This window comes from Schistocerca americana, chromosome 1 (genome assembly GCF_021461395.2).
Source record: "Schistocerca americana isolate TAMUIC-IGC-003095 chromosome 1, iqSchAmer2.1, whole genome shotgun sequence".
Lineage (NCBI taxonomy): Eukaryota > Metazoa > Arthropoda > Insecta > Orthoptera > Acrididae > Schistocerca > Schistocerca americana.
The window spans coordinates 1,047,106,853-1,047,251,031 of NC_060119.1; the positions used below are offsets into that span (position 1 = coordinate 1,047,106,853).

Below are 144,179 nucleotides of genomic sequence, written 5' to 3' on the forward strand. Positions count from 1 at the left end.
CGCCCACGCGCCGGCGGTCGCAAGACGTGGGCGTCGGAACCTGACGTAGCGTCGATGTGCTTGCTACGTCCGCCCTGGTCGCCAGTTCGTACTTCTTGCTGAGAGTCTTATTAATTACGTTCAGTGCCGGATCCCAAGCCTTGCTGAGATTGTAGCCACAATCTCGGTTGATAAGATCTTCCCTGGTGCGAATTTCGATAGCCTCCCTTATAACGCTGTCCCAATATTTAGAGGTCTGAGCCAGGATCTTGGTACGCTCATAATCCATCTCGTGTTTCTCGGACAAACAGTGCTCTGCTACCGCCGACTTATTTGGATATTTCAGTCGAGTGTGACTTTGATGTTCTCGGCAACGATCTTCGATGGTGCGTACTGTTTGTCCGATGTTCCTGACATGAGCATCGTCGGGAGACGTCGAAGGGCGTCCTGAAAGAGGGTCATCTTTAACTTCCGTCCGGCCATTTTTAAACCCTGTGAACAATTCGTAACACCAATTAAGGCTGAGGCACTCATCACCATAGTCTTCCTGCATCATTTGGTGTGTTTCTGTAAAGATTTTCTTGAGTTTCACGCAAAATTTAATGCAGACGCATTGCTCCTCTAACTCTGCCATGTCGAAATTCGCAAACTGTGCGACATAACGTTCTACTCAGTACAGCACTGAACAATAACTAACAGACATATATCAATGAAACATATGCGTGTGCAGAGATGTCAACCGACACACCATTGGCGGGAAATAGAAATGTTCCGGAATTTTTTGAACAGACCTTGTATATTGTCATTCTTGTTGACATGGATCTGACCCAAGTTAATTATCGATACATTTTAGAGTTTTACCAAACGAATGTAATATTCTTTGTATGTGTTATAGTAACCGTTCGACCTCATTTTCAGAAGTTAAACTATTGAACCGTCACCTAAGTATCTATGATTTCATTACGTGAAAAATACAAAGGTGCATGACAATACACAAGCGGCAAGACGCAGTCAATACCCTCGCTGCGCAGTGCCGATGGTACTGTTACCGACGACTGTGCCGCTAAAGCGGAGTTATTGAACGCAGTTTTCCGGAATTCCTTCACTAGGGAAGACGAATGGAATATTCCAGAATTTGAAACACGAACAGCTGCTAGCATGAGTTTCTTAGAAGTAGATACCTTAGGGGTCGCGAAGCAACTCAAATCGCTTGATACGGGCAAGTCTTCAGGTCCATATTGTATACCGATTAGGTTCTTTTCAGATTACGCTGATACAATAGCTCCCTACTTAGCAATCATATACAACCGCTCGCTAACCGATAGATCTGTACCTACAGACTGGAAAATTGCGCAATTCGCACCAGTGTTTAAGAAGGGTAGTAGGAGTAATCCATCGAACTACAGACCTATATCATTGACGTCGGTTTGCAGTAGGGTTCTGGAGCATATACTGTATTCAAACATTATGAATCACCTCGAAGGAAACGATCTATTGATACGTAATCAGCATGGTTTCAGAAAACATCGTTCTTGTGCAACGCAGCTAGCTCTTTATTCGCACAAAGTAATGGCCGCTATCGACAGGGGATCTCAAGTTGATTCCGTATTTCTAGATTTCCGGAAAGCTTTTGTCACCATTCCTCACAAGCGACTTCTAATCAAGCTGCGGGCCTATGGGGTATCGTCTCAGTTGTGCGACTGGATTCGTGATTTCCTGTCAGGAAGGTCTCAGTTCGCAGTAATAGACGGCAAATCATCGAGTAAAACTGAAGTGATATCAGGTGTTCCCCAGGGAAGCGTCCTGGGACTTCTGCTGTTCCTGATCTATATAAATGACCTGGGTGACAATCTGAGCAGTTCTCTTAGGTTGTTCGCAGATGATGCTGTAGTTTACCATCTAGTAAGGTCATCCGAAGAGCGGTATCAGTTGCAAAGCGATTTAGAAAAGATTGCTGTATGGTGTGGCAGGTGGCAGTTGACGCTAAATAACGAAAAGTGTGAGGTGATCCACATGAGGTCCAAAAGAAATCCGTTGGAATTCGATTATTCGATAAATAGTACAATTCTCAAGGCTGTCAATTCAACTAAGTACCTGGGTGTTAAAATTACGAACAACTTCAATTGGAAAAACCACATAGATAATATTGTGGGGAAGGGGGGCCAAAGGTTGCGTTTCATTGGCAGGACATTTAGAAGATGCAACAAGTCCACTAAAGAGACAGCTTACACTACACCCGTTCGTTCTCTGTTAGAATATTGCTGCGTGGTGTGGGTCCTTACCAGGTGGGATTGGCGGAGGACATCGAAAGGGTGCAAAAAAGGGCAGCTCGTTTTGTATTATCGCATAATAGGGGAGAGAGTGTGGCAGATATGATACGCGATTTGGGATGGAAGTCATTAAAGCAAAGATGCTTTCCGTCGCGGCGAGATCTACACTCCTGGAAATGGAAAAAAGAACACATTGACACCGGTGTGTCAGACCCACCATACTTGCTCCGGACACTGCGAGAGGGCTGTACAGGCAATGATCACACGCACGGCACAGCGGACACACCAGGAACCGCGGTGTTGGCCGTCGAATGGCGCTAGCTGCGCAGCATTTGTGCACCGCCGCCGTCAGTGTCAGCCAGTTTGCCGTGGCATACGGAGCTCCATCGCAGTCTTTAACACTGGTAGCATGCCGCGACAGCGTGGACGTGTACCGTATGTGCAGTTGACGGACTTTGAGCGAGGGCGTATAGTGGGCATGCGGGAGGCCGGGTGGACGTACCGCCGAATTGCTCAACACGTGGGGCGTGAGGTCTCCACAGTACATCGATGTTGTCGCCAGTGGTCGGCGGAAGGTGCACGTGCCCGTCGACCTGGGACCGGACCGCAGCGACGCACGGATACACGCCAAGACCGTAGGATCCTACGCAGTGCCGTAGGGGACCGCACCGCCACTTCCCAGCAAATTAGGGACACTGTTGCTCCTGGGGTATCGGCGAGGACCATTCGCAACCGTCTCCATGAAGCTGGGCTGCGGTCCCGCACACCGTTAGGCCGTCTTCCGCTCACGCCCCAACATCGTGCAGCCCGCCTCCAGTGGTGTCGCGACAGGCGTGAATGGAGGGACGAATGGAGACGTGTCGTCTTCAGCGATGAGAGTCGCTTCTGCCTTGGTGCCAATGATGGTCGTATGCGTGTTTGGCGCCGTGCAGGTGAGCGCCACAATCAGGACTGCATACGACTGAGGCACACAGGGCCAACACCCGGCACCATGGTGTGGGGAGCGATCTCCTATACTGGCCGTACACCACTGATGATCGTCGAGGGGACGCTGAATAGTGCACGGTACATCCAAACCGTCGTCGAACCCATCGTTCTACCATTCCTAGACCGGCAAGGGAACTTGCTGTTCCAACAGGACAATGCACGTCCGCATGTATCCCGTGCCACCCAACGTGCTCCAGAAGGTGTAAGTCAACTACCCTGGCCAGCAAGATCTCCGGATCTGTCCCCCATTGAGCATGTTTGGGACTGGATGAAGCGTCGTCTCACGCGGTCTGCACGTCCAGCACGAACGCTGGTCCAACTGAGGCGCCAGGTGTAAATGGCATGGCAAGCCGTTCCACAGGACTACATCCAGCATCTCTACGATCGCCTCCATGGGAGAATAGCAGCCTGCATTGCTGCGAAAGGTGGATATACACTGTACTAGTGCCGACATTGTGCGTGCTCTGTTGCCTGTGTCTATGTGCCTGTGGTTCTTTCAGTGTGATCATGTGATGTATCTGACCCCAGGAATGTGTCAATAAAGTTTCCCCTTCCTGGGACAATGAATTCACGGTGTTCTTATTTCAATTTCCAGGAGTGTATTTACGAAATTTCAGTCACCAACGTTCTCTTCCGGATGCGAAAATATTTGGTTGAGCCCAACCTACATAGGTAGGAATGATCATCAAAATAAAACAGAAAGGTTTAGGTGTTCGTTTTTCCCGCGCGCTGTTCGGGAGTGGAATGGTAGAGAGATAGTATGATTGTGGTTCGATGAACCCTCTGCCAAGCACTTAAATGTGAATTGCGGAGTAATCATGTAGATGTACGGAGTCCACCTTGAAGTCTGTAAGTTAGTTACAAAATCGGAAGAAGATGGCATGGTGCTGTATTCTTTCGCAGAAGGAATGTTCAAGACTCGATTTCTTAGGTAAATGTGAGAAGTGTTGAAAGATTTTCGTAGGCTTTCAAGCATATGCACAATGAAGCATCATATTTTTTCGTGCTATGTACACATTGTCAGTGGAAACATGGTTCTGTTGGAAACATGTTCACTGCGGTGTTCCGCAACATTTTTCGGACTACGTTTCTTGTCTCTGTCTCTGTCCGTACTGGCGGCAAACATTTCTCATAGTGTATTCGCATCGTCTGCGACGATACTTGCATTGTTTTCGTATCATCTGCTACCTTGCATCTAGAGACAAGCAACCAACAATATCCAGGACAACATAAAGTTTACGTTGGAGGTACAGACAGGTAACACCTTGCTGTTCCTTGACGTCCTCGTCCGTCGTAAAAGAAGTAGGTGTCTCAGTGACAGTGTCTACCGGAAACCCACCCACACAGACCGGTATCTGCACGCTAACAGCTATCACCATGGCTGACAGAAACGTTCTATTCTGAGGACCTTGATGAATCGAGCAGAAGCTGTCTCAATCGGTGAAAACCTGCCGAAAGAACGGAGCCACTTACGGAAAGTATTCAAGAAAGCGGCTACAACAATCGCTAGATTTCGCAAGCCATCTTTCCTAAAACAATGAAGCAGAAGAACCCTGAGGAGGACTCGATGAAGTTTGCGTTTTTGTCGTTTTATGGCTCAGTTACAGGAAAGATTAGCCAGCTCCTAAAGAGGCATAAAATCAATTCCGTCTTCTGAGCTCCAACAAAAACTGTAGCCAGTGAAAGACGATGAAGGTCTCAGAAAGATAGGAGGATGTAAAATACTGTTGGTGTGTATAATTTTGTGTCGGACAGACTTTGAGTACTATTGAACAGCGCTGTATAGAACACAAGAGATGCTGTCACCTTTGGTACCCTGATAAATCACTGGTAGCGGAGCATGACCTAGAAAACTGTCATCAGATTGCATTCTAAGAGACGGCTGTAATTACAAGGACTAATAGTTTCTGGGATAGTGTAATAAAAGAAGCGATCGAGATAAAAATTTGTGACAACACTGACAATGAAGACCGCGGCCAGCAGCTAAGCACAGTTTGAGACCTGGCCATCAGAAGGTTGAAGCGGGTGCGGCGGGGCTGCAACAAAAACATTACCTTATATGGCCCTGGAGCGAGCGCCAGTGACGTAACAGAAGCACCGTGGCTATATAAGGACGGTAAAGAGACCAAAAGACAGTCACCACTTGACAAAGGCCAAGGAGTACTCGGCCAAAAGCTCATGGGTTTTAAACCACTTTATGCAATTGGAAGCTCAAGATAATTTTATTGTGACCTTAGATAGCCAATGCCTGTGAATGAATTAAATTGTGCCCAGTTTGCAGGTACAGATTCAACAGCAATAACGCTCCATGATATTTCCTGTAACGCTTGATTGATATGGAATTTGAGATTAGGCAGCACAGTTTTCCAAAAATAGAAAAATCAAATCGAAAAGGAGATGTTCCATGTTGAAAGCAGCACTCTCAAAGAACTATTCAAGATCATGACTACAAGAAAGATTACATACAAAACACTTGCACATCCAGAGTTACAAAAATTCTCAAATGTGTTGGAATCAAATGGTTCAAATGGCTCTGAGCACTATGGGACTCAACTGCTGAGGTCATTAGTCCCCTAGAACTTAGAACTAGTTAAACCTAACTAACCTAAGGACATCACAAACATCCATGCCCGAGGCAGGATTCGAACCTGCGACCGTAGCGGTCTTGCGGTTCCAGACTGCAGCGCCTTTAACCGCACGGCCACTTCGGCCGGCCAGTTGGAATCAAACCAAATACTATTAATGGGCGATACTGAACATGTGAAGAGAAAGGTGGCACAAATGGTCACTGGATTATATGACTTGCGGAAGACCGCCGCCAATATGCTGAAAAACGTGAGTAGTAGGATAAAGCCAGCATGAGCACATTCCTTAGTGCAGGTTGCCTACATCAGGGGCAAGCATACATTCAAGGGGCAAACCTATTGTTATGCTCTATGTCAGCCCTTAACCTACTGTTCTCTTTTGAGTGACAGGTCCTGAACTATCCATCTACATCACCTTTGATATCAAATTGATAAAAAATAATTAAATTGTGGCAGCTGATTGATTTATTACCCTCTCCCTCTCTCTTTAACCTATTATTCTGCTAAGTGGTTTGCAAGCCCCTGGGAGTAATCCATCCCTCCGAGAAAGCCTCAACATTTCTCCCCCTCCTCCTCCCCCCTGACTGTGGGAACTCCCGTCACCAATACATGCACACTTTCAGGCCTGATTTACTCGAATAGCCCCCTCCTACTCTATCAATTTGATTGACTAGCTAATGAAATAGATAAATTAATTAACCCCTCCTCTCAGGGAAACCCCCAGCCCTTCCCCTCTCATCCATCACCTGGAAATTGACGAGAAAAATACTCAGTTGGTTTGCTATTTGGCAGGGAATCGGTTTTAGTGTATGGAATATTGTTTAAACGATTTCTAGTAGACAAAGCAAGGTGTACAATATTGTTTATTTAAACAATTTATTGGATACAAGGCGATGTACAGAATACAGTTCATCTATTTAAAGAATTTGGCGGAAAATCGATTGCAGTGTATGGAATACTGTTCAAACAATTTCCGGTAGACAAGGAAATGTGTGGAACATTGTTTATTTTAACAATTTATGGGATACAAGGCAGTGTTTGGAATATAGTTTATATATTTATTTGCCGGCCAGAGTGGCCGTGCGGTTCTAGGTACTACAGTCTGGAGCCGAACGACCGCTACGGTCGCAGGTTCGAATCCTGCCTCGGGCATGGATGTGCGTGATATCCTTAGGTTAGTTAGGTTTAATTAGTTCTAAGTTCTAGGCGACTGATGACCTCAGAAGTTAAGTTGCATAGTGCTCAGAGCCATTTGAACCATATATTTATTTACAGATTTTGTTGAGAAACTGACCACAGTGTATAGTATTCCGTTTATTTCAACAGTTTGACAGTGACAAGCCATTATGGAATATTTAATCGAGTGTGGCGCTTTTTATTCCGATTGTACAAGGAATATCATCAACATAGCACACTGCACTTAATGACACTGTTAAAAATATTTCAATCACAAAGCATGCACAATCTGCCACCCTCTGGGCTGCACAACGCACCAGCTGCTTCACTTATTCATGCGCACATAGACCCCGTGGTCACTGTCGACTGCCACATAGCCAGCCAACTCATGAATTGTGCAGAGTATTTGGTGGGAGTCGATCCTGCAACCACCCAGTTTCCAAACCCTACTGGAATTTTCCCCCCTTGCCTGAAGTGTAGCTGCCGGTCCAGAGTGGAGAGAGATGTTTGCATCGCGGCTCACCCTCGTAGACACAGCTAAAACGTTTCTCAATGTTATACTGACGTCACAGGTCGATCTATAGAAATCTGTTCCAATGCTTCCCAGAAAAGAACAGGGTGCATTGTTACTAGGTGTCCTAATGGGACATGCGATTTTCATGTAGCTGTGCATGCGTATACCTGCCCAGTGTGGATGAGACATCACCATGAAATGTTCACGTAGCGACTCACCATCGCAGATGCATCTAAATGGTTCTCACTGTTATACTGTCGTCACATGGTTATATAAATAAGAGCCACGTCTACCTCTCAGAAATCGTAAAATGCCATAGAAATAGTTGACTGTACCTTTTGTAGGAGCTTTTTATGATGTCTCAGCTTGTCCACATCGAAATTCTTGTCCTAACAGAACCTGTTTACCAAAATGATCCACAATAACGCCGAACGCATTTCACCTGATGTTCTTAACGTGGCACCTCGTCTGTCACGTGTTACCCCTTCCTGGGAATCGTTAAGTCCTGCATTCAATAAAGAACACTGAAACGCAAAGTTCTCACTGCTATGTATATGCTCCTATGTCCCACCACAAAGGATGTCTTGTGACTGAATGGAGCATTCTTGTCAGCTCTTACTGAATTTACCCGCCAAATTACTGATGCTGCCTGTGTGGAAGCATTGTCTACCTTTTTCTTTCTGCAGATGAGACTTTCAGAGGCAAATCTATTTTGTACAGAACGCCATATTGCACTGAGAGTTAAACTCTGCAAAAGTGGCCTACAAATCGTCAAATAAGGAAAGACACTGGCTCAATTACACTGCTCTGCCACTGAGGACGGAAGCTTGAAAATTAGAGCATGACATCGATCTCCAATGTGGTAATGTATCACTGCGTACCGAGTGGATGTAGTAAACATACAACTTGTATTCTGCACAATACAAAATCGCCCCATTTGCATCATGCATATAGCTATCGACCACCAGAAACTCGTACATATACCGCAAAGACAGACAGCACCATAAGTATACTCCTCGCAGCACTGGGTATTTTCCCACAAGAATGAACGGTCATCCACCTCAGCCAATGGTCACAAGACACCTGCTCCCGATGCATGACCAGAGCGCCTTCAGCAGGCTGAAGTCACTCTCTGAACTGCTGTACAAAGACATGCTCGCTTTCCATCACACAAAGCTGTTACTGTTTCTGGCCCCAACCTGCTTGGTTGCTTGCTTCCTGCACCAATCTCCATACTCTGGGAATGCTCAAATATATGTAATTTCATATGGTTTGCAGAATTTCATACCATTTATGGGGTACTTCTTGATATCAAACTCACAGCAATATCGCTTGCATAGCATTATCGCTCGCACAGTATAATTCCGAAGATACAGAATGGAAATTATCTCTCTAGAACCCTGAAACTTTACCAAGGTAGAGCATCCTGTAAAACAATGAATAACTAGAACCTTATCCCATCTGTGAAGACCTTTATGTGAGACCTCGAAAAAAATAGAGGAAATTGATACTTCCACTTGCGAATACCGATGTCAGTGATGTAACAGATTCCAATTCATTCTTATACACTCCTGGAAATGGAAAAAAGAACACATTGACACCGGTGTGTCAGACCCACCATACTTGCTCCGGACACTGCGAGAGGGCTGTACAAGCAATGATCACACGCACGGCACAGCGGACACACCAGGAACCGCGGTGTTGGCCGTCGAATGGCGCTAGCTGCGCAGCATTTGTGCACCGCTGCCGTCAGTGTCAGCCAGTTTGCCGTGGCATACGGAGCTCCATCGCAGTCTTTAACACTGGTAGCATGCCGCGACAGCGTGGACATGAACCGTATGTGCAGTTGACGGACTTTGAGCGAGGGCGTATAGTCGGCATGCGGGAGGCCGGGTGGACGTACCGCCGAATTGCTCAACACGTGGGGCGTGAGGTCTCCACAGTACATCGATGTTGTCGCCAGTGGTCGGCGGAAGGTGCACGTGCCCGTCGACCTGGGACCGGACCGCAGCGACGCACAGATGCATGCCAAGACCGTAGAATCCTACGCAGTGCCGTAGGGGACCACATCGCCACTTCCCAGCAAATTAGGGACACTGTTGCTCCTGGGGTATCGGCGAGGACCATTCGCAACCGTCTCCATGAAGCTGGGCTACGGTCCCGCACACCGTTAGGCCGTCTTCCGCTCACCCCCCAACATCGTGCAGCCCGCCTCCAGTGGTGTCGCGACAGGCGTGAATGGAGGGACGAATGGAGACGTGTCGTCTTCAGCGATGAGAGTCGCTTCTGCCTTGGTGCCAATGATGGTCGTATGCGTGTTTGTCGCCGTGCAGGTGAGCGCCACAATCAGGACTGCATACGACCGAGGCACACAGGGCCAACACCCGGCATCATGGTGTGGGGAGCGATCTCCTACACTGGCCGTACACCACTGGTGATCGTCGAGGGGACACTGAATAGTGCACGGTACATCCAAACCGTCATCGAACCCATCGTTCTACCATTCCTAGACCGGCAAGGGAACTTTCTGTTCCAACAGGACAATGCACGTCCGCATGTATCCCGTGCCACCCAACGTGCTCTAGAAGGTGTAAGTCAACTACCCTGGCCAGCAAGATCTCCAGATCTGTCCCCCATTGAGCATGTTTGGGACTGGATGAAGCGTCGTCTCACGCGGTCTGCACGTCCAGCACGAACGCTGGTCCAACTGAGGCGCCAGGTGGAAATGGCATGGCAAGCCGTTCCACAGGACTACATCCAGCATCTCTACGATCGTCTCCATGGGAGAATAGCAGCCTGCATTGCTGCGAAAGGTGGATATACACTGTACTAGTGCCGACATTGTGCATGCTCTGTTGCCTGTGTCTATGTGCCTGTGGTTCTGCCAGTGTGATCATGTGATGTATCTGACCCCAGGAATGTGTCAATAAAGTTTCCCCTTCCTGGGACAATGAATTCAGGGTGTTCTTATTTCAATTTCCAGGAGTGTATTTTACAAAGTCAACTACGACGTTTCTCATGTCTAGAGAACCAGCAAACGTGTCTTCCATGTTTCTTTCACCTGCTAGTTGCACACACACAATCACTGTTCCCTCAACTAAATAAAGGCACGAAATTTGCAGAAGCAGTCAACTGGACAATTTGTATGGAAGGGAATAACTGTCCAGCGCAAACACACGCCCATATTGAATCTTCTCAAATTTTCCCTTTACTATGAAAGCTATCCAACACATACTAGATATTAGTCTTGTATTCGGCTGTCTAGAGGACAACATAGTTAAGTCAACTCCATTCCTGCATCCCCAAGGGCCTCTCCATTCAGACAGCTCCCACCGTTAGTCTGAAACGTGAATTATTCCCACCAAGCATGTGTAGTCAGAATCGTCCTAGAATACTGGCCACATATATATTTTATCACTGTACTTACAATTAACTGTTATGAACGCAGTCTCAATTGGACGACATTCGACAATGAACAAAGTATTGGAAATACACCCTGCTGACGGCTGTGGATCTGGAAATAGAATATTTGTACCATTCTTATACAGCCGGCCGCGGTGGTCTCGCGGTTCTAGGCGCGTAGTCCGGAACCGTGCGACTGCTACGGTCGCAGGTTCGAATCCTGCCTCGGGCATGGGTGTGTGAGATGTCCTTAGGTTAGTTAGGTTTAAGTAGTTGTAAGTTCTCGGGGACTGATGACCACAGCAGTTAAGTCCCATAGTGCTCTGAGCTATTTGAACCACTTGAACCATTCTTATATCTTGAATACTTTTACTTTTCCTATCTCAGTATTCCACATTAAATCCATACCTTCCTTACGATTGAACATAGTAATTTCCTTTGCAAATGTCAGAACACAAACACATGCCTGATGCTGTGATATATTGCCATGTTGGAAATAGTTGCCACGCTCTAATATTCAAGCTTCCGTCCTCAGTGACAGAGCAGTGTAATTGAGCCAGTGTCTTTCCTTATTTGACGATTTGTAGGCCACTTTTGCAGAGTTTAACTCTCATTGCAATATGGCGTGCTGTACAAAATAGTTTTGCCTCTGAAAGTCTCATCTGCAGAAAGAAAAAGGTTGACAATGCTTCCACACAGGCAGCATAAGTAATTTGGCGGGCAAATTCAGTAAGAGCCGACAAGAATGCTCCATTCAGTCACAAGACATCCTTTGTGCTGGGACATAGGAGCATCTACATAGCAGTGAGAACCTTTGCATTTCAGAGTTCTTTGTTGAATGCAGGACTTAACGATTCCCAGGAAGGGGTAACACGTGATGGACGAGGTGCCGCATTAGGAACATCAGGAGAAATGCGTTCGGCGTTATAATGGGCCATTTTGGTAAACAGGTTCTGTTAGGACAAGAATTTCCATGCGGACAAGCTGAGACATCATGAAAGTTCCTACAAAAGCTACCGTTAACTATTTCTATGGCACTTTACGATTTCTGAGAGGTAGACTTGGCCCTTATTTACATAGCAATGTAACATCAGTATAACATTGAGAACCTTTTAGATGCACCTGCGATGCTGAGTCGCTATGTGTACATTTCGTGGCGATGTGTCAGCCATGCTGGGCAGGTATACGCGTGCACAGCTAGATGCAGATCGCATGTCCCATTAGGATCGCTAGTAACAATGCACCCTGTTCTATTCTGGGAAGCATTAGAACAGATTTATATAGCTCGACCTGTGACGTCAGTATAACATTGAGAACCTTTTTAGCTGTGTCTACGAGGGTGAGCCACTATGCAAACATCTCTCTCTGCTCTGGACTGGCAGGTACGCCTCAGCAATGGTGGTTAGGTGAACATGCGCACGTCCAGAAGGTGACATGGCTCTTATTTACATAGACATGTGGCGTCAGTATAAGACTCGAAGAATTCTAACTGTATACCCGAAAATAGATGCGACTTTCACCTCCTGGCTGTAGGTGGCAGTGGCCTGAGAGCCTCTGCGTTAGTCTCTCTGGCGGTGACTCGCGTCGACGGCGTTGGCGACGTTGGCGCGTGTGCACGTTGGAACCTTTGTTGGGGACTGTTTGCAGATATGTCCTGGTTGATGATACTTCAAAAGCGGTTTTTACGTTCAATGAGTGTTTATGCACTGCATTATTTTCGGCTCTTTAAGCGTTGTGGATAAGTTGGCAACGTGTTATACTGCATTATTTTGGTAGTTTACGAGTTGTTATCATGTCTGTATGCTGTGTACTGCATTATTTGGACAGTTTATAATTAGTGAGCCCGTCTGCAGGGCGTTTTACATGCCTTATTTTGACAATTTACGAGTTTTTTGTGTGTCTTTTGCATTATTTTGCGAGCAGGTCTGTAGGCATGCATTATTTCAGTAATTTACGAGCTGTTTCTATGTCTGTACATCAGTGTACTGCTTTCTTTCGACAGTTTCCAATTATTCAGCGTGTCTGCAAAGCGTTCTACAAGCATTATTTTAACAATTTACGAGTTGTTTTCGTATCTGCACATCTGTGTACTGCATTATTTCGGTGGTTTACGAGTAGTTTATATGTCTGTAGGCTATATATTGTGTCCCCATGCAAGTCAGAGGGATTGTTTTGTTCAGTGTAATAAACGAACTACGTGAAATCCATCACTAAATAAATTTTTCCAAAATAAATAAAGCACAATCCTCCCCATCCAGCAGCCCAGAACTGATTGAGTCCTTTTCCCTCCATTCCCCCCCTAGACCGCCATGGGACAACAGCCCCTCTGGTGGTAGTACTGTGTACTAGGTCATTTGGACTCCAGACTTCATGGTGAACAACTGGATGGAGCTACTGCCTCAGATTGTTTAAATAAAGACTGCATGCAAAATAAAGATTTTTGTCCATCCTACCCAGCTGCCCAGCACAGGCTGAGTCCTTTTTCCGCCAATTCCAAGGAAGAGGTGGCGGTCGGATGACTTACGTTAGTGGATGTAGCCCAAATGACCTTTTTCTGCCAAAATTTGTACTTCCCGCCAATTTCTGGGGGTGGGAGTTGGAGGGGAGGGGTGGGGGTTAGGTTAGTGGAGGTAGCCCAATTAACTTCTTTTCCCACCAAAATTTGAACTTCCCACCATGACATCATTGTGATGTTGCCACATCTCTCGACGCCTTCTTGGATCTGCCATCTTGAGTAAATTTGGCAACAATGGAGAGTGGCGCCGCATTGGGTTTGTTCTACTACTTATGTTAGTACCACCGGTGTTTCCGCAAGGAGGGGAGGTGGTGAGTGGTGTTTAATGCCCCGCTGAAAGCGAGGTCATTGGAGATGGACCATAAGCCCAGATTAGGGAAGGATGGAGAAGCACGGCGCCCATACCCTGTTGAAGGAACCATCCTAGCCTTTGCCTTAAGTGATTGAGGGAAACCACGGGAAGCCTGAATCACGGTGGCCGGATGTGAGTTTGAACGGTCATCCTCCTGAATCTGAGTCCAGTGAGTTAACCACTGTGCAACACCACTCAATGTTTTGGCGAGAGAGCTATGAGTTGTAGAACACTGTGCACATACCCAAATAGTATCAATAGCTGGCAGTAGACACTGCAGGCTGTGAGAACCAGAAAGGGTGCCTGATATGGTGTGGTGAGCATGGCGAGGGACCCGACAGGATGAGTGATTTAACGAGCTCACCAACACCATCACAGAAGCTATACATAAAAGACGCTAAGCCAAATCGTTACTACCTTATATACTTTATATATCAGCATGATGCCAGTTGATGAAGACAGAGATGTAGTTGTAGCTTCATGAATATACCTCATAGCAGCAAATAGTTTACCAATATTGATATACAGAAGTCATGAAGTGGAGGTAGACCTATGGTTTCGAAAGAGCCTTATGTGGTGATTCGTGTTAGGGGAGATGGCAGAGCCCATACTGGGAGCAGACTTTGTTAGCCATAAAAAGACTGAGATCGCTCTCAGCACTGCTCACAGGAAGAAGGAAAGAGAAGTTGTCACAGGTTTCCTATGCCGAACTGCTATAAATGCCACAGGCTTCACACACAGTTGGGTGGTGTAGAAGAGTAGTGGTAGTACCACAGCTCACATGTAAGGGCATCAAGCAACGTGGTGGATTATATTAGCACCGTACTGGGGAAACCAGTCTCATGGTGGCTGAGGTGGTTAGCCCAGGCCATTTTGTGGTGGCAAAAGCAGAGTTTGATGACACATTATGAATGAGCATGAAACGAAGGTCTGATAGCCCATGGGTGTTGTCAGAAAGAAAGGTGGCACATGAAGTCCCTGTGGTGATTGTTGTTGTTGTGGTCTTCAGTCCTGAGACTGGTTTGATGCAGCTCTCCATGCTACTCTATCCTGTGCAAGCTTCTTCATCTCCCAGTAAATGCCCATATTATCCCAGATTGCTATCTAGTACCAAATATCAACGCCTTTACTAATGTGCTGGCAGGAGCACCTGCTTTCGGAGTGGCTAACTGAAAAAAAGTGTGAAATCAGATACCGGTAGCGGAAAATGACATACCCAAGACCATAGTAATAATACCATTTGAATCGTTCAAGTACTTATAGGTGCTATCCACGCTGGAAAATACTGTGCAGGTGTAGCAGTATTTCATTGACGAAGTACTGGTGTGGACATTCTCGTCTTTTCAAAGTCTCTGGCATTTCGCAAAGAACTCCTCAAGGCCATGGATCATAAACTTCTATTGTAGACATCTACAAAGGACGGCAAGATACAGGTGCCCTTGACTGCACCACTAATAGGTAAGAATGCGACTGGCCAACAGTCACTGCAATGGACCCCAAAAATGCAGAGGATTATCGACCAAGTAGAGGCTAGTTTGAAAAAAGTTGATCTATTAGCACAACACATGCTCCTAGTAGTTGAAACCAGCCATCAAGCAATGAATGCAGCTTTCCACCGTTATGTAGACATTCAGCGGCAGCTTTTAGGCATTTTTTCAGGCAAGCTCACAGTGTCACAAGTCAAGTGGAGTATGCATGACAGTGAGCTGCTGGCGATTCATGAGGCAGTAAAATATTTCAGCTCATATGTGGAGGTTAAGGCATTCACAATTTACAGAGTACGCGAAAGAACTTGCCCCCCTTCTAACAGCCGTGTACCGCAAGTCTCTAGAGGAACGGAGGGTTCCAAATGATTGGAAAAGAGCACAGATAGTCCCAGTCTTCAAGAAGGGTCGTCGAGCAGATGCGCAAAACTATAGACCTATATCTCTTACGTCGATCTCTTGTAGAATTTTAGAACATGTTTTTTGCTCGCGTATCATGTCATTTCTGGAAACCCAGAATCTACTATGTAGGAATCAACATGGATTCCGGAAACAGCGATCGTGTGAGACCCAACTCGCCTTATTTGTTCATGAGACCCAGAAAATATTAGATACAGGCTCCCAGGTAGATGCTATTTTTCTTGACTTCCGGAAGGCGTTCGATACAGTTCCGCACTGTCGCCTGATAAGCAAAGTAAGAGCCTACGGAATATCAGACCAGCTGTGTGGCTGGATTGAGGAGTTTTTGGCAAACAGAACACAGCATGTTGTTATCAATGGAGAGACGTCTACAGACGTTAAAGTAGCCTCTGGCGTGCCACAGGGGAGTGTTATGGGACCATTGCTTTTCACAATATATATAAATGACTTAGTAGATAGTGTCGGAAGTTCCATGCGGCTTTTCGCGGATGATGCTGTAGTATACAGAGAAGTTGCTGCATTAGAAAATTGTAGCGAAATACAGGAAGATCTGCAGCGGATAGGCACTTGGTGCAGGGAGTGGCAACTGACCCTTAACATAGACAAATGTAATGTATTGTGAATACATAGAAAGAAGGATCCTTTATTGTATGATTATATGATAGCGGAACAAACACTGGTAGCAGTTACTTCTGTAAAATATCTGGGAGTATGCGTACGGAACGATTTGAAGTGGAATGATCATATAAAACTAATTGTTGGTAAGGCGGGTACCAGGTTGAGATTCATTGGGAGAGTGCTTAGAAAATGTAGTCCATCAACAAAGGAGGTGGCTTACAAAACACTCGTTCGACCTATACTTGAGTATTGCTCATCAGTGTGGGATCCGTACCAGGTCGGGTTGACGGAGGAGATAGAGAAGATCCAAAGAAGAGCGGCGCGTTTCGTCACTGGGTTATTTGGTAACCGTGATAGCGTTACGGAGATGTTTAATAAACTCAAGTGGCAGACTCTGCAAGAGAGGCGCTCTGCATCGCGGTGTAGCTTGCTCGCCAGGTTTCGAGAGGATGCGTTTCTGGATGAGGTATCGAATATATTGCTTCCCCCTACTTATACTTCCCGAGGAGATCACGAATGTAAAATTAGAGAGATTAGAGCGCGCACGGAGGCTTTCAGACAGTCGTTCTTCCCGCGAACCATACGCGACTGGAACAGGAAAGGGAGGTAATGACAGTGGCACGTAAGGTGCCCTCCGCCACACACCGTTGGGTGGCTTGCGGAGTATCAATGTAGATGTAGATGTAGATGTAGATGTACAGTGACCACAACCCTATATATAACCTTCACTTTCAAGAAGGATAAGGACAACTACTCCATCAGACAATCCCAGCAGTTAGAATTTATTGGCCAGTTCACTATAAATGTATGACACATTGTTGTTGTTGTTGTGGTCTTCAATCCTGAGACTGGTTTGATGCAGCTCTCCATGCTACTCTATCCTGTGCAAGCTTCTTCATCTCCCAGTACCTACTGCAACCTACATCCTTCTGAATCTGCTTAGTGTATTCATCTCTTGGTCTCTCTCTACGATTTTTACCCTCCACGCTGCCCTCCAATACTAAATTGGTGATCCCTTGATGCCTCAGAACATGTCCTACCAACCGATCCCTTCTTCTGGTCAAGTTGTGCCACAAACTTCTCTTCTCCCCAATCCTATTCAATACTTCCTCATTAGTTATGTGATCTACCCATCTAATCTTCAGCATTCTTCTGTAGCACCACATTTCGAAAGCTTCTATTCTCTTCTTGTCCAAACTATTTATCGTCCACGTTTCACTTCCATACGTGGCTACACTCCATACAAATACTTTCAGAAACGACTTCCTGACACTTAAATCTATACTCAATGTTAACAAATTTCTCTTCTTCAGAAACGCTTTCCTTGCCATTGCCAGTCTACATTTTATATCCTCTCTACTTCGACCATAATCAGTTATTTTGCTCCCCAAATAGCAAAACTCCTTTACTACTTTAAGTGTCTCATTTCCTAATCTAATTCCCTCAGCATCACTCGACTTAATTCGACTACATTCCATGACACATTAAGGGAGCTGAAAATGTCATATCCGATTTCTTATTGATAATGAGCAGTTGGCTGCCACGCAAGCTACAGATCCCTATCTAACAGAGTATCTACAGAGCAGCGCTACAGGGCAGCAGCTTAAACATGTATGGCTGGAAGGGTCAAAGATTAGTATCAGTTGTGATGTCTCGCAAAATAAAGCTAGTGTGGGACTCACAACCAAACTACGCCCCTCACTGTCTCAAAACATAGGGAACACAGTCTGTTTGCGCACAATGGACTCATTGTGATCATCTGTTCCCCTGTAATGCTGCAGACTGTTGCAGTATGTCCACCTTTGAACTGCCATACACTGGGCTGTACAGAGTTTAGAAAAGAGTGTATCATACAATACAAAGAGATTGGAACGGCAAGCGGCAGACTATCTGCCTGGGACAGGTAATGTCTGTGCATATGCTGGTGGCAGATGATGAATTAGGGCACTAGCAGCAGAGCAAAGTCCTTTATGCCGGAATGAACCAAGCAGCATACGTGCTGCAATAAACATGTCAATCAACCCTGGAGGAGAGTTTGGAAAGGACAATAACCCACACCAAAGCAGGCCGGAACATACAATATGCTACAAGTATTCATACGTTCCAAGATCTCCTCTCAGCTGTGAGGAGAGGGGGGCGAGAGGGAGGGTGAGTGAGAGTCGCCGCCAACAGGATAAGTTGCACACAAAATATTTTTGTGTCTTCTTTCGAGCGGAATAAGTGATAAACACTATACAAGTGTTTACTCCTTGAATGATTACTACTGTTTGTAAATAATTTCTTTGACAATTCATGACATTGCATTAAAAAAGAAATGAGGTTTTTTTGTGTAACATCTTGACGTCCTGTGGTCTACGTAATTTCGTAGAGAATACATAGGAGCGACACACTATAAACTCTTTGTGGTTAATTTAGATATATATCTAAAGACCCATCCACATGTAATGATCTGTCTGCACAAATATCTGTGCAGACAGAGTGTTAACTGGAGATTTGCGCCGATATGAGATGTGCAAACCTGGAAGTTGTAGTTGGAGGTTTGAACAAAATTTGTTGCTGACAGAGAAATCATTTGATCGAACTGAGGTGGCACTACCATGCAGATAACTTAACCAAAATTCTCAGTTCTCCTTGCTTTGCACTTAGAAATCTCAATTATTATCCTGACCTGCAAAAGGGATTGCTAGCATACTTTTACATTGTTCAGTGATACTCTACAATCTTGTGTGACAGAAGGGTGAAGAACTCTTCGAGCCATGTTCGGAACTCATTTTGATCCGGAGAGGAAGTTGCTTGAAATTTGTTCGATAGAGAGTGAGAAAAGTGAAAAACTGAGGGCGCAAGATCCGGTGAATAAGGCGTTATGGAATGACTTCCCAACCCAACTCCTGTATACCACAGTGTCTTTTATCAGTCGAGCAGAATACGGGTGTGCGTGTTCACAGAGTAACATCACTTCACGCAGTCTTCCTGCTCATTGATCTTTGACTGCATCTGCAAGACATCTCAGTCATTGACAATCAATGTCAGCAGTGATGGCTATACTACGGGGAAGCAATTGATAGTACATCACACCATCGTTGTTCTACCAGATGCATCTTTTATGAAAGCATGGATGTCTTTGCTTCGGGAGTTGCTGATTTGTTTGCGCTCAGCCATTCCTTTCTTTTTCTTATGTTGGAATAAAGACACCACTACTCGTCACCAGTAACGATACAGGATAGGGATGGTCAGTGTTGTTCATGAGATAATTAATGACAAGCAATCAGAGATGCTGATTTCGTGATTTTTGACTTAGTGCATGTGGTACTCACATAACCAATTTTTGAACTTACCTCACTGCATGCAAATGCTGCACGATGGTGGTGTGGTGACAGTTCATCACATTTGCCAGTTCTCGATTACAATGACGTGGATGATTGTGGACTAATATTTTTAAACGACCTTCATCAAACCCTGAAGGTCGTCCTGCACATGGAGAGTCAGTATTTTCGAAACAGTCCTCCTTCAAACGAGGAAACCATTTTCTTGCTATAATTTGTCCAGTGACATTATCCCCATATACGGCGCTAATGTTTTGATTACCCCTGCTGCTGTCATCCCTCTACTGAACTCGAGCAAAGAATATAACGGAAATGTTCTGATTTCCCCACTTGGCAGTCCATTTTCTAACGTCCATAGCTCCGCTCACTATCTCCAGCTAACAAAATGACAATATGTAAACTCAAATAGCCACAGTAAACTATAAATAAAAAATGACAATCGATAAATGAAGCCCCCAACCAGAGTAACAACATGCAAAACAAAAATACTACGAACTTGTGCACCAACCCAACAAAGACAAATGGAGCCAGAAAATTGTAATAAGCTGATAATGGAGGATATTGCTGCAGTGTCTACAGGGACATAGGGATTCTTGCAATTCTTTTACTTGTTAAAATGACAGTTGGTAACACACGTGAATTATGTGTGAATTGTTGAATTCACTGCCATGTAGTGGGAAGAGGTAGAAGGCACCATATTAAGACGCATCTAAGCTTCCCAAGTGATTTATTGTTTCCAACTACAGTGCACCATTCCCCTCGGTCTGCATCATCGGATCCCGCAATGCTGAGGACACCACTTTGCTGTCTGCAAAATAGCTTAGCGCGGAATGGCTGCCTCAGCGACCCGTGCAGCGACCCGCTGTGTGTTGGCCTTGTATGGGAGCAGAGTTGCGTCGACGTCAGCAGTTTCCGGCAGCCAATTCAGTGGTCTCTGCCCCTGCCACGTCAGCACCACTCTCTGGGAGCCATAGGCAGCCCACTGCACGCTTCTTTGCTGTCGTGGTTCAGATCACAGGCGAATACAAGCGCCTGCGATCCGACGTCCGAATCTGCGGCCCTCGCTTCTGGATGCCTCTGGCGTGTGTTGGAAGCCAATAAGTCTGCCGTGGTAGCGAGCCATGGCTTGGCCTGCCGCTGGCTGTCTGTGGACCCTTCGTTGGCCTCAGAGGGTCGAACCAGCGACCTGCCATGGACTAGAACGCTGGCACTCTATCTGCCACTGTGTGTAGCCGGTGGTGTGACACGCCCCGCCATCCAGGAGAGCTGCCACACTTGAATGCTTTGTCAGTGAACCGGCATCTATTTATATGCCACTGTGTGACTCTGTTTTGCTAAACGCGCCACTCTGCGCTATGTACTCATAACACTTAGGCTGGCCAGTAGTCCCGTTTTGCATGTGACTTGCGCCCTGCAAACCACCGCGTGTACTTTTTCCAGCGGTTATACTCCCCTGTGGCCTCTATTTTACTTCGCAACTGCTGGTGAGCATAACCCACTGTAAACAGACCTGTTCCTGGCTGTAACTTGAGCGCTCAGAAACATTGAACTAAAATTGACATTTCCTAACCCAAACAGTAGTGCCGCTATAGGCACAGTACTTGAAGTAAAATGTTCGAGATAGACAGTTAATCCCATTCTAGAGTTTAGAATGGCGCAAAAGTCTGTAAAAGGTTGTTGGTTGATTCAAGCAGCGAACTAAAAATCGCGGCTCAGAAGCAAACTAAACTACAGCTCAGTGGCCACACCTATTATTTCTAACACATGTCTAAAACTGTAAATTATTAGCCATAACTTGTCAGAATTGCTATATTACAGAATTGAGATGCTTTATTTATCTTCATGAAATCTCCTTCAGGACAACATAAATAGCATCACATTTGTTGGGTAAGACCTCACTCAATGGTTGTTTCGAAATTATAGTAGAAAATTCTAGCTCCTTGTTACCTCTTCCTGTTGAGAGGAATGCTCATGAAGAAAAAATTGCCCTGCCGATAAAACTATTTTTCCGTGTTATACGAGGTGTTATGAGCATCAAAAGATACTGTAATTATGTTAGGGACATTTAATAAATAATGCTAAATATTTTTTTTACTAAGATGTTTATTTTTTCAACATCACTTTACAGTCCTTCAGTATAATCTTCCCGCTTCTCTATGACTGAATCTCATTGTCTTGGAAACTCTATTATTCCATCCCGGACACCACTCCGTTGATCTGTCGATTGTCTAGGGTAATGGGTAATAGTGGTAGACAGTTCTTCCAGAGAAGGATAACGACGTCAACGTGTATCATTTTCAACTTCAAGAACAAGTCGAAGTCTGGTGGACTGATGTGCGGGCTGTAGGAAGGATGTGGTAACATTTCCTGTATGTATTCGCACAGTTTTTAGCCTACAACATGGCCGGTGATGTGTGGGCTGTAGGAAGGATGTGGCAACATTTCCTGTATGTATTCGCACAGTTTTTAGCCTACAACATTGCCGGTATACGAGCGAGCAAAAACCATCATTTGCTTGAGCTTTGATTGAGCAAATAGAAATCTTTTTGGACATAGACAATCTGAAACTCTCCACTCACTGGACTGTGATTTCAATTCTACTTCAGAGTCTCTAATCCATGTTTCACCAACAGTGACAATTCGACACAAGAATCCTTGAACTTCATAGCCGAATCGTTGTTCGAGCAATATTGCAATGTCCAGGTGTTTCTGCTTCTCTTCAGCAGTTCAAACAGTATGGGACCCATGTTGCAGAAATGTTTCTCTTATTCAAATCATTTGTCAGAACGAGGAGTACTGATGTTGGGGAATCCTCGTGTCTTCAGAGAGTTCCTCATAAGTCACACTGCGATCTTATTCAAGAGCAACTCCCATATGTTTCACACGTCGTTCATCTGTTGACGTTTTCGGCTTTCCAGGTCTTGATGATCCTGAAAACGATTAGGTCAACGTGAAACTATACTATGGACCACTGTAAACTGACCACAAACTTCACTTAACGCACTGTGGATTTCTATCGAGTTTTTCCCATGTAAAGTTTCGATCTTCATGTACATCCTCTGGTCTCCAACTGTCACAATTCCTGACGTCCCTGCAGGGTCCATTTCTATCCTTCGCCAGTTTTATGTTAGAATACACAGCGAAAAACAAAAACATTTGCCTCTTCCTCAAGCTCCCAACTACACTATGTGATCAAAAGTATACGGACACCTGGCTGAAAATGACGTAAAAGTTCGTGGCGCCCTCCATCGGTAATGCTGGAATTCAATATGGAACTGGCCCACCCTTAGCCTTGATGACAGCTTCCACTCTCGCAGGCCTACCTTCAATTAGGTGCTGGAAGGTTTCTTTGGGAATGGTAGCCCATTCTTCTACATCTACATCTATATTTGTACTCCATAAGCCACCCAGCGGTGTGTGGCGGAGGGCACATTACGTGCCACTGTCATTACCTCCCTTTCCTGTTCCAGTCATGTATGGTTCGTGGGAAGAACTACCGCCAGAAAGCCCCCGTGCGCGCTCGAATCTCTCTAATTTTACATTCGTGATCTCCTTAGGAGGTATAAGTAGGGGGAAGCAATATATTCGAGCTACACCGCGATACAGAGTGCCTCTCTTGCAGAGTCTGTCACTTGAGTTTGCTAAACATCTCCGTAACGCTATCATGCTTACCAAATAACCCTGTGACGAAACGCGCCGCTCTTCTTTGGATCTTCTCTATCTCCTCTGACAACCCGACCTGGTACGGATCCCACACTGATGAGCAATACTCAAGTATAGGTCGAGCGAGTGTTTTGTAAGCCACCTCCTTTGTTGATGGAATACATTTTCTAGGGACTCTTCCAATGAATCTCAACCTGGCACCCGCCTTACCAACAATTAATTTTATATGATCATTCCACTTCAAATCCTTCCGTATGCATACTCCCAGATATTTTACAGAAATAACTGGTACCAGTGTTTATTCTGCTATCATATAATCATACAATAAAGGATCCTTCTTTCTGTATATTCGCAATACATTACATTTGTCTATGTTAAGGGTCAGTTACCACTCCCTGCACCAAGTGCCTATCCACTGCAGATCTTACTGCATTTCGCTGCAATTTTCTAATGCTGCAACTTCTCTGCAAACTACTGCATCATCCACAAAAAGCCGCATGGAACTTCCGACACTATCTACTAGGTCATTTATATACACTCCTGGAAATTGAAATAAGAACACCGTGAATTCATTGTCTCAGGAAGGGAAAACTTTGTTGACACATTCCTGGGGTCAGATACATCACATGATCACACTGACAGAACCACAGGCACGTAGACACAGGCAACAGAGCATGCACAATGTCGGCACTAGTACAGTGTATATCCACCTTTCGCAGCAATGCAGGCTGCTATTCTCCCATGGAGACGATCGTAGAGATGCTGGATGTAGTCCTGTGGAACGGCTTGCCATGCCATTTCCACCTGGCGCCTCAGTTGGACCAGCGTTCGTGCTGGACGTGCAGACCGCGTGAGACGACGCTTCATCCAGTCCCAAACATGCTCAATGGGGGACAGATCCGGAGATCTTGCTGGCCAGGGTAGTTGACTTACACCTTCTAGAGCACGTTGGGTGGCACGGGATACATGCGGACGTGCATTGTCCTGTTGGAACAGCAAGTTCCCTTGCCGGTCTAGGAATGGTAGAACGATGGGCTCGATGACGGTTTGGATGTACCGTGCACTATTCAATGTCCCCTCGACGATCACCAGTGGTGTACGGCCAGTGTAGGAGATCGCTCCCCACACCACGATGCCGGGTGTTGGCCCTGTGTGCCTCGGTCGTATGCAGTCCTGATTGTGGCACTCACCTGCACGGCGCCAAACACGCATACGACCATCATTGGCACCAAGGCAGAAGCGACTCTCATCGCTGAAGACGACACGTCTCCATTCGTCCCTCCATTCACGCCTGTGGCGACACCACTGGAGGCGGGCTGCACGATGTTGGGGCGTGAGCGGAAGACGGCCTAACGGTGTGCGGGACCGTAGCCCAGCTTCATGGAGACGGTTGCGAATGGTCCTCGCCGATACCCCAGGAGCAACAGTGTCCCTAATTTGCTGGGAAGTGGCGGTGCGGTCCCCTACGGCACTGCGTAGGATCCTACGGTCTTGGCGTGCATCCGTGCGTCGCTGCGGTCCGGTCCCAGGTCGACGGGCACGTGCACCTTCCGCCGACCACTGGCGACAACATCGATGTACTGTGGAGACCTCACGCCCCACGTGTTGAGCAATTCGGCGGTACGTCCACCCGGCCTCCCGCATGCCCACTATACGCCCTCGCTCAAAGTCCGTCAACTGCACATACGGTTCACGTCCACGCTGTCGCGGCATGCTACCAGTGTTAAAGACTGCGATGGAGCTCCGTATGCCACGGCAAACTGGCTGACACTGACGGCGGTGGTGCACAAATGCTGCGCAGCTAGCGCCATTCGACGGCCAACACCGCGATTCCTGGTGTGTCCGCTGTGCCGTGCGTGTGATCATTGCTTGTACAGCCCTCTCGCAGTGTCCGGAGCAAGTATGGTGGGTCTGACACACCGGTGTCAATGTGTTCTTTTTTCCATTTCCGGGAGTGTATATTGTGAAAAGCAATGGTCCCATAACACTCCCCTGTGGTACACCAGAGGTTACTTTAACGTCTGTAGACGTTTCTCCATTGAGAACAACATGCTGTGTTCTGTTTGCTAAAAACTCTTCAGTCCAGCCACCCAGCTGTTCTGGTATTCTGTAGGCTGTTACTTTGTTTATCAGGCGACAGTGCGGAATTGTATCGAACGCCTTCCAGAAGTCAAGGAAAATGGCATCTACCTGGGAGCCTGTATCTAATATTTTCTGGGTCTCATGAACAAATAAAGCGAGTTGGGTCTCACACGATCGCTGTTTCCGGAATTCATGTTGATTCCTACAGAGTAGATTCTGGGTTTCCAGAAATGACATGATACGCAAGCAAAAAACATGTTCTAAAATTCTAAAACAGATCGATGTCAGAGATATAGGCCTATAGTTTTGCGCATCTGCTCGACGATCCTTCTTGAAAACTGGAACTACCTGTGCTCTTTTCCAATCATTTGGAACCTTCCATTCCTCTAGAGACTTGCGTTACACGGCTGTTAGAAGGGGGGCAAGTTCTTTCGCGTACTCTGTGTAGAATCGATATGGTATCCTGTCAGGTCCAGTGGACTTTCCTATGTTGAGTGATTTCAGTTGCTTTTCTATTCCTTGGACACTTATTTCGATGTCAGCCATTATTTCGTTCGTGCGAAGATTTAGAGAAGGAACTGCAGTGTGGTCTTCCTCTGTGAAACAGCTTTGGAAAAAGGTGTTTAGTATTTCAGCTTTACGCGTGTCATCCTCTGTTTCAATGCCATTATAATCCCAGAGTGTCTGGATATGCTGTTTCGATCCACTTACTGATTTAACATGAGACCAGAACTTCCTAGGATTTTACTTTCGAATTCACTGAATGCTTCACGCATAGCCCTCCTTACGCTAACTTTGACATCGTTTAGCTTCTTTTTGTCTGAGAGGTTTTGGCTGCGTTTAAATTTGCAGTGAAGCTCTCTTTGCTTTCGCAGTAGTTTCCTAACTTTGTTGTTGAACCACGGTGGGTTTTTCCCGTCCCTCACAGTATTACTCGGCACGTACCTGTCTAAAACGCATTTTATGATTGCCTTTTGAACATTGTCAGTGTTGGAACAGAAATTTTCGTTCTGATCTGTTAGGTAGTCTGAAATATTCCTCCTATTACTTTTGCTAAACAGATAAACCTTGCCCCCTTTTTTTATATTACGATTTACTTCCATATTCAGGGATGCTGCAACGGCCTTATGATCACTGATTCCCTGTTCTGCACTTACAGAGTCGAAAAGTTCGGGTCTGTTTGTTATCAGTAGGTCCAAGATTTTATCTCCACGAGTCGGTTCTCTGTTTAATTGCTCGAGGTAATTTTCGGATACTGGACTCAGTATAATGTCACTCGATGCTCTGTCCCTACCACCCTTCCTAAACATCAGAGTGTCCCAGTCTATATCTGGTATCACGGAGTCCTGCACTGAGGAGAGATATCGATGTCAGTCAGTGAGTCAAGGCACGAAGTTGGCGTTCCAAAACATCCCAAACGTGTTCTACAGGATTCAGGTCAGGACTCTGTGCTGGTCAGTCCATTACAGGGATGTTATTGTCGCATAACCACTCCGCCACCGGCCGTGCATTATGAACAGGTGGTCGATCGTGCTGAAAGATGCAATCGCCATCCCCTAATTGCTCTTCAACAGTGGGAAGCAAGAGGGTGCTTAAAACATCAATGTAGGCCTGTGCTGTGATAGTGTCACACAAAACAACAAGGGGTGCAAGCCCCCTCCATGAAAAACACGACCACACCATAACGCCACAACCTCCGAATTTTATTTTTACTGTTGGCGCTATGCACACTGGCGGATGATGTTCTCCAATCATTCGTCATACCCACATCCTGGCATCGCATCGCCACATTGTGTACCGTGATTCGTCACTCCATACAACGCTTTCCCACTGTTCAATCGACCAATGTTTACGCTCCTTACACCAAGCGAAGCGTCGTTCGGCATTTACTGGCGTGATGTGTGGCTTATGAGCAGCCTCTCTACCATGAAATCCAAATTTCCTCATCTCCCACTAACTGTTACAGTACTTGCAGTGGATCCCGATGCAGTTTGGAATTCCTGTGTGATGGTCTGGATAGATGCCTGCCTATCACACATTACGACCCTCTTCAACTGTCGGCAGACTCTGCCAGTCAACAGACAAGGTCGGCCTGTACGCTTTTGTGCTGTAAGTGTCCCTTCACGTTTCCACTTCACTACCACATAGGAAACAGTTGACCTAGGGATGTTTAGGAGTGTGGAAATCTCGCAGACATACGTATGATACACATGACACTCAATCACCTGACCACGTTCGAATTCCGTGAGTTCCGCGGAGCACCCCATTCTGCTCTCTCACGATGTCGAATGACTACTGAGGTCGCTGATATGGAGTACCTAAGCAGTAGGTGGCAGTAAAATGCACCTAATATGAAAAACGTATGTTTTTGGGGATGTCCAGGTACTTCTGATCACATAGTGCCTGTCCGACGAAATTTTCATTGTAGTTACTTCAGACAGTTCACAGTAACACCAAGCTGTGCATTATTTATGAAATGTCCTTCGTATGTTTCCAAATCCATCCGCAAACAACTATGCCAGTCCTTGGTTTGCCGGCCGCTGTGATCGAGCGGTTCTAGGCGCTTCAGTCCAGAACCGCCCATCTGCTACGGTCGCAGGTTCGAATCCTGCCTCGGCCATGGATGTGTGTGATGTCTTTAGGTTAGTTAGGTTTGAGTAGTTCTAAGTCTAGGGGACTGATGACCTCAGATGTTAAGTCACATAGTGCTTAGAGCCATTTGAACCATCTGAGTCGTTGGTTTTGCCCTCAAACTCGCGAAGTAAATTTATATGCGAAAACTGTCTACACTTATGCTGCCTCACACCATTTTGATCTATCTTTCTGTTTCCTGCACTTTTTTTCAACACAGGCAGCGAAAACAAGCGTAATGGTGTTTCCCCATGACCAGAGTTTCTGAACAAATGAAATGAAATTTGATGTTCTGACAACCTAGTCGTTTGCCGCTGAAGTTTCTTTTCTAGGCTGACAGATGGCGGGCGAGCAATAGATTGAAACTTGTGTCATGTTAAGACACCATATTTGAAGCGATTTAGACATTTGCGCAGACAGATCGTTGCATATGGGCAACAACATTCTGAAATTTGTGCTTCATTTTAACTTTCATAGAAACCGAGTGAAACTGTACAATTTTTAAAGGACTGGTATTGTGTTCAGAAGAAGCAGGTTGTAAATCCCCATTCGCGTATTCTGGTTTAGACGTTCCATAGTTCCTTTGAATCACATCAGCCCCATGCCAATTTGGTGTCAACAAGTCAAACCTGTTTTCCTAAAGTGTCTTTGTCCAGCTTAGCTAATGCTCCATCTATGAGGAACTGGATGTAAACGAAGAGCAAAACTCTATTTTTTGGTTACGTAGAAGAGTATTTATTTTATGATACGTCTACAATATGCTATATAAGTCAGTGAACTTCATGAGATGCCAAATAGTACGTCTACATCACTTCAAATTGTTGTAACTGAACAGACCTTCCACTACTTCCCTAATGTATGAAAACGTATTAAGACAATGTAGCGAGCGTAATTAATTTATGATATTTTGCTGTGTTTGATTATACCGAATATCTATACTTTTATACACCACATCCATACTAATCTTTGGTAGTAAGCAGCGGAGACGTACCAAAGATCGCCACACCCTTGAACCGCCATCTTTATACGTGTGAGGTGTCAGTCAACGTGACGTGATACGGATAGTTGAAGTTGTGAAAGGGAGTGGTGTAGAGTGAAGATACCGCTGTTGGAAGACAGTTGATTAGTGGTGAGTGTTGTGTGTTTGCATTCCTAAATAGTTAAACTGTTTCGAAGGTGAAGGTCTATTTGTTGTACTATACTAGCAGGTTATATCCGTCAATTTTGTGCACCAAGGAATTCACAGAAAGGAATTTTAACGTGATAAATAGTTTGCGAAAGGTAGGCCATGCATTGAAGGCAGGGCATCAGGTATCGCGATTTGTTACGGTGGTGGTATGAATTTCTAAAACCCTGACAAGAATATCACAGCGTGCAACTTTTAAGAGTAGCCCTGTCACATGACAGGTCTGCAGACAAGTTTTTAAAGCGCTAAAGAAATGTGCGTGTAAATGTAGTGGTGGTGCTATTTAGTTTTTATGTTGTTTACCACCAAATGTTTCAAACATCACGAATATTTGTCCTGGAATAGTGCTTTCGCTGCAATATTAGAGGCTCCATCGCTACTTTTTTTTTCCTTTCCTCTCTGAATTTTACTTTGTGAGATGTTGAATAAATCGTTAACGTTGTTGTTGCAGAGTACCAGCAATTATTGTTTGTGTGTGTTTCCGTAATTGTAGTTTGTTTAAGCATTCACCAAGAGACACTTTTTCAGTGCCTTGACATTTATTTTTGTTAACGATATAGGGAAGTATGTCACGTATGTCAAGTATAATGAGAATTAACATTTTTCCACAGGATCTTTCTTTCACCTGCAGACACATCGAGCCAGTAAAAATGCCGAAATCAGTGAGTACCGTTTTTGAAATGTAATGTGATACAAGAATTATAGCACTATTTCATGATGTAATGTTTAATAAAAATATTAAAGGATTATATGGATGCGAAGTTATTTTAATATAGGTAGTAAGTATTACACTTCCAGAATGAAAGGTCTTGAGGAAAGAAGACATTGACTCGGCACTTAACTCCCAAATGTTTTAATCAGATTCCAGTGTTGGTTACAATAATGCTACTTAAAATGTGGCCTCATGAAGCAAGAGAACCAAAACCCATGAGACATCATTTTAAAAGCTATAATTTTGGCATCATGACTGTTAAATTTTCATAGCAATAAGTAGTGATGCAGGCAGGTAGCCACACTAGTTGCATAAAACATGCTTTGGGTGTTTAAAATTAATAAAGGAAATCTATCCGTTTGGTCTAGTTGTAAGTTAGGTAGTGACACATTAGAGTAATGCTTATTGATTTTATCAGATGCCAGCACCAACAGCATGGTTTACTGCACTAAAAGCATTTGGGGAGTGAAATGGGAAAGATGAGGCTTAGGGATAAATGATTTCTAAATTGTGAACAAAAATATTGTTACTTCTTTAAGTCATATTGGCAGAACTGGGATTGGCCAGTTTTGTAAAATGCTGTGCACCATTGGAAGTTAACATGACAGAACTACATCCACTGTTGAAAACTGAGGTACAGCACACAGTCAGGTGGCTTGCGGAGTATGGATGTAGATGTAAATTCTTCTGTGGGCGTTTCGTGTAGCCAGAGATCTCCTGAATATTTACCTAACTTTTAACTGTTGGCTAATTTTTGAAAAGTCATACAAAAGACAAATCAGTTAAGTAGTCTTGTACATATGATTGGCTGCATATTGTACTGTGAATAAAGTATGAGCACTGGAAGGGTTTGGGCCAGTACACAATTCTCACCATTTATGGCAGTGGATGCCAAGAGAGTAGCATTGATATGAAAAGGACTGATTCTTCCACAATCTCTGGCAAGGTGACTAGCAAGTCATCACAGTTGCTGAACTTTTTTAGGCTAACCATTGCAAAGAAGAGCTTCCTGCTAGAGTAAGTTGTTAGACCATGGGGCTCACAGTCAGTCTTATGTAGCATGTTGATTGCTGTGTGGGGAGGAGTACTGTTCTGGCAGTCTTCTAGAAAGCAAGAACATAATAAAGAATTGTGAGAGTGGTACACAACAGATTAGTATTTAGCTAACAATCCTAATATTTATGCAACTGGGAAATACATTATCAGATACATTTGTGCCCAACTTTCACAATTTTCACCTAGTCACCACCAAAGTGCTGGAAAATGGAAATACGGAAGCGTCCGATCCCACCCGTCTGCTTTGACCCATGACGTCACAAATGTGGCGGAAACAAACAAACACACACACACACTTTCCACAAGAAGCCTAATGACACTAATGGGACAAGCGCGGGAAATGGGGTGTTTTGGGTGGGGGGCAAACTAAATATAAACAAATTTAGACGCCTTGCGTACCTACAACGTGTAAGTGAAGACAGCCATGCATGAATACCGACCCACCTCCCCAGGGGTCGTAACCCCTGCAACCCATAGAAGATAAAGATGCTTCAGTAGCTGACTAGTGTTTTTTGTCTTTAAAAAAAAAAAAAAAAAAAAAAAATCTCACGGGATAGAACGAACAGATCAAAGATAAATATAATAAACTAAAACAGAAACTCGAGGAAACAGATAATTAAAATAAGTAATAAGTGTTTTTAAATTTTAAAAAAATCTTACGAGATAGAACGAACAGACCAGAAAAGTAAATAAAATAAGATAAAACGGAACTGGAGACAGCCACACTCAAACCAAACTCCGCGCCGTCATGACGTCACACACAACACCCTTAAGTCACGGGTCAAAGCCGACGCGTTGGACCGTACGCTTCTGTCGACCCTGGAAAATATCTACCAACTAAAATACCATAATCCTGCCTAGAGGATGTGGAACTTTAAAGGGTTTTTTAAGACTTTTTTTACCACTTTTATTTCACAAAGCTGGTTTCAGCTTATCACGGTTTGTGTACTATAGCTTTGCTGGTTGCCTGTCTTACATTTTTTGTAGTTTATGTAATATAGGCCTAAATTCTTAATGTCTGCCAAAATAGTTGATGTATGCAATATCTATTAAGTTTTCTGTCTTTACATTGCAGTTTGTTTTTATGATGGAGAAAGTGTTTTGCATGTGGCAAAGTATTGTAAGCTCTCGTATATTTCTTGGCTTTTCCAACTCTCAAGCAAGTTTATCACCTGTCAACACGTCACATAATTGCTCGCACACTTTTACTGTGCCAGAAGGTTTAAATTCAGTGCAATTTCAATGTAATACCACTCTCTGCAGAGTTTTGCTAAGGGTGGAAATTGTAGCTGCTGATCAGATTTTTGTCAGGTAATATTTGAATTAAGTCAAATTATGACATGTCCCGTAAATCTAAAGTTGCTCTGTTTCGTGGGCAGGTAACATGTCCGACAAAAATATGAAAACAAAGATAATTAGAAGAATACTGCCAATAAAAATCTGGACATCAATTTGACAGTAAATGTATGGGTTATTGGGTAGTTTGTACCAGATTTAGGTAAATGAGCTCAAGACTAAAGCATACATAGTTATTTGTGATATCCATAACTTGTTAATATTACTCTTTGTTCTCAAAAGTATTCAGTAAGTTATATCTTTTCTGATTGTATTGTAGTTGGTAGATATGTTCCAGCACTTTGGTGGTGATTAGGTGAAAATTGTGAAAGTTGGGCACAAATGTATATGATAATGTATTTCCCAGTTGCATAAATATTAGCATTGTTAGGTAAATGCCAATCTGTTGTCACAGGAAAAATCCAGTTACATAAATACCTAGGTAATAACTTCCAGTTGTAAAGTCATCCAGTCTCAAAGAAGTTTTATAGTTTTTAGTAGTACGGATGCTTCGTGCAATTAATGTTAACGTAGTTGTGAGGCTTGGCATTTTCCTGTGATATTTAAAATGAAAAGTATAAACATTGTTGTTAATGTGGTTCAGCATGCTCCCGAAATATGGGTATAATCTCAATTAGATGGTACGCTATACATTTAAAGCAAGTTGGAATTTAAGAGAAAGTGGTAATAATTTTATGAGGCTCAATGGCCTTGTGAAATTCCTTCAGTTAGAAGGTGCTTCAGTGATTTGTTTGCCCCTGACCTTTGCCAGTTGTCCAACTGGTGAAATGACACATACAGTAATCAGTGAAATGTGGTTACAAGGAAAGTTGTTGCTTTGGTGTCCCTAATTATGAAAAGAATAGTAACAGATTTAGACAGACTAAAATGAAACAGTGTAGGGCATTATTGGCCAGGAGACCATGTCTCAGGTTGAATGTCATGTGAAAGTCATTTTGACACCACTTCGGTGACTTGTGCATCAATGACGACACACCTAGTCTGAATGCATAAAATTACTCAGCTAGGAATTGATCCCGGGCCCCATGTGTGGCAGTCAGCCTTGCAGACTTGGAGTACTCAGTAAATTAGTAATATATGGGATGGGAAGTGTCTACACAAGCCTTTGAACCAAAGTACTGATGGCTAAAACAGTGAATAAAAGACATACACAATATTTGAAACTCTCAGCTCATCTATAAGGAGAAATTTAGTCAGTAAGGTGTGAAAGTGGATTGTGCAGAGATATTTAAATTAGTACTTTATTTCATTATTTGCATCTTCTAGCTTATGATTTGGGCATCCAAGTTTTCCTAATTCCATTTAGGGCAAAATGTTTCATTACGCTTTGCTTCTCAGTAGACAGTTCAGAGATTTCACTACCATACTTTTATAGACTTCACCATTATTGCTTTTGCAGTTGGTAGGCTGTGTGGATTGGTGTGGTTTCTGCAGAAGTTATATGAATAGAATGTCTTAAATTAGTGAAAAATGTAAAGCCATTATGAAAGCTAGAAAGAATGGTTTTGCATAGCAGGCAAGAAAAATTGATGCCAGCCTTGAATCCTTAATTCCGTTATCTGATTGGTGACTACAGGTATTTATTTCAGGATTGGAGGAACCCCTGGGTCTGCAAAGATGTGGTGGGACAAGGAAATAAACAATGTGTGGGAAGGTTTAAAAACCTGATGAATTAGAAGGGAAAAGTAACCAAGAAGATAATTACAATGAACATCATATGACAGTGATAGACTTTCAAAGAAGACTGAAAATAGCTGCTTGCAGAAGGTGGTGCAGTTCTTTTTGTGTGAATGCCTGCTAAAATTTAGACCTTATTTGTAGCACAGTTGTGCTCAAAACAAGCTCAGAATATTTCTCTGGGATCCTGTAGTACATGGGTGAACTGTTGTGGCTGTTAAGAATTTTTTTCACCACACACTCAAGCTCAAACAATAAAGCATGGGCCTCTATTGAATAACATGGCAACTGTGAACCCTTATTGAATTTTTGCTTGGTTATAAATTCGCATTGGTAGAACATAGTTTGCTGGTTTGGAATTCTGCTCTGTTCATAGCATTTGATGCCACATCATGTGAAGGCAGAGAACTTGTATATTCAAATAAAAATCTAAATTAAGACTGGAGGCCTTTTACAGCCATTGTCAGTGTTGATCAAACTTTTTGGGACTTCTCCAAATGTGGACATGATTATGTTGGCCTTTCAGGTGTGGCCAAATTGGTCACAGAAGGTTGAATCATATCTGAATGGATACACAAAACACCCAGAAACATTGGTGGTAAAAAGTTCATACTCCTGGTGTGAAGCCTATGCACAACATTTCTGATTATGTAGGAAAATAAAAATATGCTAAAACATTAAAGGCAACATTAAAGTATGGGTGTGAGCATAATTTGCTTTTGTACATTTATATCCTTACTATAATTGGTAAGGTTACTAATTTAGTAGGCAGCAGTGGGTGAAGGTAAGCAAGTACTATTGCTAGGACAAAGATTGTCAGCTTTGACATTACTTGGTAAGTATGGGAGTTATGAAAAACTCTTAACATTTCTAATAATGTTAGACCTAGGCAAAGATGTGGGGAGAAAAAAATTGAGTGTAGACCCTAATCACTATGATACCATGAAAATGACGGTGGTATCTACATAACTACTGTGCAAAGCACTGCATGGCAATTCAAACAGTTACAATGGTAAGAAAGGTGCCTTGAGATAATGTGGGAGATTACTGAATAGTGTAAGATTAATTTTAAGCCTTGAAACTAAACATTGTAATCTAGCAGAGTAGCTGGTGGAGGTATTGCTTTTGACAAAATATTATTTTTATTGCTTGAACCAGCCGGCCGCGTTGGTCTAGCGGTTCTAGGCGCTCAGTCCGGAACCGCGGGACTACTACGGTCGCAGGTTCGAATCCTGCCTCGGGCATGGATGTGTGTGATGTCCTTAGGTTAGTTAGGTTTAAGTAGTTCTAAGTTCTAGGGGACTGATGACCACAGATGTTAAGTCCCATAGTGCTCAGAACCATTTGAACCATTGCTTGAACCAGCATTTTGTGGCTAGTTCAGGCTGTAATTAATAAGTTCTTTTATAAAAGATCGGTCACCTGTTTCTGGCGTAACTTCAGTACACTGTGCTCCATCCTTTGTTGCACCTCCCAAGATTTTTTTTTGGGTGGGATAAAACAAGATTATCCTTGAGATCTTTGATTAAAGTAATGGGTTGGAGATTCTTGTTACACCTGAATGATTGACATTAAATGCATCATGCAAAAGTTTGAACAGGGAAAGTTTCCAATTGTGTATACTGAAAGACTTTCCTTTATGATATTTAAACTTCAGTTTTTCATTGTGTGATCCAGCTGCACAGAGAAGGGTGAGTTTGATTTTTAAAAAGTGAGGCTTTTTGTAAGAGTGCAGTTTTGTAGCATTTAGCCTTATGTGCATGGTGGCATCGCTTATTAAAACTGTTACAGGCTAGCCAGAGTAGTGAAGTTCAGTGGTAAAACAAGATGAAATAACATTTTGAATGTCCTTAACAGCCGTCACTTATTCTTTTAGCAGTTGCTAAGCCACAATTGATGCTGAGTTTCTTACAGAAAAATACTAGTCTTTCTGTGGGAATAAGGGTGCTGATGTCTGTATTGTTATAACATCATTTCTCTAATATTGTCATACAAAATACAGGTTCTGTCAGGCCTGTCATGTTGCACATAGATCAGTCTGAAAAATGTAAATATTTTGCAATGAAGTGTGTTGGCTTAGAGACAGCAAATGAATTTGAAGTATATGGAAGTACTTCCCTAGGGTCTGCCTGTATTTTAAATGACACATTCATTTATGGTGGTGAATGCTGTTACATTGTTGCCAACCAGTCCAGATATGTGGATCTTTAATTGCTGAAGTAGGTTGGTTATTAGCATGTTCTGTGGATTATAATTGTGGCTTCCTTGTTAGGAGATGGAGAGAGACTGTTTTACATTTACAGTACAGCTTGTCAGTGGTAAGTCATTATCCCTTCTTGTATTGTATTTAGGGATGTTACTATTTTCAAACTCTGTAGACAACAGTATAGGTGAAGGATAGATTGCTACACATTGTTAAAGATGACCCATTGAGTTACAGATAGGCACATTGAAAAGACTGTTGTACTTTGGATCTAACACACACACACACACACACACACACAAAACTTATTACACCCTTCTGCGCACCACTCATTTTTCAGACTGTGATACCAAGATCCATTACTGAATGGGAACTTCTCTGATTTTGGAGAGGAAAATGTCAATATTACCCACAACACAAAAGTTAGAGCTTAGAAATTTCACATCTGCAAAAGTCATTCAGTTTGTTCTCAGTACATACATCCGATAATTTAGAATACGGACCCAAAGTATTTACTGAGAGATGACCGCTTTGGGTCCCAGAGAAATGTAGGAACACTTAAGGCAGTACTTGACCACATGTCTTACCTTGAAATCTCGGTGGAAAACGGCAGATATGAACATAATTTGTAGATAAAGAAAACTTTTGACACTGTTGATGGGACTACACTTATTGAAATTTTGAAGACAGGGTTTTAATATAGGGATTGAAAGGTTTTTTATAACCTGTACATAAATCTGACTACTGCTCAACAGTTGAACTTGACACAGCAGCAGTGGTTGAAGTGAATGGGGCAGGGTTTTGCCTATCGCCAATTTTATTCAGTCTGTACATTCAGCCAACACTAAAGGAAACCATCTAGAAATTTGAACTGGGAGTTAAACTTGAGGGAAAAGAGATAAAAATTTGTGGTTTGCGAATGGCATTGAAATTGTCAGGCTGCAAAGGATTTGTAAGTGTAGTTGAATGGAATGGAAAGTCTTCAAAGACAAAAACAACCAAAGGCAATGAAGTGTAGTGGAATTACATGGTCCAGTCACATAAATGTACCTGCCAGTGTTGGACATCAACATGCAATGTCCACTCAGACAACAGGTGACAGCACTATCAGTGGAGAATATATAAAGCATGTTGGGGGGGGGGGGGGGGGGGCGGCGGCACAGTGAAGGCATTGTCATAATGTGGAAACATAAATTTATCTTGTGCCTGAAACATTGGTTTTCAGATAGAGACAGAAGCATTTCTATAATGGCTTAGTAAACTATTCACATGCCTAAAAGATTAAAGTATACTGTGCATGACAGAATGGTGCTGTGCAAAACAAGTGCTGAGGCAACTGTGATGCATCACAGGCCATAGACAAAAGGTGTGAAAGACGGTTCCAGAGAGGTGTATGAGCAAATAGACGTAACCCGATGGTGCAGATGAATCCACGGGGCTACCAGTAATGGCTCTCCTCAATGACTACTCAGCAAACATTGCTGCATATGGGCCTTAACAGCAGTTGCCTGGTTCATGCACACATACTTACTGTTGTTCATTGGTGACAAAGGCTGGAATTCGCACACTAATACTGCAACTGGATATCCACTGAGTGGCAACAGGTGGCCTTTTCAGATGAATCGTGTTTTATGCTCCAATGGACAGATGGCCATTGGTATGTATGGTGTGAAATGTTTGAAAGCAAACACCCTGCAACGATCGTCAGAATGGTCCGGGCTGGAAGACGGAGCATTATGACCTGGGAAACATTTTCATGGCCGTCTCTGTGTGACATTCATTGTGGAAGGTGTGACAGATCAACACAAGTAGGCATCTATCCTTATGGACCTTGTTTGCTCCTATATGCAGTTTATTTTTCCGTGGTATGATGGCATCTACCAGTGGGATAGTGCAGTATGCCACACTGCTCAGTGTCTGCTTGTAGTTAAAAAGCACTATGAGTAGTTTACTGTACTCCCTGGCTGACTGGGTTTAAATCCAGTCAGAATTCTGAAAGCCATATCAGTTGGGTTATTTGTGCCATAAATCCTCAACTCAGAAACATGGTACAGTCGGCCATTGCTCAGCATGGTTCCAAAACTCTGTTGATACCTTCCAGAACACTATTAACGCTCTTCCTGCCCATCTTGCAGAGGGCTGTGCTTATTCAGGCTTTTGACATGTGTATCAGGTGATGTTCAGGGAATTGAATTAGGAAACAATACACTAAGAGTGCAGCTATTTGGGCAGCACAGTAACTGATGGAGGATATACACTAACGTGACAAGTCACAGGATATCCTGTTGGATCTCCTTTTGCCAGTTGTAAGAAACTGGCTCGACATGGTATGGGCTCAAGTCAAGCCATGCTACATCTAGTGTTGGCGGTGCAGGTTTTTTTCCATGAACTGACCTTTTGATTATGTCCCATAATTAGTTAATGGGATTCATGTCTGGCAATGTGGGTGGCTAAAACATTTGCTCAAATTGTGCAGGATGTTCTTCAAACCAGTCACGAGCAATTTTAGCTGGTTGTATGATGGTTTGTCATCCATAAAAATTACATTGTTTGGGAACATGAAGTCAATGAATGGCTGTAAATGGTCTCAGTGTAGCTGAACATAAGCAGAGGACCCAGTCCATTCCATGTAAACAAAGCCCCACACCATTATGGAGCAAACACCACCTTGCATAGTGCCTTATTGACAACATGGGTCCATGGCTTTGTGGGATCTGCACCACACTCAAACCCAAACCCTACCATCAGCTATTACTGACTGAAAACAGGACTTGCCTGACCAGGCCACAGTTTTCTGGTCTTTTAGTGTGCAACTGATAAAGGTCACAAGCTTAAGAGGGCACTGCAGGTGATGTCAAGCTGTTAGCAAAGGCACTTATCAGTTGTCTGCTGCCATTGCCCATTAATGCCAAATTTCACTACACTGTCATAATGGATATGTTTGGCATATGTCCCATATTGATTTATGTGGTTATTTTGTGCAGTGCAGTGTTAGCATTGACTAATTTAAGCAAATGCTGCTACTCTTGGTCATTCAGTGAAGTGTCAGCAACTGCATTGTCCATAATGAGAGGTAATGCCTGAAATTTGGAATTCTTGACACACTCATGACACTGAGTCACGGAATGTTGAATTGTGTAACAAATTCTGAAATGAAATGGAATGTCCCCAGTGTCTAATTCAAACTACCATTCAGTGTTCAAAGTCTGTTACTTCCCATTGTGCAGCCTTGATAGTCAGAAATGTTTTCACATGAATCACTTGAGTACAAATGACAGCTTCATCAATGCACTGCCCTTCCATACCTTGTTGACTAGATACTGCTGCATCTGTATATGTGCATATTGCTATCCCATGACTTTTGCCACCTTAGTGTAGAATGCATACTGGCTATGGCATTGGTGAAAGAAATTTTACATCTTTACACCTCTCTCTCTCTCTCTCTCTCTCTCTCTCTCTCTCTCTCTCTCTCTCTGTCTGTCTGTGTGTGTGTGTGTGTGTGTGTGTGTGTGTGTGTGTGTGTGTGTGTGAGAGAGAGAGAGAGAGAGAGATTTGGACAAATTTCAAGTAAACCTGGTACACATACCACTTTAGTCTGTAAAGAAATGCAGTGGGAGTAGAAGTATCTACCTGTAAAAGGGGTGTGGTGAAAAGGAGTGTCCACAGTGTGCAAATACCCAAACTTTATTTATCCAGTGTTTGAGAATGAGTGTACGTAGGGACTTGCAAGTAATGTTACACACAATTTCAAACATTCACAACACTGGTCTTGCTGACAACTCCCACAAAGTGATGGAAGGATTGAAGTTCATCACCTACATTTTTGCTATTCATGCAGTAAAACTGCTGCATAAATAGGTTTTGGTTACTTATTTACTACTGTATTCATGCCACACTTTGCAGACAGTATTCACATGTATTACTGGATGTACCTGCTAAATATCATTTTATGAAACACAGTTCTGGCAGTGCAACATTATAAACATTGAGCTGCATAAAGATGAAACTGCAGAGCAAAATTTGCTAGAGATACAGGCACAGATAAACTTCTCCTAAACCCCTGGATAGCTTTCAGCCAAACTCGGTAGAAATTACTTAAGTCTGGAAATGAATACTATGGAGCTAAGAACCAACAGTCTTTCTGAGGGGGTGGGATAATTAGGGTAGAGAACAGGAAGGACGACATGGAGAGAAGGTGAGGGGCAAATGAGATAATAAAATTGGAATAAATACCTGGGCAACACAGCTTGCCTAATATAAATTTAAGTGCTAGGAAGTCTTCTCTGAAGATATTTGTCTGGAGTAGTCTTCTGGGAAGAGAATTGTGGAAGATAAACAGTTCAGACAAGAATAGAATACTTCTTTTGAAATGTTATAGAAGAATGCAAAAGATTAGATGGATAGAGCTAATAATTGACTTGGTGCTGCATTTAATCTCGGGGAAAAACAGATTTATGGTACAACTTGAATAAAACAGAGGATCACTTAGAAAACATGCAGAGGCATCAAGGAATAGTCCATATGATAATGGAAGAGTGGGAGGTAAAGATAGACCTTGACATCAGTGTAATCAGATTCAAATGGATGCAGGTTGCAGTAATTAATCAGAGATAAAGGTGCTTGTACAGGATAGACCAACTTGGAGAGTTGAATAAAAGTTCTTGAACTAAAGACCAAGATGACAATACTACGTAATATTGTCCTATTTTGGAGTTACCCTCATTATTTCTAATAATACAATGTAAATGTATTTTCAAAAGTTATCTAAGGAAATCTTCGGATTATAGGACAAGTAGAAGTTGGAAACAATACGGAAATCAAACTAGTTTGTGGGCTTGTGCTGAAAGTTTTTCCAGCAGGTAAATACTGAAATTCTGCAGCAGCAAAATGTTGAATGCAGTGTTCAAAGTTGTCGAATTTTGAATTTAAACTTCGTAACAAGGGCACTGCTGCTAAAGATTTTTCTGTAAGAAACGTTCATTAACACTTGTGTGGTTGAACATACTGTGAATACCAAGTGAAGCAGACGGTTTTTGATTTTTAGTCAGTGAATTGTAGAGTTAAAGAAAAACAGATCTCTTGTCAGTGACATATACGTGCCTGAAACATAAGTAAACAATTATGGAAAGACGTCCGGGACTCAGTACGTGAAAGAGGCAGAATACTTCACTCGTTCTTACTATGTATGAATCTCGGTATGTTACCTTCATTTACCATTCCTGTTGCGGTCTCGTTTCCTGTAACTACGAACATTTTGCAGTTTCAATTGTACGTACATTTGAAGTGCCTTAAAGTTATTTCTGGTATCGGATCAAGAATCCATTTCAGTTATAGGGTAAAAAATTGTCTCATTGCTGCCAAATGTACAGCATAGGACTCCCCACCTCGCATTTTTTGGAGCGAGGGCTTCGAGAAGGCGTAACAGGTGGTTGTCGCGCTTCAAAAACGATGAAGTCACGCCACAGCTATGTCGCTATTGGCCAACGTCGCTGGGGCAGTTTTCTATTGGTGGAGCGGACGAAGCAAGGTCAGTCTCTTCCCGCGCCTGTGCACCCGGTTGATGTTCGGGTGGAGTTCTTGCTCAGTTCTGGCCGAGCTTGTCTTCTGTGTGCACGTCTGAGTTCTAGAAAAACATGGTTGCCGGCGGAAAAGTGGTAAGCCATGTTTGCAGAAAGTTCATTTTTTCTCTCTCTCTCTCTCTCTCTCTCTCTCTCTCTCTCTCTCTCTCTCTCTCTCTCGTGTGTGTGTGTGTGTGTGTGTGTGTGTGTGTGTGTGTGTGTGTGTGTGTAGGGGAAAAGGGGGCGGGGCATCTCAAGTTTTTGCCGAACAATTAACAACGTCGTTGGTTTTCCTAGTTAGACTTGAGTTGCGAAGAATACCTTAAATAGTACAAAATAATTTCTCCTACTTTCATTGTTATCAGTCATTAGGCATCTACTACCAGATAGCGCGAAGCCTTCTCCGGACTACTGTATGCGTTATGAACGCTCTTTAGCTGTGCGTAACCATGTTGCACACAGTACGTGGGAGTTCCACAGTAATCAATTTTCTGGGCTCGTATCCTATTTCCGCAGTAAAAATTTACTGACAGCCTTTTAATTTTCCAGGTCCGTTACCTGGACGAAGAATTTAGACTTAAGTTTTGTTATAAGCTTCCATTGTTAAATACGAAATGGAGATGTTGCCCACATCATCGTGCACCAATTATGTAATTGGTCAGACTTGGGGATACGTTGGTGTCAAATACTGTAATTTTCTTTTCAGAACTTGTCATGTGTCGCTCTTCAATACCAGACATCGAAAACAGAGCTTTAAAATTTTGATTAACGGTAGGAAACACATCAGTTACTGTGTTCTGATTAGGACATAGTTCTTGAAAGGTTACTGTTTACTGGGGTTGTGGAAGTCTGTCTAGAGCATTAATTCTGTTCAAACATACAGTTCTGCTTGCTGAGAAGTAAGTTATTCCGATAAACCTTTGCAGCGTTATTTTCAAAGTTTCTTGGGAGCTAATTTCAGGGAATGCATGGCACTTTAAATCTCGTAACGTCATAGGAAAAGAACAGAAACTTCCCGCTAGATTCCTTGCTGTATACTTTTTTCGAAAACATACTTTCCCAGACGAACGAGGTTGACATGTGTTAAAAATAGGGGCAGATCGCGTGTGGGGTGTGCCATTATAGGCATAAAACTAACGTTAACCGTCATTCATTGGTAAAGTCATGTGGTTGAGTAATACTTCAGGATTCAAAGCATTATTCATCTTACGTAAAACGTGGTCGAGGTCGTCGTATGAGGTAACGAGGTCTAGGTTCAGACGCGACACATGACGTCATTAGGAACGGCGAGCTACGAGAGGAGCACAAAGAAACTCGACGTGATCCGAAGAATTCCAGCTGTTGCCAGGTGATGGCTGGAGCCGCTTGTTGCGTTACCAGAGAATAAAATTTTAAGGGACGTTATTCAGTTCGTGTCAAAATATTACTGTCGCAGTTGTTTCTTATTTGAACCTAATCCTGATGCAGGTCATGATCACAATCTCGATTGGTGGGCTTCACTTTGCAAGTGGTTCTGTGAGACTTAATTTTTGTGGTGTTGCTGCATAATTAAACTTGCACGTTACTGAACTTCAGTGCACTACTTCAGCGCTATCGTTTTCGTCTTGGTGGCACTCTTTTAAATAGGGGTAAATAGCCTTGGAGTGGAGCACTGTTCTGGATATTGGTGGGAATTTGAACCTGGTGGTTGCAGTGCGCAGTGTTTCCATTGACGTGAGACCCATTAACTGACGTGGACAGAATGAAGTACAATCCTCTACACTGGAAGGGAAACGGCAAATTTAATGCCAGTCATAAAAACAAGACCCTCACGGATCAGAAGTGTGCCAACTTATTCACTAGTTTCTCTTTAATTGCAACGTGACTGTTCCGAGAAGACTGGGATTTCGGAGTATAACAGAAGTGTACGTAGTATTATAACAGTAATCTGATTTTCGAAATATAGTGTATGCTGAAAGATCAGACGAGTAAATTGGATAACAGATGAGGTAGGACTGAATCAAACCAAGACGACACGAAATTTATGGAACAACTTCACTAAATGAAGGATTGGTTAAAAGATCACATGCTGAGGCAACACGGAATAGTCTGTTTGGTAACGAAAGTGTGGAACGTAAAAATTATAAAGATGCACCTAGACATGAATACTCCACAGGTTCAGATGGATGAAGAGAGCGTAATTAATCAAAGATGAAGATGCTTTACACAGAATATACCATCTTGGAGAGTTCAGTAAAACACTGTGGACTGAAACCAAGACAACAAAATTGTAGACACTGTAAAGGAGCAAAGGCTTGACTGCAGTAAGTAGATTCTGACGGTTCCACATGCAGCCAGTATGTAAAGGAGAGATTCACAGCGATGGTCTAGACTTTCTGAAACAAAATATATGGTCATGTAGGTTAAGATCTCAGGTATCGCAGCCGATCACACTGGTGGGCCCTCGTTTACGAGTAATTGAACAACAGTTTAGGAATTTTGCGTGCTGCATGGTAACGTTAAACAACAGTCTGGTTCCTATAGTGTATATGATAATAGCGTCACATGCAGGACTAGTCGTTTCGAATCTCGTCAGGGCCAGCAAGATTTTTCATTTTAAAGCTTTATCAAAATTACTTTCACCATTATTTTTATTCAGTTAATTGGTTTAAATGTAATTTATTTATATTCCTTTGTCACATTATTTTAATCGCCCTATGAACTTCATTTGTTTAAATTTTTTTACCGCTCTTTTTCCAGTCAGAATTTTTGTGAATATGAATGTAGCCATATTTATCTATTGTAATATTACATTATTCGAAAATTCCGATCTATCAATTACAAGACAAAATAATCTGTAGACCTTTCATTACCAGATGTTCAATTTTTTACATGGTAATTGTTGTACAAATATTTAAGACAACCGAAAAACCTATTGTACAATGGGCAAAATAACTCGGATGAAGATACAAATGAAAGAATGGTTTATAAGTAAAACGAAATTCGAGCAAAATGAGAAATACGTATAATGAACGCAATAACGTGGACGAAAGAACAGTGATAAAACAAAATTACTTCGTAATTAATATGCAAAATTAATTAAAAACGTACGAACAAAGATTTCAAGTAGAAACATAGCAAAAAAAGAAAGCAAATGAACTTGGTATTACTATTAAAGTTGTGACATAGGAATGGAAATAAATTATTTCATTTCAATCAATTTTTTGAATAAAATGATCAGACTTAAAAATAAAATAGTTTACTGCACCTGATCACTCGATCGCATGACCTACATGTGAAGCAATTATCCTATCCATTACACCACGGAACCAGACTGTATAGCCCAACTTTTTAATGTTGTTGAGAAGCACGCAAAATTCCGAATTTTTTCGTCAATTACTCGGAAACTAGGGCCACCAGGGTGAACGGGTGCAGTGTGCGATACGTGGTATCCTAACCTACATAATCATATAGACGGTTTCAAGTCGATCCTACCACCGCAGACCTCTCCTTAGTAAGACTGTAGTAGGGAGTAATAGTAGTAGTAATAGTATGGAATATTCCATCAAATTTACATGATTAAGAACTCTTTGCAAGCTCTAGAAGGGTAAAGTTGGTTTAGTATGTGTGATATCCAGCTGTATTTAAAGCAAGTTTCCTTATTGCTTCCAAGTATTGGACAGCGCCGAAAAGCTGCGACCAGTTAATATTAACATAAACTATTGCAAAGGGAGAAAGTCGTTTCGTTAACTGTTTCTTCAGTAACTGTATTGTTACTAACATTCTGTCTTCTGAGGTGCTAGTTTGCCCCCAACAGCCTTGGCTGAGCGAAACACAAAGGAAAACATGAAGGTATCCTGCGAAGATGAGAATTCTTGGAAGGGCATTTCGCATGTTTTTCTCAACGTTGTCAAGTGAAGGCCGACGGCTAGAAGGCATCCATCTGTGCCGCATTCGGATGAGTTAAACAGCCACTTAATATACTAGTCTTAACAAAACGTTTGTACTTCTCGTCGCAGGTGAAAATGTTAGTGCCGATTGTCGTGCATTGAAACAGCTGCCAAATCAGTTCCGTACGATATACAGATGTCTCTTATCTGCAGCAGTTCGGACTACAAGTCACGTCATAAAATGCCTTTGAGCTGAAGTTAATTCATGGACCAAAGATGGAGCCGCCTTACTGTTTGTCCGTGCGTCGTATGACTGCTTCCGCCTGACGTCCTTAAGCAGCTTGCGTAAGAACATAGCTTCGACGGTGTGGATAATTCCCCAGTGTCGAAAGAGATCCTCAACGTCCTTAGTCAGACTGCTTTGACTCTGAACCGAGTAAACTCTCTAGTTTTGCCGTGCGGCGAAAGCAGTTTTCGAAAGCGGTCGTTTTAACCACCGTCTTCCTAACTAATAATAATGCCACGGAACTAATTCTAAGAAAGAAGGTATGAAGATGGTGCTCAGGGATCACTGAGAAAAGGCAGTGCTAGAAAAAACTTCAGCGATTAATTGTGCGCCTCCGGGTGTCTTCATATGATTCTGTTCTGTACTGGGTTCAAGGACTCCAGCAAGAATAAAGTATTTATATATTTTTTGTGAAAGCCAAAACCGCTTGATTTTAAGACCTTTATTGCAATTACTAGTTTCGTTGACAATTTGAGACCAGTGTAAATACGAGGGTTGGAACGTCAATAGTGGCAACTATTTACAGCTCGTACGAAATAGATCCTCCCCCCATGGACCTTGCCGTTGGTGGGGAGGCTTGCGTGCCTCAACGATACAGATAGCCGTACCGTAGGTGCAACCACAACGGAGGGGTATCTGTTGAGAGGCCAGACAAACGTGTGGTTCCTGAAGAGGTGCAGCAGCCTTTTCAGTAGTTGCAGGGGCAACAGTCTGGATGATTGACTGATCTGGCCTTGTTACATTAACCAAAACAGCCTTGCTGTTGTGGTACTGCGAACGGCTGAAAGCAAAGGGGAAACTACAGCCGTAATTTTTCCCGAGGGCATGCAGCTTTACTGTATGGTTCAATGATGATGGCATCCTCTTGGGTAAAATATTCCGGAGGTAAAATAGTCCCCCATTCGGATCTCCGGGCGGGGACTACTCAAGAGGACGTCGTTATCAGGAGAAATAAAACTGGCATTCTACGGATCGGAGCGTGGAATGTCAGATCCCTTAATTGGGCAGGTAGATCAGTAAATTTAAAAAGGGAAATGGATAGGTTAAAGTTAGATATAGTGGGAATCAGTGAAGTTCGGTGGCAGGAGGAACAAGACTTCTGGTCAGGTGAATACAGGTTTATAAATACAAAATCAAATAGGGGTAATGCAGGAGTAGGTTTAATAATGAATAAAAAAATAGGAGTGCGGGTAAGCTACTACAATCAGCATAGTGAACGTATTACAGTGGCAAAGACACGAAGCCCATGCCTACTACAGCAGTACAAGTTTATATGCCAACTAGCTCTGCAGATGACGAAGAAATTGAAGAAATGTATGATGAGATAAAAGAAGTTATTCAGGTATTGAAGGGAGACGAAAATTTAAGTCATGGGTGACTGGAATTCGGCAGTAGGAAAATGGAGAGAAGGAAACATAGTAGGTGAATATGGATTGGGGCTAAGAAATGAAAGAGGAAGCCGTCTGTTAGAATTTTGCACAGAGCATAACTTAATAATAGCTAACACTTAGTTCAAGAATCATAAAAGAAGGTTGTATACATGGAAGAATCCTGGAGATACTACAAGGTATCAGATTATATAATGGTAAGACAGAGGTTTAGGAACCAGGTTTTAAATTGCAAGACATTTCCAGGAGCAGATGTGGACTCTGACCACGATCTATTGGTTATTAACTGTAGATTAAAACTGAAGAAATTGCAAAAAGGTGGGAATTTAAGGAGATGGGACCTGGACAAACTGACTAAACCAGAGGTTGTACAGAGTTTCAGGGACAGCATAAGGGAACAATTGAAATGAATGGGGGAAATAAATACAGTAGAAGAAGAATGGGTAGCTTTGAGGGATGAAGTAGTGAAGGCAGCAGAGGATCAAGTAGGTAAAAAGACGAAGGCTAGTAGAAACCATTGGGTAACAGAAATATTGAATTTAATTGATGAAAGGAGAAAACATAAAAATGCAGTAAATGAAGCAGGCAAAAAGGAATACAAACGTCTCAAAAACGAGATCGACAGGAAGTGCAAAATGGCTAAGCAGGGATGGCTAGAGGACAAATGTAAGGATGTAGAGGCTTGTCTCACTAGGGATAAGATAGATACTGCCTACAGGAAAATTAAAGAGACCTTTGGAGAAAAGAGAGCCACTTGTATGAATATCAAGAGCTCAGATGGAAACCCAGTTGTAAGCAAAGAGGGGAAAGCAGAAAGGTGGAAGGAGTATATAGAGGGTCTATACAAGGCCAATGTACTTGAGAACAATATTATGGAAATGGAATAGGATGTAGATGAAGATGAAATGGGAGATACGATACTGCGTGAAGAGTTTGACAGAGCACTGAAAAACCTGAGTCGAAACAAGGCCCCTGGAGTAGACAACATTCCATTAGAACTATTGACGGCCTTCGGAGAGCCAGTCCTGACAAAACTCTACCATCTGGTGAGCAAGATGTACGAGACATGCGAAATACCCTCAGACTTCAAGAAGAATATAATAATTCCAATCCCAAAGAAAGCAGGTGTTGACAGATGTGAAAATTACCGAACTATCAGTTTAATAAGCCACAGCTGCAAAATACTAACGCGAATTATTTACAGACGAATGGAAAAACTGGTAGAAGCCGACCTTGGGGAAGATCAGTTTGGATTCCGTAGAAATACTGGAACACGTGAGGCAATACTGACCTTACGACTTATCTTAGAAGAAAGATTAAGGAAAGGTAAACCTACGTTTCTAGTATTTGTAGACTTAGATGAAGCTTTTGACAATGTTGACTGGAATACTATCTTTCAAATTCTAAAGGTGGCAGGGGTAAAATACAGGAAGCGAAAGGCTATTTACAACTTGTACAGAAACCAGATGGCAGTTATGAGTCGAGGGGCATGAAAGGGAAGCAGTGGTTGGGAAGGGAGTGAGACAGGGTTGTAGTCTCTCCCCGATGTTATTCAGCCTGTATATTGACCAAGCAGTAAAGAAAACAAAAGTTCGGAGTAGGTATTAAAATCCAGGGAGAAGAAATAAAAACTTTGAGGTTCGCCGATGACATTGTAATTCTGTCAGAGACAGCAAAGGACTTGGAAGGGCAGTTGAACGGAATGGACAGTGTCTTGAAAGGAGGATATAAGATGAACATCAACAAAAGCAAAACGAGGATAATGGAATGTAGTCGAATTAGGTCGAGTGATGCTGAGGGAATTAGATTAGGAAATGAGACACTTAAAGAAGTAAAGGAGTTTTGCTATTTGGGGAGCAAAATAGCTGATGATGGTCGAAGTAGAGAGGATATAAAATGTAGACTGGCAATGGCAAGGAAAGCGTTTCTGAAGAACAGAAATTTGTTAACATCGATTATAGATTTACGTGTCAGGAAGTCATTTCTGAAAGTATTTGTATGGATTGTAGCCATGTATGGAAGTGTAACGTGGACTATAAATAGTTTGGACAAGAAGAGAGTAGAAGCTTTCGAAATGTGGTGCTACAGAAGAATGTTGAAGATCAGGTGGGTAAGTTAGTGGCACAAATTGACTAGAAGAAGGGATCGGTTGGTAGGACATGTTCTGAGGCATCAAGGGATCACCAATTTAGTATTGGAGGGCAGCGTGGAGGGTAAAAATCGTAGGGGGAGACCAAGAGATGAATACACTAAGCAGATTCAGAAGGATGTAGGTTGCAGTAGGTACTGAGAGATGGAGCTTGCACAGGATAGATTAGCATGAAGAGCTGCATCAAACCAGTCTCAGGACTGAAGACCACAACACACGAAATAGATACGTGTTTCTAAATTTTACTGATATTCCGAGTAGTCAACAGAATTGTGTATATCCCGTGGCTGCGATGTGGAAGTCGTAGGATACTCTTAGTAGTGCCAGTTGCGTAGACAGTTCGAGCGGCGCGGTCTATTGCCCGACGAATTTGCAGCAGTTCTGAAGCGAATGCCGTGAAGTGTTTCCTTCCGTTTAGAAATAGAGTTGAACACATGAGGGCTTACGTCAGGGGATTGCAGTAGGTGGTATAGCACTTAGCAGCCCCATCAGTCCAACAAATCAGTAACAGCTTGCACTGTACGTGCTTGATCATTGTCCTGAAAAATGGTCAGGTCCTGCACAAAGTGTCATCACTTCTGTTTCTGTGCTGTTCATTTTTGGAACACAACCTATGACCAGCTTAGAGACAGAAGTGAAGGTACTTTCTGCAGGACCTGACCGTCATGCTAAAGCACGTATTGTGCAAGCTGTTACTGATGTGTTGGACTGATGGGGCTGCTAAGTGCTGAACCACCTACTGCACTCCCCTGACGTAAACCCTCGTGACTTCAACTCGATTTCTAAACTGAAGTAAATACTTCACGGTATTCGCTTCAGAACCACTATAAATTCGTCTGGCAATAGACCGCGCCGCTCGAACTGTCTACGCAACTGGCACTGCTAAGAGTATCCTAAGACGTCTACATCGTTGGCAGCGGGCTATACACAATTCTAGTGACTACTTTGAAGGTCAGTAGAATTTTGAAACGTGTATCTATTTTGTACCAGCTGTAAATAAATAGTTGCCACTATTAAAGTTCCAACCTTCGTACATTACACTCCATACTTCATGCTCAATGTCGACACAGGTATGTGAACATTAACGCAAAGCGTTACGCCAAGCTGAAGATAACAGCACGATTTTGTCGAAACTAGTAATTGGAATAAGTCTTAAAATCGAGCGGTCTTGGCTTTCGCAAAATGCAGATCGCCCCAACAAAATGCGGAAGTTGATACTAGGCCTATATAAGGCTGAAGTACTGTTGGTGTCGCACCGCTATAGCAGGTGTTATTAGGTGAAACACATTCTCTCAGCGTTTTCCAGTTCTGGTGAATGAGATGGCTGACGAGATCTTAATAAACTTAGTGCCGGATCCCGAGCTTTGGTCAGATTGAAACGTCCTACCTTTATTTGGGTTTGCGATGTCATAATTTCGATGTACCCTACACTGCCGCAGAATTTTGGCGTTTGAACTCCGAAACTATCCCGGTATTTCATTCGATGAGTATAGTCAAGGCAATATTTGGCGACAGCTAGTTATCTTGGTCGTAAGTATCCCTCAAGCTAGGCATGCCACGTTGGCACGGAATAGAGGCACTGAGTGAGGCAAGTGGGAATAGATTGTCACGAATCGCTGGTGACATGCAATACGCAGTCACCGGAAGTGAGCGGACATCGAGTCGGGTGTTTAATGAGAACGAGTAACTGTCTGCTGAAAGTTAACGATATATACACGCAAGATAATGTGCGCAACAGATTGACATCATGGATGACTGAAGGCTAAATGTGAAAAAGACTGTTAAGGTGGATGAATGTTCCTACCTAGGAAGTGTAATGAGGAAGGAAAATGTAAGAATGACGTAATCGCAATAATTGTGAGAAGCAGGAGGTTTTTAAAGATACATTTGCTAACGTCCAGAACAGGAGATATTTCAAATCTTTAAAAAGTGATGTTAAAAGACTAGGTAAAAGTCTTTGATGGAGTAAGAAATGGGGGCTTCCTTCGAGAAACAATTACTAACAAAGAATTTCATGAAATAGGGAAAATAGTTTGGAGTCGTTGCTGAAAAGTAGTTGAAGGGGTGGGGGAAGAAAAGAATTGCAGCAGCAGGGCTAGGTAAATGTATGACGCAGATATTCGATGATTTGGAGTAAAACTGTTAAATTGAAAATGAGACATCGAGCGATATGAATAGAAAACGGCATTAGACCAAACTTCAGGTTGATGAGAGAAGCAACCATCTGGCAGTTGCGGCAACATGTAACGTACGAGTCTGTCCACGATGTACCAAGCGTTAGCAGCTTAAGGTTTGGACTGTGGTGTGAGTTACTCGTATCGCGCAAGTGGTGTACTGAAGCGTAGGCCTTCAGGAATTTATTAGTCATAAATCTTTGAAGCCTTTATCTCCTGGCAGTGTTCAGTTACGTCACAGATTAGTCCTCAACACGCTATATCTAAGAGATGAGGAATGCCGACGAACCTGTGAACACTGTTATAGGAATGCTGAAAGTGTATTGCAGAATCGAATTTCAAAATTCCATTCTACCTAGTTGCATCTTCAAAAGATGTCGCACTTTCAGTGCCTTGAAACCTTGCTACTGCGACGAAGTTTATGAACGTACACAGTTTAAACAGTATACCTATTATCCCCTGAAAGTTCAGATTAACTATCTACCATAGCTTTGCAGTATCACGGATGTCTGTAGTATAGCCCGGGAACACAGCCGATATGCTGGAAATAAGACGCGAAAGCTATTAAATTAGAGCGAGGTAAGAACAGATCGATAGGCCTTTGGTCCTGAATCATGTAGGGTGGGGTATGTTAAGATAATTTGGCAGCATTTTCAAGCAAACATGGTTTTATTAAAGCAAAATAACAATGTTGCAGCCATTTTTATTAACTACATACGAGTCACATTGTGTAAATATAACTCTTCTTATTATTGCTACTGTTAATAGTTGTACATAACCTTGAAGCATAAATGCCGGCCTCGGTGGTCTCGCGGTTCTAGGCGCGCAGTCCGGAACCGTGCGACTGCTACGGTCGTAGGTTCGAATCCTGCCTCGGGCATGGATGTGTGTGATGTCCTTAGGTTAGTTAGGTTTAAGTAGTTCTAAGTTCTAGGGGACTGATGACAACAGCTGTTAAGTCCCATAGTGCTCGGAGCCATTTTTTAAGCATAAATCGGAAGGTAATTTTGAAACAGGTAAGGCTATTTTGCAGTAGTGGTCAGTTCATTCACCGTACTGCATCAGTCATCTTAAGAACGTTAACAAGTCAACAACGTAAACAGCTTCCTTAGGTTGTTTTTGGCAGCTGTTGTGGTAAGGAATAAAGCAAGAAAAACCTTGTCCTTACTGAACCTGCTTTTTTCTTCGCATCAATTCTGTGTGAAGTACTGTGTTCCAATAATATTTGCTACAAATACACTCCTGGAAATTGAAATAAGAACACCGTGAATTCATTGTCCCAGGAAGGGGAAACTTTGACACATTCCTGGGGTCAGATACATCACATGATCACACTGACAGAACCACAGGCACATAGACACAGGCAACAGAGCATGCACAATGTCGGCACTAGTACAGTGTATATCCACCTTTCGCAGCAATGCAGGCTGCTATTCTCCCATGGAGACGATCGTAGAGATGCTGGATGTAGTCCTGTGGAACGGCTTGCCATGCCATTTCCACCTGGCGCCTCAGTTGGACCAGCGTTCGTGCTGGACGTGCAGACCGCGTGAGACGACGTGTCATCCAGTCCCAAACATGCTCAATGGGGGACAGATCCGGAGATCTTGCTGGCCAGGGTAGTTGACTTACACCTTCTAGAGCACGTTGGGTGGCACGGGATACATGCGGACGTGCATTGTCCTGTTGGAACAGAAAGTTCCCTTGCCGGTCTAGGAGTGGTAGAACGATGGGTTCGATGACGGTTTGGATGTACCGTGCACTATTCAGTGTCCCCTCGACGATCACCAGTGGTGTACGGCCAGTGTAGGAGATCGCTCCCCACACCATGATGCCGCGTGTTGGCCCTGTGCGCCTCGGTCGTATGCAGTCCTGATTGTGGCGCTCACCTGCACGGCGCCAAACACGCATTGGCACCAAGGCAGAAGCGACTCTCATCGCTGAAGACGACACGTCTCCATTCGTCCCTCCATTCACGCCTGTCGCGACACCCACTGGAGGCGGGCTGCACGATGTTGGGGCGTGAGCGGAAGACGGCCTAACGGTGTGCGGGACCGTAGCCCAGCTTCATGGAGACGGTTGCGAATGGTCCTCGCCGATACCCCAGGAGCAACAGTGTCCCTAATTTGCTGGGAAGTGGCGGTGCGGTCCCCTACGGCACTGCGTAGGATCCTACGGTCTTGGCGTGCATCCGTGCGTCGCTGCGGTCTGGTCCCAGGTCGACGGGCACGTGCACCTTCCGCCGACCACTGGCGACAACATCGATGTACTGTGGAGACCTCACGCCCCATGTGTTGAGCAATTCGGCGGTACGTCCACCCGGCCTCCCGCATGCCCACTATACGCCCTCGCTCAAAGTCCGTCAACTGCACATACGGTTCACGTCCACGCTGTCGCGGCATGCTACCAGTGTTAAAGACTGCGATGGAGCTCCGTATGCCACGGCAAACTGGCTGACACTGACGGCGGCGGTGCACAAATGCTGCGCAGCTAGCGCCATTCGACGGCCAACACCGCGGTTCCTGGTGTGTCCGCTGTGCCGTGCGTGTGATCATTGCTTGTACAGCCCTTTCGCAGTGTCCGGAGCAAGTATGGTGGGTCTGACACACCGGTGTCAATGTGTTCTTTTTTCCATTTCCAGGAGTGTATCTTGCAGAAAGGTGTGGAACTGACGTAAGAGCAACGTTGACAGTAGTCCAAATGAGTAAAATGAGGTAAGTCAGTGTCATGACGCTATGCGTTGACTTCCTAAGATCCCTGTCGTCACATTTCACAAAAAAATTATGTATCAGTATAGATCTCACAGTACTTTCTGTGTACAAATAAAATGTACATTGCTTGCGTATTCCACACCTAAAATGGATTCACAACTATAAAGGAAACATCCACCTTGAAATGTGCCACACGACAGTTAGAAACACGTTTCGTCGGCGCGTACTTGCGACTTCGGGGGAGCGCAGCTATAGTGTTAGTCGAGAATACATTATCATCCCATCTGTTGGCAAAATCATGAAACACTGCATTAAATGGGAACATCGCAGCTAATTTATAACAAAATGCTCCAAAATTACCTATACTGCAATATTACCTTACCCTGCTCTATACATGCCCCACCCTCCCCCCCATGGACCTTGCTGTTGGTGGGAAGGCTTGCGTGCGTCAGCGATACAGATAGCCGTACCGTAGGTGCAATCACGACGGAGGGGTATCTGTTGAGAGGCCAGACATACGCATGGTTCCTGAAGAAGAGCAGCAGCCTTTTCAGCAGTTGCAGGGGCAACAGTCTGGGTAATTGACTGATCTGGCCTAGTAACATCAACCAAAACGGCCTAGCTGTGCAGGTATTGCGAACGGATGAAAACAACGGGAAACTACAGCCGTAATTTTTCCCGAGGGCATGCAGCTCTACTGTGTGGTTTAATGATAGGTAAAATATTCCGGAGGTAAAAAAGTTCCCCATTCGGATCTCTGGGCGGTGTTGCTAAGAACGACGCTGTAATCAGGAGAAAGAAAACTGGCGGTCTACCGATCGAGCGTGGAATTTCAGATCCCTTAATCAGACATGTAGGTCAGAAAATTTAAGAAGGGACAGTTACAGTGGGAATTACTGAAGTTGGGTGGCAGAAGGAACGGGACCTCTGGTCAGGTGAATACAAGATTATAAATGCAAAATCAGATAGGGGTAATGCAGGAGTAGGATTAATCATGCATAAAAAATAGGAACGCAGATAATCTACTACGAACAGCATAGTGAAAGAATTATTGTAGCCAAGATAGACGCAAAGGCCACACCTACCACAGTGGTAAAGGTTTATATGCCAGCTAGCTCTGCGAAAAAAAAGATTGAAGAAATGTATGATGCTATAAAAGAAATTATTCAGATAGTTAAGGGAGACGAAAGTTTTTCATGGTGATTGGAACTCCATAGTAGGAAATGGGAGATGGACTGTGAAGGAAAAGAATGCAGGAGGGAGCTGCCTGCTAGAATTTTGCACAGAGCATAATTTAATTATAGCTAACACTTCATTCAAGAATTATGAAAGGAAGGTTGTGTACGTGGAAGAGACCTGGTCACCGGAAGGATTCAGGTTGATTATATAATGGTAACACAGATTTAAAAACCAGGTTTTAAATTGTAAGACATAACCAGGGGCAAATGTGGACTCTGACCACAATTAATTGGTTTATGAATTGTAGATTGAAACTGACAAAACTGCAGAAATCAAAGAATTTAAGGAGATGGTATTTGGATAAAGCAAAAGAACCAGAGGTTGTAGAGTTTCAGAAGGAGCATTAGGGAATGAGTGACAACAGGGGAAACGAACACAGTAGAAGAAGAATGAGTAGCTTTGATTTAATAGTGAAGGCAGCAGATGGTAAAGTAGGTAAAAAGACTGGGTCCAATAGACATCCTTTGTAGACACAAGATACATTGAATATAAAAATGCAGTAAATGAATCATGCAAAAGGGAATACAAACGTCTCAAAAATGAGACAGTAAGTGCAAAGTGGCTAAGCAGGAATGGCTAGAGGACAAATGTAAGGATTTAGAAGCATATAACACTAGGGGTAAGGTAGATGCCACCTACAAGAAAATTAGAGATCTTTGAAGAAACCAGCCTTATGAATGTCAAGAGCGCAGATGGAAAACCAGTCCTAAGCAAAGAAGGGATGGCAGAAAGGTGTAAGGAGTACATAGAGGGTCTATACTCGAGGGCAGCATTATGAACATGGAAGAGGACGTAGATGCAGATGAAATGGGAGATGTGATAATGCGTGAAGAATTTGACAGCACTGAAGGATCAAGTCGAAACAAGGCTCCAAGAATATACAACATTCTGTTAGAACTGACAGCCTTGGGAGAGCCAGCTGTGACAAAACTCCTATCTGCTGAGCAATACCCTAAGGCTTCAAGAATAAGATAGTAATGCCAGTTTCAAAGAAAGCATGTGCTGACAGATGTGAAAATTACTGAAGTATCAGTTTAATATATCACGCTTGCAAAATACTAATACGAATTCTTTACAGAAGAATGGAAAAACTGGTAGAAACCGATCCTGGAAAAGATCAGTTTGGATTCTTGAGAAATGTAGGAACACTCGAGGCAATACTGATCCTAAGACTTCTCATACAAGGTAGGTTATGGAAAGGTAAACCTATATTTATAGCATTTATAGACTTACAGGAAGCTTTTGACAGTGTTGACTGGAATACTTTCAAATTCTAGTTGTGGCAGGGGTAAAATACAGGGAGCGAAAGGCTACTTACAATTTGTAGATAAACCAGATGGCAGTTACAAGAATTGAGGGGCACGAAAGGGAAGCAGTTGTTGAGAAGGGAGTGAGATAGGGTTGTAGCCTATCCTCGAAGTTATTCAGTCTGTATATTGAGCAAGCATTTAAAAAGAGAAATTTGGAGTAGGAATTAGTCCAGGGAGAAGAAATAAAAACTTTAGGGTTTTCCGATGCAACTGTAATTCCGTCAAGAGAATTTGAACGGACTGGACATTGTCTTGAAAGGGGGCTATAAGATGAACATCAAGAAAAGCGAAACGAGGATAATGGAATGTGGTAGAATTAAATCCGGTGATGCCGAGGGAATTAGATTAGGAAATGACACTAAAAGTAGTAGGTGAGTTTCGCTATTTGGGCAGCAAAATAACTGATAATGGTCGAAGTGGAAAGAATATAAAATGTAGACTGTCGATGGCAAGAAAAACATTTCTGAAGAAGAGAAATTTAATATAGAGTATAGATCGACCAAACAGCGAGGTCATTGGTCCCATCAGATGAGCGAGGAAAATCGGCTCTGCCATTTCAAAGGAACCATCCCGACATTTGCCTGAAGCGACTTAAGGAAATCACGGAAAATCTAAATCAGGATGATTGGATGCCGGTTTGAACTGTCGTCCTCCCGAATGCGAGTCCAGTGCGCTAACCACTGCTCCACATCACTCGGTGATTAGATGGGTAGATCACGTAACTAAGGTGGTACTGAATAGAATTGGGGAGAAGAGGAATTTGTGGCACAACTTAACTAGGAGGGATCGGTTGGTAGGACACATTCTAAGACATCAAGGGATCGCCAATGTACTAATGGAGTGAAGCGTGGAGTGTGAAATTTGGAGAATGAGACAAATGAATACAGTAAGTAGATTCAGAAGGATGTAGATTGTACTCGGCGATGAAGCTTGCACAGGATAGAGTAGCATTGAGAGCTGCATCAAACCAGTTTTTGGACTGAAGACACTGAACTCTTAAAGGATGTCATAGAGAATTGTAAGTCCGTAAATGTAAACAACGTAAAGGTCTGAAGACTAAAAACGTGGATGTTAACTACAAACATGATCAGTTTGTATAATGTTCTTGATTTCCACTCCGAGACGTGAAGAGCTGATATTAATGCAATGTCCATTGCTGAGCCAACTGCTATTCGAACAGTGCAAATCATGGTGCACCTAAGTATCCCAGGATCATGGAGACAGATCACCAAATGTCGTCGCACAGTAGTAAAATTTAGTTCTGCAAGTTACTATCTCGCCCCCCACCCCACCCCAACGAGTTATTGGCACATGGTAATAAAGACGGTTACAGAGACTGGGAATTGAGATATTCTCGAAATGTCTTCATTACTTCCTAGTTTCATTTATTCTTCCACAATAGGTGGAACGTTAGTCTGGTTAGAATCTCTTGATTTTAGCTTTATCTTTTCGCGAGATATACTTTGGAGGATGTAATACATTTGTTGACTCTTCAAAGAACGTACGCTCACTGAAGTTCAACATTAAACACAACCGTGATGCAGAAGGCCTCTCTTCCAGTTCCTTCCACTGGTGTTTCTGGATCTGTGACGCTTTGGTGCTTAAAATTAAGCTGCAACGAAACGCGCCGCCCTTCGTTGAACCTTCTCCATTTTCTCTATCAGTCTTGGCTGGTTTGGATCCCTGACTGAGAAGCAATATTAAAGCATTGGACGAACGAGTGTTCTGTAGGCTGTCTCCTTAGTTGTTGGATTACATTTCCTGAGGATTCTTCGAATGAATCTCTGGCATATACCTTACTTGCGATTAATTTTATGTGGTCGTTCCATTTGAAGTTGACCCGTGTACACACACTCGCACAACCACGGGTCTTTCTATATATTAGCAGTACGTTACACTTATTTATGTTGAGGGTCAATCGGCGCTCCTTGCACTAAGCGTCGATCTTCTGCAGTACTTATTGCAGTTCGCTACAATTTCCTAGCGTGGGGACTTCAGTGTGTATAACACCACCGCCCGCAAAAGCCTCGTGGAACTTTAGAGGTTATCTACTAGGTTACACATTTTTTGAAAAGTGATGGTCCTGTAACACAGAAGTTACTTTTACATCTGAAGACTTCTTTCTGTTTAGAATGGCACGCTTTGTTCTGTTTGCTAGAAACTGTTCAATCCAGTCTCACAATTTGTCAGACATTTCGTACGCCTGTATTTTGTTAATTAGGCGGCAGTGCGGAACTGCATCTAATACGTCCTGGAAGTGAAGGAACTCGGGGTCTACCTGGACGCTTATATTTACTGCTTTCTGGGTCTCGTGGGCGAACAGAATGAGTTAGGTTTAACAAGATCGTTGTTTTCGGAACCTATGTTGGTTCCTACAGAAATTTTCGGTCAACATCTCCCAGAATTCTAAAACTGACCTACGTCAGGGGTATAGGCCTATAGTTATGTGGTCTGTTCGACGACCCTTCTTGAAAACGAGAAATACCTATGCTTTTTTATTTTATTTTTTTCGAATCATCAGGTACACGTCGCTCCTCCAAAGACATAAGATACACTGCGGCTAGAAAAGGGACAAGTTCTTCAGCATACTCAATGTAGAATCTTATTGATACCCCGTCAGGTCCCATTGGTCTCCCCTCCGTGCAGCGATTTCAGTTGCTTTTCCACCCTTTGATCACTTTCCGGTGTCAGCCCTTTTGTCTTGTCATTTGTGCAACGATTTAAGAGGCTCTACAGTGCGATATTCCTCTGTGAAAAAAGGACGCTTAGTAATTTCAGCCTCTTCGTCACCGTCCATTTCACTGCCATTTTAATCAGAAGGTCTGGATAGATGACTTCGATCCGTTCACTGATTTAACACAGACTTCGTAGGATTTTCTGTGAAGTACGTGGACAGAATTTGGCTTTCGAAATCGCTGAACACTTAGCACGTGGCTCTCCCAACGCTAATTTTGGTTTCGTATAACCTCTGCCTGTGAGACTTTGACTACGTTTAAATTAGCAGTGAAGCTATTTATTTGCTTTTGTAGCAGTTTCCTTAGATGCCTGTCGAACCATGGCGGGTGTTTCCTATCCCTTACAAGTTTGACACCAATCTGTCGAAAGATCATTGTACAATAATTTTGAACTTAAATTGATATTCAGCATTGTTAATGATCGATGAAATTTTCGTGCCGACCGCTCATGCAATCTGAAACTTTTCTTACCGCTCATGCTAAGCAGAAAGATGTTTCTGGCTTCGTTGGTATCCTTATTTTCAGCCGTATTTATTGTTGCTGTAACGGCCTTGTAATCAGTTATTCTGTATTCTATGTCAACTGAGGCGAAAAGTTTGGGTCTTTTATCACTAGCAAGTCTAAGATGTCATCTTCACGAGTCGCTTCTCTGATTATCTACTGAAGGTAATTTTCAGGTAATATACTTTAAACAATTTCACAAGGTTCCGTGCCCCCTACTACTAATCATTTGAGTCTGCCACTTCTATAGCTGGTAGTAGAAATCTCCACCTAGAAGTATGACTAGACAAGGAAATTTACGCCACTATTGCTTGTGAGGCAGGGGTGTATAAAAGCTTCCGATATGAATGTTTGGTGCACCTTTAACACCTGTCTTAACCAAAATTATTTCGAATTCAAAATCTGTACCGATTTCACCAGCCGAGTTAATGTTTTTGGTGGCTATAAACTTGCCTCTGCCACCAGTTCTCAAGCTATTTGCGATATACGTTCCAATATGAATTCAAATTTTGTTACTATTTACTACTGGTTTCAGCCAGCTTTGTCCCTAGTACAGTGTAGATATTGTTACTATTTTAAGGGCGTTCGTTCCGGTATTACAGTGAAGAGCCAAAGAGACTGTTACAGCTGCCTAATGCCGTGTAGGGCCCCCGCGAGCACGAGAAAGTGCCGCAACACAACATGCCATGAACTGGACTAATGTCTGAAGTAGTGCTAGAGGAACTGACAAATGAATTCTGCAAGGCTGTCCAAAAATCCGTAAAAGTACGCGGGGGCGGAGATCTGCTATCTCTTCTGAACAGCATGTTGCAAGGCATCCCAGATATGCTCAATGTTCAATTCTGGGGAGTTTGGTGGCCAGCGGAAGTGTTTAAACTCTGAAGAGTGTTCCTGGAGCCGCTCTGTAGCAATTCTGGACGTGTAGGTTGTCGCATTGTTCTGCTGAAATTGTCTAAGTCCGTCGGAATGCACAATGGACTTGAATGGATGTAGGTGATCACAGGATGCTTACGTACGTGTCACTTGTCATAGTAGTATCTGGACGAAACGGGGGTCTCATATCACTCCAACTGCACACGCCCCACACCATTACAGAGCCTCCATCAGATTGAACAGTCCCCTGCTGACATGCAGAGTCAAGGGATTCATGAAGTTATCTCAATACTCGTACACGTCCATCCGCCCCATACAATTTGAAACGAGACTCATACGACCAGACATGTTTCCAGTCACCAACAGCCCAATGTCGGTGTTGACGGCCCAGTCGAGGCGTAAAGCTTTGTGTCGTGCAGTCATCAAGGGTACACGAGTGGGCCTTCGGCTCCGAAAGCCCTTATCGATGATGTTTCGTCGAATGGTTCGCAGGCTGACGTTTGTTGATGACCCAACATTCAAATCTGCAGCAATTTGCAGAAGGGTTGCACTTCTGTCACGTTGAACGATTCTCTTCAGTCGTCGTTCGTCCCGTTCTTGCAGGATCTTTTTCCGGCCGCAGCGATGTCGTAGATTTGATGTTTTACCAGATTCCTGATGTTCACGGTAAACTCGTGAAATGGCCGTACGGAAAAATCCCCACATCGTCGGTACCGCGGAGATTGTGTGTCCCATAGCTCGTGCGCTGTCTATAAGACCACGTCCCAATTAGCTTAAATGTTGATAAACTGCCATTGTAGCAGCAGTAACCGATGTAACAGCTGCGCCAGACACTTGTCGTATATAGGCCGTTTCCGACCGCAGCGCTGTATTCTGCCTGTTTACTTACATATCTCTTATTTAAATACGCATGGCTGTACAAGTTTCTTGGCGCTTCAGTGTATTTCTAACTTTTTGTAAGGCTGTTTTAACACCGGAGTAAGAACTGAATAAGTTTCTGTATCTGTTGCATACAGAACGGGAATAAGATTTTTGTGGCTGTAATTCAGGCATTAGAAATATTGGCGTCTCCAAATGCCTTTAGTCTACATCTACATTCTGCAAGACATCGGTAAACTCATGGCATAGTGTATGTTCTGTTGTGCCAGTTATTAGGATTTCTTCCCGTTGCATTCACGTATGGTGCGCGGAAGAAATAATTATTTGAATGCCTCTGTGCGTGCTATAATTATACTGATCTTATCCTCACGTTCCCTATGTTAGCGATAGTAGGGGTTGTTACATTCCTAGTGTCCTCATTTAAAGCTGGTTCTTGAAACTTTGACTTTCTCGGTATAGTTTATTTACATCTTAGTCTTCCTGCCCAGTTCCTTCAGTATCTCTGACACTCCCATAGATCAAACAATCCTCTGACCATTCGTGCTGCCCTTTTGTCGATTCCAACAGTGACTCATTGATATTAGTCATAGGATACCTTTTTTCGTTTTGTGAAGTGCACAATTTTACATTTCTGAACATCTAAAGCTAGTTACCAATCGTTGCACCACTTCAAGATCTGACAGTATTTTTGCAGCTTCTTTCGGATAGTATTTCGTTACATATATCATTTGCAAAATGTCTGAGGTTACTATTGTCTGCATGGTCATTACTATAGAACATGAACAGTGTCTAGACACGCTTCCCTGGAGCACACTCGTAGTTACTTCTACAGCTGACGACTAATCTCCATCCAAGATAACATGGTGCGTCCTCCATACCAAAAGTCCTCAATCCTCAATCACAAACTTCACATGATGCCCATATGATAGGACTTCCGAAAATAAGCGTAGGTGTGGTACCGAGTCAAATGCTTTTCTGCATTTAAAGATACTGCATCTACATGACTACCTTGATCCAAAGCTTTCAGTACGTTCTGTGAGAAGTGAGTTGTTTCACAGAGGCGATGTTTTTGGAATCCATGCTGGTCGGCATTGAGGTGGTCTTATGTTAGATACCTCATTATGTTTGAGCGCAGGATATGGTTACAGATTCAACAAATCGATGTCAAGGTTACCGGCCGGTAGTTTCGTGGATCACTTTTACTACCATTTTTTGTAGACGGTTGTGACCTACGCTTTTTCCAAGAACTGGGCACGGTTTTTTTTTTTTTTTTTTTTTTTTTTTTTAGAGAGGATCTAAGATTATTGGTAGAAGAGGAACTAACTCAGCTGCAAATTCAGTATGGAAACTGACCGGTATTCAATCTTGCCCTGGAGCTTTGTTCAGTTTGCACGATTTCAGCTGTTTCTCAACACCACTAACACTTACTTCATATTTTCAGAGGTACGAGGATTAAACTATGGCCAATTCTCTTGGGGGTTTCGTTTGTAAAGGACCATTTGAAAACAGGGTTAAGCATTTCAGCTTTTGCTTTGCTACCTTCAATTTGTTCCTGTCCCATTCGTTAGGGACTGGACATTGACTTTGATGCCACTTCCAGTCTTTACATACGACCAGAATTTATTTGGGTTTTGTGAAAGATCTCTTGACACTATTCTGCTACGGTAGCCATTGGAGGCTTCACGCATTTACACTTTTTATGCAGTAATCTGTTTCTTAGACGTTTCTTGACAATGACTGTTTACTATTGAGGTTCCCTCCCATTATGAACGTTCTTCTGGATAAAAATCTACCCAGTGTACGGGCAATTTTTCTTGTAATCTTGAGTCTTAGGTTCCCTACATGCTCCTGCCCTGTGCTCAGAGTTTAAAAGTTCCTCATTGAGATATGACACCACTAATTTTTATCTACTTTACTGAACATGTAACACGTCTTTCTGCTTCTTGTAGCTCTAGTTTGTGCTTTGGTAACCATGGTTGCCATATCCACGTCATGGTCACTGACACCAGTTCCGGTTTGTACATCCTCAAGGTGGTCAGGTCTGTCTGTTGCCATTAGATCCAATATATTTCCATCATGAGTGGACTTCCTAAATATGGTTCAAAGAAGACATTTAGTAATGTTTCACAGGATGTCTTGTTACGCCCAGCATTAAGGAAATTAATTTTCGCAATTGATTGGACGATTAAAGCCTCAATCGATGATTACAGTATGATTGGCGAACTTACGTACAGGTGAACTGAGGTTTTCTGGCAAGTTTCCGGTTACACTTGGAGAAGAGTATGGCGGGCGATAGAAGGACCCAGTTGTCATTTTATGCTCACTACTTAAAATGAGTCTTACCCAAAAAATCTCACGAGCGGGTTCGATTTCTGTCTCAAGACTTGAGTGTCTTGTCTACTGCAACAAATACATCTTCTATATACCTGTGGCCTGTCCATTTGACACACACACACTCTATCATTGCTATCAACTTAAGGTTTTAACCAGTTGTCTGTACCTAGTATTATGAGCTCCACTGCTTTTCCAAAGTGCTTCAAACTCAGGCACTTCGTTGGTAATGCTTCGGCAGTCAGCAGTGAGGATGTTAAGTCACTTCTGTGAGGCATTTCTTTTTTTCTTACACTGATAGTTCTGCGTTTTCTACAGCTGTCATATGTATTGGATGTAGAATCACCTAATCGATAAAAAAACCTTGTGTATCGAGCGCTACATTCGTAACCCTAATGCGCAAGTTCAGGAAGTCGCAGCCTAGCTTGTTACAGAACCTTTGAAGTTTCTGGTTCAGTCCATCCACTCGACTCAGAACCAAAGGGCTACGGTGAGTTCTGTGGACAGAGATGCAACTTCTGAGCTTCTTCGAAACCCCATGCCAATTCTCAGTATTTTCTGCCAGTCACTGGAATGGCCCAGTTAGGACCTCAGAGCCCAGACGACAGGTAGCATTTGTTCAAATGTGCGGCACAATACCGGTTGGTTATTCCCTGGTCTCTCACTGGGTGCTGGAATAGCCTCTTTAAACATGCTGAATGAGGCTCACAGGCATACACACTGAGGACACCTGGTGCCCTTTGCTGTGCCTTGCTGCTATTGCTCTAAGGGGTACCATCATGCGCCATACTTTCGAACTGCCGTCTTGACACCGGACAAAACAGGTTTCCCCAGAAACGGTGAGGTGAGTCCCACTGGCTCAGGTTGTTTCAGTAAAAGGCAGCACCTCAGATTTGTTGGATAGGGTGATCAGTACAACACCCTGAGCCCTCCCTGTTCCACGCCCACCCTGTACAGGACGCCTAGATCTACCATTTACATGACACTCGCAGTCAAGTGGACAGGTAATGACAGAGGGTGTACTGTCTGCAGAGGAGACAGGATCCACAGGAGCAGGTGGTACCGGAGGTACCTCTATCAGTAATACGGGTACGCGGCACTAGATTTCTTCCAACACGCCGATTCGCAGCAGCTACCAATAGTTAGTAGTCAGGGCGACTTCCAGTGGCTTACGAACGCCAGCCAACTCATCCCGTATTAGAGAACAGCATTCGCAGTGGGGCTCATTGGTCGGAATGACAACCTGGTCTCCAGAAAATTTGATTTTCTTTAACCGTCAAGATGAACCATTGATGGATTTATTCATCCCAAATAGAATGAATGGTTTTTAATTGCGCTGTGACTATTGTTAAGGAAGATACCCTGTAGTTTTATTTGTAACTAAGAGATAGAAGTATCCATACTTCGATGTGTAATGGATGTGAAAGAACATGCTGCCAAATTTGTGTTTCTGAACTGTGGTCTACAAGCTGATATAGTCTGATCTTGTTTAAGAAATCTTTGTACCCTGGTCTGTCATTTGTCTGACCTCAGAAGGCTCACAATTTGTTGGTCTTGTCCTAGCATCGTGAAGGCCATGGATGGACCATAGTTTCCAAAAAAATATTCCGTGTCACCAACTGTCGAAGAACTCATTAGGTTCTTCTTGACAAGGGTTGCCCTTCGTGGTACTGATTTCTACTATCCCCATGACACAAAACGGGGTTCATAGGCGACGGTGGTGCGTTCCAGGAAACGGTCAATACACCCTGGCAGCGTTTAGCAAAAACCTAAATTTGAGACATATTGAAGTTACCCTGAGGAGCTAATATTGCTTATGCTGCTGTAAGTAAACATGTAATCCTAAATATACAGTACCTTGGTAGTAAACCGCAGACTAAAGTCGATGAACTGATACGACGAATAAAGAAATACCTACCGTAGAAGAAATTTGGAAAGGTGTCTCAAAATTTACTTTGTTGCTGCTTCCATGTAAGCAGCTGTTCCACGTGTTAAGTGAGCGATCGACTTTAGCTCAGCTGGGCAGTTCACCTGGCTTGTAAATTAGTAAAGACACGTGCTAAGGGTGCTCGTATGTTGGGTAGTTTTAGCAATGGTTGACCCCTTCTTTCTTCGGGTGATGCAGCATGCAACTGTTTATATGGCCGCGGTAATCAGGAGATATGTTTGGTATCTGTTGTGAATTCCAGTTGTAAAATTATTCAAATTCCAAAAGAACGCATTGAACTGAATTCATTACCTCGTGGTCTGATAGCGATGCTAGTATGCCGACTGATGTCAGACTATGTATTGCGCCCTAATGCTGGTACCAGCAGTTTGTAGTTGGATCCTACACCTAAGGCCCAGGTTTTAACTGGCCTCTAAAACGTCATTTGCACTGCATCCTAAGGCATATTTTCAGTGTGGGTTAGAGAGTCTCTTGTGGACGTCATAAAATCTTCCTTTCTTTCAAATTAACTTGGTGCAAAAGACTAATTTTTATTGAAATCTCCTAGCTATCGTTACGGGACCAAAAAGCCAGTGCTAAGATAAACAGAAACCTTTACAATCCGAAACTCGTTTTTCAGATTTTATTATGATTAACGTAATGTGGATGGGAATAAGAGATGCATATTGTCGTTAGACAGGAACATGAATTAGACATCAATTAGTAAATAGTTCTAAGATGTAAAGAAAGCAGATGCGCGCTACTTAAAGTACAAACGCTCAGTAAGACTTCCATCCTGACTGCAGCTTAATATTTTTGTTTTACGTTACATGGGTTAGATTTCTAAAGAGCACAGTAAATTAAACAAACATATGTGCTTCGAAACCAATAAACGTTAAGAGGGGAGGAATTTCTCAATGTTCAATGTTAATCAAAATTGCGCCAGAAATAACTGTTGGTTAAGTGATAAGTGTTTTTGAGAACTTCCTAGCGGTGTAGATGATTAGGTAAACTGGACGACGACACGAACTCAAATGAGTAACATTCCATTCATATGCAGCGCGTTGAATCGTTCGTCAGGCGTTCCCGGGTGACCCAATTGATAGAGCAAGCATGGGCGTAATTATCTCGGTCACTGATGGTGATACGTGCTAGTGGGCGTGTGCCACCGACACACCACACACACACACACACACACACACACACACACACACACACACACACACTTTTCAAGAAAGTCTTAACAGTGTACTTAGGGCGGTTCTGTCGTGTTGCGTCGATACTTTTATCAGGGCGGCTGGTTTGGAACATGCCAAGCTACAGAAACTCCTAGCAACTCGTCCCTAAAAATCCTGAAGTTTATCTTGCAACGAAATATTAAAGGCAGTTGCCAGATCGTTTAAAATGGGTTTCGACACAAACTTTGCAGCTTAAAGGCATTAGACTCTTTATCAATTGGTTTCTACCTGAATGTCGGAATTTGTAGGGATATACAAGGTTTACGTGAAGTCCGGGGACACTTTCAGTTATATACTGCACAAGAACCATACACTGTACAGATATCATACATATGTCACTTTGAAGAGAAGCCCTGAAAGTATATATAATCTCCACAGCGTAGTTTGGTAATTTGCCGATAGTCAGCGCTAGTCGCAAACATGGCGAGTTCAGGTATGGAGCGAACACTGTCACTGGATATTCCTACTTGGACATGTTGCAGGAATGGCTGATGCCTCAAATGCAGTCCGACTCTCCGTTCATCTTTCAGCAGGTTGAGGCTCCACCCCATTTTCATCGTGAAGTTCGTGGGTACCTGAACACGGATTTGCTGCATTGATGGATTGGTCGGGCTACAGAGGGGGACAGCCGTTTCATGAAATGGCCTCCCCGATCACCAGATCTCCCTCCGTGTGACTCTTTTCTGTGGGGACACATTAAAGATATGGTGTGTGTACCGCCTCTGCCACGTACTGTAGCAGATCTCCGGGAGAGAATACGGGAGGCGACTGCTACAGTCGACGATGCCATGCTGGGACGGATATGGCCAGAATTCGATTACCGTATTGACGTCTGCCAGTTCACTCATGGTTCGCATATCGAATGTTCGTAAAAAAACTTTGAGTTTCTCTTCAAAATTCAACATGTATGACATCTGTACAATGTTTAGTTCTTGTGCAATAAATAGTGTGTTCCTTGACTTCATGTACACCCTGTATAATGGAACGATCAGATAGACTCAGTCGTAGGTAAAACAGGTGGCAGACGTCGGTTAATTGATAGGATACTAGGAAAATGCAATCAATCTAGAAATGAGAAGGCTGCATATAGACTTGCTCGACCCTGGGAAACTTTTACGGAGATTCTGAAAAACCAACCGGTCGCTTGTTGATAGAAGCAAACGATCCCAACAAAACCTGCTTTCATAATTACAAGAAATATTGGGAACAAGGTAAGCGCACTCGAAAACTGTGCGAGGTGTAATTATTCTTATCGGCCCCCCCCCCCTCCTGAAGGGAGTGGAATGAGCCCCAAGTAACTGGTACAGTGGGAACTACCCTCTGCCATTCACTTCAGTTGTTGTAGACAAAGTGCTGAAGCAGACTAATGTCGTAAGGTGAGAGTGAGGACTACATATAATAGCCTAAGTAAATTTGGAACTACCATTGGAGGTAAAAATACTTGAAACATGTTTTAAGCTGATCCGTTGCTGTATTTCAGATGAACGTCCGCGTGACGACTATGGACGCGGAGCTGGAGTTCTCCATCCAGCACACGACGACTGGGAAACAGCTGTTTGACCAAGTTGTTAAAACGATTGGTCTGCGTGAGGTCTGGTTCTTCGGACTACAGTACACTGACAGCAAGGGGGACCTGACGTGGATAAAATTGTACAAGAAGGTAAGGTGTTCTCAAAAATAAATTTCGCATGTGTCCTTCGTACGTAGCCTGTTCCTATTGGAACAGTGAAATAATAGTTTTGGCGTTGTATGTAGTCATAAAATGGGAATTGCCATGCATGTTTCATATACTGCATGATGGATCTTATCTAACTGGAAACGTTCCGTATTCGTCTCTAGGTTACTAATGTAAAACTGTCATAAACGTACTGACCTAAAGATTTTTCAAAACTTGTCACGGATAATTTGGAAGATAGACAACAGCGGCGTAATACTTCGGAGACAATTTCCACAAATATTTTAAGGCAGCTGGGTATACCTTGTAAATACAGTACGCCCGATATAGTGTTATTAGAGGGTAATTACTGCTTTGTCACTGTTAACTCGGGAATTTTTTAGTCATGTAACCACTTCATTCTGACAGGCATGCGGTATCTGTCCATTTTGTTAAACTCTGGTTTGGGAAATATCTAGTTTTTTCTGAAAGTGCAACCAAATATTTCGTCTCCGTAACTCAGTTTACTCATAAGAGGACGCTCATATCAGGAGCGAACTTGATACAGCAGCTGTAGAAATTTGGAAAAATCTGCAGAATTACCGGATTGTGGTACATGTAAAACATGGTGTCTGCGAAAATTTGCTACAGCTGTGACCCCTCAATAAAGTTGAAGTACCTTTTACTATCTAATAAGCTGACTTGTTTACCTTATTCAACAATTTGTTCAAAGTTTCAGTAAAACTCAGGTAAGAAATGGAAATTTCGTTTGTTGCATATTCTTTTTAATATTATCGCAAATTATAGTATGCTACTTCATTTGGGAATTGCTACGCTGAGATAATAGTTTGATTGCATTGCTAAGTACGCTTCTACAGTTTTAGTGATGCTGGGAATGCGTTCTCTAAGAATTCCATCGATTCCTTCTGTAAGTCTTATCTCATCCGATAATTTAATTGCGCTGTTTAAAGTTCACTGCTTCGAGGGCGCGATAACTATGGACCATCAGTAGTAATGACTGAAAGTCTCTTAAGACTCGTGTCTTCAAGGTCGCTGCTTGTAAAGATTTTGACAAACCAGGGATGCCGATGTAGGTTTCATAATCAAAGCCCTATACTGATGTTAGATGATGTCTACCACAAAACTTCCATGTTAAATGACGAATTTGTAAAATGGCGTGAAAAGGAACATAAAAATGCATCAGTATCACATTTGTTAAACCTATAACAGCAATAAACATTACATGTCGCACAGCTTTCTCCACGGGCTGTAAAATATTTTTGAGAGGTTTTCTCTTTAGTCTGTTTTGTTGCTAACACCAAATCCCGTTTATTTCTTCCAGAATCTGACGATGTAGCAACTGCGACTTCTTTCTTTACCGATGTGTTCCATACTTTTAACGGACTTAGAAGGCGATCTGTCACACAACTGAGCAGTAATAGATCTTTCTGTTAGTTCGCATATTTTCTTCTTGAATCAAATTTAGTTTTTCTTTCGACTACCAACGAATTACGCTCGTTACTTCATACCTAGAAAGCATGAAATAAATGATATATGAAAGGCGTTAGTCCAAGCTTTGCTACAGTAGCCAGTTAGTTCAAAAATACTCTCCCCCCTCCCCTCCACCCCAATCCCTACCCCGACCCCATCTCGCCATGTCAGTGTTTGACAAGACGTGCTGGTGTCGTTATGAAAAGTATTCAGTGAAAGATTAATGACGAAAGAATTATTGATATTCTTACAAGTAGCCAAACCTGAGTTCTTCCGATAACGGAGCTCGATATTTTGTTTCCACTAATGATTCAAAGGCCGGACTATCGCTCTTGAAACATCGATTTTGTAAATATCGGTGAACGGGGAATACTCAGCCCCGTCTACTGTCGTGGTAGCCATCTGTTGGACTTTGATCCATAAATCGATATTGTGTACTGGTACTTTAGAATTGTTTGCATAAGAAAACTGTTTCCACATACACGTGTGTCATTGCCCAGCGTCGTCAGAGCAGAAGCCCGGTGGTTCCTCAGAAGGCTATCGTTCTGTAGTTCTTTTCGACCTGACGCAGCGACTCACCATACGTGGTACACTGAAAATTTGAGAGTAACGTCTTAGCTGTCTAATAACGTCGTTTCCTTTCAGCTGCAGGGAGAAGTCGATGGCAGTGTGAAGTAACTTCATTCGTTTGCGCTTGCTTGTGTGAGCAGTGACTCACGCTCGTTTTACAGCGCCCACGTTGGAGCAAACATAGTCCGCAGAACGGTTGAAGCTGAATGAGTTAATCTGAAATCTTGCCAAATTGACAAGCGCGTGGGGTAATTGCTTTGTATCCAACTATGCTCGGCGCACCACACTGATGAATGAGACCGATCCGTATTCATCGCTGACCCAATGGCAGCGTGGTTTAAGTTTTGGAGAGAATGAAAGTGGCAGCATCTGTTTGAAAGAGTCGTCGGAAGAAAATGTGCTAACCCTCAGTTGCGGAAAAGTTAATGATCACGTTCTTCTTTAGAGTGCAGCAGATGCTGATTACAAGTGGTTCCATTTGTACCTCTAAAAAAAACTGTCTGCTGTATAAATTTTGTTTTAAATGCTTCCTGTTCATGTATTTGAATTCTACCAACATATAACTTGCAATGAATGTCACTCGTCTGCCTCCTGTTAGCACGTTCTTCCATAGATGCCTTCATTTAAGGTGGGTATTTACGAATCGATAAGTGTCTCTAAAAGTCACCTAGTCTGTGTTCAGTGTAGAATAACACATTGAATGTCATGTAGCATGTGTGTAATCAATATTCCCACTGGTGCAGTGATGGTTACAACGGCATCACGAACAAGTGACTCACATATTGTTGTACAGAACGTAGGAACCCGCTTCTTATTAATCTCACAACATTGGATCTGATTGTAAAATCACAGAAAATTATGGAAAATACAGTTGTCTTTTAACAATTAAAGTGCGTGTCATCGTCTTTAGAAGTGCCAGCAACCATTCGATGCTTCGTTTGATAGTAACTTATCACTGTTTCATCGAAAGAGGCCTTCGTACCGACCAACAAGATAACCTTTCGATAGTGTTAGTCTGCAGTAAAATACCATTTGGTTATCTTTACCGAGATGATACAACGATGTTACTACTACTGGAAATTAATTTGAATGAGAGTACTAAAATACTGTCTCCATCGGGAGGTGTTAGCTTGAACAAGCAGTTGCCGTGCTTGATAGTTCATAAGAATAACAGTGCTTAGTTGCAGCTGGTTATATCGCCTGGTAGAAATACGCCACATGACTCGCTTGTCAAATGGCGTCCGGCAGACGGTAACAGCAGAGCACACCCTGGTTTCCTGTGGGGCTGACGTTTCGGCGCGAAAGAGCTCCGCCGGTCCGTCGGTGATGTCAGCGTCGTCTGAAGAGAAGCACTTGGCAGCGCCCTGTATCGGCAGCCGGAGCCGTTGAGTCACGTGAGCGTGGGAGTAGTTAGCATGACGTCACCGCAGTAAAGCTGCGGAGAAAAGTAAGCGCGCCCGTTACGCGCTAGGCGCTCAGCCGCACATCTGTTTCTCCTTTTTTTTGTGGCTGGGGCGGGTCTCACCACCTTGCCTTGTACTGGATTGTTGCTACATTGCGAGCGTTGCGCCCAAGTTGAAATAACAATGCTTGGACTTTGACTGAGAGGCATGAGCGAGGTCGCTCGTCGCACTATCATCACTTAGGGCAATAGGTAGCTAGTGTAATAACGTTTGCTCTGGATCCAGGTTGTAGTTGCGTGTAATGTAACGTAGGCTTCCATAGCAACTTAACTCACATGAACAATACCCTTGGGTTCATAGCCCATTGTTAGAATGACCCGATTCGAACACCGGAGTTTGGAATATCATCTTTATAATCATTTTTATAGTGTGTTGGCGTCTTTGATGGGACCCGCCAATTTCCGCACCTGTACTAACCTCTTAATCTGTGCCCTTGATTACGAGTCAACAGTGAAAATGTAACAGGGCTGAAATAAGTGTTTGTCAGCCATGCTGATAACGAAAGCAATAAATTCTTGAATTGGCTCTCGTTCCTAATTTAAAGGGGGTTACATTTAATTATATTTTATTAACATGCATTGTCAGCCCATTCTCTTATGGGTTTCGAAATACTACTGACAGACAGAATGAGGTTTGTCAATAATAGCTGTGTGTATTTTGTCATTTTTAGCCTGGCTCGTAGCAACAAGGGGAAGACGACACGAGGACTTTGGCTGTGAAACTGGGGCCCAGGACAAGCCCTGGGCTCCTCACATATGTTGCATATCTTGAGGCCTTATTTGTGGCTGAATCATGAAAGATTTTCCATTGTTTTTGCTATACTCATAATCTGGCAAGAACAATCAAACTGTGTGAATGATTGTAACTTTTGTATAACACCATTAACACATGGCATTTACAAGTAGTTTTCCTTGACATATCCTAATGTACCATGATACCAGTGCTTAATGGGTACAGACTGCCTGCTCCTGTCCCACCCGATTGTGATAGTGATGAGGGTGGTAGTGAAATTAGTGCTGCAGCATCACCTTCAAAAAACCCAGATATTTGAAAAATCCTGATTTTGTGTAATGATGAATGTGCAGAGATTCAGAAATGTGTGAACTTAATAACCTAGTGAGAGATCTGGAATTGCCAAAAGGTAAAGCTGATTTGTTGGCAAGAAGAGTATAACAGTGGAATTGTCTTGGTAAAATGGTAAATGTGACTGCCTTATGAGATTACTCCCTTTTTTAAAAAGGAGAAAGAACTCTGTATTTTCTGGTGATGTCCAGGGACTGTCAGTGGTGGGCATTGACAGTGTAAAAGTGAATAGTGTAAGATATTCATAGACACGTCCAACGTGTGTCTCAGACGTGTGCTACTGTGTAATGGCAGTGTGTTACCTTTGAGTCTGATTGGGTCCTTTCGTGAAAGAAATGTAATAACATGAAACAGTTGCTGTTGCAGTTGAACTGTTCAAAGTGTAAATGGTTAATTTCCAGGCATCTGATAGTATAAGACACATTACCTGAGCCGCTACGCAAAATGCTATGGCTTTGTGAGCCTCTGGTATAGCTGCCCAAAGCACTTCATTGTAAAAAGAGTGGCCAAAGTTTCAAATCACTGGAATCAGGACGCTCAAAGCACTTGTCAAATCTAAGAAAATAATTCTCCCTGCTCTTAATATAAAGTTTGTCCTAATAAAAAACTTAAACTCCATTGACAAAAGTGGAGAAGCATTTCTCTATCTGCACAAGAAATTTCCATTAAGTAGTGAGGTGGAAATAGTCTTCTTTGTGTCCCCAAATATGCAAGCTGTAAAAAAATGAGCATTTCTACACCATCCTGGCGTTGATGAAAAGTTAGCTTGGGATGCCTTTGTTCAATTGTCAACACATTTTCTAGGAAAGATGAGGGTAGAAAACAAAGGATCTTGTGGCAACTCTTCTGCAGTGCTACAGTAGACTAAGATGCAAGATGGCCTTAAATTTCCTAAATTCCCACTTAGATTTGTTTCCCGACAACTGGAGAATGCTTCCACCAGAAAATTTCGGACATTGAAATGAGATACCAGCTGATTTATGCTGGACACTAATCAGGGAGTCACCAGCAGAAAACTACAAATCCCAGGTGAAGTGGTTGCACCTTCAGTGATCTTCCTCTGAGGATGACACAAAGGTACATACATGTAGAAGCTTATATAGGCAATAATGTCAGGTTATCAAAAATTCATGAGCTAACCTTGCATTTTTTATTAGTACTTTTATCAGCACACCTGAAAAATAGCTGTTCCTACATCAGTAACAGAAAAAGAAAAATTTTGTTGGCTATTGTGATCAGTTGGGTATATTCATCAGAAAGACTGGTGTATTACAGATGAGATGTTACATCCCTCAGTTGAATAAGTAGTTTTTAAATTTTCGAAGTGAAATGATTAGGCTGAGACCAGATATTGTGGGAATTGGTGAAGATTGTTAGCAGGAACAACAGTACTTCGTCAGGTGAGTAAAGGATTCTAAACGCAAAATAATAGTAGTAATGCAAGAATATGTCAAATAATCAATAAGAAAATTGGAAGGCAGGTAAGTTATTTTGACATCCGCAACAATAAGTTTGTATGTCAACTAGCTCTGCAGAAGATTAACAGATTCAAGAAATTAAGATGAGAGAAATTGTTCAGATAGTTAACAGAAGAGAATCAGATTTTTTTGGGGGGGGGGGGGGGGTAGTGGAAAAGGAAGAGTAGGAAAAATAGATGAATATGGACTGGGGAAGGAATGAAAGAGGAAACTGCCTGGTAGAATTTTGCACAGAACACGATTTTAATCACTAACTTGTGGTTTAAGAATCACGAAAGGTTGTTTACGTGGAGATATATGTAGACACACTGTTAGACCAGGATGCCCTACAGCTTCAGAATGCCATTCATTAAGACTTATAGCTAAACAATTAAGTAAATAGTAAAGAAAAGGAAAAATCTTGATACCAAAAATTACTGAAAATGGAAATAAAGTAGTTTATAAAAAAGTAGAACCAATATTAGACTCCATGAAGAAGAGAAATGTACTCCATGGACAAATAAAAAGGGCAGATGAAAAAGAGTAACAAATTGTCAACTTTTTGACAGTAACCCAAAATCATTACTGGTGTGGAATAGAAGTTAAAGCAGACCTGAACAAATGGAAATAATAGAGGAAGAAATATTTGAAAGTTCAAAGCAATAGTTCAGGTGAAAGGTTCAAAGGGCTTCCTGGAGAAAACAAAGGAAGACAGGTGCAGTATGGACAGAATGGGAGAATGCAAAACTACTGGAAAGAGAGAAAGAAGACAAAATATTTCATGTAATCCTTAAGAGCCCAAACAATAAAAAAAGCAGACAGTACAATATAATTTTGCTGAATTCAATCACGTGATGCTGAGAGAATTACACTAGGAACGACACTAAAAGCAGTAGGTGAGTTTTGCTATTTGGTTAGTAGCATAACTGGTAGCCACAGTAGAAGATATAAAATACAGATTAGCAATGGCAAGAATAGCGTTTCTTAAAAAGATTTGATAACAACGAATGTAAATTTGTTATGAAGTCTTTCGGAAGGCATTTGTCTAGAGTGTAGCCTTGTATGAAAGTGAAAAGTGGACGATAAGTAGTCCAGACAAGAAGAGAATAGAAGCCTTGAAATGTGCTACGGGCGAATAGTGAAGACAGACAGATCGCGTAATTAATGAGGTTGTACTGAATATAATTCAGAAGAAAATAAGTTTGTGGGACAACTTGACTAAAAGAAGGTATCGGTTGATAGGATACATTTGAGATCAAGGGATCACCAGTTTTGTATTGCAAGGACGTATAGGAGGTAAAAATCGTAGAGCGATATCAGAAGATGAATACAGTAAGCAGATTCAGAAGGCTGTAGTTTGCAGCAGTTATTTGGAAGTGAAGAGGCTTGCCCAAGATACTTGCGTGGTGAGCTGCATGTAACCTGTCTTCGGAATGACCACCACCACTAGCAAAAACATAATATTCCAAACACTGTTGTGCCCTACAGCTTTTGCCATCCACGGCTCCCCTAGTACCATGGAAGTTATTCCCGGAAGTTTTTAACTCATATCCTAAAATCTCTAATTTTAGTCTGAATGTCAGACGAATTAAAAGTAAAGGCTGATTCGAGAACAGTAGTGCTTTACTAGGCTAGATCTTTCTGTAGACGGTACGATCTTCATCGAATCTAAGCATCGACTAACAGTTGTTTATTAATAAAGTTAACATTAGCGTGGAGTAAGTCATACTGTAAACTCCGTATTTTTGTATAAATGAAGCACTGTAATGAATGTCAGCCTTCGGGTTTTGTACTCACATTCATTGACACGCCTAGTCATATTCATTGTGAAGATGTAGGACGTACAAAATTACTTCCCGGTGAGGGCATTTTCGGCCTCAAGCTGGATCAAAGGAAATTCAACACTTATTTGCAGCTTGTGCGGAACCTATGTTACTGTGCCTATCTTAGGAGCGTAAGCGTGTTGCAGAACTAGAGTGCAAGTTTAGTCTTCACACAATATACTTGGATAAAAACAGCCGTTCGATAACCTTTTCGTGATCAACTTTGTCACCTTTGCGTAGAGAGAACGTAAAAGCTTCAGTGATCGCCACTCCAAGATTTCTCAATACTGTGCGTGTAGTCACTCGTGACTCATATGCGGTCACCGGGTGACTCCGCACCTGCAAGGTCGACAGGTTGGGTTAGCATTTCTCGAGTCCATAGACCGTCACTGGTGCCCCCGCCCACGATGCGTTCCTTGCCTCCGCCCGTACTAAAAATGAACATTTTTCTCAAAAACAAGATTTGTGACGCAATTGCTGGGGTGGGGTCTCTGGAAAGGGGTGCTATTCAAAAGATTACATTTCCACATAAACATTAAAGCTACGGATGCTAAAGTGTTGACTAACGCACCAGGAGTGTTGCTGTGTTGCTGTCACGTCATGACGATGTGGCTCACGAGCTGAAGGAAGTATATAATCAGGCCCCCGGATCACCAAGGTTGCCCATGCCTCATATAATTTGTCGCTTACCACCACCATTAACGATAACTCGCAACAGATGGAATAAAAATTCCTTGAATTACTCGCTACGATCTCGTTTAATACTCACATTGCCAACGACATTCGCAGCAGAGCGCCCAAGAAACTACTGATCGCCCATTGGCTGTCTGAGAATGCGCGGCGTTGATGAACAGAACAAGCCTAAATTGACCGCCATCGTTCGTGACTATAAAATACTTTCCGGTACTTTATTTTGTTCCTGTCCATCTTTGCTCAGCTGTTGAAGAATGAGTACATGCCGTAAATTTCAGCCACACTTTTATTTTTGTAGCTTCATGTTACACACTGTCAATCGACATGTCAGTCTGACTTGCTATTGAGATAATGTCCTCCACTCATGGTTACGCCAGTCAACATCAGGAACTCTACAAAACTTCCGTGTGATGGAGTAAGGTTCCAACTAGGTCCAGTAGGTAAATTTGAGTTAATACTAATAATTCTGTCTAAACCGCCGTTTTAATAATTTCCTTCGAAAATGTGTTACGATGCTAATTTAATCCTTTGGTTTGGGTAATGAACTCGTCGTTGGATCTTAAACTGACTTCTCCACCTGGATTGGTGTTGCTATCATACTGAGGCTGGAGATAGAAGGAACTCCTCGGCCAAAGGTGTTACAGATTAAATTCACAACCGCTTTTCATCTTGAATGTTTCAACTGCTTCTCGAGATTGAATAATTTTCAAATTTATCTGGTTGGGGTTTTCCATATAAAGATCAGATGTTTTCAGTACTTCTTTCAGTGCACGACCATGTGAACAACCGGCCTAAGTTTCCATGCCAAATTAGCCTTTGGGGACGGTGAATTTATGCTTATGTGGATGTTTCAAGTTGTAGTATAGTTAGTACACTTAATTACCTTGATACATGTAATGAATTCAGATATTTCCGCCACGTTAAATTACAGACCCATTTTTCAGTTTAAACTTAGCATGTTTCAGTAAAATTTGTTAATACGGTAGTAGCTTAGTATACTGGTTTTGAAGTGCTTAGTCCATATTACAGTGATAGAGCATACGTTTCCAAAAGCTGTGAACTATGCTGTTGACTCTGCTAAACTGCATTAGTGTGGTTCCCTTCACCAACTGCGAAGGCTTGTTGAGAAAAGGTTTTGAGTGTTTTAGTGGTGGAAGTCAAATATAGTAGATCTGGAGCGCAAAGTAAATGAATGCCGCGTTAATAAAATACAAATCTTGCACACAGTAGTAATGTTAATAAATGATAAACGCTATTAAAGCCACGGTGACGGAAAATTCAATGTGTGCTTCCGTTGGTTGAGACTTAGCTTGTCCGTTTGCTTGTGCAGCAAAATTCTACAGTTAACTGGCAGTGTTTAGCTGTCAGGACGTAACACCGCCGTGGATATAAAATTATAAATCGGGCAACGGGATGTTACAGAAATACACTGGGCGTGTGGCTGTGACGTCAGTCTCACGCCGGAACTTGCTCAGTCCAAACATTTCTCCATGACGCGCCATGCCAGAAGTAGAGGTTCTTCATCACATTGAGGATAGATAAGAGCTCAAGGCTGCGCAAAGAAAGACATAGATAACTAACGATTCTGTTAAAAAGACAAAAAGAACAAACCACTATGTTGTGTCGTTAGTCTTAAAACACGTAAATTTCGTTGACTGGATACATTTCTGACATTAAATGCATTGTTGGAAGTGGCATTCGCTGTCCATGTAAGACGCCCGTGGTTTAATTCTAATAGAGTATAGGACGACGCGGTTTCGTCCTGTATATTGCACACAGTCACATAATCAGAATTCTGAATATTGTGATTGCCTGGAAAATGAATGTTAGACCGCTTTTTAATCTTTTTACCATTAAAATAAATAAGGATGAATCGGAATTTTGTGGGTTTGCATAAGTTATATAGTTCAAATTTGGAACTATTATAGCCTAGTTACGTGAAAATATAGAAAACAGGAAATAGATCCAATCACTCAAAATATGTAAATTGGGACAGTTGTTTTATCCCACTATTTTTGACGAGATCGAATCTTGACACTGACTTGGAGTAATTTAAATTAACAATATTATTTTAAAGTCGTATGAAAGGGTGGTATTTTTCATAAGATTGAGTACTTAACGTATGTTGCTTTGTCTGTGGTTCAAACAGATAGCAACAAAAAGAGGCAATTTATATGTCGGTCGAAATTACTTCATCAGAAACCAGTGCGCCAAATTTCCAGTTACAAATGCCCTGAACGTCCTCTATAGATTGAAGAGTGCAGTATGAATCAAATATGCGTCTTGTCAGTTATTACTGTGAAATTTTAGTGTTTTGAATGTCAGGCTTTACAGAGTAAATTAGTGAAATGGTTTTGTCATAAAAGTTGAGTCTGTATCCTGTCAGTGTTTCCACAGACAGCCAAGGAAGATTGTTTTATGTGCACTGCCGCTGCTGGTAAGCATGGAACCGTGCAGTTGGGTACGAATAATTTTGTGTATCGGTTGTTTATCAGAATTTGAACAGAAAAAAATCCTTTCTATTAATAACATAACAAGCAACATACTTAACGAATCTTTGGTACCACATTGTGATGTGTGGAAAATAACTGAAGAATTTCGAATTTATTTTGCTGCTACCAAAGTGTACTGGCTCCTTAGAAAGCTTGACAAAAATTAAGTAAAACCTTCACTGCATTTTCGGGCTAGTGTAAACTGGAGCGACGCATCATTGCAGAGAGATAGGAAGCATAACCACGTGCCAGTGTGTCAAGAAAGATCGTTGTTGGCACCTATAGTGCATATATTGTCAGGAAGCACAAAGGGCGGTCGAAATCGCCTGGGAGTGAAAACTCAAGAATTCACCCCAGGGAGTACCAAGTCGGCGCTCGGAAGATCAGGTCAAAGCCGTATAGGAGACAGAAAAGATGTAACCCAGCAGCGGAAGGTTGCAGTGTGTGTGAAGAGATGTCCCTGTCCGGGAATGCAAGGAGTGCACTGGCCGAAGCCTGAGTGCACAATCGATGAGTAAGCCACTTAATTTCTGCTGAAAACTACTGCATAACTTTATTTTACGCATAAACATAAGTGACAGTCTTCTAAAGACTCGACTCACATTAACTGGCTCCTCTAAGTAATAATGCTGGAAATACCCATCTGTACTGGACACCACATGCAGTTTTGTCCAGGGGGGGCAGGAAACGCCGTTTAGGGGCGAGACAGCCGAAATATGACGGGTAACAATGCTGCCGCTGCTTTTGTTTCCGGCAATCCTAAACCAAAATTAGTTCTATAAATTTACGAATACTAGAGCTGTATTAGCTAGTCAGTCTAACTTTGGCGCCCCTAGACGTTAAAGTAGTGCTCGCACTCTGGCAGCTGATACGCTCCTGTCTCTGGGTAAAAGCTGACACTTTTGGAGAAAAAGTGTGGGACGTATTGTTTTTAATATTTTTGAGATAGTCACTTGAGCATTTCAATATACCGTTTTTTAAATCGGTTTCGACCAGTCTGGTCATCTTCAGACCGTCCGTCAGTAGATACAAAGAAGAAATAAAAAACACATCAGTATATTATGTGAAGTAATTATCTATATAACGAATCATACGCAGAAGCACATGCTGCAGGCGGTTCAAATTGCGTTGTCAACAATATTGAAGGCAATAATAGGTCTATATTCGCCAAAAAATATCTACTTCTGAAGATTTTGTAATTACAATCCTGAATGTGGTGTGATTTACCGAAACTTTAAAAGAAATTTAAAAGCTCTTTAAACAAGCATTTATAGCAAATGGGTGAGTTAGGGAGTCATTCATAGGCATATTGGTGACACACAACTTATATTACGTAGCAATAATTTAAATATACCAAGGGATTGTAAATGCTTCTGGGATTGCCACGTGAAATATCTCTAGTCTGAAACTTCCTGGCGGATTAAAACTGTGCCGGACAGGGATTCCAACCTGGGTCCATTGCCTTTGCCTTTGACGGGAAACTGCTCCACTCTCTCCCTCTCAGCTCTACTTCGGCCTGTACATATGCCTTACGTTTAAAATGTCATACGAGTTCACACACACACAACTTGCGGGATTAGTACTCCATAAAGTAAGTATATTGTAGAGAAATGACACTATATGGGGGAACTTTTTTGCAGCTTGGGAGGTACTGACGGAGGTAGGATAGTTTTGAAGGCAGGCCGTGAGTTAAACTCGGATAGCTCAGTCAGTAGAGCATTTACCAGAGGAAGGCAGAAGTCAAGAGTCCTGGTCTGACACAGTTTTAATCTGCCAGGAAGTTCCAAATCAGCGCGCATTCTTCTGCATAGTGATAATGTATTCAGGAAATAAGTGTTTGTCAGCTGTCTCCGGAAACTGATCAGACGTAGGGCTGCGGCTCTGTTGCTGTTGATAGGTGTTAAATCAGAACTAAGATTTTTCCGCATCCTTCTTAACTTGCTATAACGACGGCTGGCTGATTAGGTTGGAAAAAGCACTTTTAGTTGACTCCGATTGTTTCTGTGTCTTAGAGGTGCATGTTCAGATGCATTCTCGTTTTTACAGGAGCCATCAAACGTGTTGATACATGACCTTCCTGATTGTACCCAGTACCGTCATACGCTCGTGAAGCTGACTGACGGCAATCTGTAATAGTCGCCGGCTATCTGCCTCGAGGATAAGGCGGTATCTGATGGATAGTCACGCATTCTTCGCTCGGATAGTGAAATTTTCATTTCGATCGCAGTCAGTCAAGCATCTGCCGGAATTCCAGATAACAAATTTCACAAAAGGAACATCGGGCATTAGGCACCATTTGAGCCGTTGTTAGGTTGGCGTAAAACGTGAAGTATCTTCCAAATGCCTTGCCGGGGACGCTAGGGAGGCCGATGCGGCGCCAAGATAAACCGCCACGTCTCCTTATCTGCGGCTCGAACGTGCGAGCAGTCCTTGGCCCCGTGGCGCACGGGCTGGCGTGTCTGCTCGGCGAGCAAACACCTGCCGCCGGCAACGCCGCCTAGGCTGGCGCCAGCCGCCACGACGCTCCGCCGCCTTGTTTAGCACCTCTTTGAATTAAGCCGGCACTTCATTTCGATTGTGTGCGTAGACTTTCAGCGCAACTTTCAAAACTAAGTGGCGCAAAATACCTCAATCTATTAACGCTATACTCAGATTGGAAGCAAAATTTTGAATTAACTAAGTTAGGTAACCTCTACAAAAACACGCCCTGCCGCATAAATTGATAAGGAAGGCAAGGCTTTTTCATTGCAGCTAAAGCCTCGCACAAGTGACAAGTCTGTTCTCACTTGAACAAGTTTAAAGACTACTTTTAAATCAGCCAGCACACCTTCTGACGTTTACTTTCCATTTCTTATTCGGCGGTACCGAGCGGAAAGTACTGCAGAGTGTATTTGGAACTACATCACGATTGTGGTCAGTATGGTATGTATTAGTGTGGATTGGTCATGATGCTGGAACAGTGCGATGTTCACTTTGTTACGTAGGCTTTCGAACCCTGTTCACCGTGTGCATGTGCGATGACGAAATTCTGATGATTGGTTTGAGACGAAAACTTGCCTGTCCTAGTCTTCCATCCCTAAGCGAATAACTGACATATAGAAACATTCTTAAGGCACTTTAGTTCGGTTTTCGTGGCGCTATATTACCGTTAGCATTCCATAACTTTGATTCGTCAAAGTGCCTACTCTAACCGTACCAAGAAATTTGCGAGAAATATTTACAAGGTATTACTCGATAGCGCGTAATCTTTCGGTTACAAACCCGGAGAAAATTTGCTATTCACAATTGGGGAAACGCTATGATCCGTATTATTTGTTTGCCTTGGGCCTAAGTCATCCACGCTTATTCGCTCCTGGCGCCGGCAGCACACAGCTAAAGTGCTAGTTCTCCCTTAAAGCATTACAGTAATTGCTCTCACGCGTTCGCACCGGAGCATCTGCTGATTAGTCGTCTGCGACCGTTCTAGTGTAGGAGTTAAAAGTGAGAGTGGCCTTTTAAGAGATGTAGCTTAGAAGTAATTAATGTAATTTAGAATTTAATGGAGCTGTTAATAATGGTCACTCTTTAAATTTGACGCATGCTAGCCTGAGAACATGCTCTCCAGGATGTTTCGTAAGCTGACGAGGAGAGATTCTTATGACGATGATCCCGATTTGGTAAGAAATTGCAAATTGTAGTAAGATTATTAGATCAGTAGTGTCCTCTTCCTCAAATCTTTGCTTATGTTGAGAGAACTTACTGTAAACCCACTTACCTGTTGGAAGCAAGGTCAGCTAGTAACCACTCCTCTAGCGGTTCCACTGGCAGTGTTCCAAACACATTCATACATTTGTGGGTCAGGGTAAATAAATGACGTAGTTGTACTTTATTTTGCATTATTACTGACTTTGGTGGCACGATGTGGAGCTTTTACATACGTATTTTTGGCTGTCTTATTGCAATACACAAATATTTTCCAAATTGAATTACTTGGTTAACGCACTATATATGCGAATAGTTTCATACAAATTTTTTGGCCGCATTGCGATAGGGAATGTTACAAACGGATAGACATTCTGGCGGGAAACATCGAATGAAGGAAATGTCTTAATACCGGGAAACTTGTGGTTTCAGTTGCGCTGGTGCTCGGCGATGAGAACGAAATATATTTAGCAAATACTTCTGTAAACTCACAGGACACGCACTTTTAAAGTAATTTCTGCGGGTACTTGAACATATAAAATGATCGTACACGTTACTAATCTTCAGGAGTCATATAATAGTCTTTCCGAGCGCATTTTAGACTGTGATAATGCGTAAGTTGCTAGGTTGCCGCTCCTTAGAGCTGTAACTGTTTAGGTATAGCTGTCCTAATGTGTTAACCCAAAGATACAGATGCTGCTGTATTTCAGTGCACGTAATAAACCCTGTTTCCGTAGCTGTAGCTGTAATTCTGCACATAGAAGCAAAGCCTTCCAGACGTAAGCGGTGCTGTTTGTAGACGTGTGGTTTAGTTCAGCAATAACTTTGTACCCGTAGTAGCATAATAAATATCCCGAACATTAAAGTCTGTCAGTGACAGATATTTTCCAGTATATTATGCGTGCGAAACTAGAGTATTTCAAGAAACAGAAAATTTAGAAACATGGAAATGCCATCATATTGGCTGGTGACAAGTTAGAGATTTTGTCGAAGTTGTGGATTTTTTCGCCTTCCACTGACCGTGCAAAAGTGTGCTAATGCTACGTTAATCCGTTGGTAACGTGTGAGGAACCTCCGTGACGCAATGCTGTGCGTAGCGTCACCTCTATTTTAGAGTTTGCACGCATGCGGACAGAATCATCTTGCAGTCGGTGGTTGTGCTGGCAGTGTCGTAATGAAAGTCTCGTAAATATGCCATCCTTTGAGCGCGGTTGTCACACAGTCGTCGGCGTTGGTGACGTGTTCCGGCTGATTTTCCTTCTTGCTCATCTTTGTGAGCACGAGTCTTCGGGAGTGGGTGTTAGCAAGTTTTAACCAGCAGTAGGGTTGCTTCCTTAAATTCTCGGTGAATTAGTACGCAGGAAATCAGTTTGTTTATCGATTCTTTAAGTGGTAGCGTCACTAAACACCATATGCAAATTTAGACAGCATTTTGTTCGAAAATTAAAGTTCCGTAGAAGTTCTTTACACTCTGTGCTGTAAAGTTAAATTGCATAATAATACGCTTTGTGTTATTAGATGTCTTCGTTTTTTGGCGTAAACTGTACAGTGACTAAATGTTTCAGCTCTTTGAAACTAAGGCAAACATGAGTTCCCAACTGCTCGTCTTAATTTAACCGTTATGGTTTGGAATCCACGTTAAACTGCAGGTCCCCCAGTAACTAGCTGGGTCATTCACTTCTGAGGTAACCACTGTTGTTATAAACAGTAGTCGGATTGATGACCTTTTTAAGGCTAGTATAATTGTGAAACTCTTCGTTGGCGAAGACTGCAGTAGCGTATGTTAAGAGCTGAGTCCCAAAATTTCTGGACAGCAGGGTTTGAGAATTTTACGTATCTTTGGGGGGGGGGGGGGGGGGGTTGCAGGAGCGACCGCTAATGACGCTCGGGGGTATTCCAAAGATGCACCCGATTAGGCAAGTGAGTTGCCCTGACTTAATGGTACTCCAGATAAAACGCGGTAATCGTAAGGCAGAATTTTGGGAAATCGGGACAGATTCTTAGATACTGAAATAACAGAGGCCATCCCTGTGTTCGGAAGTTCGGATAGAATAAGTTTCTGTATGAACTGAGGTTCCTTCTAGTGATTCTTTCGTCGCTGGAGGCGAAAACTTTCATTGCAGCCTACTGTAGTTCTTTCCTATGCAACATGTGAAGGTTAGGTGTTTCATCTCGTCTGTGTGTTTCACGTTTCTTATGAACGTACACAGCGCTGTCATGTCTTCATGTGATACTGCTACCGGTAATTAATATTTCACTTTAAGACTGGAGATTGGAGTTGCATATGTAGCGCAGCACTGGCTCAAATGGGAGAGAAGACGTGAAAGCTAGCAGTAGGCGACACTGCAGCGTGCCCGGCACACATTCCTTGAACTGCTGCCGACATAACGGCTCAGAGTACTCCGGGTTTCCTTTTATCCACTGATTTGGCGCATGCCCGTTTTCACAGTGCTCAGAATGACCCACGGAGAAGACTTCAAAGCTTTAGAAGTTCTTAGCTCTATTGACATAGCACAATAATACAGGGTGTACATAAAGTCCGGGAATACTTTCAATTATTTATTGCACAAGAACTAAACATTGTACAGATGTCATACGTATTGCATTTTGAAGAGAATCCCTGAAAGTTTTTTACAAACATTCGATATGCAAACCAAGAGTGACCCGGCAGACGTCAATACGGTAATCGAATTGTGCCATACCCGTCCCATCATGGCATTGTCGTCGTCTGCTTCTCTTTGCTGGGCACAAGCAACCCGTTGTAACGAATTTGTTGTCCAGTGGTAAATGGCCTTCCTTGTTGGTGGCTTCTTACCTTACTTAGTTTTCAACATCCGTTGAACAGCTGTACCACACTCGTTTTTGTCGAACTCCAACACACACAAAATCAGTCCATACCTGAACTCGCTACTTTTGCGGCTACCGCTTATTATCGGCAAATTACCGAACTACGCTGTATCGGTATACGTGGGAAAAGAAACTTCCAGGGTTTCTCTTCAAAATGACATGTATGATATCTGTGCAATGTTTGGTTCTTGTGCAATAAATAAGTGTTCTCGGATTTTATGGACACCCTGTACTATAGGCAGTTGTGGGCTTATATAGTCATCTAGCACAACAGTATGTCTACCGTGAACTTAGGTCTTGATTTCTCATGGCTTCGTACAGGAAGAACATCTCGTCCATGCCATTCTGAACTGCTTGGCGTTGTGGACGAAAGAATTATTCCCACAATGGTGACTTTATCTCATGCTTGACACAAACCTCGCATTGAGATACTAGTCCTGGCCCTGTTGGAGGCAGTTATGCCCTTGACTTCCTGTGAACTTGGAATTGGTGAACAACCCACGGTATTATTCCATAAAAATGTCTGCGTCTTATTTTCTGTTTTCTCATCAGTTTTTTCTTCTATACATACTGAAGTTTTCAAGGTAGTGCCATTAAAGTATCCTAATTTGCTTACCAAGTGCCAGACTGGTAGTGGCTTTCTCAAGGTTCGCGATCCAAGCCACTAACTGTGAAAAGTTGTTATCCATATATTTCCGGCAAATGTAAAGTTGTTGAACTAGTACAGTATGTCTCCTGCTAAAATTTCAAATTCGTGAGTGTATACAAATTTTTACACATCCCGTTAACGCGCTTTTTCTGAACCCAGCGGTAATAGGAAATAGTTAACACATCGCAGCACTGTAACGACTTCGGAAAATGCAATGCCTTTGGGTGTACTGATACATTACGGTACTGACGGAAAAAATTGTCACACCTTGACATTTCTATTTAAGGAGGTAAAGCTACTGCTGTGATCGCTAACTGCGTTAATTGGGTTAGATGAGGTATCATGAATTCGGTTGGAAATAATGTAAGAGATACGCAATCGTTAAACTAGTAGTAGTTGAAGAATTACTACTTTTAAGTTTCGGGTAAGTTTCTTCTATCCCTATGCGAAAGATGAGTATATAAAGTCACTATGGTAGTTACGTTGCGGAAGACGAAAATCTAATGTCAGAAACTGATTTTTGCTGACGGGATTACATGAATGAATGGACTTTGCTAGCGTGGTTTAGTACTAGTGTACCGATCTTAATTTTACTCGAATGGCATCGGAAAATCGGATGTTCGTTTTCCGGAATAGTCAGCAAGACCGCTGTTTCTCTTCAGTTGGTAGGTGGATAACTTCTTGCGCAGTTTAAAAAAATTTTATTCTCAGGCGCTGCACAACTGACACCTATTCTGGATAAACCGAACTTCTTAAAATTAAGAAGGAACATGATAATGATCCTAATAAGGGAACGAATTTCGATTGTCATGGAAAATCTGGCAGTTGCAATCGCATTTCCAAAATATATTTTGAGGTGCTTACCTGACCGACCAGAAACAGAAATGAGAATTGTTTACGAAAACCGGATGTGGGGACTGCATGCAAACGTAATGTGTGCTTTCCTCGTGAGTAGTTCTGCGGATGGAAAATGTACTGCCGTGAGATTTGCATTTACCACGGGCCTCAATTGGGTCCACACACATTGTCGCCATTTCTGAATGAAACATCTGCCAAATCGGACAAAAAAGCTGCAGCAGTGATACGGAACTGTGGTCACCGGAAAACTGTTTCGACGCTGTAAACTATTGCTGAGGAAACATTTGCTTGCACTTGAAAACTTCGGCTAGTTTCACTACTGTATTGTGTATCCTTGTTCAGATAATGTAGTGTGAGACCAGTTTCTTGATAAAAAATTTACATTGGCAAATTCATATAAAACTTTTAGTGAAATTTTTGGCACATAGTCTTTCACCATTAATTGGCTAAACCTTACGTTCAGAGCAATCCAAACTGGATTGCACCATGAATCTTAGATGCAGTTGACTGTTTCTAATTAATTTGTATATAAGCAACTTAAATTTTGAGTGCACATGCAAAATGCTGTTGCATTGTTGTTCTGACAGAATTAAACTGGATTTGGATTGTCAGTATAAAAGTCGGATTTTTAAAAATATATGAATCTGGTGTGATGTTTTCCATTAATCAATTAATCAGCATTTTACGGCATTTGTGGCAGGCCATTGTTGGACGCTGATTGTAGCTCTAATTTCCAGTCAACGCGCTTTTTATCATAATGGCTTTTCTATTCATTACACTACTTGGGACTTTTACACTTTACCGTATAATTTAATCGTCATGTTTTTGTGATATGAGTGTAAAACTCATTAGCCTCTTACGAATGAAGAGATATTCATTGTTGGTAGAACTAATACTCCGCGTAGGCCAACAATCGTTTTCGTTGAAGCATGTAATAGATACTAAACTTGAGATAAGTGAAAGTTACTGTACTGTTTAGAGAAGCACGGCACAGTATTCGTAGTAGTTAAGCACGTCTTTGCTTTTATTAAGGAAACACTAAATACTAGGAACGACATAACTGCCTTTAGAAACGCTGAAATAAAGACTGAGCCAAATGTTAGGAATTAGTAGAGAGAAGGGGACGCCTCCTGGAATCCTTATAACCGCCCCTCTAGTATTTACATCATGTGAACAGCGAGCCCCTCGTTTCGATCCTCGTACATAAAAAATATCGCTAGATGGTTAATCAGAAGTAAACGCGGTACGGTAATCGTCTAAATAAAATAAGACATCGGTAATCGTCTAAATAAAATAAGACATTAAAACGTAAGGGCAACCAGATAATTTTGATGGCAGATCAAGAAGTTCGCTGAGATCGGACATCATCGTACATTTAATCTTTCTTAACTGTCTTACTGATTTCGAAATAAATTTCGTTCTGAATTGAAAATTTAAGTAGCGAGAACAAGTGTACATGGAGAGAGTTTAGCAGTTGTTGGCAGTTACAATTTAATTTTATCAGCACGAGTAAATAAGCGCAACTGTAGTCGCGCTAGTTATTTGGCACACCAAATTTAAAATTCATTATTCTCGTTCAAATGTTACCTAATTACTGGTTTTATCTCAGATAACTAGTTGATGCTTGAAAGTTTTTCGTTTGTTTTCCCTGCCCTAACTTACCTGTCAAGATATTAAATTGCAACAAAGATCTATCATGCACAGTTTTAATAATTGTTTCCAGATCTGATTATATTTTTAGAAATAAGTGTTTACTAATCTATATTGTAAACAATAAGTTACGGACATGCCTGCACAAATATCAAACTTCAGTTTTCTTGTCAGGCTCGTCGAAATATATGGAGATGTGTTGTTCTGATCGGTTATCATTGGTCTGTAAGTTTGAGGGCTCACTTTTTTTAGATCTGGTGGTTGAAAGTAGTTCACACACACTCAGAACTGTAGAGCCCTTAAAGGGAATGTCTGAAAGTCCTAAGATTTAATATTGGGTGGCTCATCTAAATAGGGATCTCTGAAATTGTAAAAAGTTAATTTGGCATTGTAAACTGGTATAAACTTGAAAAAGACACTCAGATACTTGATGTATTAATACAAGAATGAGGAAGAATTGTTACAATGTTACTTTTGTCATCTACAGTGTTAACATCCTATTGACATCCTGCTGTTGTGTACACTGCCTGGGTTTCTGTCCCACAACAGTGCACTGGTAAAAGTTTTTTCAGTTCTGGTGATGAGGTGTTAGTGTGTTTTCTGGTGATAGTATTGGGAATTCTTACAGAATGCATTTCTAGTCTCTGTAATAAAATTTTTGTTGATTTGCAATTAATTTTATGTACTTGGTTTTCATATATTTGAGACAGAGGTATAGAGAAAGTTTACATCTACCTCCAGAAAAAGATCTCACTGAACAACAGCGAAACTTGAGGTTTTGTGTTCCTTTCCAGATTAAAATTAATTTTCAGACAGCCTAGACACTGTTGGTCAGTAAACATTACCTTTCTTGGTGGTAATGTGTTGTTTCTCAGTTCATTTCTTTCTCTCTCTCTCTCTCTCTCTCTCTCTCTCTCTCTCTCTAAGATCTTATGATGCAAACAACCTGGTCTTAAATGTCCACTGCCTTGGAGTGCCCCTCTATTTACTGTAAGTGTGTGGATGTATTTATTAGTAATGGGCAGTTTCAATAAATTTCAGTATTTGTAAGCAGAGACTCCCCAGTATGTCGAGATTAATAGTTGCATGTACTTCACAATTTACTGATAAAGTCTAAAATTTACACACACTTAAAGTAATGCTTAAAGATATTATTCTGCAAAATGTGTAAACAGTTAACCACTTACTGGCAATTCTGCTTGTATGTAAGGTGAATCTGTACACTGAGAAGGGAACCATGCTGCCCAACAGAAGGAGAATAAATTATTTGAAATTAAGGTCATTGAGGATAATCATATCCACATAGACAGCAGCTCCGTAGTGTAAATCATAGGTAGCACTGATATCATCCATGCTACTGAATGAAACTTACGGTTCTGTTTTCTCTTGAAGTTTCTTGTTTGCTTTCATTTGTTTTGTGCACCTTGTGAGGAAAATTGTTGAAACTTTTGAGGATAATATCCTGGATGGATATATATTCATCCCCGTCCACTCTCAGCCTACACACATTATATGACTGTTTCAAACGAATGTGTGCCTAACGGGTGATACCTTACTAGTTCAGTTGGTTGGAAATAAGCAGATTGCAGAGTATTTTCCTCTGTTCCTCGATGTGGAGGTTCACCACAAGAGGCCATTGACTACTCGCCATAGCCCATCATATTCATGCTCATACTCTGACAGTAAGATGTGGTTAAATGAACATGAAAACACTAGATTTCTAGTTACTATGTTAATCCTTACATTGTAATGTCTGTCATAGTCGGACACCTACCTTTCTTCAGTTCAAAATGAGTCAGGAATTTAAAGATTTCTTGACCAGTGAGTGCAGAAAATCCATTAACAGAGCTGTCTTTGTCTGGTCCATGGAACTTACACTGTCAAACAAGGAAGGTCTCACCGAAGATCACACACTTCTGAATAGTATTTCAAAGGAGTGGATAGTCAGATGAAGCTAACAGTACTGCCCAAAATTGGTGCTAGTGGACATGTAGAAAGTAACAATGAAAACGTAAGATTTCTCATGCTGAGAAACATTGGCCAAATATCGGTAAAGTCTCATGGAAATACTTCATTCCCACTAACAAATGTAAGATAGTTGGTTTGTCGTATTACAGGCAGAGCCCTCGAGAAACATGGTGTATGACATTCTATACAAATTTAGCAATGCAGATGTGGATGGGCACATAAAAACAGTGGAGAAGAGAGACAAGGAACATCAGCAACACACTAAACTGAAACAGCAAAACCAGGAGTAGCTGTAAACTACTGGAGACACAATCATGAGGTAGAGTAAGACCAGACCTATATTTTGCACAGGCTAAAAGCTAGTGGAGCAGAATGGAGTCGATCAAAATGTGGGTGGCACAAAATATGTGAAACAGGGATGTGGGTTCCAATTTTATCAAAACTTCAGATAGTGTACTCAGTTTATTAATGCCTTCGCATTGTCATACACGAGGTGCTATCAAGTCTTCAGAACTGGTGCTGCCATCTGTTGAAAAACCTTACCTTTGGACTAATGGTCACCATCACCCTCAAAGTACACACCGGTCCTAGCGCATCTGCCACTGGTCAAATGTTTTCTGGAAATCTTGACTCCTCTCTAGTGTCGAACCAACGGCCTTTCAACTTATTTCAGTTTTGGGAATAGCGCGAAGTAGCAAGGTGCCAAATCTGACGAGTACAGTGGTTGGGCTAAAACTGCCATATTTTTTGCCAAAGGGTTCTAGTGAGCAAGGTCATGTGACAGGGTGCATTGTCGTGATGCAGCAGCCAGTTCCCTTGACGCCAAAGTTCGGGCTGTCATCACTGCATGTTTTCACAGAGCTGTCGCAAAACATCACAGTAGTATGTGGAATTCACTGTTTGGTTGGGTGGGGCGAATTCTTTGTGCGCAATTCCCGTGGTATCAAAGAAAAAAAAATGATCATGCTCTTCACTTTGCTCTTTACCTGTCTTGGTTTTTTGGTCTTGGAGAGGACGGACTCTTCCACTGGGACAATTGTTGCTTTATCTCTGGGTCATAACTGTAAATCCAGCTCTCGTCGTTGATGACCCATGGCAAGATGGTCGCATCATCAGGTGCGTTCTGACGAAGGTCTGTGCACGCTTCGACACGCAGTGCCTTCTGATCGGCAGTCAAGATTCCTGGCTCAAATTTTGCGGTGACAGGATACATGCCCAATTCATCAGTCAACATTCGTTGACATGTCCCATAACCAATACCCACTTCATCTGCAAGGTCTTGAATGGTTAGATATCAATCCGCACGAACCAATTGTTAAAGTTTAGCAACAATGTCTGATGTAGTGCAGCTAACGGGCGTTCCAGTGTGAACATCATCTTAGATGTCTGTATGGCGGCCTTGAACTGAGCATGCCACTCACACTTGTTGAATGATTGAAAGGGTCTCCATAACACTTTTTCAGAGATTCTTACAGAATTTGATACACACGTGCTGTTCTGTTCGCAGATCCATTATAATATCGCCACACACCAAACACCGAGTATTACGGAAATCACTGTGGATATGCAACACGTCCTCCCAACTGAATGCCATTTTGCACATTGACTCATCAGATATATAGCTCTCGCCAGCTAGTGGTGCAAAGATCTACTACTCCTACTTTCCAGATGGCAGCACCAGTCCTGAAAATTTTGGATTCCACCTCGTATCAGGGCCAAAAACTAAATGCATTACATGATATGAAGGCACAGGATTGTGAAAACACAGTAAAGGATGAAGGGTATGTTGGTAGTCGTACTGGTCATAAGTGCTCCATTTTCTAGCAGGTTTGATGTGGCCTGTCATAGATTCCTATCCTGTGCCAATCTCTTCATCTTGGTGGTGCTTGTCAGACATCCTCAGTTACTGTTGGACGTATTCCAAACTCATTCTTCCTGTACAGTTTTATCCTCTACTGCTCCTTAAGGTTATTTTCTGGTATCTTAACACATTTCCTATCATCCTGGCACTTCTTGTCTGTTTTTCCCATATGTTCATCAAACAAAGAGAAAATTAGCTCTAGTTGATTCACTTGTCTCAGTGCTGCCAGTGTTGAGCTGCCTCTGGCTATAGTGTTACCGTACACATAAAGAATAATGGTGCCAGGACTGAGGCACGCAGCTGACGCTGGCCGCCGCTCGCTGCTCTCCCCTTGACAGTGCTAATGGGGTGGGAGCATGGCACGCTTCCTGGCATTCCCAACAGCCACTACGCAAATAAAAAATTTATCATTGCCAAACAGTACAATGCTGTATTTGGAATATATCTCCTCAATTTTTTTCTTCAAATTAAAGGCTGATGACAGATAATAATAGTAAACTTCTGTTGTCAGAGAATGTCTTCTTTGCTGTCACTAATCTGGTTTTTGTGTTGTCCTTGCTTCATCTGCTATTTTACATCTGATCTACTTCTTGGTCACCATTTTTGGTAAGTTTATTCCTAATCTCATTCTACTACTCCTTGTTATTGCAGTTTTTCTTTGGCTTAGTCCCAGTCCATTTGCTGTGCTAACTATACTGTTAATTCCATTCAGTATGTCCTGTAATTATTCTGCACTTTCACTGAGGACAGTGATGTCATAAGTGATACTTATTGTTGCTATCCTTTCACCCTGAGTTTGCCCAATTGTTAACCTTTTATTTCTGTCTTTACTGCTTTGAAGTATAGATTGAATGGCTGGGGAGAAAGACTGCATGCCAGTTTTACATCCTTTTTCAATCTTAGTGTTTCATCCTTGGTCCTAAATTGTTCTGTTCCTGCTTCGTTCTTATACCTATTGTGTGTTACCCCTCTTTCCCTACTGCTTATATAAATTTTTCTGAGAATTTTGAACATGAACACAAAACCATGATGAGGTAAATTACAGAATTTGTTCCACTGGGAATTTTGCAATGAATTCCGTCCTTTGTCATTGCATGGACACCGGACTGACAAATATTGAGAAGGGACTGTGAAATTCAAAAGAAAGTAACATTGCTATCAGAGGAAAGGCAACTTGATTTGATGAGATGCCTGTAAGATTGTATGTAGATCATGTGTATGAGCTTACTCCCCTCATAGAAGTCTGTTGGTTTTAACAATAATAAAGCATTTCAACCAGTTGGAAAAGGGTTTTAAAGAAGGGTTTTTGGACAGATGCATATAACTACACAGGTTGAGTCAAAGAGGACTTCACAACTTTGGAATGATACAGAAATTTATTCAGGTAATTTACAGAATTGGTATATGTCACTTCGTGGCAAACACACACAAGTGTCAAGTGTCATTTTAGTTCCAATGTTGTCATGTCTGGGGAGTGAGGTGGCAGTCACTCCACTGACCTGGCAAGAGATTATTGAGGAAACCTCAAACTTCCGGGAGGAAATAAGGTGGCACAGTCTTACTGAAGCAAACCATCCCATCTGTCATCTACATCGATCTGTGGAATTAGTTTTCAAGCATATCCAACTTCACAATACCAGTGACATTTTTCTGCATGAAGAACAAAGGGAGAAAGGGCCATACACTTTAAATTTGCTAAGGGTGTAAAACATATTAACTTCGGGGCTTTCACAAATGTGCTCCAGGATTGCATGTGGATTTTCGTCACCCCATATTCTGCACTTGCGGATGTTCACCACACCACTTATATTGTGTTGACTCCTCATTGAAAATTACTGTGTTTAGGAATGTCCCAACATTGTCTATTTGAAGCAACATTTCTGCACAGAATTCCCTGCAAGCAACCTTACGTGCATCAGTAACGTACTGTGCCATTGTGAATCTATATTTAAAGTGTAAATATCTACACAGTACTTGCCAAACAGTCTCATGTGGAAGCCATCATTAGAGACGCAAATTGCTTTGATTTTTGTGGACTGTGGACAAAAGCTCTCCCTAAACTGTTGGACAAAGCTCATGGGGACCTGATGATTTATCGTGTCATTGTGAACAACCTGTCTCAACAAAGTTCTTGTGCCAGGAGTAAATTGTAGGCCTGCTTGGAGGTTCTTTAGTGTATTCAGTGTGAAATGTATACCAAACAGCTTGTTTGTTTTATGAAACCAAAGCACACTGTGCACCAGTGAGAGTAGCCATTGTAACTGTGCAGTATGCTGGTGCTCCTGGTGGAGGAATGGGGTACTGATGGACTACTTGAATCAAACTTGAGGTTATTTGATACAAAATAACACATCTACAGATTAGTATTTTGAAGAATCAGTCTCAGTTGCACAAATTTTCTGGTCTTCACTAGGTTTCAGTTAAATTAATCTAGCCTTCTTCAGAATCAGGCTAGATTAATTTAGCTGTTATCTGGTAAAGACCAGAAAATTTGTGCAACTGAGGCTCATTCATCAAAATATTGGCCTTATCACAGTTGCTGACGGGGCTGCAATAAGCTAAAAATTCATCTACAGATTCTGTAAGTTACCTGAATAAATTTCTATACTGTTCCAAAGTTGTAAAGTCCTTTCTGATTCACCTGTACTTGTATTGCTGACGCGAGTCTGCTGTAGAATTATGAAATGTTTTATGCTTGTGTACTATGGCTTTAGATGAAAACTAAATCCTCTTGTAATGAATATGGGTTTTGCAAGTAGTGATATTATTAAACTTGCGTAGCTCACTTCGCTCGAGAGTTCCATAACTACATGGTAATGGTTCCCAGTGAGGTGCCCTGTTCTGGCTCTCAAGAATGCATTTGACAGTTCAGTTTTTGCCTAGTGAACAGAATGTATGTACAGATGTCAGATCAGTTTTGCTATTGAATTCATGACTGACTTCAGTATAGAACCCAACATGCCATTCTTAAATGGAGCAAAATATTCAAAGTAACTCGGGTCTACCCTGAAAGAGGACTACATATAACTGACCTAATGGATGAGCTAATATCAATGAGTCTGTCGTGGATAATGCTGTTGTATGTGGATAAGCTGAAATGCCAGAAAATTGTCTTGAAGTACAGGAAGACGTGGTGCATGAACTAGCACTGAATTCACCATAGAGAGAAGTCGCATTGAGCATAAATAGGCAGACAAGACCATTGTTATTAAATTGGCACTCATATTGTGAATGATAGCAACCATAAAATACCTGCAAATGTGGATGTGGAGAGCATTAGCCAAGAGCATGAAAGTAGTTTTAGAGAAAGCAGACACCACACTGTGATTCACTAAGCAAACCCTAAAAAAATGTCAATTGCCCATGAAAGGGCTGCTTAAAAAATCGTGTTCAATCAATTCTTGAGTATTGATCATATCAAAAAGATAAGAAACCTGCGGGGGATGGAGAAGATACAAAGAAGAGTGGCACATTTTGTAGTGTGTTCATTTAGTAACCGTGAGAGTATCATGCAGTCACCTGACACAGCTACAATGACAGGATTAGAAGTGTTGTGCATCATGGAGAGGTTTACTGTTAAAATTAGAATAGTGTATGTTCTAGAAAGAGTGAAGCAGCATATTATTTTCTCCCGCAAATGTTGGGAAATGGCTATGGTAGGAAAATATGGAACTTACCAATTCATTTCCGTGTGAATCATTGATTGCTGGAACAGAAAAAGAATGATAGGGGTAGACAACAAAGATAGCTTGCACTTGGTGTGTCCTTCCAGTAGGCTCTCAAGCTGCGGTGTGTGATTTTGCCTGGATGCAAACAGAATGCTCACAGTACTGGTTGAGCTGTTCTCAGGTGCCTGTGTAAGAGGTCAGTTTGCTTCTGTTTAAGTTTATTGTAACCTCAACTTTTTTTGCTTTATTTCATTTGTTCTATATGTGTCCTATATGAGCAACTATTAAACTACTTTTTACTACTTGTTTGAAAAATACTGTTAAAATGAACATCTTTCTCTTCTTCCCTAAACCGGTTTTCATGTATGTGGCAATGCTCTTCATCCCAGAGTACTGGAAATTCATATTTACTGACTTCACTGCTGAGATATCTGGTTTATCTAATTTTTTGTGTAATTTTTATATTACTACTGTTCATTCACAGAGCTTCATGTATTATGTCTTGCCTTGAACTGTTACATAATTTTTGTATTGTTCATGTGCTATATTAGAATAAAAGCTTTATTTGCTGCCTCTTTCAATATTGAGATTTTTGCTTTAACAAATTTTGCTTTCTTATTTAAATGCATGCATTTATTTTGGAGAACAGCAAAACCTGATGAAGTCATGGGTAAGTTATGTGATGATTAAAAAAAATGGTTTTTCTGAAGTTCAAAATTGCCAATTTAGAGGTGACCCTAAATATTCGTTTTCATTCAGGTGATGAGCCAAGATGTGAAGAAGGAAAATCCTCTGCAGTTCAAATTCCGAGCCAAATTCTATCCAGAAGATGTTGCTGAAGAGTTGATACAGGATATTACATTGAGGTTGTTTTACCTGCAGGTAAGAGAAACATTGGCATTTTACATTCTTAATTAAATGTATTGAAATAATCTTCATCAAATAGGTTATCGTTGAGATGTCTAAATGTGTCTACACATCTCGGCGAAGAATTGTCAGTTGTGTTGCTGCCATTGAGAGGAAGCTTACAAAAATCATTGATTTAATTTTTTTTAATGATATTGTTTTTTTACGACAATGAGAGAGAGCACAACATGAATTGCAATGCTTTCTTGACATAGTAATATATATATATATATATATATATATATATATATATAAAACTGCTTCCTCACTGGATTATGGATGCATTGAAACATGAATAATAAACTTTTTAGGTGTGATAACAACAAAAATAAAAGGTTTTCTTAAGTATGTCTTACATGTATATTTCAAATATTCATACGTAGGAAGTTTAGTTGAGGAATGTGTGTGTGTGTGTGTGTGTGTGTGCACCCACTTCTGTGGGTGCAGAGGTGGCTGGACTCAGTGCTGCAATTGCATTGTGGAAGGTGGACTGGGATGAAGTTGTTTGTCAGGAGGCAGGTTGAGATGTTGGGGGCAGGTAGTTAGTGGCTTGGAGGGAGGCAGCAGATACCAGAGCCTGTGGGATGCTGCGTGTGATGGTAATGAGACGTTGGGAGTGATGACAGAAAGGAGTAAGTGTGTGTGTGTGTGTGTGTGTGTGTGTGTGTGTGTGTGTGTGTGTGTGTGGAGACAGTGGTTTAACAAAGATTGAGCCCAGGAGGATTATGGGAATGAAGGATGTATTGCAAGATCATTTCCATCTGTGTAGTTCAGGAAATCTGGTGGTGCAGAGGATCCAGATTAAGTAGCCATTGAAATTGAGCATGTTGTGCTCAGCTTGTGTTGTGCCACTGGGGTACCAACTTTTACCACTCCCTAATGAACAGCTGGTCAATAATTCATACTGATATAAAAAGCGTGCAGTGATTGCAGTAGAATTGGTACATGACGTGGCTTCTTTAATAGATGACATTGCCTTTGATAGGACTGGACTGAAGTAGGAAGTGCTGGGTGAGTGGAGATAGGTCTTGCACTTCATACACCTTACCAACTATATTGACACACAACTTTTCCTTTGAAAGGAAAGTATATAAACAGATTTGCAGTACAGCTGTGGATACCCACCTGACATCCTGTGCCAATCATTTTATGGACCATCTAGAGGAAAACTTTCTAGCTTGCCAAAACCCTAAATCCCTTGTCTGGTTCAGGTTCATTGACCATATCTTTATGACCTGTACTTACGGCAAAGGTACTCAATCCCCATTCCTTCACAACTCCAACAACTTCTCACCTATCTACTTCATCTGGTCCTCATCAACCCAATGTGCCCCTTCCTAGATGTTGACTTCCACCTGTGATGCCTCTATCCACACCTCTGTCTGTATTAAACCCCATAAACACCAACAGTACCTCCATGCTGACAGCCGTCATCCATTCCACACACAAAAAAGTTACCTCCATTACAGCATGGCCACACGCAGTGTACCTGAAGTTGTGAGAATGCCCTTGCCCAGTATGCCGAAGCTCTCAGGAGGTCCTTCAGACAGGCAAAACTCCCCAAACCTAGTCCAGACTAATTTCTGAAGCCATATCCTTACATGCTCCTAATCCTCTCAGCATCACCATCACCAAGAACCAGCTACAGAGCAGCACTCCACCCCCCTTATCTTCAACCGGTATCACTCTGGACTGATTGAACTGCATCCTTCGCCAGAACTTAGCATCTATCACAATGCTCAGAAATTGAGAACCCAAGATCCTTCCCACCCCTTCTAAAGGAGTATTCCTTTGCCCACCTAATCTACACAACATTCTGGTCCATTCTAATGCTACTACCAATCTTATTCAAAGGAATCATACCCCTGTGGATGACCCAGGAGCAAGACTTGCGGCTGCATGGAGTGGCCGCTCGGTTCGAGGCGCCATGTCACGGATTGTGCGGCCCCTCCTGCCGGAGGTTAGTCCTCCCTTGGGCATGGGTGTGTGTGTTGTTCTTAGCATAAGTTAGTTTAAGTAGTGTGTAAGTCTAGGGACCGATGACCTCAGCAGTTTGGTCCCATAGGAATTCACACATATTTGAACATCTGCAGGACTTGCCAAATCCACCCACCCAGCGCTTCCTACTCCAATCCTGTAAAAGGTTTATCCAACGCCATCAGAGGCGGGGCCACCTGTGAAAGCTGCCACTCATTTCCCAATTTGTGATGTTAGTGTGACAATTGGCTGGCCACCAGAATGAATGGCCACTGCCAAACGGTGACCGAGAATGAAGTTGCCCTTCCTGGGTGTTGTACATCAGATTTTCAAAACTTCTTATGTTACACTTGTTCCTGATATGTTTGCATTTTCAGCTGTTTCGAATATTGTAGTTTATTGTTGACAGTCGAAAAGGTGATGTGTTTTTGAGTGCTCAGTGAATTTTCACTTACTAAAAAGATGGATCAAAGAATTCACATTAAATTTGGCTTGAAAAATGGACTAAGTTATGCACTGTTCGCATAAAGCACTCAAAAGAAAACAATCAGAATTGTGGCAAAACCACTCTTGGAAATTGTCATGATGATGGTCCCACTCACGCCTCAATGCTAGTTAGCTATTTTTCAGCGAAAGACAAAACCATTATGTTGCTTCACTCACTGTATGTGCTGGCCATGGCACCCTGAGACTTCTTTTTGTTCCCGAGACTGAAGAGAACCATGTGTGGACTCTGTTTTGCCACAATTGAGGACATCAAAACAGAATTGCTGAAAGAGCTGAACATCTTAAAGAAAAGTGAGTGCTAGAAGTGCTTCCAAGATTGGAAAAAGCACTGTGACAAGTTACTACAGCCTATGGGGTCTACTTTGAAGGGGAGAAATTTGATGTTGATGACTAAAGACACTTCAAGAAAAAAATTCAAGCTGCTACTTGATCACATCTCATTTATGTGTATAAATAGGGTGAAGTTTACACATTGTGAGGATTGGTGGCAGGATGCAAGGAACTAGAATCGGAGATCAGTGAAACCACTGCTTGGACATTGTATAGAACCTGCCAGTGTGCAGTATTTGTGGCATAAGACTTTCTGTATTCTACGTTCTAAAGAAAAAATACTCATTTTGTGATCAGAATGGAGTCTATATTTTGGCTGTGATCTTGGGATATGAATTTCATTACACTTAACTTGCTGTTTTTCTTGTCACACCTGTTTGTCATCACAGGTTTCCTCCAAATGTTTGGTGTATGCATGAATGAATGGTGAGGAGTGAGTGACAGAAGGGGAGCTCCAGATGTCAGTGTTTAGCAAAGATAAGTTTTGATGTGGGTCAGGCGAGGCATGAGACATTAGTTAGCACAATGTCCAGGCAGTGGTTGGCACAGTGGGAATAGTCCAGAATGGTAATATGTGGATGATGGGATTGAATCTCTGTTTGGAAAATATTATTTTTCAATTTTTAAGTTACGTACATTACACATAGAGACAATGCTCAATATATTGCATTTGATGTGATGAAATCCTGTGTGCAGCAGAAGAAATATCTTCTGTTCATTGTCTCTTGAGGAGGAGGAGGAGGAGGAAAGCAAATCCACAATTACACAATGACATTTTCGAAGATGAAGATTGCTCTCGTGCAGTATTAATGTGAATCCTCTTGTGCTTCCTTTTTGTATTGTTATCTAAAGAATTTGATAAAAAAGCTTAAATATGCACTTAAGACTACATCAAAATAAACTCATAGTAAATAACAAGTTACCCTTCACCAATATTTGTTGAAATAATGTTCATGCATGGTTTACTGCTGAACTGTGGGATAATAAAGAATCATTTATAAATGTAAATTAAGTTTGTTTTGTATAGAAAGTTCAAAACAACTATGTAGTTGTAATAATGCGACATTTATAACACGTGCAGGATGTTCAGAAAATTGTTGCTTCCCCTTTCTTACGGTATTATCCATTTAAATAAACCATAAAATAATGAAAGCCTCTAATTTTATATACAAAGTTAGAGTATGCCTTAAAACAGTCCCAAATTTTGTCTTGCCTTTTCTTTTCATGGTTTTTATAAAAATATTAATAAAAGCAGTATACTGAGCAATGTTTCAATTTATTTTCAGTGTAATGTAAAAATTGAAAATAAAAATAATTGACACACAGGCACTAGAACCCATGGCCTTCGAATTAGTTTTGTGCTGTTTGTTGGATTAGCCACCCAGAAAGTACACGTTGTAAGCTTCTACCCAAGTGAAATCGCATTTATGATCATTTCAAAGTGTAGTAAAATGTACTTTCCTGTTGCTCCTTGAAGTTGCTTGTTATGTTGCTTCTTTATAATTTGACTTCCTAAGCATTATTATTGTGGTTTGTTGAATTTTCATAAACATGTTCTATTTGATGTATCATTGCGTGGTTTCTAATGACATTCTGTTGAATGTCCCATTATCAGCAAAAAATTAGACAAATTATGCCAAAGATTGCCGTCCATAAGCATTAATTTGAACTATGTTATCCTCCTATTATGTTCCCTTTTTCCTTTATTTTACTGTTTTAATGTGAGATCTGTCTTGGACCGTCTATGAAACATAATTCGGAACTGCTTTGTGCATTTGGTCAAGATATTTTTCCACTCCTCTCTTACCTCTTAGTGCCTTAATTTCCTTACATGATTACAAACCGTATCTGATCAGTCTGGAGTATTGCAGCTTAGGTCTCCTCCTCCTCCTCCTCCTCCTCCTCCTCCTCCTCCTATGAATAACGCCTTAGTAAATTAAGTAGAAAACTATTGTTGATGAATGTAGCCAATAAATTTTTCTTCTTTTCCATAGTGTTCATAAAAATTCTTTTCTCTAATGTTCTATGAATTTCATTATTTCAGGTTTGCTGCCTATCTTTCCCCAAGCACCACATTTTAAGTGCCTCAAACATCTCGTGTCACATGCACCTGTAATCCATGTTTCTGAGCAGTGCAAGGTCACACTTAAGACAAAATTCTTTTATAAATCTTCCTGGTTTCTACATTTAAGTTCCTTGAGATAGTGCACATAATTGAAACATTTATTGGACATAACTAGTACACATGGTGTAAGGCATCAGGACAGCTCTGATGTGACAGCAGATGCATGAAGTTGCACAGTCAGATGCCAAACATCCCTGCATGGCTGCAACAATCAAAGAAACTGTGGTATGTTCAAGCCGGCAGTCAAACCTGTGGAGTCGTACATGTGGCATCTGATCTTGCAAATGTAAAGCATCTGTTGTAAGAAAAAAAATTGTATTAATTTTGTACACAATATGTACTCAATATGTCCACTAAATGTTTCAGATGAAGCATGCTTGTTTTCTTTCTCATATTTGACCTCTGCTACTACTTACCTCTGATGTTTATGGCCATGGGTTGCTTCTCAATTATCGATCCGTATGATGTACTCCAACTCCCCAAAGAGTTTGTTGCAACATTTCTGTTACACCCAGTATATGTTGAACTACAGTGACAAGTTAAACTTCCAACCTACTCCTTCACCACTATTGTGTACAGTCGTGTGCGTTTGTGTCCCCTACCATGTAAAAGTGATGTAGAAATATAACACTGGTACCCCCTCCTGCTACATCACAGCAATTGTTTCATGGTCCTTCTGCCTGTCAAACATTTGGTTGTGAATTGACGAACATTATTTGACAGTCAAAATTGGGTTACTATAGCTGTGCTTCATGTGGTTAAAGGCAATACTGCCAGTATTACCAAATTTGAAAACATCTCTCTTCACGCTGTCATCGTCTAAAAGTTGTTAATGCTGTCAGTGACAGTGTGGTCGTTCTCTGGACCTGCTAGTGCATCTGCTGCTATTGATAAACCATGCAGTTAGTTTTGTGTGGCATGTTTTACATAACATGTCATACGATTAAGATAGCTTGTCTTCTGTTTTATTGCTTATACTGCATATTATTCTTGTCCATATTTCCAACATTTACAGAAGTCTTCAAACCGTAGCTGTTAAAGATATTTGTTAACAATCCTGTAAAACTGTTATGCCTCCTGTAAAATCCACATGTTCAAAAGGGTAAATTTTTCTTTGGCAGGTGAAAAATGCTATATTATCAGATGAGATATATTGTCCTCCAGAAACTTCAGTGTTACTGGCTTCTTATGCAGTTCAGGCAAGGCATGGTGACTACAATAAAGCAATTCATACACCAGGATTTCTGGCAAATGACCGACTGTTGCCACAACGGTAAGTGCTTTGCTTGTTATACATAAACTTAATAGTGAACGTGTTGAGTTCCACTGCAAGAGTTCATGAGTGATTATTTTTAATTTAGTGTGATGGATCAACACAAGATGACTAAAGAGGAATGGGAGCAGAGTGTCACAACTTGGTGGAATGAACATAAAGGAATGCTTACGTGAGTACAGGACTTCACTGAAGTAGGAAATACTGTAATAATTATGTAAAAATAATTACTTGTGTTGTTGTTTTTACCCCATAGTTAAAGATTTTCTGTTTAATTTGAAACTCAGCATAACACTTCACTGAATTTATTAATCAACACATTGAATTTTGTTCAGATTGATATTACAATTATTTCACCTTTTTGATACTGAAAATATCAAAATGTCAATTCTTTAAGAATTAACTTTCTGTACATGTTGTAACACAAATCTTAATTCAGTGCAATATAATGCGGATGTTAAAACGAAGTGTGATAAAAATTTCTTTCCTGTAGGGAAGATGCCATGATGGAGTATCTGAAGATTGCTCAGGATCTAGAAATGTATGGTGTCAATTACTTTGAGATTCGAAACAAAAAGGGTACTGACCTTTGGCTGGGAGTTGACGCACTTGGACTGAATATTTATGAACAGGATGATAAGTATGTGTTTCTGTGGTGCTTTCACTATGTGAATTTGTTCCTTTGGATTTTGCTGATTTGTGATGAAAAGAGGAAAAATAAGTTTTGTGTTGTTGGTGTTGCAAGTATGACACATCTGGTATAATTTTTATTCTTTCATATCAGGTTGTGTTTGTTGCATACAGTATTTTTAACTTACAAACTGTGTGCATGTACATTATAAAGTTTGAAGTTTTACAACACTTACAAATTTTGGGGAATACTTATTGATAAAATAGTAAAATTGGTTGTTGAAATGAGATCTTCATTTTGCCAACCATGTTGTCTGTTGCTGTTAGTTGTAAATTACCATTTCCTCTAGTGCTGTAAAAATTGTAGCCTCAATCTGCCTTCTTTTAAGGTGACATGTTAGAAAATTTTTTTTAAAATAAATGTGATCAACAATAAAACAAATATAATTTACAGTGCCACTATCACAATACAAATTAAAACATTACTGTACTTTCCTCATTTTTGCAGGTTGACTCCAAAAATAGGTTTTCCATGGTCAGAAATACGCAACATTTCTTTCAATGACAGGAAATTTATAATAAAACCAATCGACAAAAAAGCACCCGATTTTGTCTTCTTTGCTCCACGTGTGCGTATTAACAAACGTATCTTAGCATTATGCATGGGTAATCATGAATTGTATATGAGGAGGAGAAAACCAGATACCATAGATGTTCAGCAGATGAAATCTCAGGCTCGTGAAGAAAAATTGGCCAAACAGCAACAAAGGTTATTACCATTACCAGAATCAGTTAATGATAATTGAATTTTTCTCCCTTTCATATATCTGATTGTTTATCCTCCAGGGAAAAGCTCCAGATGGAAATTGCAGCAAGAGAGAGGGCTGAGAAAAAACAGCAAGAGTATGAGGAACGTTTGCGTACAATGCAAGAAGAAATGGCAAAAAGGCAGCAAGATTTGGAAGCCGCACAAGATATGATTCGGCGTCTGGAGGAGCAATTGAAGCAGCTACAGAAAGCTAAGGAAGATCTAGAAATGAGACAGAATGAATTACAAGTATGTTCAATTTTTAAGTTATACTTGCTTTCTTCATTTCCAAGATAAATTATATTGCGTTCATTCACATCTATACATTATGTTGTACTATGCTGAAGTGGGTGGTAATAAAAACATTTTTATTTACACTACTTGCAAAGTACTTCAGAGGGGGATTGGCCAGTGTCTATTCCTTCGTGAGATAGAAATATATTTTTGTAGGAAATGTCTTTCGTTGGCAGTAGTCATCAAATTTGAAGTATATTGATGGAACACATGTGTATAAACTAAATAAAATTCTATTTACTGATTGCTCTAACATTTGCCATTGCATTGCAACTACACACAGCACCTCAGAACTCCCAATTTACTATTTCATGAACTGTGTAATTTCCGTTCCTCACTATTTCAAAGTTATTGAAAGGTTTACAAACCATTAAATATTAAATTTCCAAACACTTCTGCAAGATATTGAAAATTTTGATTTCTTAATTCCTCGATATGTCCATTAAGAAGTATCGTAGTAATAGGTGGCTCATCAAAACCTTCCAGGCAGCACAGGTATCCAGCATTCTGAATACTGCTGCTGCTGTCTATTAAAATGTCAAAGATTGCTGTGTAAAGATTAATTGAAATAATACTTCAATGTGTATTAATTAAAATGTCTTAATATGGAAGTTAATTTGTCATTAAGTAAGCCTCAGGTCTTAAAAATGTTTGACAATTGTGGGCAGTAATTGGTACTTACGGTGAGATCAATAATTGTCAGCTCTTCTCCAGGCACTCTATTAAATTGTCATTTTCAGTTAATGATGGAAAGACTAGAAGAAAGCAAAAATATGGAAGCTGCAGAAAGAGCCAAACTTGAAGAAGAAATTGCATCGAAACAGGAAGAAGTCAGGAGGATTCAAAATGAAGTTGAGGCTAAGGATGAAGAAACAAGGCGCCTCCAGGTAACCGCATTCCTAGTGGAAGATTTCTTCCATAAGTTAATGAAAGCTTTGGTATCCCTAGTTATAGTAATTTCAACTTTGTTAATGTTCAATCCCATAATAATGATGTAGGTTATTTCAACTAAAGACTCAAAAATTGCAAATGCTAGTTCCAGATGCTGAAGATAGTTATTGGGTAAATGTATTTGATAAATGTGAAATACAATGGAAGTATGTTAAAGGAAATCAATTTTTGAAAAAGTTAGGAGACAGAATTGGTAGCCTGTAATGTAGCTTCATGGGGCAAAATATTAAGTACTACTGATATACTGTTACGTAGTACAACACACTATCTTAAGTTTTGAAACTTAATTCTTTCCTCATATCGATAGGGTGAAGGTTAAAAAGAAAAGTCAGGTTGCCAGGGCCCCTGAATAAAGAAAAGATATACCATTTTGCGTAGTGATCTATTATTGAATTTGGTTTTCCACAAAATCAGCCATTAGTATCTGAACTATTATTGGGATTGGAATAGAATTTACACAAAAAAATACAGATTTTGGATGATAAACAACTTAATAGTTCATGTTCAGCTGCTGCTATGGCAGTTGATGATTTGTTGTTTTCCAGTGTATATACTAGTATTTGACCTCCATTTTTACACTGTGAAGTGCCTTTCATAAGATTTATTAAATCTCTGGCAGTGCCCTTGGATGCTGTTGTGATTAAATTTATGAAATAGAAGTTGAGCTTTGTTTTTTAAAAAGGAGCTCTATTAAAGACATTTGATTATAACACAGTTCAAACACAAGGCCATATTCTTCTCTGCCTTCACATATTCACTCTTTTAACTTCCTACTGCCTTAGCTAACCATTCTTATGAGGGAACCTCCCCATTGTACCCCCCTCAGATTTAGTGGTAAGATGGCCCAGTGGATAGCCTGTAAAAACTGAACACACACAAAGCATGAAAATGGGAAGGTGTACTGAACTGCGATAAAAGAAGGAAAATAGTCACTGTGAATGGTCAAAGCTCAAGCTCTGCAACATAAAGGGAATTGCAAGAACTACAGTGTCGTGGTGTATAGTAATGTTGTTGGGCTGCAAAGTAAGAGATTTATGTTAAAATCCCCCTTCTGCTCTTTTGTCCTCCCGACCTCCAGCCCTACCCCCCTACCCCCCCCACCCCCCCCCACCACCCCCCCCCCCCCCACACACACACACACACACACACACACACACACACACACACACACACACACAATACATTGGCTATAGGAGTCTTATGATTAAAATATATTACCATTGGAAGTAAATCTGGTGAATAGTGAGAGCAGGTCATACCAATAGAACTCTCACAGAAATGAAAGCAGGAAAAAGGATGTCAACTGTTACAAAAAGGGATTCAAGAGTCAAAACTTCCAAAATGGAAGGCAAGAATCATAACATGCAGTACTTGCGTGAAACAAATAGGAGGCAAGTATGTCAGGAGATTCCTTCCTGAAACTTCACTGTTGCAGACAGACATTACACCATGACACAGACAAAAATTTGAATACAGAGAATATAAAAGTCACAGACCGAAAGGATAGGTTTTTTTTTTGGGTGGGGGGGGGGCGGGCATCTTACCACTAAATATGAGGCGTGTGATGGAGGTTTTCTCTTGTCAGTTTCATACTGGATGTAATTTTGTCTGGGCATATCTCAGATTTGGCCATTCCTTGTTGTCCAGCACAAAAGTGCGCACACACACCTTACTCCTTTACTGATCCTTGCTAAAGCTATTCCTTTATTGTTCACCCTAATTTTACTTCTGTTATTGCTGGTACTAACTTTGTAATGTCACAGTCCAGAGAATAATACGAAAGGAGGCAGATATTCATGCAGCTGTAATTGTCATGTCTGTATATGTACAGTACGTACATCGTCTGCATCTAATAAGGTGAGGTTTGCCTTGGAAGTGAAATTTTGTGTTAAAATTATGAACCACCTTAACATATTTGATGACAGTGCATTTGGAAGCAAGTTACTGTGGTTTATACAGGGTGTTACAAAAAGGTATGGCCAAACTTTCAGGAAACATCCCTCACACACAAAGAAAGAAAATGTTATGTGGACATGTGTCCGGAAACGCTTACTTTCCATGTTACGGCTCATTTTATTACTTCTCTTCAAATCACATTAATCATGGAATGGAAACACACAGCAACAGAACGTACCAGTGTGACTTCAAACACTTTGTTACAGGAAATGTTCAAAATGTCCTCCGTTAGCAAGGATACATGCATCCACTCTGTCACATGGAATCCCTGATGTGCTGATGCAGCCCTGGAGAATGGTGTATTGTATCACAGCCGTCCACAATACAAGCACGAAGAGTCTCTACATTTGGTACCGGGGTTGCGTAGACAACAGTTTTCAAATGCCCCCATAAATGAAAGTCAAGAGGATTGAGGTCAGGAGAGCGTGGAGGCCATGGAATTGGTCCGCCTCTACCAAGCCATCAGTCACCGAATCTGTTGTTGAGATGCGTAGGAACTCTTCGACTGAAATGTGCAGGAGCTCCGTCGTGCATGAACCACCATGTTGTCCTACTTGTAAAGGCACATGTTCTAGCAGCACAGGTAGAGTATCCCGTATGAAATCATAACCTGCTCCATTGAGCATAGGTGGACGAACATGGGGCCCAATCAAGACATCACCAACAATGCCAAAGCAATGAGTCGCATGTCAACACAAGCACTGAAGTCAACATTACCTTCCTTCAATTGGGCCAACTGGCGGTGAATCGAGGAAGTACAGTACATACTGATGAAACTAAAATGAGCTCTAACATGGAAATTGTTTCCGGACACATGTCCACATAACATCTTTTCTTTGTGTGTGAGGAATGTTTCCTGAAAGTTTGGCCATACCTTTTTGTACCACCCTGTATGTACTGAGGCATCCTAGTTACTTTTACTAATTGTTAAATACTAGTTGGTAACATCAAACCATGAAGATACATACAGCATGTTGAGTTTGACAACATGGCTAATAACAGGGAATAGATGTTAGTTTGTAAAATGATGATTCGTCACTTCAAGTTTTTTCTCTTTGTGTATTACTCAAAATTCAACTGCAGTAGAATGTAAGTCTACATTCATCCTCTTGCAGTGACTGTTTGTAATTAAGAAGTTATCAGTAGAATCATTGGATGAGAGAGAGAGAGAGAGAGAGAGAGAGAGAGAGAGAGAGAGAGAGAGAGAGAGAGAGAGAGAGAGAGAATGTATTAGTGAAATTGTGCCAGTGTGGTTGTTAGTGAAACTTCATTTGCTGTTGAAATCGGATCACATATCTGTAGACCCTATTTTCAGCATACAATGAAAATGAAATGTATGAGGTGTTACAGTTCTAAAGTCTCAGATTTTCTTTATCATGAAATAGTCCCACAAAACATTTGGAATGTGTCATTTCTTAACGTAATCTCCATGCAGCTCTACACAGCTCTCACACTGTAGACACCACGATTTCATGGCCAGTGCAAATAATTCTGAATCTGTGTTTCATCGATTGAAATAGCGAAAAATCACCAGGATTAAGGTCGATTAACACATGTGAGAAACCACAAAGATTGGTGGAACATCACTGGAACAGCGTTTTCATGAGTTTTTCTAACGATGCATAGAGGAACTTGGTCTTGGTTCAAATGGCTCTGAGCACTATGGGACTCAACATCTGTGGTTATCAGTCCCCTAGAACTTGGAACTACTTAAACCTAACTATCCTAAGGACATCACACACATCCATGCCTGAGGCAGGATTCGAACCTGCAACCGTAGTGGTCGTCCGGTTCCAGACAAGCACCTAGAACCGCTCGGCCACCCTGGCCGGCGAAACTGGTCTTCACATGTTCTGATAGCTAACTCTGGTCACCATAATGCCCGTTGGAACATAAGTAAAGATGACAGCATTGCTGTCCCAAAACATGGTCATCATACAAAACTCAACACTGATCCTTAATAATTATGTTGTTGTTGTTCTTACATTTTAGTATGCCATTCCACTGAACAGACTGGTGCATTGATTTGGGATTGAGAGGTACCCCAGTCTCACCCATTCTAATAGTTGTCAAAGAGTGTCCCATTCATGAAATCACCCTGTGTAAACATTTCCTAGCAGACTGCCATAGTGATAGCAGAGAGAATCAATCATTCGTTGCACCCAAATGGAGGACACTTTCTAAATTTTCAGGTTGTCCTGCACGATTCTGTGCACAAATCTCAAAGTATGCAGTACCTTCCATACTCAATCAGCGATCTTCCAAAAAACTGTCTCTTCTAGTAGGACAATGTTGCCAGATCAGTTAGCACAATGCTTGTTGTCCTTTGAACTATTGCACTCATGTCACCTCAGACAAATACAAAAACCTAATATTCACTTGATGTTTTTTATGTAGTAAAATGTTTGCCATTTGTAGTTTCAAAATGACTCTCCAGTCTTGCTGTAGTTGCTCACATCTAAGCCATACAGTGCTCTAATCTGTTGCATGTACACAGTCTGCTCACATATTTTGAGTCGAACCATGAGTAAGTTTACATGCGACAGAACTTCCAGAAGACAAAAACTGAATTTTGTGAACTGTTGTTTGCTGTTGTGTTCACTTGTTAAGCTCTGAAAATGTTTTGCTAGACCATTTTAAATACAGCAGTCTGTAAATTGGCAGCTACGGTTCCTGAGTTACACAGCGACAGCACAATGGCTGTTTCTTTCAGTTGAATGTTAGAGGTAGCGTGTTCATGCTCAGTCTACTGTTAGTGCTTCTTCACTGCATAAAGTAATTTCATCCAAATTAGCCAAAAAATTTTAAGTGGACGTAACATGACAACCCAGACATGATTTTTAAAAATCATTGTTTATATGGGAGCAAAAATTGGTGGTGGAAGTGGAAATCTGGCAGCTGGAACCTTATTTCCAAAACAGATGTCAGTGTGTTTACAGGACCAACCAGAAGTAGTATTCAGAAATTGGTTTACAAAATACATTTTTGGGTGTGCCATGTGAACATACTGCATAAGTTTTTCTTTGCTCCTATTTTTGAAGAAGACAATGGGAAACCTTAGAACTTCAGTGCACCTCATAGTATTTAGGTGTTATCAACTTAGATAACTAAAACTTTCCAGAACACAGTGTGACAAAAGCATCTTGAAGTTATCAACTGTTGTTCATGGTTATCTATATAAAGGAAATTGTTCACACGCTTTTTAACATGGTCACTTCCTCATAATCTTATTACATAGTGCTTTGGAAATGTTTCTTACTTTCAGGATACAGAAGGAAATAAGACACAGTCTGTGGTGAGTACAGTGGATGGCCGAACTGCTGAGAATTCTTTCTCCGATTGCAGTCTCTGTAATCTGCAGTTTATGAAGTGAAGTGGGCCCATAATGCCATGCAGTATGTAATGAGGTTCCTAGAGCATCTCCTTCACTAGTGTTCAGCAATCCTCTATCTAATGCTGACAGATAGCATTTACAGTTTGCCTTATCCTCAGTTTTTGGCTGCAATCACAAGTTAATGCATGGTTGTACTCTGCCCCCTATGATGAATCAAGCAAATCAGTTCTAAAAATATTATATGACTGACTTAATAATTGTGAACTTAATCTAGCAGAAAAGTTTGTCTTTGGTGTTAAAATGTGTGCCACACCTATAAAAAGCAAATCTACAATTGGTTTCCCTTAAAACTGGTTTAATTAATAACTATAACTTTTTTACTTGGGTAAATCGTTAAGTAAATTTTTCAGTGTGTTGACTGCAAAACGGATGAACCAAGATAAAGATGCTTGAACAGTAATAGCACTGCTAAATTCTTTTGTCATTAACACCACATACATCTTAGCAGTAAAATTTCATCAATCTAATTGTGGTACGATGCTGTCTATTTATTCACTGAAAATTAATGAAATTGACAGAGTTGGATTTTAATTCGCAAAAAAAAAAGCCTGGCTTAGAATTGAATGTAGTTCATTTAACCATTTGAAAACTAGGAATGGATTTAGGGCATAAATCACACAAAATGAATTTACACAGGGCTCCATAGATTCTGAGACACTTCTGATTAAATTTCAATGAAATCTTACTAACAGTTCATAAATCGGCACTGATTTAGCCCATATCAATCTAGTAAAGAATTTTTGCGGTCTACCATTACCTGTAGTACGAAGGAAGTTATTCCCTGATGTCTCGACAGATGTCGTATCATCCTGTCACATTTTTTTAATTATTTTTTTTTTTCTTGTCAGTGTTGTCCAGATAATCCTTTCCTCTGATTCTGAGGAGAATATCCTCATTTCGTACCATAACAGTCTACCTGATTCTCAGCATTCTTGTGTAGTACCATATTTCAGATGCTTAGATTCTCTTCTGTTCCAATTTTCCCTACAGCCCTTGTTTCACTACCACATAGTGCTGTGCTCCAGACGATGTCATTGGTAATGCAGTGTGGTGCTCAAGACTGTGCCTTATTGGCTAACGATGCTAATCCCTCCCTGAAGCCCTTGTGCCATGCCTTGACCCTTGCAAGGGACAGGCAGTGTTTGCCGTACACTTGGGACATTCGTCAATGAATGTCTGTTCCTCCTGCTCCTTCCATTTTTAGGAAACTAACAACGCCTCTTCGCTCTTCTGTTGACTACTCCATGTCACTGTTTGCAATGCAACTGGCAGCATTGGGTGATTGATGCGTACTGCTGCTAGCTCCGTAACATGCATGTGTGGCCTCTAGCAACAGGCTGTGAACTTCAACACTCTGGTCAAAACAACGCCTCGTTACACATGCCACGATATTACCCTCGTGCCACCGGTTCGTGCAATCCAGACTCCGGCTTGTTTCTTTTTGAATGCCCCTTATGTATAACAGAGTGAAAGACTAAATCCCTGTTCCCTGTCTTACACACTTCATAATCCAAGCACGTTGTTCTTGGTCTCCCATTCTCATTGTTCCCTCTCTGTTCATGTATATATTATATATGACCTTTCTTCCCCTATTTCTGCAGAATTTCAAACATGTTGCACCATTTGACAATATTGAATGCTTTTTCCAGATCAACAAATCTTACGAAAGTGTTTATATTTTACTTCAGTTTTGCTTCTGTTATAGTCTGCAACATCAGAACTGCCTCTCAGGTGCCCTTAACTTTCCTAAAACCTAATTTAACAGTTCCTCAATTTAATTTTACCTTCTTCAATACATTATTCTTGTTAGCAGCTTCTATGGATGAGCTGTTAAGCAGATTGTTTGATAGGTCTTACACTTGTTGACTCTTGCAATATTTGGAATTGTGTGGGTGATGCTTGACCGAAAGTCTGGTGATATATCGCTAGTATCATAAATTTTGTGCATCTACGTGAAGTCACTCTGTTGCCACTTACCCCAGTGATTTTAGAAAGTTCTGTGAAATTGTCTACCCCTCTGCCTTACTGATCTTAAGTCTTCCAAAGCTCTTTTAAATTCTGATCTCAATTCTAATTACCAATTGAGAAATTCAGTTCTCAGAAGCCTAAGAGTTTCCTTATTTAATGTGAGGTAGTGACAATAGAAGTGTGTTTATAGATTACCTCTGAGCCATCTTTATTTTACTGATGGCATTTATTGTTTGCCTCTAGTGCAGACTAGCAGTGAATTGAGCAAGTTTGAAAGTAGGCCCAAACATTAAGACCAAACCAAGTCCTAAAACCAGTTAACAGGATTGGTATCTCGGTCAGTTAGTGCCCTAGAGTGGTTTTTGTAAACCATGTCAGGTAAACTTCAGTCATTGTGCATTAGCTGTTTCTGCTAATGGCAGTGAGATGTGGCCTTCAAATGACGAAACCATTGGAGTAGTTCTAAATTGCTTCAAAGGAAATGTTGGTAATGCACGATAAGAGTTGAGATAGAACTTGGGAATTGATTGCGGTGGCAATTGTAATTAGTGCTCTATTTAACATAATTATGACACAGTGTGGTAGGCTAATGCATAGTGTGCATTTAAAGAGCTAAGAAAAATCCTGATAATCTAAGTTAGGTGAATGTCAGAAAATGTGAAGAGCAGCATGGATATGTGTGGCTGAAGACTGTCGCGCCTGGAGAAGTATGGAAGAGGCCTTTATCTAGCAGTGGATGACAATCCTGTTGAAAGAGGAAATGTTAATGGGACAGTGTGACATTGAAGTACTTAGCACATGTTTCAGGCAGTGATTTATTAAATTGAGATGTTAAAAAAAATCAGTATTATCTACCCATATTTATGTAGGGTACCCTCTTTTCCCATTCTTATTTTTTGTAACATTACTGATAATACTATTAAACTTTCAAGAGTTTTGCTATACTTCATTCATTAACTGCTGATAAAGTACCTCTTGCCTTTCCTTATGTAGAGAAAGGCATTTGTAGTTTATTGATTCAGCACATTGTAGAGGCATTGCTGGGAAGTGTCACAGTTGAAAGTCTAGTATGGACTGACAATATGGAAGGGATAGATTGCCACTCACCACATACAGGGGGCATTCTGTCATAGACAGGCATGATGAGACTGCTAAAATTAATTAAGCTTTCTGACAAAGTCCTTCTGAAATTGGAAACTTGATAGGGTTGCTGTTTGCAGTGTAAGCAAATTCTGCCTTGGGGAGGAGGGGGTAGGGGGGTAGGAAAGACTAGATGATCTGTTGGTTGGACAGGCAGAAGGTATTTGCAGTGCTGGAGTGGGAGCAGATAAGGATAGGTAGGTAAGACACAGGAACTGAGAGGTTGAGTTCAAGGGTTATAGGAATGAAGGATGGATAAGCATTAATTCTAGGAATGTGAGTGCTGGGTTGTACAGTATATGGATATCATAATCAAATAAGATAGTGGTTTAAGATGGTTCCAGTGAAAGTAAATTACCTTGCATTGCATGTAATTCCCGTTGTCCATAGACTGCAGCATTCACAGCTTGTTGTAAGTCCAGCAGTTGTTCACTCTTTTTCTATTAATCATTTGATTTGATATGATATGATATGTCAACATTTATGGAAAGTGCAAAATTTCAGACATGCAGATACTATGCAGTGTTCTGTATTACAGAATCACAAACATGGAATACCAGGTTTTTAATGAATAGTTGCTTCAGGATGCTGATGGATGATCAGTGATAATTATTTACTAATTCATTTGCTTATTAAAGAAAACCAGCATGAGCTTATACAGTTTAATTTCCATTTGCTCCATCTTTAATTAAACTCTAGTGTTCTCCGTATTCGGATGTTCATTATTAATTGTGCTGTCTTAACAATTACACACCTTTCTTTCGGGCAAAAGCAGCTGTGCATAATTGGAATCACTAAAACACACAATTACTCGTACAAGTGCTGCTACAGTTCCTTGCTATACTACATCAGAGTACTTTGATAATGAGAATCATTGTGCTGGAATACTTCAGTTTGTTTGAGAATCCTAGTTTCCAGTGTTTCTTGCCATTAAGTTATTTGGTTCATTCAGTAAAACAATTTGAGTAATAGTTCTTACATGAAGACTCACCGAATGGGTATCTCCAGGCAGTTGGAGATAAGGGCTCTGGTTGTGAGTTTAAGCAGCATGTATGGAACTGAATTGCATGTTTTGTGCTTACACAAACTGTGCTACTTTTGCAAAATATGTTTTTATTTTTGCTGTTTGCATGCCTAACTGGCCACATGACTGACTTAGGAGTTCTAAAACTTGCAGTGTATAACATCTAGGTGATGAATAGTGTGCTGTAGATTCTAGTGTTTTTCACATTTTTCACCACTAATTTTATTTTTGCCCATAAATTCTATGTTTATGTAGATCATTTTTGTTTAGTGTGAAGGTCATGGAAATTCTAAAAAATGATTTTTCTAAACAATTTAATATATTAAAAGTTCTGTGTTATGTGAAAGCGTGAGCAGTCATTGGGTTAAACTGTTACGCAAAGTACCTTTTTATTTATTTTTTAATTGCCTTTCACTAGTATGTGTTCTGTAAAATTTTTGTTTCGCAGGAAGAGGTAGAAGAGGCACGCAGAAAACAAGAGGAAGTTAAACAGGCCTTGATGGCAGCTACAACTACACCTCAACACCATCATGTTGTAGAAAATGAAAATGATGAAGATGATGAAACAGAAAATGGGGATGTTAGCAGAGATCTTGCAACAGATGACAATATTGTTGACCCTGTTGAGGAGCGACGGACATTGGCAGAACGAAATGAACGGCTCCACGATCAGTTAAAGGTATGCTTGAATTACTCCCTCACACAGGTTGCTTCTTCTGTGAAGTCAATAAAATGACTGTGTTCTTGGAATAGTGATAGGGTGTCTAATGTTTACATGAGGGATGTGTGCATATGTGAGTAGCTCTGGGCATTAGATGATAAAGAAGTTGTCTCTGATGAAAAGTAAATGTATCATTTGCTCTTGTTACAGGCTTTGAAACAGGATCTTGCACAGTCACGTGATGAGACTAAGGAAACTGCTTTGGATAAGATACACAGAGAAAATGTCCGCCAAGGCCGTGACAAATACAAGACTCTTCGTGAAATTCGTAAGGGCAATACAAAGCGCCGTGTTGATCAGTTTGAAAATATGTAAATGTAAGGTTTTGTATGTCCATTGATTAAGCCTTGTGTAACAACTGCATTGCTCTGAGAGGGTTGTTGAGGGCTGATAAATATTAATGTGCTGTTTCTTGGTACAGTAATTCGTACAGGCGCAAATATTTTGAATTTGGACTTGGTCTGTTGTGCTATAGACTGTTTCACCCTAGCAAACAGTACGTTTTCATATGGCTTGAGAAATGCGGCATGGTTCGGTGCATTATTGTTTCAGAGGAACAGGACATACATATATGATAACACTTAAATTGTGGCCTTTGGTAAGTTTAATGTTATAGTTCTTTCTCTAGTGAAGATGTTAAGACTGTGTGAAAGGTATATTAGTGATAAAAATTGTTAAGAAAGGTATAGGGCATAAAATAACACTTCATTTGCTAGAGTAAGAAAAAGTTGTCGTAAAATATTTTCTAATTTCACTTTCCATTTCAAGGTTTCAATTTCACTTCAAATAATTGTACAGTATTGTTAAAGTGGCCGTATTCTGAATACCAGAACGTAAGACAATTGCCCTATATTTTTCATAATTTTTTATATTTATATATGAAGTAAAATGCAATATTTGCTTCCTCTGCAAATGAAGACTATTTTGAGAGGTTAAAAGCAGTTCAGCAATTATTGTTCTTGATATTACAAGATATTTTATATAAAGAATCATTCCAGTAAATAACCCTTGACTACATTTGTGTACAAAAGTGGAAAACTAAGCAAGCAATAAAAAATGTGAATTGTTCGGAATATTAATTCTTTGTAAGAAGGAACTGGAGAGATCAAAATTGAACAGTAGTATATAGTTGAGGGTTTTGTAATATATATACTCAGTAAATATATTCAGAGGACTTAAGTGAGCATTCCATTTAAAAAGTCCCATCTTCTTCCAGTATTTATAGGGTGCATTTGTGGACTCCAGTTACATAACGAATACCCCTTTTCATTATCAAAATAACTGCATTCATTGCAGTGAAACTTAGCTGCAATGTAGTGATATTTCTGTCTTCATCCATAACTCATGTTACCTCTTTTGTAACCAATAGTGATGATTATTGGTGCTTAAAACTGAAATAATCTTGTAAATATAGGAAGTATCCTGACTGGTGCATCCAGATAATTTCCACTGTTACCCATACAATGCTTCCTTTGTATTTACTCTGAAACAGGCTTGGAAGTTAAAAAGTATCTAGAGCCTGTAGGAAGAGTGTCTTGTCCTGATAGCTGGAAACAAAATTATCTGTAAACTATTTGCCTTGTTCCTGTTGAAAAGAGAATAAATGGAGAAGTTTTTTAAAATGTATGAATTTAAAACATCAGTTGTTACTCATTGTGCATATTTTAGTTATTTTGCATGTACCAGAAGGTCCAAGCTGTAAATCTGCTTATTATATAATGCATTCAAATTTTAGATTTCAAGAAATAAGTTTATTGATTTAACATGTGGTTTGTACTAACATAGATTTGGTGTTGCACATTGAATATTTTTTGTGAGCATTTACAGTAATGTGTAAAGAAAGGGAAGTAGCCAGAGGTAATTTGATATTTACATAGAGCACTATTTTTTTTGAACACTTTATTTTAAAGAAGCATTGCGGGAATGTAAATTATTAAAATTCTTGAAATTAAAGTACTTATATATTTTTCTAAGCATTTTAGCTGTCAGAAATAGTTATTTTATCAGTGTTGATAAAAGTCCTGCCATTTCATTCGTAACTCAATTTTCTGATAACTACGGAATCTCGAATAAAGAAAATGTAAAGCACATTTGGTTCTTTCTTTAGTACCCAATTGTTTCCTGAATGTTTGGAGATCCCGTGCTTGATTGAAATGCCAATTTTTCAGTTTGAGAAAAACATTGTTCAGCATAATTATCTGTTGGATTTATTTTCGCATACTGTTATCCACAAAAAGAAGAAACTGATTCCAGTCTTGGTGAAAAATCAAATAATATTTGATGTGATAGTAAGTACTGTTCATCAAATGGGAAGTCATGGATGCAATAACAGTATTATGAAAAAAAAGATTCCTACTCACCATTTAGGGGAGATGCTGAGTGGCAGTTCAGCACAAAGAAAAGGCTTTAAGCCAAAGGGCTTGTGGTCGTTCGTGCATGAGCATGTGTTTTTTCTGTTTTGGAAGGCCTTCTGGCTGAAAGCTTACACATATAGCAGTGTTCTTCATTGAAAAAAGTGTATGGTGAGTGGCAGTTTATCATCTAAGTAGTAAGTATAGTTGGTGAAGCTTCTGTATTTTGTTCAATTCTTAGAAAAATAATACATCTCTTATTTAATCACTGTTTTGTGCAAATAGTTGGCCCATTGTTACATTAATATCTCTTCCACTGAGGCAAACTAATCAGTATGTGGTGGTGAAATTTGGGAGGACACTGAATTCTGCTCAGAAAGACAGCAAATGACAACTAAGGTTATATCTGCATTTGAAGTTGCATCGGTTCTGCCTCATGACCCTTACATAAAGGATTACTCTTGAAGTCTCATTTAACAGTGACATGGCAGTAACAAGAATGTACCGGCAATGACTGTAATGTGGGTAACCTTTCGTTCTGGTGGTGACTATCATGAATAAATACGGTATACTTTAATTCTTACGGCAAATAGCTGGTACTATGTGCACCTTAAATATTTGTATCTTGATGTGAATTATTTTATTTTACCTTCGTAATATTCTTTCTCCACTGCATCATTGTATTTATTTTGTTGAGCATAGAAGAAATGTCAAATGGCCAATGTTGTTTGTTTGTTGAACTAACACTTTTGATGAAGCGGAAAGTTGTCTCTTTAGGGAGCAGTTAAATGGAAAACAAGACATATTTGGTGTGTTGTTTCAGAACTGAAAGAAGCTCTTAGGTTCTGAATAAGTGAGTTGATTCTCTTCTGAAATGTTAAGTTGTATTGTTGAAAATATTATGAGCATTAACCTGTCGTGAATGAGGTGAGAAATTGTTATACCAGCTGTGTTGGTGGGTATGATCTACCTGAAACTCTGATAATGAATTTTTGATACTATAATCGTGTATGAAGTAATTTTTTACTTGGGATCTTAACAATGGTGTCTATTAAACAAGAAGAGTAAGTAAAATACTATGTTTGAGATATAAAACTTTCTTTTGAATGAAATAATGCAGTGTTTATATTTTCTCAGAAAAGTAGAAGTTTCAGAAGTTTAGCAGTTTTTCATACAAAATTCGAACACAATTACACTTTCTTTTAATTAACATAATGATATTATCTTGTAATACCTTTTACACCTGGAGAATTGGTAATAATAATTTCTGAACGAATACAAACACTTTGCCTAGGACAATCTTTCACCCATTTTGTACCATCTTTGGACACACAAAAAATTGCACGTAGCTCAGATGACTGTGTAGGAGCTGCTACAGCAGATTTTGGCTCTTCTGAATCCTAAAAAATACTCTTGCACCGAATCACTTTCTTCACTTCCTTGAGAAACTTTCCCTTCTTCGCTCTTGGAGTCACAGGAACTAGCATTTGAACAGTTATCTAAAACTACTTGTAGTAGTTCTTGTAGCCGATGTTCATTTTCTTCATTAAACTTCCTGAGAAATATAAAATCTAAAAATAAATCAAAGAATACAATAAATAACTATATATACTATATATCTAATAAGCCTGTTGACAGCTCAAAACTGTAACACCGAATAAAAGGTCGGGTGTGTAAAATTTGGATCTAAAGGAAACCCTACTGAAAATGACTTGTCAAATTAGAGTAAAATAATCACACTAATAATTATGTGTGGCTTAATTGTGGAGTGAATGCTCGGCAGTCGTATGAGAGGTCATTACAAATTTATAAAATTATTGCCTCAAAGTTTGTTTGTAGATTAATGTGTGTTCTGGTACACATAGAATTCCCCATGTCACTGATAGGAGCCAGATGAGCTGTCATTTTGTTTTCGCTATTCAAGCGACATGCTGTTACTGTGGCATGGGAATTTGGCTGTACCAAGACTGCAGATAAGTAGCTGCAGACAGAAATAGAAACTAATTAATCTTTCTGAGGTGGTAATTAATATTTTGACTCTCTCTGTGTGTGTGTGTGTGTGTGTGTGTGTGTGTGTGTGTGTGTGTGTGAGAGAGACCCTACCTGGTGATAAAAGTATCTCTAACCTTTGGTACATCTACATCTACATTGATACTCCGCAAGCCACCCAACGGTGTGTGGCGGAGGGCACTTTACATGCCACTGTCATTACCTCCCTTTCCTGTTCCAGTCGCATATGGTTCGCGGGAAGAAAGACTGCTGGAAAGCCTCCGTGCACGCTCTAATCTATCTAATTTTACATTCGTGATCTCCTCGGGAAGTATAAGTAGGGGGAAGCAATATATTCGATACCTCATCCAGAAACGCACCCTCTCGAAACCTGGCGAGCAAGCTACACCGCGATGCAGAGCGCCTCTCTTGCAGAGTCTGCCACTTGAGTTTGCTAAACATCTCCGTAACGCTATCACGGTTACCAAATAACCCAGTGACGAAACGCGCCGCTCTTCTTTGGATCTTCTCTATCTCCTCCGTCAGACCGATCTGGTACGGATCCCACACTGATGAGCAATACTCAAGTATAGGTCGAACGAGTGTTTTGTAAGCCACCTCCTTTGTTGATGGACTACATTTTCTAAGCACTCTCCCAATGAATCTCAACCTGGTACCCGCCTTACCAACAATTAATTTTATATGATCATTCCACTTCAAATCGTTCCGTACGCATACTCCCAGATATTTTACAGAAGTAACTGCTACCAGTGTTTGTTCCGCTATCATATAATCATACAATAAAGGATCCTTCTTTCTATGTATTCACAATACATTACATTTGTCTATGTTAAGGGTCAGTTGCCACTCCCTGCACCAAGTGCCTATCCGCTGCAGATCTTCCTGTATTTCGCTACAATTTTCTAATGCAGCAACTTCTCTGTATACTACAGCATCATCCGCGAAAAGCCGCATGGAACTTCCGACACTATCTACTAAGTCATTTATATATATTGTGAAAAGCAATGGTCCCATAACACTCTCCTGTGGCACGCCAGAGGTTACTTTGTCTGTAGACGTCTCTCCATTGATAACAACGTGCTGTGTTCTGTTTGCTAAAAACTCTTCAATCCAGCCACACAGCTGGTCTGATATTCCGTAGGCTCTTACTTTGTTTATCAGGCGACAGTGCGGAACTGTATCGAACGCCTTCCGGAAGTCAAGAAAAATAGCATCTACCTGGGAGCCTGTATCTAATATTTTCTGGGTCTCATGAACAAATAAGGCGAGTTGGGTCTCACACGATCGCTGTTTCCGGAATCCATGTTGATTCCTACATAGTAGATTCTGGGTTTCCAGAAATGACATGATACGCGAGCAAAAAACATGTTCTAAAATTCTACAAGAGATCGACGTAAGAGATATAGGTCTATAGTTTTGCGCATCTGCTCGACGACCCTTCTTGAAGACTGGGACTATCTGTGCTCTTTTCCAATCATTTGGAACCCTCCGTTCCTCTAGAGACTTGCGGTACACGGCTGTTAGAAGGGGGGCAAGTTCTTTCGCGTACTGTGTGTAGAATCGAATTGGTATCCCGTCAGGTCCAGTGGACTTTCCTCTATTGAGTGATTCCAGTTGCTTTTCTATTCCTTGGACACTTATTTCGATGTCAGCCATTTTTTCGTTTGTGCGAGGATTTGGAGAAGGAACTGCAGTGCGGTCTTCCTCTGTGAAACAGCTTTGGAAAAAGGTGTTTAGTATTTCAGCTTTACGCGTGTCATCCTCTGTTTCAATGCCATCATCATCCCGTAGTGTCTGGATGTGCTGTTTCGAGCCACTTACTGATTTAACGTAAGACCAGAACTTCCTAGGATTTTCTGTGAAGTCGGTACATAGAATTTTACTTTCGAATTCAATGAACGCTTCACGCATAGCCCTCCTTACGCTAACTTTGACATCGTTTAGCTTCTGTTTGTCTGAGAGGTTTTGGCTGCGTTTAAACTTGGAGTGGAGCTCTCTTTGCTTTCGCAGTAGTTTCTTAACTTTGTTGTTGTACCACGGTGGGTTTTTCCCGTCCCTCAGTTTTACTCGGCACGTACCTGTCTAAAACGCATTTTACGATTGCCTTGAACTTTTTCCATAAACACTCAACATTGTCAGTGTCGGAACAGAAATTTTCGTTTTGATCTGTTAGGTAGTCTGAAATCTGCCTTCTATTACTCTTGCTAAACAGATAAACCTTCCTCCCTTTTTTTATATTCCTATTAACTTCCATATTCAGGGATGCTGCAACGGCCTTATGATCACTGATTCCCTGTTCTGTACATACAGATTCGAAAAGTTCGGGTCTGTTTGTTACCAGTAGGTCCAAGATGTTATCTCCACGAGTTGGTTCTCTGTTTAATTGTTCGAGGTAATTTTCGGATAGTGCACTCAGTATAATGTCACTCGATGCTCTGTCCCTACCACCCGTCCTAAACATCTGAGTGTCCCAGTCTATATCTGGTAAATTGAAATCTCCACCTAAGACTATAACATGCTGAGAAAATTTCTGTGAAATGTATTCCAAATTTTCTCTCAGTTGTTCTGCCACTAATGCTGCTGAGTCGGGAGGTCGGTAAAAGGAGCCAATTATTAACAGAGTTCGGTTGTTGAGTGTAACCTCCACCCATAATAATTCACAGGAACTATCCACTTCTACTTCACTACAGGATAAACTACTACTAACAGCGATGAACACTCCACCACCGGTTGCATGCAATCTATCCTTTCTGAACACCATCTGTACCTTTGTAAAAATTTCGGCAGAATTTATCTCTGGCTTAAGCCAGCTTTCTGTACCTATAACGATTTCAGCTTCGGTGCTTTCTATCAGCGCTTGAAGTTCCGGTACTTTACCAACGCAGCTTCGGCAGTTGACAATTACAATACCGATTGCTGCTTGGTCCCCGCATGTCCTGACTTTGCCCCGCACCCGTTGAGGCTGTTGCCCTTTCTGTACTTGCCCAAGGCCATCTAACCTAAAAAACCGCCCAGCCCACGCCACACAACCCCTGCTACCCGTGTAGCCGCTTGTTGCGTGTAGTAGACTCCTGACCTATCCAGCGGAACCCGAAACCCCACCACCCTATGGCGCAAGTCGAGGAATCTGCAGCCCACACGGTCGCAGAACCGTCTCAGCCTCTGATTCAGACCCTCCACTCGGCTCTGTACCAAAGGTCCGCAGTCAGTCCTGTCGACGATGCTGCAGATGGTGAGCTCTGCTTTCATCCCGCTAGCGAGACTGGCAGTCTTCACCAAATCAGATAGCCGCCGGAAGCCAGAGAGGATTTCCTCCGATCCATTGCGACACACATCATTGGTGCCGACATGAGCGACCACCTGCAGATGGGTGCACCCTGTACCCTTCATGGCATCCGGAAGGACCCTTTCCACATCTGGAATGACTCCCCCCGGTATGCACACGGAGTGCACATTGGTTTTCTTCCCCTCTCTTGCTGCCATTTCCCTAAGGGGCCCCATTACGCGCCTGACGTTGGAGCTCCCAACTACCAGTAAGCCCACCCTCTGCGACTGCCCGGATCTTGCAGACTGAGGGGCAACCTCTGGAACAGGACAAGCAGCCATGTCAGGCCGAAGATCAGTATCAGCCTGAGACAGAGCCTGAAACCGGTTCGTCAGACAAACTGGAGAGGCTTTCCGTTCAGCCCTCCGGAATGTCTTTCGCCCCCTGCCACACCTTGAAACGACCTCCCACTCTACCACAGGTGAGGGATCAGCCTCAATGCGGGCAGTATCCCGGGCAACCACAGTCGTAGTCCGATCAGGGGATGCGTGGGACGAGCTGGCCGTCCCCGACAAACCCCCATCCCGACCCCCACAGTGATGCCCATTGGCAACAGCCTCAAGCTGTGTGACCGAAGCCAACACTGCCTGAAGCTGGGAGCGAAGGGATGCCAACTCAGCCTGCATCCGAACACAGCAGTTGCAGTCCCTATCCATGCTAAAAACTGTTTTGCTAAGAACGTCTGAACTAATCTACAGAGAGCGCAAACAAATCGACAAAATTTAAACGGTTATTAAAATACAAGATTGCCTAGTAAATGCAGTAATGCTGCTACTTGCGCACTGCTGACACTGCTCGGCGGCGGAAGGAGACTAAGCGAAATTACACTATTCAGGTACTAAAACACGATGCTACACTCTCAAATACTATAATACGCCCGAAATGTATGAATTAAACAATGCAAGAACCAAAAACACGCAAAGAAATTAAGAATTAAACTATGTAACAAATGAGTGAGCTAGGAGTATACGACTTGCTGCTGCAGCTGCTTATCCAACGGCGGCAGGGAGCACACTGACTGCGACCAACCGACACTGGCCGTTCAAAACAAAACAGTAGACAAACGACTACGCGAATTTACACTGTTCAGGTACTAAAACGCGATGCTACAACTCTCAAATACTATAATACGCCCGAAATTTATGAATTAAACAATGCAAGTACCAAAAACACGCAAAGAAATTAAGAATTAAGCTATGTAACAAATGAGTGAGCTAGGAGTATACGACTTGCTGCTGCAGCTGCTTATCCAACGGCGGCAGGGAGCACAGTGGTCACAAGGATGCATTTTGATTTCCATGACCGTATCTTCCCCAGATCTATAATCAGCTTCTGGCAAGATGTTACCACCCCAAATACTAAAAACAAATCCTTTGTCTTTAACAGCATGTTCTATTCCCATGAATATAGTTCCTGAAGAGACAGCAAATGTAAAACAAACGTACAATGATTTCTGAGGTAGTCCAATATTGTTAAGACACCCTCGGGCAACAGTTATGAAAACATGGTCTAACAAGCGTAACCAAAGTGGGCACTATGTGATACATCTCCTTGACTCTCCTAATCAGTAAATTAATAAACAATGCTGTTAAATTTCCCAAGGCCAAAACAAATTTCAAAATCAATGATGTAAGATGTAATTTCTTTTTTTTTTTTTTTTTTTTTTTTTTTTTTTTTTTTTTTTTTTTTTTTTTTTTTTTTTTTCTCTCCACATTAGTGCATTTGATGCCATTTTGAAATAAGACACTTTACTTTTTTCCTCTGTCTTTTTCATTTGACTGCCCCCTTACAGATATTTGTAGCCAGAAGTAGGGTTGGATGACAAACATACAATACTTGTATTTATGACAATGAAAACAATCGGTTATTGACAATTATTTAACTGTATAGATAGTCTCCTCACCAAGCAGCATCAGCAGAACACACACATAAGACTGTTGTGATTGGCAAGCTTTTGGAGCCAGTGGCTCCTTCAGGCAAGAGTTGAAGCAGAAGGAAAAGGACTAGAGGTCTAGAAAAATACCTTTTCCTAGATTTTGGGAAAGTCGCCCAGAACCGCGGGTCAGGGGAGGCTTACCGTACGGGATGAGAAGGAAAGGCTGATTGTTGGAGGCTGCATCGGAAGAGATTCGAAAACCTAAGGTCTTAAAGGTGGAAGACAGGGTAATATGCAAGACAGAGATTACTACTAAAACATCGTGCATGACTTAACTTCCCACTCATATTAAGTGCATTGTATGTAACAGAGGTGGAGGGGCATGAAAGATGCAGAAAACTGAAACGAAGCAAAGAGTAGTTACAGTGAAGAAAAGCTGAGAAAGGAGATATTAATGTATATTAAGGTCAGGTGGGTGGCGAGAACCAAGCACGTGTTGCAGTGCTAGTTCCCACCTGCGGAGTTCTGAGAAACTGGTGTCTGGGGAAGAATCCAGATGGCACGTGTGGTGAAACAGGTGCCAAGGTAACAAATGCCATGTTAGAGGTTATGCTATACAACACCTTTAAGCTCTCAAGTTTTTAAGTCTCATCCGATGCTTTCCCCAACAAGCACTTGCCTTCTCAATCCGTACGGTAAGTCTCCCCTGACCCACAGTTCTGTGTGATTGTTCCAAAATCTACCCCGTTTCCTAGACCTCTAAAGTCTTTTTCCTTCACCCTTCTTCCTTCCCCTTCAACCCTTGTGCTTAAAGGAGGAACCACTAGCTCTGTAAGCTTGCCAATCATAACAGTCTGTTATGTGTGTGTTCTGCTGCCGCCTAGCGAATAGATCAAACTAAATAATTTTATCAGTTGTTGATGGTTTCGTTGTTTTATTAGCCCATATGGCCATCATTCCTTCTTATTTAACCCTCTCGTCATTCTTTGTTGTCATCTGTCTTGTTCAAACTGTCATAGGTTTCTTACCTTATGTGCTAATCCATTTGTTTATTTATGTCAATCAACACTTTGTGTACTGATTTCTCTGCTTGTAGACAGTTCCACTTTCATTTTTATTAGATTATAATAATTCCATTGTTTACCAATTTGCATCAATAATTCATTACACTGCATTGCATTCTTCTGATTGTCTATTGCCAATTTTTTCACAAATTGGACAGCTGGTTTTTTCCCCACCATCCACTTCTCTTGTTTATACATAATTCTTTCATGTTTTTGTGCGTTTATTTTTTGGCAAATCATTCGGATCAATTGCTGTCTCTTACATCACTTTTAATTGCCAAGCTAAGTAGTTTACATTTTCTCCCATAACTTTCACTTTCTGTTTACCCAGTTCTAAAATTGTCTTTTTTGACGACTTTCCCGATTGATTTTTCCTTTCACCATTTTTCATATCAATATAGATTATTAAAGATTTTGGTATGAATTTATCTAATTTTTACAACTCCTTTCGTGCTTTTCTTCCATTTCTCTCTTCCCCATGCTCTGCTTCCCCCCCCCCCCCCCCCCCCTCCCCCCCCCCCACCTCCACTCGCACAGTTTTTAACTCTGCAAATTGGCCCCTGTTGCCATGATGAATCCCATCTCATATTACATCCTTTCCTTTTGAAAACATGCCTTTGCACTATCAAAACTAAAGTCCAATTTCTTGTTTCTTGAAACCTGCTTGTGTCTTGGAGTTACTCCAAAAGGCCTAACATTGAAAGTCCCTGTTTCTGGATGCAATTCAACCCTACACCAGGCTCTTTTACAGTTGCAAATACAGCAATCTCTTGCTTCTACCTGGCTAATCTGTGACTTATATGCCTCATCAGCAAATTTCCACTCCACCAGACTTATCTCCCCCTGCCAAAGTGACTTCAAACTGCAACAACGTGCCAGACTTCACCTCAAAAAGCTATCCCACCTTCCCCTGAACTACCTGAACAATGGTATTTCCCTTCCTGTCCCCCTGCAGCTCCCAAAACAGCGACACCATCAACCACCACTCCTGTCCTACAAACAGAGCTTGGACAACCTCAACATTCCACTGCCTTCACCACTGCCTCCCAGACCAAGAATGACTGATAATCGCAAGAACCAGTCACAACTGTAGTGTCCTTAACATCTCAGCTAAAGCACTCTGCTCTCCTGTATTATCTGAGGACCTCGCTTTCAGCTCTAAACCTGTGTTTGATCATGGTGCTTTGATGAAGGACCTAATTTCCTTCACGTGTAATATCTGTCGGAAGTATCACTTTGTAATCCAACCCCAAAACCTTTCCAACAACAAACCTGACATTGAACCCTGCCTTGAACAGTTCAGACCACAACTGGAACTTGATAAACCACCACTACCTGAAAATCATGCCTTACAAGCCTTCACATAATTCCTCACGTCCAGCATTTTGTCACAACCCTTCCTCAGGTCCCTGTAACATGACCCTAACCTCTGCAGAACTTATATAAACACTGTTTAGCCTTCTACATCAGCATGACTACCATCAAATTATCAATTAGGATGAATGGGCATAGGCAGAGGGTATATACTGGCAACTCGCAATATCCTGTTACAGAACATGCTCTACAACATGACATTTGTCACTTCAGTGCCTGTTCCATCACACGCACCATCTGGATTCTTCCCCCAGACATGTTCCTCAGAACTCCACAGGTAAAATGGAAATGTCGTGTGGCTAGGGCCTCCCGTCGGGTAGACCATTCGCCTAGTGCAGGTCTTTCGATTTGACGCCACTTCGGCGACCTGCGCGTCGATGGGGATGAAATGATGATGATTAGGACAACACAACACCCAGTCCCTGAACGGAGAAAGTTTCCGACCCAGCCGGGAATCGAACCCGGGCCCTTAGGATTGACAGTCTGTCACGCTGACCACTCAGCTACCAGGGCGGACTACTCCACAGGTGGGAACCAGCACTAAAAACATGCCCTAGGTTCTTGCCATCCATCTGGCCTTAATTTACATAAATATCTTCAGTCTCAGTTTTTCTTCACTGTAACTACTCTTTGCTTCACTCCATTTTAGTTTTCTACATTTTTCATGGCCTTTTGCTTCTATTTTTCACCACTCCCTCCCACCTCTGTTATGTACAACACACTCAACTTCACTCTTATTAAGTTGTGCACAATGTTTAAGTAGTAATCTGTCTTGCATATTACCTTGTCTTCAACCTTTAAGCTCTCAGGTTTTCAGATCTTGTCCGAAGGGGTCCCCAACGATCTATCTTTCCTTCTCATCCTGTACCCCGCAGTTGGGTGACTTTCCCCAAAATCTACCCCTTTTCCTAGGCCTCTCCATTTCTTTTCCTTCACCCTTCTTTTCCTTCACCCTTCTTCCTTCCCCTTCAACTCCTCTGCCTGCAGGAGGAGCCACTCGCTCCAAAAGCTTGCCAGTCACAACAGTCTTTCATGTGTGTTTTCTTCCACTGCTTGGTGAATAGATTTTTATCTATCCAATTAAATAATACTTGTAGTTAGTATTGTTATCAATGATGAAGAAATCATGGGTCTGAAAATTTCTTTTTTGTTCCTCAAAACAAAGGGGAAATATTTGTTCCTGGCACCTCAAATACATCTTGACAGTTGTGCTATCCACAGCCAGATATATTTAAAGTTTGGCCTTTGGCGACTAAATTTCTGAAGAGGCTTGCATCTGATGAGTGATACATGTATTTTAGGAATGTTGTGTATGACTTATTATGGCTGTTTCATCAGTGTAGCCTCTGTTTTCTGTCTAAACTGCTTATTGTCAAAGAGTCATGTAAATACAAGCCTACACTCTTCAGCAGACTTCTTTACACTTAAATTGATATTAGATGTTAACAAATTCCTCTTTTAGAAATGCTGTTCATGCTATTGCTGGTTTGCATTTTATATCGCCTCTACTTCGGCACTGGTACACTGGACCCATGTCCAGCATGACTAAGATTCTTATTCCTTTCTGCCATCCAGATTTTGGTTTGATTGCCCTGATTCACTCCAGGCAAATGCAAGGAAGCTCCTTTTGAAAAGAAAAGGGCACAACTGATTTCCTTCCCCATCCTTTTGTAATAAGAGCTTGTGCTAATGACTGCATTGCCAATAGGATGTTAAAACTCTGCTGATGGCCAAAGTAAAAGGAAAGTATATTATTTTGTTGCTGAAACCCACTTATTTACCCTATTAAGGGATAAGACATTCCACACTGATCTGTACAAATACAGTATCTTTGTGTGACAGTGTGTAGGCTGGAGTCAATGGAAAATCCGGGATGGAATGTAACAATATTATGATAGACAGTTGCCACTCACCGTATGGCAGAGATGCTGAGTTGCAGATAGGCACAATAGAAGACTCTCACAGTTAAACGTTTCGGCCATTAAGGCCTTCAGTAATACGCTTGCTGTGTGCGTCCGCGTGAGTGAGTCTTTTTGTTGTCTATCTGCAACCCAGCATCTCCACTACATGGTGAGTAGCAACCTTTCTTCTCATAAGTTTGTAGGCTGGCGTAGGTAAAGCAGGTTTTGGACAGGGGTTCATCAGTAGAACACTAAGGAAATGCGAGCAGTCTAAAAGACTGCATACAAAACTGTTTTCCATGCTATAATATTGCTCAAGTGAGCAGAACCTGTACTGAATAGTACTACTGGGATATTGAATGGATACAGAGGGCAGCAGAAATCGACAACAGGTTTGACCCAAGGGAGAGTCTCGTGAAGGTGCTGAAAGAACTGAACTGGCACACTTGCAGATAAACCCAAACTACCCCTCAAACCTACTGTGAACACTGGTACTACCATCTTCGTGTTGAATCTAGGCCTTTATTACAACCCCCTAGATATCATTTCCGCAGGGATAATGACAAGATTGCTTAAATGTGTCTGTGTGCACAGTAATTAATCATTTGTGCCATGCTCCAAACTTCAATGAAACGGGGAAAAAGATAACTGGTACAGGGAAAGACATAACTGGTACAGTGGCACATACAGTCTGCCATGCATTTCAATGGTTTGCAGAGTGTAGATGCATAACACATTTTGTTTTTCCTGATGACCTACTAAATAGTCCCTGTGTAGAGAGCTGAATGGAACTATTTTATCTCCAGAATATTTTGCTCATAAGGATGCCCCATCATTAAATCAGAGCCGGGCTGCATACCGTCGGAGAAAAAAATTATCTGTTGGAGTTTCCCCCCTTGCTTTTACCTGTTCGCAGTACGAGCACAGTAAGTCCTTGTCGGCAGATGTTGCAAGGCCAGATCAATCGTCCAGACAAGACTTGCTTGTCTGTCCTCTCCACAATACCTCTCCGTTGTGGTTGCACCCTCGGTATTGCTATTTATATCCACCTATATACTCTGCAAGGCACCATATGGTGTGTGTGGTGGAGGGTACATTGTACTACTGTAATTTTCTTTCCTGTCCCACCTGCAGACAGAGTGGGGGAAAAGAAACTGTGTATATGCATCTTTACGAGCCTAGTTTCTCTGATCTTTGTGGTCCTTAAGTGATACGTACATTGGCATTGACAGTCATTCTGCAGTCAGATTGAAATGCTGGTTCTATGTTTTCTCAGCAGTTTTCCATGAAAAGAACATCTACCCAAGAGGATTCTTACTTTAGTTCACGAACCATCTCGGTAATACTCACTTGTCAATGGAACCTACTGGTAACATATCTAGCAGCCCACTTTGTTGTATTCCTTTAATCCATTGTGGTGAGGATCCCAAACACTAGCCATACTCAAGAATGGATTGCACTGGCATTCCGTAGATGGTCTCCTTTACAGATGAACCATACTTTCCTAAAATTCTCCCAATAAATCAATGTAGAGCATTCGCCTTATGTACTACTGTCCTTACATGCTTGTTCCATTTCATATTACTTTGCAGTGTTGTGCCTACCTATTTAATTGATGTGACTGTGTCAGTAAATTACTAATGCTCTATTCGTACATCATGATGCCATACATCAGACCGAGAAATGTTGTCCAAGTCACCTTGTGTCGTCCCACAGTCACTCATCTTTAGGAAACAACTGTGGTTTACTGCCCATCCAGTCCACTAGATCACTGATGTATACACAAAATAATAGTGGTCCTATCACAGTTCACTGGGGGTACTCATGCCTAGTGATGGGTCAGTTGACTATTCATTTGTTCAGTCAAATGAAACTAGTATCAGCAGCCATGTCACTATATGAATGTTTTCACTTTCTCAGTGGGTTTGCGTGATTTTATTTACATACTCAGTCTTTTCGGTTATACACGAAACATGGCTAGGGTTGACAACTTTCTTGGAGACAAAGTACAGTATCTTATTTCAAGCAGACATGTATAAAGTATATTTTTAAAAATAATGCACATTCAAAATGTATATACTTACTGAGATGAATTTTCATACTTCTGGCAGTAAATATCAATTTTTGATTGGGTTTAAATTTTAATAGCTTGTGCCACACTGTAAATGTGTGTATATGTAAATGAACAATCAGTTTTTAATGCATTTTTATTCGGTTGGTTTTTTGTACAAATTTTGAAACTGATTTGTAACTAATTTCCTGATAAACTGGAGACTTGAAACTTTAAACTTAACTCGGAACTGGATGACAATGCAATATCAACTCGCTTTCTTGTCTGGTGTGTGACCCTGTTTCCTTGTTGCAGTCATGAATGTTGTGCACTTAAGAACAATTGCTGCTAAGCTCCCCTGTCAGATATATTCTCTCTAATTTCTACATTCACGGTCTTCTTGCGAGATATGCCTATGAGGAAGCAATATATTGGTTGACTCATCTGAAGAGAAATTGAAATAAGCCTGAAGTTTACTACATATCCTGCTGTAACATCATAAAGATGTTTGAAATCGACTGAAAAAATTCACGCACACAATACTAACACAGAAAATAACAATTTAAACAGAAAAAATTTACACGGTTTTAAAACAAACTGATAAAAATTAATACCTTGTAGCAACAGATTTCTAATGTCATACTGATAGTCCTGGAAATTTGTGCTTGTGAATTTTTAGTAGCTATGACACTACGTATGAATGTAACTGGTGATGTAGTTTTCTGTACAAAATACTTATTTTCCACACAAATAAATGGCTGAATATTCTAATGATTTTTCATTTGTGGACATCATCGCACATTGCCTGTATGATGGGATACAAACTGTCGCTAAAATGAGGCAAGGTTCCTTTCTTATTCATATATCCTTGTGCTCACCTTTGCACCCACAACTAGGGCTGGAATATGTCTGCATTTCCCCAGATTGGTCCTAGTTTTTGAGGGTGTCCAACAAAAAAATCTTCAGAAGATGAAATCAAAAAGGCAACAAACTCTGAAACATGGCCTCAAAATACATGTTCACTGATTCACACTAGTGTGTACCACCAGTGGCTGATGCTAGACCCTTCCATCAGGTGCAGTGTGCCTCTCACTTGAATGTACCAATTATGCTACCAGCATAACACTAACGTATGAGGTATTACCTAACAACCAGGTGCAACGAACAGTTGTGGATACAATTGTGTGACCTTTCAACAAGACAGTTTTCTAAGGAAAAAATTGCAATTTGTAGTTCATTTAGTAGAAAAATTATTTTTGTTATCCGTTATTGTTTTAAAGAATGGACTTACACCATTTTCAAAACAAAAGATCATTGTATTGAAATAGCAGCCTAGAGCCTTTGAATATGACCACTGTGAGAAACAGGAAAAACATCACTGCCAGATGAAGGGAATCATGAATTCCTGTACCTTCCCACAGTTTGAGAGAGAATTCTCAGTGTCAGCATGAATGTGTTAAAATAATGTTGAATAACAATAATGGATATTCCTGGATGGAGCAATGTGTAAAATAAGGGAAAGGCAACCACTCACCTTTGTTAGACTGATGCACGGAGCACAGAAATGCACAACAGGAAGCAGCATTCACACTAGCTTTTAGGCTCTTGCTTTCTCTAGCAAAAATACATGGACATCCAAACGAACACTCCTGTCACCATGGGAAGATTGATAATTGAAAACAATTGCATGAATTGATGGAGGTGGGAAGGGGGGGGGGGGGGGCAGGGAAGGACACAGGTCTTTGAACAGATGACTATACCCCTCACAAGATGGATTAGAGTGTAGGTCAGAAAGAGATGCAGGAAGAGGGAAATGGAAGAAAGTGTAAATGAAGGGAAGGAGAAGCTTGTGTGGTTGTGGAGTTACCTGTCTAAAGCCCTGCCTCTTTCCTTCTACCCCATCTGTGTGTCCTCCCCTACACCCCCCCCCCCCCCCTTCCCCAACTCCATGAGCTCAGGCAACTGCTTTTAATAACTAATAACCCGTATTGACATGGCCATAGGAGTGTAAATTGCGGTGTCTGTGTGGTTTTGTAAGTGAATGTATACTTTTGGAACAAAAAAAAAAAAGCTAGGACTTGAAAGCTAGTGTGAATGTTGTTTTCCTGTTGTATATTTCTATGCTCCAACATCAGTCTGTTAAAAGAAATTTGATTAGTAAAAAATTGTACAATTAGGCTACTTCATCTAAATTATTCCACACCAGATTTTCTGTATCATTCCAGGCATACTGATCTCCAGTCTCTTTCTTAAATTCTTTATTAACTGTAATGTGTCTGTATCAGAAGTTATTTCTACCTTACATTTAGATGGTACTCAGTAGATAGCAACGCATCCAATGGGGGTAAGCCCAGCATGGACTAACAGTAATATGGAAGGGATAGATTGCTACCACTACCTAGGGCCTTAGCACCCAGAGACAGTGTCCATGTTTTTGTGAGCTGTGCTTGGGTGAATGTCTGTGTTCTGTACTTGTGAAGGAGTTGTCCGAAAGCTGGAATATTTCTAATGTTCTTTTTCATTGTTCCTGTATGTGACTCAGTCTCTGTCCTTTCAACAAGGCATCTAACCATTAATTCATTGTTCCACACACTTGTACTCATAAGTTAATGGTTTAAATGAAGCAAATCTTCATCCCTCTATGGAAAATCTAGGATAGAATGCAACAATATTTTGAAAAGAATAGCTGCTACTCAGAAAGTGAGCTTTTGTCCAACAAGGCCTTCATCAAAAATGGACGCCTATTGGTGGGAAGGATCCTAGTGGCACAGGCTGTGACACAGTCATTGAAATGAAGAATGTTGTGTTGGGCAGCATGGTGAGTAACAGGGTGGTCCAGATGTTTTGTGATCATAGTTTTCTTGTCCATTCATGTGGGCAGACAGTTTGTTGATTGTCATGCCCACATTGAAAGCAGTGCAGTGGTTGCAGTTTAGCTTGTAGATCACATGACTGGTTTCACATGTAGCCCTGCGTTTGATAGGATAGGTGATACTTATGACCGTACTGGAGTAGGTGGTGCTGATGGGAGGGTGTATGGAACAGGTCTTGCACATACATCTATTACAGGGGTATGAGCCATGAGGAAAGGGGTTGGGAGCAATGTTTGTGTCGAAATGGGCAAAGAAATTAAGTAGGTTTGGTGGGCAGCAGAATACCACTGTGGGAGGGGTAGGAAGGATAGTGGGTAAGACATTCCTCGTTTCAGGGCATGACGAGAGATAGCTGAAACTCTGGCGGAGAATGTGATTCAGTTGCTCTAGTTCTGAGTGGCACTGAGTCATGAGGGGTGCTCCTCTGTGGCCGAATGGTGGGACTTTGGGAGATGGTGGGTGACTGGAAAGATAAGGCATGAAAGATCTGTTTTTGTACAAGATTAGGAGTGTAATTACACTCTGTGAAGGCCTCAGTGAGACCCTCGGTATATTTCGAGAGGAACTGCTCATCACTACAGATGCGATGGTCACGGGTCTGGGTGTATGGAAAGGACTTTTTGGTATGAAATTGGTAGCAGCTATCGAAGTGGAGGTATTGCTGGCAGTTGGTAGTTTGTATATTACACTACATATCGTAGTTGGTAGGAGCATGGAGGAACAAGGCTTCTGGTCAGGTGAGTAAAGTGTTAAAAATACAAAATCAGATTGAGGTAAAGCAGGAGTAGGTATAATAATAAATAAGAAAAAAGCACAGTGGGTGAGCTGCTATGGGTAGCATAACGACAATTGGCACTAGCAATTGGTTTAAGAATCGTGAAAGAAGTTTTGAGAAAAACACCTCTTTCCCATCTCAAATATTCAACATGTCATAACTCGCTCAAATTTAGAGATAGAAGTTTTAGTTTTTAACAATGTAGGAAAAGATGGACTGATACTTACCATAAAGAAGACACGTTAAGTTGCAGCCAGGCGCAATTAAGACAGTTACACAAAGCTTTCGGCCATAGCCCTCACTGCAAAAGAGAAACACACACACAGGCATGCGTGCATGCAGGCAAGCAAGCACACCTCACGCACACATGATCACCAACTCCAGAAGCAAAGGCTGGAATGCAACTAAACCATCACATGCAATGGTAGCAGCAAACTGGGAGGGAGGGGAGGGGAGTTTGGGGGACGGGGAAAGGATAGTAGTTTATGGGTGAGGGGCAGAGAAATGCTGTCTGGTGGAGTGTGCAGGGACTAGATTGCCGACAGGCACAGTCTCAGAAGGTTATGGGGCAGGGAGGTGGGGGAAAAAAGGAGCAGAAAAGAGAGAAGCAGGGAAAAATGGGCTGTTGCATTGGCAGAGGCCAGCAAAAGAATAGTCTGGAACACATGATTAAGAGATGATAGGACAGAAGGTGTGGAAACTATTGGGCGAAGGGGGTGGTGACAGTGTGTGATAGATGGAGGTTAGAATAATTATGGGAGCGGAAAATGTATTGTAAGGGCAACTCCCATCTGGTAAGGCCCAGATGACTTGGGTACTAAAGCAGCCATTGAAATCAAGCACATTGTGCTCAGCTGCATGTTGTGTCACTGGGTGGTCTACTTTGCTCTTGGCCACAGTTTGGCAGTGGCCATTATGTTGGTGAACAGTTGGTTGGTAGTCATACCAATATGAAAAGCTGTGCAATGATTGCAGCAGAGTTGGTAAATGACATGGTTGCTTTCACAGTTGGCCTGACCCCTGATGAGGTAGGATAAACCTGTGACAGGAATGGAACAGGAAGTGCTGGATGAGTGGATTGGGTAGTTCTTGCACCTGGGTCTTCCAAAGGGATATGATCCTTGTGGCAAGGGGTTGGGATTGGGATTGGCATAGGAATGGACTAGGATGTTGTGGAGGTTGGGTGGGCAACAGAACACCGCTTTTGAGAGGGGTGGGAAGTATCTTCGGTATAATGGCCCTCATTTGAGGGCATGATGATAGATAATCAAAGCCCTGGCAAAGGATGTGATTCAGTTGTTCTAGTCTGGGCTGGTTGTGGGTGACGAAGGGGACACTCCCATGTGGCTGGTGGGGGGATTCGGGGTGTGAGGGGAAATGGCATGGGAGATCTGTTTGCAGGCTAGGTATGGAGGATAGTGCCTGTCTGTGAAGGCTGTGGTGAGACCCTAAGCACACTGAGCAAGAGAGATCTTGTCACTGCAGATACACATCCCTTTGTGGCCAGGCTGTCTGGGGGCGATTTTTTGGGTGTGAAGGGATGACAGCTCTCGAAATGTAGATAAGTGTTTGGTGGGTTTATAGTGGTCAGAGAGGAGGAGGTCAACTTCTAGGAAGGAGGCATGAAGGGGATGGGACAGAAAATGTTGAGATTGTTAAGGAATGAAGATATGCTGCTTTGGCCCTGAGTCCAGATCATAAAGATATCATCGATGGACCTTAACCAGACTAAGGGTTTGGCATTTTGGGAGGCTAGGAAGATCTCCCGCAGATGTCCTATAAACTGGTTGGCATAGCAGCGTGCCATGTCGGTGCCCATGGCTGTGCTGCAGATTTGTTTGTATATCTTATCTTCAAAGGAGAAGTAGTTGTAGGTTAGTATAAGGTTAGTAAGGCATATAAGGAATGAAGTAGTGGGTTTGGAGTCTGAATGGGTAAGGTAGTGTTCAATAGTGGTAAGAGCATGGGCATTATGGATATTGGTGTATAGGTAGCTGGCATCGACAGTGATGAGTAGGGACCCCTTCACCTCCTGGATTACTTATCACTGTTGACACCATCTACCTATGCACCAACACCCCTAATGACCATGGTCTTACCGCTACTGAACACTAACCTTCCCAACATTCTTCACCCTCCTAACCCACTAATTCATTCCTCAGAGGCATTACTAATGTTATCCTAAGCCACAACTACTTCTCCTTTGAAGGGAAGGTATACAAACAAATCTGCAGCACAGCTATGGGCACCCACATGGCACCCCTCCTACGTCAACCTGTTTATGAGCCATTTAGAGGAGACCTTCCTAGCCTCCCAAAATGCCAAACCCTTAGTCTGGTTAAGGTTCATTGACGATATTTTCATGATCTGGACTCATGGCCAAAACAGCCTATCTTAATTCTCTCTCAACCTCAACACCAATATGATGTACAGTGGAGGCAAAATGTGCCTTGGATTAACCAAATGCTCATCCATGAAGTTCTTCAATCACAGGTTTTTCCTTATAGGCCACAGTGCTCATGAAGGGCTATGTTCTACTGTCTCATTCACACACATAGCAAGGCATCTTGGTGTATCCTCCTTGCTGGCCGAGAAGAATGTCAATCACTTTGAAGTCACCATATACGAGCCATTGGTGTTCTTCATATTTCACATTTTTAAAGACGTACTTTCATGGTTCTATATGTCTCTTTTAAGTACACTGGAACTGGTGCTTGTTCATTTCCAGTATGTAGCAATACTGCTTTTAAACTTTGCTTTGAGGAATCGATAAATAGCTCCAATTGCTCTCTGTCATACTTTTCAACTTCAATCACTAATCTGATGTTTTTTTTTGCAGAATATCGTTAACCAGTGTTCAACAAAGAATTCCTAAAGCCATAAGAAGATTTCTTTACATTGAATATGTTGTACCATATGCAAGTAAACTGTTTTCACTGAGACATAATTCCCGAAGTTGTGCCGTATCTTTTGAGAGCCCCAAATCTTTCATCAAGTTGGGAAGTTGTGTTTGTAAGAGGATTTGGGTTACTGTCAGCACTACACTTGGACCAATGATATCACTACCTTCATGACTTACATCCAGTTCAGAAAAGTCAAATGCATTCATTGATATTGGTGGAAAGGGGATCAGCAGCCCTAGACCGTGACGGACAGGTCTAATCACCAAATCTAAGAACAGATAGATCTTTTTTCATGTTTCTTTTGTTGTGTCCTGCTACTTTGATCATACAGAAGTAACAATCATTGACATGATCTTACTGTTTCCGCCATCCGTGGGAACAGCCAAGTTCAAAAACTTCATTTTATTTTCACACCACTTTCTTAATTGGTCCACGCATGTATAATATGCAGTGTATGGAGCAAATGACTTGCTATGACCTTCAAGCTTCATGCCAAAATAAGCAAAATATGTTTTCTGCACAAATTTTGTTATATATTGATCTCTTTTAATTATCACACACATTCCGCATACGTCACAAAGTGTCTCGGCACTATTCACACACAGCCTTTGTGGCATTTTGAACACAGCTTCAATGAAGTAACACCACTCACAACGGCATATTTAAGTACCTCCTTCTAGCTCTTGCACTCACTGAACTGTTAATTTCTGTGGCGATAATGGAACATCAACTTTGAAGTTCGTTCTCCCCCTGTACTTGTCCACAGCTCGTGGTCTTACAGGCTAGTGTTGCTTCCTCTGGATTATCGGGTCCGTGTTTGATTCCCGGTCGGGTTGGGGATTTCCTTTGCCCGGGGACTGGATGTTTGTGTTGTCCCTATCATTTCAACATCATCATTTGTGACAGTGTCTAGATTGGACTGTGGACAAAATTGGACTGTGGACAAAATTGGACTGTGTAAAAATTGGGTCTTAGTACGGGCGCTGATAACCTCGTAATTGAGCGCCCCACAAACCAATCATCATCGTCATCATCAACATCCTGCAAACAAGAAGTGTTGCACATTTTTGTAAATTACACTACATATCATAGATTTTGCAGCAAGTAGTAAATAGACTGCCATAGATTGGGAGGAGTGGTAACTGTAGAAAAAACTGAGGGTGATGGGAAAATTGGTATTTTCATGTTCAGGGGTGATAAATTAATAAAGAACATCACTTAATTGTCAAACCTCAGGACCAATGCAATCAGCACCCACTGTGCATTTGAATATTGGTTGTTGAAGCTGAATAAGAATGACATAATTGAATATCACTGTAACAAAGGAAATGGCTTGCTACTGTAGCACATTTAAATACAGTATGTGCACAAAAATGTGTTTCTGGCAAATCAATTTGCAACGCTTTATTTCAATACTAATGCGTTATCCATTAAGAACAAATCACACAGTTCACAACTTTATGGTGATAATCCAGCACACTCTTCTCCTAACACAATCAAGATATTAACATCACCAAGACAATCCAGAAATATCCAAGCGAAAGAAACCTTTCACTCTGGAGTGAAATAAAGTTATAAATAATGCAGTAACCAGCGTCTAAGCCCTAAGGACTTGATAAACCCCAATTTCTCCAAACCTCTTCCACTGCACTTAAGCATGTGGAAGGATACCAGTGTGCAGAGCAGTACTAATAAAAAATCTGCTAACCCCACATCGTAAATTCTACTTCAAGACAGAGTATGAAGTAGAATATTCTTACGAGACTTTTCCAGACTGTTCAGCAAGATGGCTCTACATCAGACAAAAATGATTTCCTTAAAACAGCATGCATCCTCAAATATAGCCCCCAAATCAAACACTTCTTAATACTCCAAAATACTGCACAGGAATGTAACTGATCAAGAAATGTAATGGCTGACCATCTTCAAACAAAGAACCCACATGGCTTGCTGACTACCAGCAAATCCCATACCCACATCTAAATAACAAAGTGATTAACGTCTAGCTGTTTAAGGCTGCTACCATAGCAACAGCCAATCAGAGAACGCGCTTGGCCGCGCTTCCTCTTCCGTTTACAGTTGTCAAATCTTTTTGCCACTGCAGGTGGCGGCTACTGTAGCCAGTTGCAGACGACGCTCATGGCCGATAACGTAAGCAGTTATCGTTGTGGTCCGTTTCGTTGTTGTGTTTTGTTTCTTTGTGTGGCGAGTTTATTTTGCGCTACAGAATGTCTGAAGCTTGTACTGAAAGTGTGCATAAAAGCGTGGCTGCTAAACAGAAAATTCGGCGATCTGTCCATGTTTCGCCTGGTTAGACACGTGAGTTTTTGTGCTAAGTGCGGGAATATTTTGAGAATGGTGCAGCTCTGTCGCCTCTAACGAAGATAGTCGAAAAAACTGCAGCTTCGAAGATAAAAGAAAATATTGTCGTCAAAATCTGTAACAAGAAATACTGTGCTGAAGGAGAAGAGCCAGGTTAATCCAAATTGCAGACACCCTGTATAAAAAGAGGGACAGCACCAGGCGTAACAAACTTGGACTCTTTTTCAACAAGATGCTATTTATCGCCACATACATGGATGTTACGAGAGAAAAGGACATCCAGCGATAAAAAAGCTGTGTGTTACTCTTCTCGAAGCAGAGTTATTCAGTGGCAGCCAATTGATGTCAGAGTCCTCGGTTTTTGGTGCAAAAAAATTAAGGGACAGAAAATTATGTTGGAAGAGAGGTGATATAGCAGGGTAGCGTAGCCGATTCCTAAGAAATATCGTTAAAGCCCCGTTTGAAGACATTATGCGGCTCGTCGAAACCTGTATAAATATCGGTCATTCCATCAGAAAAGACTGAACAGATGATACCATACGTGGAAGTTCTGCTGTTCCCGTGTGAAAGGGCGCAAGAATAATTGCCTTGTATGCTGGAATTGCATCTGGTTTCGTACATAATTGTCTTCTCGTCTACAAATCGAGGAAAACGAGTGACTACCACAAGGAGATGGACCGCGATAGTTTTCTAAAGTGGTTCAAGGGGCTACTATTGGAAAACTTATATCGGCCGTATGTCATTGTAATGGATAATGGTCTGTACGCTTCAGTTATTAATGTTAAAGCTCCAACGATGGCAACGAAAACACCCGACATTGTTGAATGGTTGAAACGCCATAATGTGAAAATTCTGGACGCATTATTTAAGGCGGAACTCATAGAAATAGTGAAAACAATAAATCGCAGTTTCAAGAGCATGTGTGGACGAGGTAACTAAAGAATGTGGGCATAGGATTCTTAGGCTTCCAGCATACCTCTAAAACTTTAAGAGCCATCGAAATGATTTGGGTGCATATTAAACATTAAGCGGCAACAAATAACAAAAGCTGCACTGTGCCAGAAATTCAAAATCGGTTAGAGTAAGCAGTGGCACAAATAATGCCACGGAAGTGCAGTAATGTTGTACATCACGAAGTTAAACAAGCATGGAAAAGGTAGGTGAATGTAGTGAGTAATATTGAAAGAACAATTATATCCTTGGGTAATTCAAGTGACTCGTCCACGGACCAGAGCTCATAATGACAGTGTCGAGGAAGAATGTGGTTCTGAACTAATTGGCACTTCCCCTGTAACGTCTCAAAATTTAATTTTGAACAGTTTCGTGTCGTTACGTAAATAACGTGGTCGTTTCAGTCTATTTTGACGGCAGCAAAATGTCGTAAAGCAAAAATGTTTTATTTCGTGTGACTAAAGTCAGTGTGTATTTCTAAATGTTCTAGAAAAGCAAGTAGTGTAACTATCTATACAAGAATTCACTCAGAAGCAGCGAAGATCCTGGGCGAGCTATCAGCTATACAACAAAACGACAACCACAAGAAATTATAGATTGATTGTTAAAGAATAATGGTAGCGCCCCATGTTTGTCTAGATTTATGTCTGTGAAAAGAAGCAGTACGTGAGCTTGAGTCGTAGGACATGGGACAAGATGGTGTCGGGTACGCAAATAACAGTAAAGTGTTCTGTAGAAAAGCCAGTTGTATACAATTTAACGTGCATAAACTGTCAAAATCGTGTTTACAGTGGTATTCATTTGTGCTCTTTCACACATCTATGAATCCATAAATTGTGCATGAAGAATATACAAGTGATAAACCTGCGTTTTGAATGTGACTTTGTTCAGTGCAATGGACGAGATAGTGCAATCAAGCAGTATAGCGCCAGTACTGAACAATTCGTCTCAGATGCACTGCAAGAAGAACTCTTAATGGGTAAAAGCTACATTAAAGGTATTGAATCACTAATGAATACACTGAGTGTCGACATAAGTTCCTTGTGTATGAGAAACGAACGAAGTGCTATTTACAACCTGTACGGAAACGGTTTCAGCTACACAAAGTGCTTCAATATATGCTACAAATACGA

General features: G+C 41.6%; 1 protein-coding gene across 2 annotated transcripts; it reads left to right on the top strand.

Moving 5' to 3' along the window:
• Window positions 1–28,987: 28,987 nt before the first annotated feature.
• LOC124617025 (moesin/ezrin/radixin homolog 1) lies at window positions 28,988–119,361 on the top strand. Of its 2 annotated transcripts, XM_047145233.1 has the most exons (12): window positions 28,988–29,130; window positions 29,799–29,849; window positions 68,840–69,019; window positions 98,027–98,149; window positions 104,234–104,385; window positions 104,474–104,557; window positions 104,879–105,025; window positions 105,524–105,784; window positions 105,862–106,072; window positions 106,858–107,004; window positions 116,999–117,229; window positions 117,422–119,361. In XM_047145233.1, exons 2-12 carry the CDS (start codon window positions 29,838–29,840, stop codon window positions 117,584–117,586), a joined length of 1,713 nt encoding a protein of 570 aa, XP_047001189.1. In that variant the 5' UTR covers window positions 28,988–29,130; window positions 29,799–29,837; the 3' UTR covers window positions 117,587–119,361. The 2 variants fall into 2 exon arrangements, with proteins under 2 accessions (XP_047001189.1, XP_047001188.1); XM_047145232.1 differs by lacking the exons at window positions 28,988–29,130; window positions 29,799–29,849 and adding an exon at window positions 41,723–41,845.
• The last annotated feature ends 24,818 nt before the right edge of the window (window positions 119,362–144,179 follow it).

What these genes read in the sequence shown, in the direction of transcription:
- LOC124617025 (XM_047145232.1), top strand. Translation starts at nt 41,825, where the DNA reads ATGGTTGCCGGCGGAAAAGTG. An exon ending in GGATAAAATTGTACAAGAAG is followed by an intron (nt 69,020 to 98,026) that starts GTAAGGTGTTCT and finishes GTTTTCATTCAG; the next exon opens with GTGATGAGCCAAGATGTGAA. An exon ending in GACCGACTGTTGCCACAACG is followed by an intron (nt 104,386 to 104,473) that starts GTAAGTGCTTTG and finishes TTTTTAATTTAG; the next exon opens with TGTGATGGATCAACACAAGA.